This window comes from Hermetia illucens, chromosome 5, assembly GCF_905115235.1.
Source record: "Hermetia illucens chromosome 5, iHerIll2.2.curated.20191125, whole genome shotgun sequence".
Classification (NCBI taxonomy): Eukaryota; Metazoa; Arthropoda; class Insecta; order Diptera; family Stratiomyidae; genus Hermetia; species Hermetia illucens.
The window spans coordinates 5,400,601-5,541,550 of NC_051853.1; the positions used below are offsets into that span (position 1 = coordinate 5,400,601).

General features: G+C 45.5%; 5 protein-coding genes across 10 annotated transcripts; all 5 read left to right on the top strand.

Moving 5' to 3' along the window:
* The first annotated feature begins 268 nt into the window (after nt 1-268).
* LOC119657891 lies at nt 269-35,553 on the top strand. Of its 2 annotated transcripts, XM_038065034.1 has the most exons (3): nt 269-420; nt 34,652-34,666; nt 35,116-35,553. In XM_038065034.1, the coding sequence occupies exons 1-3, from the start codon at nt 360-362 to the stop codon at nt 35,259-35,261; spliced, it is 222 nt and encodes a 73-aa protein (XP_037920962.1). In that variant the 5' UTR covers nt 269-359; the 3' UTR covers nt 35,262-35,553. The 2 variants fall into 2 exon arrangements, with proteins under 2 accessions (XP_037920962.1, XP_037920963.1); XM_038065035.1 differs by lacking the exon at nt 34,652-34,666.
* Nucleotides 35,554-57,860: 22,307 nt separating this feature from the next.
* Nucleotides 57,861-72,096, top strand: LOC119657903 (probable 4-coumarate--CoA ligase 3). Of its 5 annotated transcripts, none has more exons than XM_038065063.1 (5): nt 57,861-58,051; nt 58,133-58,343; nt 58,414-58,618; nt 58,707-58,829; nt 58,896-59,890. In XM_038065063.1, exons 1-5 carry the CDS (start codon nt 57,911-57,913, stop codon nt 59,866-59,868), a joined length of 1,653 nt encoding a protein of 550 aa, XP_037920991.1. In that variant the 5' UTR covers nt 57,861-57,910; the 3' UTR covers nt 59,869-59,890. The 5 variants fall into 5 exon arrangements, with proteins under 5 accessions (XP_037920991.1, XP_037920989.1, XP_037920988.1 ...); XM_038065061.1 differs by lacking the exon at nt 58,896-59,890 and adding an exon at nt 71,095-72,096 and having other exon boundaries at nt 57,873-58,051; XM_038065060.1 differs by lacking the exons at nt 58,414-58,618; nt 58,707-58,829; nt 58,896-59,890 and adding exons at nt 70,613-70,817; nt 70,906-71,028; nt 71,095-72,096 and having other exon boundaries at nt 57,874-58,051.
* A 16,165-nt stretch (nt 72,097-88,261) lies between these two features.
* LOC119657500 (probable 4-coumarate--CoA ligase 3) lies at nt 88,262-90,357 on the top strand. The gene is made up of 5 exons (XM_038064434.1): nt 88,262-88,504; nt 88,581-88,791; nt 88,868-89,072; nt 89,179-89,301; nt 89,360-90,357. The coding sequence occupies exons 1-5, from the start codon at nt 88,364-88,366 to the stop codon at nt 90,333-90,335; spliced, it is 1,656 nt and encodes a 551-aa protein (XP_037920362.1). The 5' UTR covers nt 88,262-88,363; the 3' UTR covers nt 90,336-90,357.
* Nucleotides 90,358-99,772: 9,415 nt separating this feature from the next.
* Nucleotides 99,773-101,853, top strand: LOC119657255 (probable 4-coumarate--CoA ligase 3). Its single transcript, XM_038064083.1, has 5 exons — nt 99,773-100,073; nt 100,151-100,361; nt 100,422-100,626; nt 100,697-100,819; nt 100,883-101,853. The coding sequence occupies exons 1-5, from the start codon at nt 99,933-99,935 to the stop codon at nt 101,850-101,852; spliced, it is 1,650 nt and encodes a 549-aa protein (XP_037920011.1). The 5' UTR covers nt 99,773-99,932; the 3' UTR covers nt 101,853.
* Nucleotides 101,854-115,613: 13,760 nt separating this feature from the next.
* LOC119656917 (luciferin 4-monooxygenase-like) lies at nt 115,614-117,622 on the top strand. Its single transcript, XM_038063609.1, has 5 exons — nt 115,614-115,754; nt 115,834-116,044; nt 116,124-116,328; nt 116,438-116,560; nt 116,616-117,622. Exons 1-5 carry the CDS (start codon nt 115,614-115,616, stop codon nt 117,598-117,600), a joined length of 1,665 nt encoding a protein of 554 aa, XP_037919537.1. The 3' UTR covers nt 117,601-117,622.
* The last annotated feature ends 23,328 nt before the right edge of the window (nt 117,623-140,950 follow it).

The window sequence follows — 140,950 nt, forward strand, 5'->3', positions numbered from 1 at the left end:
AGGCTTGAAAGGACCGCCATCATGTAGTATAATATTTATGCACCAACGTAGCCAATAACGCTTAGAAATTCGACTCTCAAGAGGAGATTAGTGTAAGGAAGGAAGGGGTGGAAACTAAAAGAGATCATTTAAATTGTGGCATCACTCAACGAAGTGAGACTGTTCACGACTCTTTCATTACTAAATCTAATTTTCTTGAATCTTTTAGATGTTAATAAATCAATCTTCCATCTACATTGCTCAAAACAATTACACCTTTTCAGGTTTTCAACGCTACCCCGAAAGCGAACCTCTCCCTAAGTTGGCAGGCTGAAGCCAAAGTACCATTATCCATACATCGAAATCATCTGCAGAACAATATGCCGGTGGGAGGACGAGTAGCTGGTAAAATTGGATACTCCAACAACAATTACTACAGTGGTATGTATCTGCCTCCTTTTTCCTTTTCATCCCTTGCTAAACATTTTAAGTGCCTCTAAAATGCGAATGGTTGATAGCTTCTCATGGGCTCCACATTTTGCGTTTCTGTCTCTTCCACCCGGAGTAATTAAACCACTTGAAGGGAAGACTTGTACGTTACCATTGCAGAACGTGGAGCCAGTTTCTACTTGCTCTTTAAGCTGTGGCAACAGGACTCGACAGGGGGTGCGAACAAGCGGGAAATGAGTTCGCAAACTAGGAATAGATGCCCGCACAATGAAACTAATGTATTGGTCTACTTTACCATTTCAAGTGGAATTCGAACCCTATGAGCGAAACAACAAGAGTTCGTTCCCTTCTTCCCACAGATTTCATCCCCCGCAATTAGAGGAGGTTCAGTCAGCGCTCGAGGCATGAATTCCACTTTGAAAGGCTGATCAGGTTGTCGTAGCTTCGTTTTAATTAAGAAGAATATTCTGGGTGATTGGTAATTATCTATTTTGGTTATACTTTTTCTCAAATCATTAGGGATAACCCTTCCCCAGGGATATCATCTAAAACTTTACAAAAAGATATAAATACACACAGTGGGCGATTTGATTAAGAAAGTTCATCAGAAAAACGAGTCTCGCCTCATAAATGATTTCCCCATTGGTCGCATTTTCGGCAAGGATACGAAAAAGGACAAAATTTCAAAGGAATCTTTTTATAGACCTGCTTCTGAATGGCGAACCGGAGTGTATCCCAAGATGGCAGAGTCAAAGGAAGTTCTTTGATGGGTTTTAAAATCGGTTTACTGTATGTCCTTTTTTTTCCGGCGCTAGAAGGTGGAAAGGTTCCTACTACTTTCTCTGCCATGTAGTTATGTGAGACTTCTACTGACCAAAACCGCCTCCTTCTCATTCCAGTCTCCCCACGGAACTCCTATAAAGCATTGCGTGGCGGGGGTAGATAAGCTTTTAAATGCGGATAATGAACGGAATGGTCACGAATTGGAGGGTGTCGGATGAACCCACAATGTCTGATCACAGGATAACCAGATTCGACATTGAGGGTAACTCCGAAATAAAAAGAATAATAAGGAATCCCAAGAGAACGGATTGAGAATCCTACACAACGCACCTGAGCAACAACATTGCCCACCTTCAAGGGGGCGGTGACATCAGGAGCGATCTGGAATTAGAAACGGTGGTGGAAAACCTCAACACAATCGCCATTGACGCATATGAGGCCAGCTGTCGGCCAAGATAGTCAAGTCATCAACGGATGTACCATGATCGAACAAGAACCTAGCCAGAAAGAGAACAGAGGCACGAAAACTGTCTAACCGGGCAAAACAAACCGGGGACTGGCAAAGGTATAAAAAGGAACTGACTGCGTATAGCAATGCGATCAGGGAAGCGAAACGGAACAGCTTAAGGGAATTCAGTGAAGGCATCGAACAAATCACAGAAGCAACCAAGCTGAACAAGGCTGTAGCCAAAGACGGGGGAATACCCTCTGTCTGCTTGAAAAAGGAAGATGGGACATTTACCGAGACTAGGAGGACAGGGTACACCTACTTCTCAGAACTCATTTCCCGGGGTCCTACCCCTCGGTGGCAGGCGACAACAATCTGTCCGACACCCCAACAACGAATTAAAGGAGAAGGAAGGAGAGCTGGAAACTAGCAAAGGAGGTATGCACAGAAGCTAGGCTAAGATGGGCAGTGGGAACTTTCAAACCACTGAAATCTCCCGGAGTAGATGGCATTTTTCCAGCACTTATCTAGAGAGGCCTAGGAATTATCTTAGAGTCTCTTCTGTGGGTGGTAAGGGGGAGCATAGCACTGGGTTACATACCAAGGGCATGGAGACGGGCAAAAGTGGTCTTTATTCCGAAAGCGGGTAAAAAGGATCCTTTTCACCCTAAATCTTTCAGACCAATTTGCCTAACATCATTCGTACTCAAAACGGTGGAGAAGGTCATAGACAACTATATTAGAACTAACGTTCTAAAGCGTAATCCCCTACATCACTGTCAACATGTTTACCGGGCAGGACGGTCAACTGAAACTGCTCTGTATCAGCTGACAGAGATACTACGGGACGCCATAGAAACAAAAGAAATTGCACTGGGAGCGTTTTTGGATATCGAAGGAGCATTCGACAACACATCGCACACAGAGATACAGGATGCCCTGAGCCGCAAAGGAGTGGGAGACACCCTGGCACTCTGGATGGGCAAAATGCTAGAAAGCAGACAAATAGAGGTACAAACAGGTACAAATTTTATTATCATGAACACCACTCAAGGCTGTCCACAGGGTGGAGTACTATCACCGCTGATGTGGAGTATGGTAGTGGATGAACTCCTGGACGTGTTAACAAATACTGGAATGCAAGTCCAGGGTTACGCGGACGACATTGTTCTAATCGGTAGGGGCAAATATGAAGATACCCTATGTGATAGAATCCAAACTGTATTAAGGGTTACCAGTGCCTGGTGCAGGAAGGTGGGACTGCGGATCAACCCAACCAAAACCACCATAGTACCATTCACTAGGAGGCGTAAGCTGGATCACCTGAAAGCCATAACATTACATGATATGGAGATGAAAAGAGAGACAGAGGTCAAATATTTGGGAATTACGCTAGACCAAAAATTACTCTGGAAGACACATGTCGGAAACACTTGTCGGAAAGCCACGAGGGCTCTGATCAGTTGTAGATCCATAGCAGGAAAAAAATGGGGTTGCAGTCCGAAGATAATACTTTGGATATATACCGCAACACTGGTGCAGTGCCAAAAATGCAGCGATCGACGTCGTCATCTGCATGTTCCCGACGGCTCAGGAATCCGTTAGACGAGACTGTGACTTTCGAAAAGGCGCTTTCTACTGTGCATAACAATGTAGCCTCAACATCATCTCAGGAGTCTATGCACCAGGCCTCTCATTCTGTATTGAATTCGCCTGCAATGCCCTCCTACATCAGGGTTGCTTCCACTGGCTCTCCACCCCTAATCCAGCCGCCCCCATGCGACGAGTTACGGTCCACCGAGTCTCCGATCCTGCCTCGCTCCATCGCGCCTACGACGGGACAATATCCGCAGCCTCCTCAGCAAGTTTTGAATCGGAACACAGCCGCCCCACTTTCTGACATCGTTCCTGTCGCCAACAAAACTCCGCTTCCCGCTACCGCCATATATCCTGGCACTGCATCCATCCATACCAGTGGCCCCAAGTTAAAGGTGGCTTCCCCACCTAAACAGCTCTTCATCTCCAGGCTAGCGTTCACAACGTCTACGGACGATGTTCTGGAGTATATAAGGAGCAAAGTTGGTTTACTCTCTCCTCTGTCCTGCATTAAACTCACAAAAGACGACAACACCGACCGGGTCATTGCATCTTTCAAGGTTACTTATCGGCACGAAGTTGATGTCCTCGGCAACCCTTCTTTCTGGCCTGAAGGTGTATTCATAAAGCCGTATAAACGCCTCAATTCGCGGGTAAATTTCAGGACAACCCGCCTGCCTCGCCGAGCTATATAACTGGATCCATGTTCACTGTCCGTCTGTTTTATCAGAACGTCAGGGGTTTAAGAACCAAGCTGGGGGCCTTCAATTTATCCGCGATGGCTCAGCAACACCATGCCATCTGTATCTCCGAAACCTGGCTAGACGATGCCATATTATACTCCGAGGTCCCCGAAGGGTACTCCACTTTCCGTTGTGACAGGGACCGGGATGCTTCTCGTAAGTCCACTGGCGGTGGAGTCCTAATTGCTATAAAAGATTCACTCCCCGCTGAACTCGTCTTCTCCTCGTCTGGCTTTCCTTTTGATTGTGTTGCTCTTCGTGTCTCCCCGCCCAACTTCCTCCCGTTCATTGTTTCTTGTGTATATGTCCCCTGTGCTAGCCCTTCTCACCTGTATGAAGAATTGTTTGACAGTTTCTCTGAACTCCTTACCGTCAGATTCCCTTCCCTCCCTTTCTTCCTTTGTGGAGATTTCAACCTCCCCGTGCTCAACTGGCCTAATCATCCTAGTCTTCCAATTCCTTCCAACAACCTCTCCCATTCTTCCCTCCAACTTTCTTCCTTTATGTATACTTGCTCTGCCCTGAATTTCAATACCACCAAAAACTCCTTGGGCCGCACTTTCGATCTCTTCCTTTCCAACCTCCCCGAGCGCCACCTCTCTTTATTTCCTGACACATCCCCGTATGTAAAAACCGACGCTCACCATTCCGCGGTTGAATTTGAAGCGGAGCTCCCTCGTGCAAAACCCAAAACCAAGCGTAAACCCACTAAGTTCAACTTCCGCAAAGCCAATTTTGACGGTCTGAACTCAGCTTTAGCGTCTTTCAACTGGGTTCATATATTAAGTAATTCATCGTGTGATCAAGCTCTTAACACCTTCTACAACATCCTCTCTGATCCCCTCTCCTGTTACGTCCCTTCTTCCCCTCCCTGCCTACGTTCTTACCCAACTTGGTTCACAACCGAACTTCATATTAACATTCGCTTGAAACATACACTGCGGAAGAAGTTTCGGGCTTCTAAAAATGACGCCGACCTTGCTCACTTTAAAGCTATACGATCTACTGTGAAGTCAATGGTCAGAAAAGCGCGTAAAAGGTACCTATTTAGCGTCGAAGCCGCCCTTGCCCGCGGTAACTTAAAACCCTTTTGGTCTCACGCTCGAAACTCTCGTAATCCAACTCAATCTGTCCCTTCTTCTATCAGCATCGCTGACTCCACCGCCAACTCCCCACAACAACCCTGCGACCTTCTCTGCACCTACTTCTCTTCAGTGTTTTCTCCCTCGAGCCCTTCACCCTCTACACCTTTCATAACCACAGACTCCTCCGAATCACTAGCCATTCCTCTCCTTACGCCTTCCTTCGTTGAGTTCCTCATTGGTAACTTTGATCCCAATGTCGGACCTGGCCCCGATGGGCTTCCTAATCTCTTTCTCCTTAACTGTAGAAAACACATTTCCCTCCCCCTGTGTATAATCTACAACAAAAGTCTAGACGAATGCTACTTTCCCCGTCTCTGGAAAGAGGCCCTTATCATTCCTATCCTCAAGAGTGGAGACCCTTCCCTTGCCGTGAACTACCGCCCCATTTCCCTTCTCTCCTCTTGCTCCAAAATCCTAGAAAGATACGTCAACCACTGGTTGACCGCGCACTTCGGTCACCTCATTGTCAAAGAGCAGCATGGTTTCGTGAAACATAGATCAACGGCTTCAAATCTTCTGGTCTTTACCAACTTTGTTGCTAAACGCTTGTATTCACGACAGGAGGTACATGCTGTTTATACTGATTTCTCCAAAGCCTTTGGCACCGTTGACCATAACATTCTCCTCTCTAAACTTTCATTACTAGACTTCCCTCCCTCAGTCATCTCCTGGCTTTCCTCCTATCTCTCATACCGTTCCTGCAAAGTTCCTTTTCATGGTCACTCATCTGGTTCCTTCTCTTCTTCCTCTGGTGTTCCCCAAGGCTCTACACTTGGTCCCCTACTCTTCCTGTTTTTTATCAATGACCTCGCCTCCATCCTCACCTGTCCATATTTGCTTTACGCAGACGACCTTAAATTGTTTGCCTCTGTTTCGTGGTGTTCGGTCAACAAGCTAACACTGAATGTCAACAAATGCCACTGGATGCGCTATTCCCTGAAACCCTCCCCATAATCTTTTTCCTATTCTCTCAGTGGTCAACCCCTTTCATTACTGACCTCCTTCAAAGACCTGGGTGTAATATTCGACGATAAACTTCGTTTCAATTCCTACTTCGTTGACATCATCAATAGAGCTTCCAAAATGTCTGGTTTTATCCTACGTTCCTCGTCCGACTTTACCTCAATCCAGCCCTCCTTAACACTCTTCAAATCCCTTACCAAAAACAACTTTGAATATTGCTATGTAGTCTGGTCCCCCTACCGCATCCGTGACGGCTCTTGAAGCTGTACAACACAAATTCACCCGGACCCTCTTTTACAAAAAGAACCTTCCACGAGTTGATTATCCGTCACGACTCCGCACCCTGAATCTCCCCTCCCTACAGCAACGCCGTATCTTCCTTGATATGTGTACTCTTTTCAAACTCTGCAATGGTCTGATGCACTGCTCCGCCAACTCGGATATTACTCTCCGTATCGCCTCGTCTCATAACACATGTAATGCGGACATTTTTGATGTACCCTTCGCCGAGCTCGAGATTTGCTTTCACTCTCCGATCCCGAGGTTTTGCCGGTCCTACAATGCCCTACAGCTTGGTTCCTTTGACTCTATGTCCCTCTCTAGCTTTAAGCGCAAAATATGCCATTTACTTGCTCCTTCCTCTGAGGACAATATGTAATAAGAAATTTGCTTTCTATGTATTGTTCTCATTAAATAAATAAATAAATAAATAGTAGGGCCAATGATTACCTATGGAGCGGTAATCTGGGCAGAAAGAACCCAACTCAGCACACAAGCCAGGCAATTACATAACCTCCAAAGGCTGGCTTGCGTGTGTATCAGTGGGGCAATGAGGACATGCCCAACGGCATCCCTGGAGGTCCTTCTGGGATTAACCCCTCTCCATCAGCACATAGAGATGCAGGCAAGGAGATCAATATTCAGGATGGCCGGTAGTATGAGTGAGGCGTGGAGCTGCCTAAATCGAAGGAAGATTGATATCCTTTCTAGGCGGTATCCCGAATTACTGATACCGAGGGACAAAATGACAACAAGGTTTCACTTCGATAAGAAGTTTGAAACACGTTGGAGTAACAAGGCAAACTGGGAGAGCGTAATTGCGACATACGGCTTAATTCTGCAACTGATTACTTGGTTCACTGACGGATCCCTCACAGCAGAGAGAGCGGTTGCCGGTGTCATTGGTAGAAGGAAAATGTACTTTGAGTCACTGGGCAGGAACACTAGCATATTCCAGGCGGAAATATACGCCATAGACAAATGTGCCTTCTTTAATCTGCAAAGGAACTACAGGGGCAGAACATAGCTATTCTCACCGATAGCCAGCAGCGATCAAGGCACTTAGGTCCAACCAGGTGAACTCTAAACAGGTATGGGAATACCTTGAGAGACTGAATACACTCGGCTCGTCCAACAAGGTCTGGATACTTTGGGTTCCAGGCCATGCTGGGTTGGAAGGCAATGAGGCAGCAGATTAACTAGCCAAGAAGAGAGCAGGGTGCCTTTACACGGGCCAGAACCCTTCTGTGAAATCGGAAACGGTTTCATGGCTATGAATCTAAGAAATGAAGAGGAACGGCTGAGGGAACTATATTGGGCGGGCCTGCCAGGGATAGAGTAATCCAGGGTGCTTATTGGGGGATACGAACCCAGGCGCACAAAGGATTGCTTAAACCTCACCAAAAAGAACCTCCGAATCATAGTGGGAATTCTCACTGGTCATTGTCGGCTGAACTATCACTTAGGGAAGCTAGGGATATGTGCGGATACTGCCTGCAGGTTTTGTGAGGAGGATGACGAAACCTCTATACACGTCCTGGGGCAGTGTCCGGCACTTGTGCAAAGTAGGTCTAGACATCTGGGAGAACACTTAATACCAGATGAAAAGATGAAAGATCTGGAAGTAGGGAACATACTAAAGTTCCTAACGGTTACAGGCCTGCTTGAGATACTATGATCAATAGGTACACTATAACCAGTAAAAGGGGCACAATAGTTCTTCAAGGACGCGGTGCGACTTTCCCTTAACAGAATAATATTGCTATCCCCCATAATAGCAACATTGAACGGAAATACGTGGAGAAAAAGGTGAACTATGAGCCATTGGCTCGTGAAATCAAAGAAATTTGGCGTCTCGAGCGGGTGGTTGTAGTTCCCATAATATTGTCAGCTACAGGTATTGTACCTAAATCCCTCACGGCTTCCCTTGATGTCCTGGGACTTTCGCACAGTCTGGTTCAAACCAAGCAGGAGTACACCATTCTGCATACGTGCTCGATGTTGCGGGGAATACTCGACGGATTCTCCCAGTGACCTACCACCGGCCACCACCACCAGCGCCCCTTTAGTTTTTAAGTAGGTAGGATCGTCCGAGCCTAAATGCTTGGCACTTAGTGCTAGTATTAGGTAAAATCCGGCATCTGCCAAGATTGTGATAACTCGTTCCGCATTCTCAGCCTCGTTACCGCATCTTGGGCAGGATGATGACTCGTTGTGACCAAATCGATGTAAATAAGCACGATAACCTCCATGTCCACTTAGCTTAATTCCCCTTGTCTTCATTCAAACCATCTCCGAATATCTGGAGTGATGCGGTATGTCCAACGACCAGTTTGTGACTCGTCCCATCTCTTCTGTCACTCTTCGATAGATTCCCACCAACTGCCGTCGAAATACGCTAGATTTTCCAGCTGCATACGTTTTATCGTAGAGCGGCCTTCATTCACCAATATGTCTATGGAGAGCATCCCCCGGGGTGCACTTAGCCGGTACGCGATTCCTAATTTTCTACAGAATAGTTGCTCAAACTGGGGCTGTGTAGAATTGCACAGAGCTGAATACCTAGAAGCGGTCGACTTTGTCTTGGGCCACCAATCTTCGGTAGTATCCTCGAGATCGTTGCAGCAAGTGAAAGGCCGGAATTTCTCAACCAAGAATTGATCTTCCATATCGCTTCATTTGCGTAGATCTCTTGATGCCTTACAACTACTGTTATTCCGATATCATCAGCGAAGCCATTAGCTGTCACGTTATCAGGAAGGCGTAGTGTCAACACTTTATCATACATAACTAGCCACAGTAAGGGACCTAGGACAGAACCCTGTGGCAGCCCACAAGTTGTCGGGAATATTTTTAGCCCATTGTCTGAGTCGCAATAAAGTCTTCCCCCAAGAAGAAACCCAACAACAATGCGTACAATGTATTTGGGGCCTGTAGAATATCGAGTCGAATGTCAGAGACCACACCACTTGGGGGTCTTGGGTTCTCTCCGCATACCAACTCCGCGGGGCTGGCAGCAAAACTCCCCTCGGCGGGTTGTTCACAGGCCAAGTAGAACGAGAGCCAAGACTTTAGTCTAGGACTGATCATCGCGAGCCATAATGGCGGCTTTCAGCGTCCGGTGCCAACGTTCAAGCATCCCATTGGCTTGCGGGTGGTAAGCCGTACTTCGCTGGCGTTTGAATCCCAGGAGTTTGCCTAACTCCAAGAAAAGGGTGGACTCAAATTGGATTCCCTCGCCAAAGGGAGGTATACACTTTCGATAGAGGGCTTCGGCACAAGATTGCGCCGTAATGTTCTTCAGAGGTACTGCCTCAGGTCACCGCGTAAACCTGTCGATGATTATAAGGCAATACCTGTAACCGTGCGAGTCTCGCAAAGGTCCTGCGATGTCGAGGTGTATGGTGTGGAATCGTTTCACTTCTTTTCTTACATGACTGGTGACCTTACACTTTTGGCATGCGATGCACTCTCTGGCCCAGGAGTTGACGTCCTTATTGATGGATGCGCTAAGCCGTGAACCGCGAGGAACACTTCCTTGCGAAAGGTGGCCGGAATGTATGGCCGAGGTCCCTTTTCCGAATATTCGCAGCAGAGAGAGATTCGAGCCGAAGATGGGTAATTCCCGAAATTTATATTTGGGGTTGGATTTGAGGCTCTGAAGTGCTGCGTCATCTTCCTGCTCCTTGGCAATAGCCGCGAAGTCGTGAGTGAGGCGGGGATGTTAGCCTCGGAGACACGTGGCAAAGCGTCAGCATCTATGTTGTCCTTGCCGGACACGTGCTGTATGTCGGACGTGAACTGGCTTATGAGGCTCAGTTGTCGAAGCTGACGAGGGGACGCTTTGTCGGGTTTTTGTTTAAAAGCATATATGAGAGGCTTATGGTCCGTAAACACTGTGAACGGCCTGCCTTCAAGAGAGAAGCGGAAGTACTTAATGCTCAAGCAATTCTCGATCGTAAGTACTGTAGTTCCGTTGAGCGGGGTTTAACTGTTTGGAGAAGAAGCTCAACAGCTGCCAGACTTGATTCACCTTTTGGTGAAGAGCAGCACCTACTGCGATGTCAACGGCTAGGGGTGCATCTTGTCGAGGAAACGCCAAGAATGTAGGATCAGCCAGTTGTTGTCGGGATTTATCGAACGCGCGGACAGCCTCTTCAGAACACACAATCTCTCGTGTATCCTTAGTTTTGGGGTCAGACAAGTACGCATTCAAAACGGGCTGGTGTTGGGCGACCTTGGGCAGGAAACGACGGTAGAAGTTTAGCATGCTCAAGAACCTCCGCAAATCCTTTACAGTTTTTGGACGCGGGAAGCTTGTAATCGCTTGCACCTTGTCTGAGTCGGACTATATTCCTTCAGGGGAAATGGAGTGGTTGAGGAATCTCACCTGTGTTTGAAGGAACTTACATTTCTCAACGTTTAGGACTAAACCCGCCTCACGGAGACGTTGAAAAATACACTCGAGATGGGCTAAGTGCTCAGACTCTGAGGAAGAAGCGACCAAAACATCATCTAAATATACGAAACAAAAGTCGAGGTTTCGCAGGACCGAATGGATGAACCTTTGAAATATTTACGCCGCATCGCACAACCCGAAAGTCATCCCTGTGAACTCAACGAGTCGAAAGGGTGTCCATATTGACGTCTTTGGAATGCCTTCTGGAGCTACAGGGATTTGATAATAGGCTTTGGTTAAATCCAAGGTCAAAAAGATGTGGCAGTTTGCGGAATGATGCGCAAAGTCGTGGATGAGTGGAATAGGATATCGGTCTGGAACAGTCTGCGCATTTAGCCTTCTGTAATCCCCACAGGGCCGCCATTCGCCATTTGGCTTAGGGACAATATGAAGTGGGGAAGATCAACAGCTGTCCGAAGGTCTGCAGATACCCTGTTGCATAAGATGTTCAAACTTCTTCCATGCAATAGCCAGCTTCTGGGGTGGCAGGGGACGCACCTTTGAGAAGATCGGGGAACCAGTGGTGTTAATGTGGTGCTACACATTGTGCTTCACGGGTTTAGAGAGACTACACTCGGTAGTAATCTCGCTGAACTTTTGGAGAAGTGCGCGAACACGAGAGTCGGTAATGTCCTCCAAAAGCACGGGAAGATTGTTACTAGGGTGAGATGTCATTTGGCCCGACGAATTAAGGTTGGTCGTGGAATCTGTAAGAGATTTGTTTTGCAAGTACATCAGCAACCCATAGTGACACAAAAAGTCTGCGCCTAGTATGGGAAGCTGACATCGGCCAGGATGAATCGCCACGAAAACGGCCTATGTAAGCTAAAACTCACGTCCACTTGCCTATACCCGTATGTGTTGATTCGGGAGGAATTTGATGCCGCCACTTTTAACGATTGAGGAAATAGTCGATGGTCTCCTGACGACCTGCTACCAGATCGGCCTTTTCGAGCAGAAGACCGCGAGCGAGCTCGCGACCTGGTGCCCGAACGCTAAGCGTCCGACGTTACCTTCATTTCAGCCATACTGGCCACTAACGCGACTATTTCACGCTTCAGCTCGCCAACTTCGTCAGAAGGCTGCTGAACGGCCTCTATTGTTGAACGCGCATGCACCTCATCGGCCGCAGCTGCCAGCACCCCCAAAAAACTGGGAGTCGTCGCAGCCAGAGTGATTTTAACAAGTTGTCGTCGGTCTTGCTCCCACCCAATTGCCTCATTTCGCGAGGCAATTGGCTGGGAGTTCGATCACCCAATGACAAACCTGAGAAAAAGTGTTCCAGCTTAGCTGACTCACTTACCAACACGCGCTTGATTAACTCGGTCTTCAACAGTGTCTAGGTGGCCGATTTCACAATGTCGGCTACCAGGACGATGGACTCCTCATCCAGACCTACAATCGCATGGTTAAATTTGGTTACGTCCGCCGTTATTCCGAACATGTGGAACTGCGCCTCCAAATGAACGAACCACAGCTCCGGATTCCGTCGCCAAAATGGAGGGACGCGGACAGCGAGGGCAGTCACCTGAGGATCTGATGGGCCATTTCGAATGTTGTTAACTCCGCTGCGCCACAAGACCTTTTTCGTTTTCCACAACAGCCACCAGTCTGTTGTATATTATTCGCTTAAACAGTTTGCAAATGGTATTAACTAGACATGTTGGTCTATATGAGGAGGGGTCATCCAATGATTTACCTACCTTCGGAATGAGTATGAGCTTTTGTAGCTTTCACTGCTTGGGGAATTCTCCTTCCCTTAGGCATGCCGTGAAAACTTGGGTAAACATACCTGGCGTTGTCCTGGCGGCTACTTTCAGGGCAATATTTGGGATTCCATCCGCCGCTGGAGTCTTTTTTCAGTCAATCTTTTCGATGGATCTAGAACCTTCTCATTTATCACTACCGGACCTTCGTCGAGATTGAAATGTACTCCAGGAAGACTTGTACAGTTCACATCTACTGGGAGCAGAGTGTTCGCTATATTCTGTAACCACTCTGGACAAATAATCGATGGACAGCGTTTGCCTTTTAGTGATGACACCACCGACCTGTATGTTGACACTATCACTGAAGAAGGTGAGGTCTACCACTGATTCAAATTCTCCCCTCCGAAATGTATTGGCTATCCCAGAATTGGCAAGTACCACGTTAAAGTGCGAGAATGTCTCCAGCAATATTCGTCCTCTTACGTTGATTCTCTGCTACCCCATTCTTCTGTCCATGCGTTGAAATCGCCGGCTACTACTTTGGGAATTTAGGGACTTTAAGGATAGGTTCTCCAGCAATGACGTGAATTCCTCTAATGTGAGGCTGAGTGTTGCGTAGCAGCTATAGATATATATCACTCCTATCTTGGCAATTGTGAACCCGTTCTCTGGATGTTTTTGCACATCTTCTATAGCTTGACTTCCGCAGCTCCATATCCCGCCTTACTGTTTTTGTCTGGTATCCATATTCCGCTATGCAGACTCTCGTATTGTTCAGATACAATAGCAATGTCGCCATTGTTTTCGAATACGCTTTGGGAAAATAGGTCTTAGGCCGCTCGACGCTGATCCAGATTGAGTTGCATAAACTTCATTTGACCTTATTTATGAACGACTTTCTGAACACTTGGCTTCTACTGCTTCCTGCAATGTGGGCGTTGTCATTATTTTTTGCTTTCGAGTAGAATACGCACTTGGACATTCCGTTGGAGTCCTTGGCAAAAACCTATAAACGTAGTGCAAGCTTTCGCTATGTGACCAACTTGCCAGCACTTGTAGCATTTATGCACTGGACTCTGTTCCCGTTACCGACAGACTACCCATTCAATACGTACTGTATCCACTGTAGTCGCCTTCTTCGCTGCTTCGATAGGAAGGCTTATCGACGTTATCTGCGTAACTAGGTACGCTTCCCTAAGTCGTAGAAAATTAGCCTCACTCACCAATTGTAATCCTAATTGGGTCTGCAAGACTTCGTAGATCTCAGGCTTTGTGGTGGATTCATCCAAGTCCTTGCATTCGGTCACCACCGAATCCTTACGCAATTTGGCCGTCGCAGTTTCACCTAGTGATGCGTCAATTTTTGACCATAGGCCTTCACCTCCATCGTCATCAGCCTTAAGTTCGAACAGCAGGTCGCCTTTTGTGTTCGTCTTATCCGCGTGACGGTTGCACTCAGATCAGTCAAGGAGGCATCTGCTTTAGCTTTGGGTAAGATTTCCGCGTACATCAACTCGCTGGTTTTTGTTATTATCAGCGCGTCCTAGGTCCTACCTTCGTCCAGGTGTCTTCAGTACTGTTAGTGTCCAGACCAGATAAGCCAGTTTCGCTTTTTCCTTTTCGCTGTTCGTTGGGTAGATGGCATTTCATTTGGGTTCATAGTCGAGGTATCCTTTTCACTTTGGAGGAGTTCTTTGCCAAAGAGCTTTTTGGGAAGAGATGTCTTCTGCGTGGTTTGGGTTGCTACGGCAACCATCGCTTTCTCTTGGCTTATCGACACCATTCCTTCTGCACGTGCTTTCGCCCCCTATTTGGCTTTGAAGTATGTTGCCCTAATAGAAGTCACCTGATCTTTAATCGCGTGGTGTACGTTAATAAGTTGATTAACGTACTTCATTAGATTATTGAGCCTCGTGAATGTGTCACCCTCGGCTTCAGCAGTAACTACACTGCTGCTACTCTTTTGGCCCAACATCCGTTTTTCCGCTGAATTCACTGGCGGTGATCGCACTAATTTAGCGCTCCGCTTGAAAGGGTCACTTGCAGCGAAAAAAAACAATGACGACTCCCCATTGGCCATTTGGCGTATTTGCGGGCCTTCGCAATGCACTTCCGTTCCAATCAACGATTGATGGCTGCCTGTCTGTCTGTCACACGCTTTTTTTAAGGAAATGGCTATAGCGACTGACACTAAATTTGGTGGAAAGGTGGGAACTGTGAATGCTCGCGCATACAGTGAGTTACATCCCTTCACAGCGAATTTTGGGGGAGGGGCGAGTCGCCATACCTGCAAAAGGGAGGTGTAAATTTTTTTCACCAATTATAGTCATGTCGGATATCAAATGAAAGGGCTCGATTAGTACTTTCCGAAACCGGTCTGAATTTTGACATTTGTTGGAAAGGTGGGGAGTACGGGGGTCGAAAATGATCATTTCTTTAACCCGGTTATTGATGCAAAAAATTACCTAGATATGATATCAAAGGACACTATCGAAAAACAACTTAAGCAAGAACGACTCTTCGTGAAGCTTTAAAAATAGTTCTAATTAGTCTTCCCATTACATCCCTTTCAGAAAGGATTATTTATATGTCCATCTTCACACGTTCAATTCAGTGATGCGGATAATTACGGAAGATATTGATGACCCTATGATCCGCTGTCGAAAAGGATTTCACATGTCTGAATATTAATGAGAACTTCTATAAATTCAAATATTAAAATGGCACGGGTGTTCTAATAGAGACTCGGTTGAAAACGGGCGACCACCTAGCTGACGTAATATGCTTTCCCCATAATGCACTAACAAGATTAACGTGAAAATGCCTGCGAAATAATGGCCAGATAAGGACATTTCAAGGAAAATAAAGCTCTGATTATTATCTTGAAGGTTACTGCTCTAGAATTCAGGCGTTCTTTGTGCTCTCTATGTTGTAATGGTTTTGGTTTTAATAAAATGAAAAGGTGACCATAAGGACATACCAACAGCTCGAGGGTAGAATCCACTTAAAAAAATTTGATTTATTCATGGGGACCGCGATGGATACCAAATATTCGATTATTGAAATACTCAAAAATTTCAGCTAAAAACGGATTTAGGGGATAAGGTCGACAAGGATCTTTTGCTTTCAAATTTAATCTAAATTCCATGGCCCTGCGAATAATGGATTATTGGTAGATTCCAAGAGGAAAATTTTTTCCCATATTCCAAGCATAATAATAGACATATCTTGTCCCTTGACTGAATGTACCACGAAAATGTATTTTGTAATAATTTGAAACAATCCAGTGGAAAGTGTGTCCTTAATACACCAAATGAGTGTACTCCTATTATTGTCGAGAGACAAGTAACGTAAAATAGGTTAGGTTTCCAGCACTTGTCCTGCATTCAGCGGCAAATACTATTGTGGCGCGGCAGGATCTGCAGCATTCGAAATTTATTTCGGATGTTGAGGATGCGGACGGGTAGATGGCGCTGAATGTGGAAACTCTCCACTCACGCGTTTTCAGAACGCACCGGGGAAGTGGAGAGCCAGCGGTAAAAAAGTGCCGTTGGTTGGGACAGTAAGGGCCGCATGGAAATAAGTCGGTCTCTTCTGTTCCCAACCGCGAGACAGATCACTTCAGCGCGAGTAATAAAAAAGTATTGTAAGAATTAAATAAAGTAAATCAAGTCAAGTCTTTACAAGTCCAATCTTTTGATTTCTTTCAATCCGATCTCGACTTTTCTATTACGAAAATTCCCCGGGCATCTCACAAGAGCGAGCTTATCGTGAGAACAGTAAAGTTTCGATTCCGCCTCGTGAAGATTAGTTAAAGTGGTGACCCCGACGTGATCCCCGGTGCCAACGTTCTAGCATCCCATTGGACTGCGGGTGGTATGCAGTGGTCCGCTGGCGTTTAAAACCCAGGAGTTTGCCTAACTCGGAGAAAAGGGTGTTTCAAATCGCAAGTTCTCTGTTTTCCCGGTGTTTTTGGTCTGCGCTGGAGAGCGTCCGCTTCGGTCGTCGTTTTCTTTTTCTCGTTTCGTGCGTGCATTTGTGGGTGCGGCCTGCCGTGTCGGTGTAAATTTCACCGCGTTTCAGTATAAACTCACCGCGTCTGCATCACAATATCGTACTTCTCGTTAGGAAAAATGTCGTTTGAAAATAAAGACGCGGCAGGCCCATCGAACCCACAAGTGACCGCCCTCGCCGTACGCGTTCCTCCGTTTTGGCGTCGGAACCCCGAGCTGTGGTTCGTGCATTTGGAAGCACAGTTCCAAATGTCCGGTATCACATCGGACGCGACCCGTTTCAACTACGCGGTGGTCGGCCTGGACGAAGAGTCCATACTTCTGGTGTCCGACGTAGTGAAGTCGGCATCGTATGCTCAGCTCAAGAGCGAGTTGATCAGGCGCCTGTCGGCAAGCGAGTCGGCAAAATTAGACCACTTGCTGGCGGGTTTAACGTTGGGTGATCGAACTCCCAGCCAATTGCTTCGTGAAATGAGGCAATTGGGTGGGAGCAAGATCGGCGACGACCTGATCAAGTCGCTCTGGCTGCGTCGGCTCCCGGAGGGCACCCAGGCGATCCTAGCATGCGTCTCCGGTTCCTTGGAGGAACTAGCAGCAACGGCCGATCAAGTACAGGAGGTGTACGTTCGCCCAACCATAGCGGCCGTTCAACCACCGTCGGATGAGGTCGGCGACTTACGGCGCGAGATCGCGGCCTTAACTGCCAGTGTGGCCGAGATGCGGGCGACGTTGGACGCTCAGCGTTCGAGTGCCAGGCCGCGAGCTCGCTCACGGTCTGCCACACGAAAGGGGCGTTCGGGTAGCAGGTCGTCAAGACAGCCTGCGGACCAGGGTATTTGCTGGTATCATCGTAACTTCGGAGATAAAGCGACAAGATGTACGCTACCTTGCAAATTCGCGCCTACCACAAAAAACTAGGTCCGCGGGGGGTCTTGGCGACGGCCACCCAGAGCGCAGCGCCACGTCGCCTAACTATTTTCGACCCCCTCAGCAGGCGCAACTACCTCGTCGACACGGGTGCGGAGGTTTCGGTTCTTCCCGTACCCCAGCATCATCGACTATATCCACAACCCCTCAAACTGGCGGCAGCAAATTCATCCCGCATCAATACATACGGGTACAGGCAAGTGGACGTGAGTCTTGGCTTGCGTAGGACGTTTCCGTGGCGTTTCATCCTGGCGGATGTCAGCTTCCCCATATTAGGCGCAGACTTCTTGTGTCACTATGGGTTGCTGGTGGACTTGCAACATAAGTCCCTTATAGACCCCACAACCAAACTAAATTCGTCGGGCCAAATGGTATCTCACGCTGACAATAACCTTTCCGTTCTTTTGGAAGACATCTCCGACTCTCGTGTTCGGACACTCCTCCAAAAGTTCAGCCAGATAACTACCGAATGTAGTCTCTCGAAACCAGTAAAGCACAATGTGCAGCACCACATAAATACTACTGGTTCCCCGATTTTCTCAAAGGTGCGTCCTCTACCACCCCAGAAACTGGCTATCGCGCGGAAAGAATTTGAACAACTTGTTCAACAGGGTATCTGCAGGCCCTCAAACAGCTGTTGGTCTTCCCCTTTACATATGGTCCCTAAGCCAAATGGCGAATGGCGTCCCTGTGGGGATTACAGAAGGCTAAACGCACAGACTGTTCCTGACCGATATCCAATTCCACTCATCCACGACTTTGCGCATCACCTCGCGAATTGCCGCATCTTTTCGACCTTGGACTTAGCCAAGGCATACCACCAAATCCCAGTAGCTCCTGAAGACATTCCAAAGACGGCAATATGCACACCCTTTGGACTCTTCGAGTTCACCCGAATGACTTTCGGATTGTGCAATGCGGCGCAAACCTTTCAAAGGTTCATTCACTCAGTCCTGCGAAACCTCGATTTCTGTTTCGTCTATTTGGATGATGTTTTGGTCGCTTCTTCTACTGAGTCTGAGCACTTAGCCCATCTCGAGTGCATTTTTCAACGTCTCCTTGAGGCCGGTTTAGTCTTAAACGTTGAGAAGTGCAAATTCCTTCAAAAACAGGTGAGATTCCTCGGCCACTCCATTTCCTCTGAAGGAATACAGCCCGACCCAGACAAGGTGCAAGCAATAACAAGCTTCCCGCGTCCAAAAACAGTGAGGGAGTTGAGGAGGTTCTTGGGCATGCTAAACTTTTACCGTCGTTTCCTGCCCAAGGCCGCCCATCACCAGTCCGTTTTGAACGCGTACTTGTCTGGCCCCAAAACAAAAGACACACGAGAGATTGTGTGGTCTGAAGAGGCTGTCTGCGCGTTCAATAAATCCAGACAGCAACTGGCTGATGCTACAGTTTTGGCATTTCCTCATCAAGATGCACCCCTAGCCGTTTTTGTTGATGCCTCTGACATCGCAGTAGGTGCTGCCCTTCACCAAAAGGTGGACCAAGTTTGGCAGCCGTTGAGCGGGATTCACTATAATGGCTTCTTTATAGGCTCCCTCAACGATCACCTACCTTATCGCGAAGATAAGCAAAGAAATCGTGAGCCAAAGGTAAAACCTGAAGCTAAGCAGCAATAAAAACCCCAAGCCAAGGTGGGACTACCGTTGCTACGAACAGTGAGATCTGGGTACCAGATGATCCCCGGGTTCAACAATCCTTTTTTCGACGAAAAAAGCTTTACGAAGTTGACTGACTTTTCCTGGTAAAACAAAGGTGATGGCAATCAATTATGATAAAAGTGAAAAAATAAAACAAAAGCAAAATTAAATTTAGGTTTTGACAATCCAACCCTGAGTGAAGAGCAATCCTGAGCTAATCTAAGAAAAATCTGTGTCTGGACGCAGATTCTCCACTCATTCAAATTGGAACCAATCCGGTTGAAACCCAGCCCTTATCGAAAGAGCCAAAGTAGACTATAAGCACTCCTGACCCGGAGATTTAGTCGGCCCCACTTGCCTTGTCTAAAATCTCACCCCTGGGTAAGCATCTGCCGCCTTCTAGTGAAACATTGCTTTTAGGTAAACTACCTTCAGACAAACGACAACCAGTACGTTGTGTCGAAGTTGAGTAGAAAGAAACCGTCGGGTCATTCGCGACTAAGAGCAACCCAAACCGGCAGCAGTTCTCTTACTACTCTCAGGCCAAAAGGCACCAAAGTTCGCCCGGCAACCACTGTCTTCATTTTCAGCCAAAGCTATCGCAGTCGATGAAGGCGTCTTGTATAATGATCCATCCAGTTACGATAGTGAACAGTACGAACAGGTTAGGAGAAACTCCTCCTAGCTGTAAGAACTGCATCATCGCAAGCAATTAAGGTATAAAACCACTGTACAACTTTACAAAAGTCGTTTTTTTTTATGAGCTTAAAAATTCCTTTGATGTCTGAACAATATTAGGTATTAAGAGAAATTTTGGAAAACACAAAAAAATTACAGAAATATACTTAAATATATCCGTAATAATCACCTCCACTTAGATTATGAAAGCTTGGGAACAAACATGCTGCCGGTTCTACTACAGGGTTTGGACCACCATGACCTGCTTCGAAATACGAAAGTTATGTTCTACAGTAGTGGGCCCAGCACAGAACCCTGTGGGACACCCGCGAAGGCAGCGTATTCCTTGGATCCATCATCGGTATTGTACCAAGGCATCTGCTCTTGCAAGTAGCTATCGACAAAAGCAGCGAGGTAGGCGGGAACACCAATCGTACTCTCAGACATGCACGCCTCGAACAACTTCGCAAACATATCCTCCCTCTACATTTGACAGCAACCTTAAGGACCTTATTCGGTATACCGTCAAGACCCGGGGCTTTACTATCGCCTATTCGACTGCAGATCTCCAGCAGCTTGTCCCTGGTGATTGGTGGAATCGGCGTCACATTTAGCGGCCGCAGTAAGGTTTCAGTACCCCCTCTTCCTGAGGAAATAACCCCTGGATTATTTTTAACAAGAGGATAGGGCACGTGATTTGCGGAGATCCAACGGATTTATGTCCGCTTTCAAACAAAGCTCCTTAAAACATTCCCTCTTACTCCGCTGAATGGTGAGCGTGAAGTTCTTCCGAGCTTCCTAATAGGCATGCTCCTTTTGCCCTTGATCGATCTTACATATTGCCCTCTGAGCCATTCGTCTGGCTCGGTGGCAAATCGGTGGCAACTTGCCAGGGCGTATCACGCGCCAGCGCAGGGCTGATAAAATTCTGACCTACAATTGAACCAGATCCACCTTTCCGATAGTATCTACATTACCTTCGTTGGCCAGAACTATATCCAACTGGGCGAATGCTTCTAATAGACACCGCCCCGTTACGTGAGTCTTGTTGCTGCCTCACTCCATCAGCGTTGGATCTCCGCCCGCGCCGCGAACAAGATTATCTAACAGGTCTTCAAATTCAGGCAGTGTGAGGGGGGGGGGGTCAGCTGTGTACGAATATACCGGTTATTTTTCTCGACACAAAGCCACTGGCCGCCTGATCCATGCTTTATGGTAAGGCTTGACGACCGCATACCCATATCGCTCCACAATTCGAACCCATGCAACACCGTCAAGTTTTTTGTCCTGATCTGTACACTAATGGTAGCAATCTCGATCACGGATTAGTAAGTGGTCTGCGCAAGCAAATCCTGGGCAGTTAGCCCCTTACTAAATTCCGGTCATTTATCACTTCCGGCAATATGCTGGTTATCCCGTCTCTCCTTTCCTTCGGATAAAATATGTTTGGCGTCCCTATTGGACTTCTAGGCAATGTGTCCTTTTTCCCCACAACTTCTATATTGATGGATGCCGCTAGTACATGCGTTCGTGAAGTGTCCAAACATCAGGCACTTGAAGCACCTCTTACGAGAGATCTTTTCCTTTTGTCGGCAAACAAACATCCGAGCCTTCCCCACGACCAAAAACTTCTGCGCTGCCTTCACTGTCTGTCTGCTTCTCCGCTTGTCTATTTGTCTTTATGTCTGTCACACCCACTTTTCTCAAAAACGACTGTATCGATCAACACGAAAATTTAGTGGAAAGGTAGGAATTGTACAACTTAACCGAATATAACCATTTGGGGTATAAAATAAAAGGTATCAATTAGTACTTTTCGAATCAGATATTCGTTTTGACATTATTATCAAAGAGGAGGAGGGCTCCAAAATGAAGCAATTACTTCAAGAACACATTCTCTGAAATTACACAACCGAAAAATCTGGAAAAATTATGGGAGTCCAAGCGTATGGCATCCAGGTCTCAAAACACTCTCCGTTATGATATCTGCTTAAATAAAGTCTAATATTGGTATATTTTTATATTTTGAAAATTTACTGCGAATCCGCCTTTCATTTCCCCTGCTCGGAGAACTGTGACAGTTGGGAGGAGGTCCTTGATATCACCCTAATAACCGACAACGGGATTCTTAGGGTGGAGGACTGGAGAGTGTCTGACCAGAGATCCTTCTCTGACCACAGTTGGATACTCTTCGGTCTAGATCTCGCCGCAGAGGTCTCCAAGCCCTTTAGAGACCCCAGGAGAATCGACTGGAGAAAGTTTGGTCAGGTAATTAAAAACAAACTCTCCGGTGCGCAAATTGGTAGGATTGGCACGACAGACGAACTGCAGTCAAAGGTCGGGGCTCTGGAGAAGGCATTTGATGCCGCCTTCAAAATCTCGTGCCCTACTAAGTACAGCAAAAAGACCCTGCCACCGTGGTGGAACGAAGATCTCTCTAGTCTCAGGAAGCTGACCGGAGAAATCTTCAACATCTGCTACAGGCAAAAATACTGGCAGCCATACAAGGACTGCCTAAAGAAGTACAAGTCGGCCGTCAGGACTTGGCTAGACTATTTTGTCAGAACATTGAAAGCACTAGTGAATTCGCGAGGCTCAGTAAAATTATGTCCAAGGAAAATAAGAGCCCATCCTTCCTTAAAAAGTCGGAAGGCTCCTGGACGGAATTTTCTAGCGAAACCTTGGAGCTGCTAGTTCAAACGCACTTTCCCTCCAGCGAGGAGGGCGGTGAGTCAGAACCTTGCTTGGACGGTTTGCGGCAACCCCAGCTGTGCGAGACTATCAAATCGGTAATCACCGGGGATAGGATCGGCTGGGCTATAAACAGCTTCTACGCATACAAATCTCCAGGCCCAGATGGCATAATGCCAGTCATGCTACAAAAGCAGCAGGAAAGGGTTGTGCCGTGGCTTGTTGAGATTTACCGGAGCTGCATCACTTTAGGATACATACCGCAGTCCTGGAGGCGCACACTGGTGGTTTTCATACCGAAAGCGGGCAGGCGCGGTCATGAGTCCACGAAGGACTTTTGACCAACCAACCTGACCTCTGTCGTGCTGAAGACCCTAGAACGCGTCCTGGACATTCACTTAAGGACGATTATGGAGAGAACGCCTTTCTCTAAGTCCCAGCATGCATACATCAAAGGAAAATCCACAGAAACCGCCCTGCACGAGGTAATTGGCACGGTTGAGCGATCGCTGCAGTACAAGCAGTATACCCTTGCTGCCTTCTTGGATATAGAAGGAGCTTTCAACAACGTCAGTACCAACGCCATCAAGGAAGCCTTGACCGGTATTGGATTGGAGGGGTACCTCACGCATTGGATTATATCCATGCTGAGTACCAGAATAATCCAATCCGATCTGGGAGGCAACCAGTTGACCAGAGCTGTGAACAGAGGCACGCTCCAGGGTGGTGCCATCTCACGGGTACTCTGGTTAATAGCAATGGAAAAAATTCTACGTACATTGGACAGCAGCGGGGTGAAGGTGGTGGCGTATGCCGACGACTTGGTGATATTAGTATCAGGGATGCTATTGTCCATTATGAGCGACATCATGGAAGGAGCGTTGCGAAAGGTGTGCCTGTGGGCCGCAAGATGCGGACTCAGCATAAACCCAACCAAAACGCAACTGATGCTGTTCACCACCAAGACGACGATACCTGAATTCCATCTACCACGACTGAATGAACAAAGATTGGTTCTTTCCTCTAATGTAAAGTATCTGGGTGTAATCCTGGATCCTAAGCTAAATTGGAGGTTGAACATAGAACTGAGGGTTAAGAAGGCCTGTATAGCCTGTAAGAGAACCTTCGCAAAGAAATGGGGTCACCGGCCGAGGATGGTTCTCTGGATGTACACCGCTGTAGTGCGTCCGATCCTAACGTACGGCTCTATTGTATGGTGGCAGGCTTTGAAGAAGAAATACAACAGAACGAAGCTTAACACGATTCAAAGAACCGCGTGTGCAGGTGCTACGGGGGCTCTGCAGTCCTGCCCGGCAGATGCTCTCAATGTACTCCTGCATCTCCTCCCCCTAGACCTCCACATCAAATATGTTACAGCGTGCAGTGCCGTCAGACTACGTGAGTCCGGATGCTGGGCAGCGAAGTCCTACGGCCACAGCAACATTCTAGATGAAATACCTCGAGAAATCTGGGCATCCTCCACTGACTATGTCACACGCAAGCTGAACTTCACGAGTATCTTTGCTGCGGACCTTCCAACCAGGGCAAAGTGGAAGACCGGCGGCGTGTTACAAGCCTATGACACAGTATTCTTTATGGACGGATCAAAGATGACCTATGGAGTCAGCGCGTTGGTTTTCTCGAATACACTCGGTGTGTCCAAGTCGTATGGTCTCCCAGGTTTCACCAGTGTATTCCAGACGGAAGTATTGGCGATATTGAAAGTCTGTCGATAGCTGGAGCGTGATTCGAGCCCCAAGCGTAACATAGCCATTCTGACCGACAGCCAAGCGGCCATCAAGGCCTTGTACTCAACGACGACATCCTCCCGGCTGGTGGGGCAGTGCAGAGACGCGCTCAACCATCTGAGCAGCACGCTCAAGATCACTCTCCTCTGGGTTCCCGGGCATAGGAACATAGAGGGGAATGAGCGGGCTGACGGATTGGCCAGGCAAGGCTCTGCTCTTGACAGTCCCTCGGCGAATACAGTCGGTGTTCCGCTGGCGGCTGTCGGAGGCCGAGTCTACTCGCACTACCTAGCAGCCGCGGGCCTAAGATAGCAAAGGCTTACAAGCTGTGCCAAATCAAGGAAAATTTGGCCCACTTATAACATAGCCCGATCACGAGAGCTCCTGTGCCAGACGCGTACAAATGTATTCAAGATTACGGCGGTCTGGACGGGGCACTGGCCCATAGGGGACCATGTCGCTAGGCTCGGCTTACCCTACAACTCGCATTGCCGAAGCTGCGGAGAACGAAGCGAAACCCTCATGCACTTTCTCCGCGATTGCCCAGCTCTGACTCGAGTCAGGCTGCAGACACTGGGTAAACCATTCTTTGGGGACTTCAGTGAGATTTCTAGTTGCTGGGTCGGTGAGCTGCTTTCCTTCGTGAATACTACGGGCTGGCTCTAAGGATCCGAGCCGGCTGGGCTCTTCTTCCCTGTTCATATAACAACAGTCACGGTCTTTGGAGTTTGTGGCATCAAAACGGCGCACCAAAGCGCTAATTGGGCTCCTCGGAGCGGCCACTGATACCTACCTACCTACCCCCTTTAGTTAATTGATAGGTTTTTGATAGGAATCATCATGCTGGCAAGTTTGGTGGAAATCATGCTACTACTAACAAAGTTGATTTATAAAATTTATCTCTGAACCTTTAATCTTCCTCCTCCACTCTGTCATGCCCTCGTGACTGTTGAGCCAATCTTCAAATAAATTTAGTGCTTCACTTACTTGGATGCTCGGATGCTTATTATGTATTCCTCTTATCTGTCTCAGTTTCTTGATGACCTCTTGGCCTAATAATCTCGTTCCAGAGTTACTTTGCAATCTTTTGCGTAGCTGAGTTCGTTGGTGCTACGATTTCGTAGGCATTTCATCTGAACACACTTTCCGAAGGTTGGACATTCTTAGGTTCGAGTTTTTCCAAATAATCGCTTTAAATTCTTGTTTAAGAGTTGAGGAGTCCTAAGCTCGCAACCACTTGATGTCGGATCAGACCAAGAGACGACGTCTTCAGTTCTATCCATATTATCCAGCAGGTAGGATGTCCATTATCTATCGTATCAGACACAAAAAAATCCTCCATACACTTACTATGAAAGTATTCATACTTACCAGCAAGAAGCGTTACGTATTTGCACGTGTCCATCACAGCACAGACGAAAGTATTCATACTGTCATAAGAGTATTCATACTTTTCAGCTGAAGGCGTTTCGTATCCGCACAGAGACTGCACAGCACACGTCCGAATTTTTTTGAGCAATTGTTACGTCGTAGGCCAATTTACTTTAACATGTACTTATAAAGAACGCATTTCCTTTATCGAATTGCAAATAATCAGCGGATCTTTTGTTGAGTTCGTCATGCTCCTGTAATTATTATGAATTTGGGGTGAGCCTTTCCTTTTTGTGAATTTATCAGGCGCAAGCTACCCTCCCTGATGCTTTCTTTTCTTCCAGCTTTACATGATCCTCGTCTACAATGACTTCCTTTGACGTTGACGTTTCTTCGGGATTCCGGGATTATTACTCCGATTTGGGTCAAATACTCACAGCTGAGTCAACTAGTATCCGACATGCAGTCACGTTACAAAATCTATCTGTCACCAGTGACAATTGTACAACCAGTCAGATCAAAGGATTGGGGTACCAAAACGTAAATATTGAATCATGATACTTTCCGAGCAAACTCTTTTACCGTACTGGTTCTACTTAACGAGTTGACTATTCAAATTCCAAAGGAATAGGCCGAGGTCCATTGGTGAAGACATTACTGTCTAGTCAGTCTAGTCTGATCTGGAGCTTCTTCCCAGTTCTTTGGTAACTTGTTGCTTATGGAGATGCATTGCATGTACCTCGTCCTTTTTCTTCTCATTGATTTTGACAGGGGAGGGGGGGGGGGGCAACCGTCGAAGTTTCGCACAAAAGATATTAAACAGCATTCGGTGTCGCCTTATAACTTATGCCATGCCATAGACCAATTTATAACGTCATAAAACAGTAAAATTCGTCCTGAACCCCATGAACCCATCACCTAACCCTAGGTTATGGTACGATATTCATCAGCAAGACCGTACTAATCTGATCACTCAAACGCCAAGATGTTATTCATGCGATAGTAAACTGATCACGGCGCTGATATAGCTAATGAGGTTCATGAAGTGATGAAGTGATAAGATACCACTAATGGTTGTAAAATGCGGAATAATAAAAATTCACTTTCATGGGTCATGCTAAATAAGTCGAGAACTGTCATCATCACTCTACTCTGAAATCGCCGAAAAATACTTCCACAATGTGTCATGAAAATTTATTGCGCAAATATCTATTTAAATAAAAGGAAAATAATGAAAAAAAGCTGACATTAATTTACGGTTATACCACTTTTATAGAAAGTTAAATGTAACAACAAACAAACAAACACTCTAACCAAGCAGCACTGATTAGTTCGTCAATATTTGCTTCCAAAGTATTTGATAAGTTGCTCGTGAGCTGCACATGAAAAAAATGTGACGGGAGCCGAGGACCTTATTTCATCCAGTAAAGAGAATATAAGGGTCCTAGTTGAACTTATTTGAGGGTGTTGCTTCTTGGAGTGCTACTCGAGAAAGGGGGTGGCTACGGTCAAAGAATGGTATACCTAGAGTTAGTTATCTGGTCGATTGCAAAGAAAATACATGAGGGCCTTTATCCCCTCTACTTACCCCGCTTTATATTTTTACGTCCGGGAACCCAAAACAGAAAGATTTTGCTCTAACTGCCTATACTCTACTGTACTGTCCTTTTCAATTTTGTGCCAATTAACTAACTTGGAGAATGTCACCGCTGACTTTAAAGCTAGCTAGCGTTGGTAGCCAAAATAGTTACTCTTCGATAATCCTCCCGAATCGCCAGTATCTCTGTCTAAAATACAATTGAGTATCCTGGAAGAATCCGTATGATTCTGTCACTTTGCAACACAACCCCGATCTTTCGCTTCATCCTGGTTGGGAATGTCCCAGCAAATTTTCTCTTGAAGCTAAGGTGTTGTAAAGAGTAGTTCTCTGGTAATGTTCAAAGTTCCCTTGGTAGTAGAACCAGGATGTTTCCACGGCCACATGACTTCGTTGCCCGTTGATTGCGTAGTCAGTCCTAATAGCACTGCTGGAAGACGTTGAAGCCGTTTGCTGGTGAAGTTCATGTAGCTTAAGATGCTTCCTTTCAACAAAAATCTTATATAAAATAATCAGTAACTCTGATGAGTCTAATAGCTTTTACCAAATTGTGCCACTGATAACATTTTTAAAGAACCTCCACTTAATACCATAAACCAAAAAATACGTCAACAAAATCTACCATTTTTCTAGAGGTAAGTTCAAAATTAGAACCAAAAATGTTACGCATGGTGCACTTTTATTGTAATGTCAACAACCTATAACAGCAGGCGACCATGACCCATTTATGTCTCAAAGACGTGAAAAATAAAATTCGGGAGCTGAAGGTTTGGTACAGAATCCATTGTTAATAATCCTTCCTCCCTCTTCCTCCAACGTTTCATATCATTGTGATAACTACCGCAACGTGAAACTAACTGATGCGATGCGCCTACTCAATCAGCACTCGGATATGTTAGCCTCCATCTGACACGAACTGAAACCACCTACGAACAAAACTCTGCGGAAACCTCGTTGGGTATCAACATTTGCAGAACCAGGAACTACTTCTACATTTGCTAAAGATATCCACGACCAGACGACTCTGGTTCGAGCGCCTCACGGTCTTCTTGAAACTACCTCCGTGGCTGCTCAATCTGCTGCTGCTCACTCCCGCTTTTCTTCGTTATCACCATCATCAACGGCACAACAACCGGTAACCGGTCTAGACCTGCCTTAATAAGGATAGCCTACGCCATCGTTCTATCTCAGGCAGTGTCTGCTTCGTCTACTTTTTCTACCATAGATATCGACCTTATAGACATTTCAGGTTGGATCATCCTCATCCATATGGATTAAGTGACCCGCCTACCGCGGCTTATTGAGCCGGATTTTGTATACAACCTGACGGTCATGGTATCGCTCATAGATTTCGTCGTTATGTAGACTACGGAATCGTCCATCCTCACTTGGGGGCCAATTTTTGGTGGAGGATTCTTCTCTCGAACACGGCCAAGATTTCTCAATTTTCCTTGCTAAGAACCCAAATCTCGGAGGAATAGGTGAAGACTGACAAGATCATAGTCTTGTACAGTAAGAGCTTTGATTCTATGGAAGCTGAAATGGGCTCTGCTGACTGCCAAAAATCGTGCGCGAATTTCATCGTCGTAGTTATATTCGGTTATTTCCACTCGATATTGGGGATAACAACATCAATAATATGTGCGAAGTGAATCGTCTTGTCAACTAACAGTACGTCAGGCTTGTTGTATGGAATATGGCGATCAGTTAGAACTAGCCAGTTTCAATATATGCCGGTCTGAAGTAATGCTTTCGGCTCATATCGGTAAACCGCACATGTTCCCGTGATCAGCCCATACTTGTATGCAAGGCCTTGATGAATCACCTTAATACAGCATTATTTCTGTTCATGTATTGCACCGGTCCCATAACAGTACAACCATAAATAAGATGGTCCAACGTCTCTAACGCCGAACCAAACATTCTGCACTGGTCGTTCTCCACCCACTCTTTCATGATGAGCTTTTATAAGTTCGGGTGGCGAATACGCCATCCTCAATGGCACACATAGATCCCTCTGTCTCAGGAAAGAGCTCTCCATCACACAACCCTCTGTTCGACAAATGGCTGCCAAAGATAATTCAATGCGAGTCGACTTGGCGATGACTTTGTGCCGCCATGTCAACCACGCCCCTACCTCCGATGTCACGAGGCAGGTTCATTCGCTCCACGGCAAAGTTTGGTTGATGCACTCGGAATTTGGATATAGTTGTCCGTATCCGCCGTTGGACGTTTTCCAGATCGGTTTTCGTCCAAGGCAATAATCCGAATACATAAGCAAGTGAAGGGATAGCGAATACATTCAACGCGCTTATTTTATTCCTCCCCGAGAGATGCGATTTCAGCACCAGCTTTACACGTCGCAGGAATTCGGACAGCAGAGCTTCCTTCAGATCACCAACTCGAGCATGGGTTCCTCGCAGAATCCCTACGTATTTGTGGAAGCCTGTCTCGGTCATAGCTTGGATGCGGAGGTCTCCAGTGCTATGTCCGGCATGCGGCTGAACATGTTTACCATTCGCAACAGACTTCTAAGATGGTCATCAGTACTAGCATACTACTCGATGTAATCTAAGTACATTAAGTGTGTCAGTTCGCAGTTAGCATGTAGGCCATATTTTATTGCGAAAGCATGTGCTTCTAGCATCATTCAGTAACCATGAAAGGGAGTTCAGTGCCACGAAAAACCAAAAAGCCAAAGGGGATTCAAAGAATCCTCCAAAAAGATGACCCTCCGTATTTGGATGGGCTCTGAGGTGTTAGCACTCTCTGAGGTACGCACTGATAAGGTGGTGTGCCACCCTTCCATGACTGTCACCAAAAACTTTATTAGTTTCGGATCAATGCGGTACAGATATAGTGCGTCGACTAGCCAGGTGTGCGAGATGCTATCGAAAGCATTGGCATAATCGAAATAGCAACTAAAGAGGTTTCTTTGGCCTGTAGTTGCTTATCCTACAACTACCGAGTCGATAATGAGTTGCTCTTTGCAATCCCTTGAACAGACTCGGCAGCCCTTCTGCTCCGTGGACAGAATATTGTTGGTCTCGAGGTGCACATTGACCCTTCCACTAATGATGGACGTTTTGAATTTGTAGAGGGTTGGTAAGCAACTGATTAGTCTTGTGTCCGCTGGTCCTGCACCGTGTCCTTGTTAGGGATAAGGTAGGTAATCCGCGCTGTGAGAAAGGGTAGAAATTCCTCCGGCCGACTCATGACCTGGTTTATGATGTGTGCCAATCGACTTTGTACGCTGGTAAACTTCTTATACCAGAAATTCTGCACCCGATGCAGACCTGGGCCCCTCCAGTTCTACGAGCTATTTATGGCTCGTCGAGCTTCCTCTTCGGTAGCATCCGCAAAATTCATGCCAGGCATATTGGCATGGTGGTGCCTTCGGCGGTGATCCACTTAGCATGCTCAGCACGCTGGGCGGGTGACCCCCAAAGTCCACCCCAATATTCTTTCGCTTCCGTCACCGGTCACAGAAAACTGCACTGTCTGGACGCTCTGTAGGGATTCGTTGAGAGATCTGAAAAAGCTCCGCTGATTCCTCGCGTATGTTGCGTTCTGGACACGTCTGGAATGACTTTCGCCATACCGTCGTAACCGACTGCATATGACAGAAAGTTTCTGCTTTAGTGTGTCCAGAATTTCAACTACGGGTATCTCACTGGGGATGGTATAGTTCCCGTAAACCCTCTGCACTTTATTTCTCACCCATCTGCTGGCACTGCCAGTGCTGATCTGAATCAGTCTAGCAATGTCCTGCCTTAGTGAGTCCCACCGACGTGCCAGACGAATTTTTCATGGTGGATCTCTTTGGTCACTCAAACCAATAACACGAAAGCGAATCTTCTCACCGTGCAATCTGATAGCCGCAACTCCACCACAATACACAAGTGATTGTAGTTGCAGCAGAGACATATCAGCACACAGCCGAGATGCAATCTTATCATTGATTTGACATAGAATTCCCGGAGTTGCAGGAGATGCATAGAGCCTAGGAATACCTGGTCTATGTAAAGGATCCATATCCGAGAATTCTATACACACTCTTTGGAATTCGTCCCGAACCTCAGCGGAAACTTCAGCTGGACGGTGGATAAGAGTGCTTCAGAGAGTACTGAAACTGTTACCTGCAGTGGGGCGTGGTGTTGGTGATGCCATCGTCTCTGCCCCCTCGACTCTCGGTCACCAGTTTCCCCGATGACCTTAAGTTGAACACGCTCCCTGATGGTGGCCGCGGTTGTGTTGCTGCGAGTAATAAAGCGGTACTAGTCTGCGACTCGCTGCACAGTTACGTGCGCGAATTGCGAGAAACGCTCGACGAATCTCTGGTGCAACAAGGGGCGGTGAGATGTTGTACCCGCCCCCGGCTGTTATTTCGTAGTAGGAGCGGATGATGAAGAGGTTCATCTCTTCAGTCCATTTCATTCGCTGCCTACGCGAACCTGCTGAAGTAGCCGCCACAGATTGTGGCGAAGCAGCTTCAGCAGGCTGAGCTGTGCTCCTGGTCGTCGTGGCGCCAAGACGTCGAACCGCCCCACGAGGCCGTGCTGTCCATTACGGGAGCCCGACCCAGTGACCAAGTCAGACGACTCCCGCCGGTTATCCGTGCCGGACGTTAAATTTCTTCTCCTTCTCATAAATGGATTTGCATTTTATTACCTAACTGCCAGGTGTGGGGATAACTTCCTCAGTGAGTAATCTGCAAGATTGCAAAGTTTCTGCACTTTCCTCACCTACCCCCTGAGACGTTGCGGTGGCGTCCAGCCATTCAGACTGAAGCTATCCATCCTTCCTCCTTTCGCAACCGGGCTTGGGACCGGCTTTATTGTTTGTTGATTGTTTTTATACGTTAAGGACATCCTCCAAATAATGGCCTAGTGATGACGTGGAAGGGAGGGAATCGCAGTAACCGCGCCTCATTGAAAATCTGAGGCACAGGAAATAATGATTCAGGCTACAATCCTTCGTGGATTCCGCCACGCACCCCCTCCCGGCATTTGGGTCTGGAGACCCAAGGCTCCACGCCTACCGTTGATCCGTTGTTTTTTATTCTCCAGGTTTTGCTCGCGTCCTAGTTGTTGTTCGTTTGGTTCTTTTTAGATCCGGGCCGGACCCACGCATTGGTATAGATACGTTGATTTTGTAAAAATGACATGTGAGCGATCGAAGCGCTCAAAGGACCACCCACATTCCCGAGCCTGACTAGCACAAAAGCGTGGAAAAACGTATCAACTAAGCGCTTTGATGGAGTTTCAATATTTGCGGGCAGACTTTCACGGTCACTTAGCCAGTTTCTTTTAGGTTTTCGAAAAGCTCTTCATTCTAGGTCGTTTTCGGCCACTCAAGATGGTTGTTTGTCCATCCTAATCAAGGATACTTCATTACAAAATATGTGCTCGAATGCAACCACAGGTGGTTGATTGATCTGAGGAAACAATGACGAGGTCACGTATTTTCCTGACCTTGTTCAACTTCTGAACAACGTTGAATCTTGCTTGATATGTGTACCCTTTTCGAACTCTGGAATTTCCCGAGGGACTGCTCTTTCTCCTTGGACACTTTATTTTGCATTACCTCCTGTAGCACATGTAGTGCGACATTTTTTAAGTCCGCTTCACTTTCATTCTCTGATCCCGATATTATGTCTATGTCCTACAATGCCTTAAAGCTTGAGTCCTTTGACTATGTCTCTTTCCTCAGTTTTAAGGGTAAATTAAGTTTAGTATTTTCTCTTCCTCCTGAGGTCAATACTTACTTAGTAATTTATTTTTTTTCCATCCACTACCATGTGTACTCCTAATTAATTTCCGGTTTTTTTGTGAATAAAACACATAATTCCAAAGGAACTATAATAGTTATTTTATTCGAAATATTTTCCATCGCTTTCTACACATTTTTGCCACCTTTCTGGTAATTTGTGAATACCACGCCAGTAGAATTGATTGTCTTTGGAAGTGAACCACTCAGTGAGCCATTTCCGTAAATTTTCGAAGCGCTTCTCAGAAAGTGCGTGGTCCAATGAGGCAAAGAGATGGTAATCCGAGGGGGTCAGGTCTAGTGAGTAAGCCGCATGGTTAAGCACCTCCCACTTGAGTTTTTCCAGCGTGTCCCGAACGACTTTCGACTTATGCGATGGTGCATTGTCGTGGAGCAAAATCACCTTCTTCTTTCTCGATATTCTGGTCGGTTCTCCGCAATCGCTCGGTTTAAATCTTTCATTTGTTGTTTGTAGCGAACGGCGTTCATAGTTTCACTAGGTTTCAGCAGTTCAAAGTAGATCACACCCGTCTGGTCCCACCAAACACACAGCATGCCCTTCGGGCCGTAACGATTTGGTCAAGCCGTCGATATCGATGCTTCACCTGGACTCACCCACGATTTGTTGCATTTAGGGTTCTCCAAGACAACCACTTTTCGTCGCCCGTAACAATACGATGGAGAAAAGACTTTCTTTTGTACTGTTGAAGCAGCATTTCATACGTCACTTTTCAGTTCTCCATTTGTTCATGCGGCACCCACTTTCCACACTACTGAATTTTTCCCATTGCCCGCAGACGTTTCGAAATTGCTTGCTCCTGAACTCCCAAAGTATCTGCAAGCTGTCGTTGCGTTTGCGTGTTGTCTTTATCTAGTAATGCTTGCAATTCGGCGTCATCAAACGGAGCATGTGGCGTCGTTGAGGTTGAAATCTCCATTTTTGAATTGTCCAAACCACGGTTCACATGTTGGAAGTATTAATGCACAATCGCCATAAACTTCCACAAGTGCACAGTGACTCTCGGACACTTTTTTTCCTTGATTGAACATGAAAAGCAATGCATAGCGCATATCCTCGAAATTCGGTATGTGCGCCGACATATTTGACGCGCAATAAAAATTTGCTGGAGGAACATTTTGGGGAAACGTCAACGCAGTTTAGACACTCGACAACAACTAAACAAAATGACAGGTATGTGTGACCAACAGCGACACAAAACATAGAACGCCATCTACCGAAAAAATCCGGAAATTAATTAGGAGTACAACTGGCATTTCTTAAATTAAATAATAAGTTACAGAAACTCAAAAAAGTTATCTTTGAAAATGGTCATGAGTCAGAAGAATGCTAGAAAGTGAATGGTGCTTTGACTGAGGCGTTAATTTTGCAATTTTGCGGTCATGCTCCGGTTTCGAATCCTGGCCTTGGTAATAGATGTTTTTGATTATCCAAAGCTGGCTCGAAATCCCGCATATTCCAAAAAAAAAAGCTATACCTACAGGTTTCCATTCCCGGGTCTTTTAATATTAATATTCTTACCTCATTCTTGGCCGCCGAAGTCTTTCGCTTTCTGACTATCCATCAAAAAGCACTAACTGAAGCCGGCACATTTCCTATTATTACCAACTTTTTACGATATCCTTATATTTTTTGCAGGCTCACAATCGTATGGTAAGTAAGAATATATTCTTCACTCTGAAGCACGCCCAGGAAAATTTTTTTCTTCATTTCTTCATGAACACTCGTCTTGAAAAGAGTTTGTTGTTAAAATCACGGTGAAAACTTCCTACGTGAAGCTTCGCTAGCTTTATTGTATCTTTTATTAATTAAACTTTACATCCTTTTTCCACTAACTAGTTCGTCCGGTATCTTTATCATAATGTGTGTGTTATAAGTTTTCCTTGATTCGCAAGGATATATTGGAGCTACATAGCGAGTGTACCAGCAAACGAAATTTTTCAAACTTGATAACAAAAGTTGTTTCGCCTGACAAAAAAAAACTGGAAACGTTTTCCTCACTTTTCTCTCTTTTATTTTTTTTATTTTACAAACTCAATTTAGGACACTTCTATTTCTAAAAGTGAATTTTCGTATTTTCTCGCTCTTTTGTCTCTCTCCAGGTCGTTCGTATAGTGGCATCAACGAGGCCATAATATGGGTCAGTATTGGCATGGGAATCACAATAGCCGTCCTGATAACTCTGGCTCTCTGCTACATACTCTACGAAAAATGCCAGAAAAAAAGGGAGTACTACATAACAGCATAGGATAAGGAGAAGTTCCGTGTATCCAGAATAAGTTACATAGTAGTAAACATAAAATGTTAAGGATAACATACACTAGAGTGTCTAGCACTTTCGACGACACTACCAGATACTTTTTCTTTAATGGGACCATATAGAATGCTCGGAGATTACCGGAACCATCGAAAAGATAATCAGATTATTTCAAAGAATACAACGGGAACATAATGTGTACATTTAACATTTAACGATTGTTTTGTAGGTTTTACACATAGACTAAGGAGTAAATATTCTATTTATGTGAAAAGAGTCACTGATTATATTGTATATACTCATGAATAATTCCAACCCCTTCATTTGTTCACATGATCTCTGGAGCACCTATGCACAGACAGATTTCCATGCCTACAATAAAATATTCAGCGTTATAACATTAACATAAATGCCTACAGTAACATCACTTAACTTATGTGTCTCCGGTCCACTCCTTTTGTGGAGTACAGGACATCAACGCAGTCTCTTTTTCGTCTTCTTATTATTTCCTATCTGAATGGGACTGTGCTTCATTTCATTGAGCATCGACGATTAAGTTTGTGCAGGTGATAATCCGACAGCAGTGTGCCAACACAAAACCAAACACAAACAACTATGACGAACCGGAATTCACCCCTAGGGTAACTAAAGCAAGAGGCGGACACATAACCAGCTCGGCTATCGCGCTCTTGTCGGCATTGAATTATTTCGGTATAGAGAGGGTGAAATAGTTCAATTATACAATGTACATTTACGAAAATCCTCCTGCTAACATTCGAGTGCGTTGCGAGTTTTGACTTTCCAACGCCCACGCATCGTTGCTCCCAGTTCGCCGAAATACACTTTACTTTTCTCCAGGGCTACCCGAGAAGCTAACGCTCCTTCTCGACTATTCTGCACCATGTTTTGCTAGGGCGACCCACTCGTCTGCCACTCTAGAAACGTGGGTACCAATGCATGGCGTAGCCAACAATGCACTCATTGTCCTTTCTTAAAGTGTGACCCATCCCAGTGTGTTATCAATAACTGGCCTGCCTCAGTTCATTGTACACGATTTTCTCAGGCCAGAGTACATCGATGACAGACCGCCACAAGTGTTAACGAAGGCTTATAGTTGTCCAGGAGAAGGATAAACTCATGGTCCATTGAAGCCCCTACGTCCTCCAGTGAAGGCAGCAAGGAGGGCGTTATCGCTAAAAAGGAGGAATAGTATCGCCAACGGGAAGAGTTCAATTTCTTTCCCAACTGTAGTCCTGCCCATAATTTATCATCCACTTTTCCTGGGTTTAACCCTAAGATCTACAAATCACTGTCATAAATTACAATTTCATTAGCAATAGTTTAGAATGCTGACTTCTGCTTTTGTATCTTATTTCATATGGTTGCCAACCACATCTTAGTGAGACATAGCGCGAACCTTCAGACTTATTGCGAATCATAAAAAAAAAATTACAGCTAGCGTAAATTCAATATTGCTGCTTAAAGCTATACTAATCTAACAGAACTCCAGTTCGGTGCCACCGTCTTTAGCAACCACGCTTCCAGGATATACAAATTGGTTGACGCTTCCAATGTCCCTTCTGCGTAGAATATTCCAATATACTCCCTGTTCACACTATCGAAAGGTCCCTCGAACTCGATGAAAGGCAGGTGAAGCGAAGATTTAAACTCCGCCCACTGTTCCAAAATGGTTCGTAGGGCATTAATGTTGTTAACGCAGGAGGATCGAGAGCTACCCAAACCCAGCAAAGAAGTGGGGACCATCTAATGGGGTTCGCTTTCGAGGCGTATGACAGCCCCTCTCTTTTGACGCACATTCAGGAGAGAACTCCTAAATCTCCTGCTAATTGCAAAGTGATCGCGCTGATTGTGACGGCGTCGGTCAGTGGAAACCCAACTGACTTCATAACAGGCTCCGTGCCACCATCGCGAAATCCACGAAGCACCCACCATTATCGTTACAGTCGCCAAGACCATGCTTCCCCACCACATGTCTGAAGAAAGAGTTGTCAGAGCCCAGCTCCACATTCAGGTCATCTATCACGATCACAATGTCACCTTTAGCAAACCTCCCTTAACTGCATATAGTTGCTCGTAGGAAGCATCTTTCTCCGTTTCGTTGGTGCATATCATCATATAATTATGATGCTCCTTAACCTGGACCGGAATCTTGCAATTAGAAGTCTGTTAGAAATTGGCTCCCACGCCAAGAGAGCGCCCATTGTGGTAGCCATCGAAAGCAATTTGTGTCTGCTACCACTTGGCTTTCCAGAGTAGACAAGCACATTGCCGCAAGAGGGAGATGAATACTCTCCAAAGTCCAAACCTTTTACTTCGCTTTTATCGTTGAAATTCCCACTTAAGTTGGAGGAGGCGAACATTCTGTTGAGGAGCGTGCACACATTCTGGGGACCAATCATAGTCCATTTTGGATAGCCAATTGTTGACGTTGGTAGCAATAAAGTTTTAAAAGTTTGCAGGTTGCTAGCTCACAATCCCTTTTAGTCGCCTCTTACGACAAGGGGGTACTGATTTTCCCCAATGATAATTCAATTTCCCAGTCCCATGTCAGTCCGTCAGCTGTTTCTGCGGCCATTGAATGGAGCGACGGACGCAAATTCATAATGGTGTATAGGTTCGCGCCTCCGATGTGCCGCCAAATGGCTCCGCCCCCAGTTAAAACCGCACGGGTTCGGCGAAGCAAACCGTCCACGTGATCCCGCCTATGGGGGTCACCTGGCGAATCTGATGCTTCATGGGCGATTCTTCAAAGTGGTCGCGGCTTCGTCGAATTCCCCAGCCTCGACAAGGAACCCAGTTGGACCCGCCTCGGACGTCTAGCTCGCCTGGTTCCGTAACTGTAAAGGGTGCCTATGGTGGTTGCTGCGCCCTCCGTGGAATAAGCACCATCTACATGTGCCAAGATCCCTAGGGTGTTGACCTCCGCTACCGCATGTCGGGACAGTGGAGTTGGCCGCATCTTCGAAACCGCATTCCTAAGCAGATACAGCAATCCTGAATCGTTTAACCCTGCTCTAGTGTCCAGTACAGGATCGGCGGAGAGGCACAGATTTTCTCCGAAGACTATCTCTGCGGGGCTAGCCGTGAATTCCTCTCGTTGGGCTGTACGGAGGCCGAGTAGGACGAAAGGCGAGGACCCCGACCACAACAGATCGTCGGTAGCATTAAGGCAGCCTTTAATGTCCGGTGACGATAAGTCTGCCGATGATTGTGAGGCGAGACTCGCACGGGGCCAATGATGTCGAGGTGGATGGTGTGAAAGCGCTTGGTCAACCGAGAAAATACCCCTCCTTCCTTTTTTACGTGCTTGCTCATCTTACCGAAAATGGGAAACTTTTTAAACTTGTATTTGAAGTCTGCCTTCAGGCTCTGAAGTTCTGCGTCGTCTTTTTATGCCTCGGCGATTTCCGTATAATCGATCGCGGCGGGGATTGTCTTTTCCAGACACGTGTTAGATATCAGAAGTAAACTGGCTTATATAACTCAAGTGCCGAAGGCGGCGAGGAGACGCTTTGTCGGCTTTTGTCTAAGCGCGAAAGTAAAGGACTTGTGGTCCGTGAACACGGTGAATGTCCTGCCCTTAAGGGAGAAACGGATATATTTTATAGAGAAGTACGCGGCAAGTAGCTCACGATCGTAAGTACTGTAGTTACCTTGCGCTGGGTTGAAATGCTTTGAAAAGACACTCAACGGTTGCCAGATTTGATTCACCCGTTAGTGAAGAGCGGCGCCTACCGCTATATCTGAGGTATCGACGAACATAGCTAGGGGTGCATCTGACTGATGCAATGCCAGCAGTGTTACATCAACAAGCTGTTTTTTGACCATCTCAAACACCTGGACGGCCTCAGTAGACCACGCAACCTCGCGCAAGTCTTTTGTTTTGGGCCCAGACAAGTAAGCGTTCAGGATCGCTTGATGATGAGCGGCCTTGACCAAGAAACGGCAATAGATGCAGTCTGCGCAGCATTGTACAAGCCGAAAGTCATCCTGGTGGACTCCAAGAATCTGAAAGGTGTGTAGATACTCGTTTTCGGAATGTCTTCGGTAGCGACAGGGATTTGGTGATACGCCTTGGCAAGATCCAAGGTCGTGAACATACGGCAGTTTTTAAGTGGTTGCGCAAAATCATGGATGAGTGGAATGGAGTATCGGTGTGGAACTGTCTGAGCATTCAGACAGTTTTAATCTCCACATGACCCCATCCGCCATTTGGCTGAGGGAGCAAATAAAGTGGAGAGGACCAACAGCTATTAGAAAGTCTGCAGATACGCAAGCTCCTGGGGTGACAGTGGATGCACCTTAGAGAAAATTGGGATACCGGTAGTGTTGATGTGGTGCTTCACATCGAATTTAACTGGCTGGGAGAAATTACTTTCATTAGAAATGTTGTGGTACTTTCTGAGGACAGCACGAATGCAAAACAATGTCGTCTTTGCGGGTGGAAATTTTCCCTGACGTCTGTACAGAGGTAGTGGGGTTTATCAGGGCCTTGTTCTGCAGGTCCACATACAGCCCATTGTGACACAGGAAGTCTACGCCTAAAATTGGGGTGCTAATATGTACCAAAACGAATCGCTACTGAAACATTCGGCGCAATCCGAGACACATGTCCACTTGGCTGTAGCCGTAAGAGGGACTCGGAGAGGATTTCGCAACAGCCAGTCACAAGTTTTGCAGTAACAGCTTGTTTGGACGGGGTACGGGGAGAATCGATACCTCCGCGCTAGTGTCGACCAGAAAACAATGGCTACTCAGGGGGACGAAAATTGTAAGACGACGTTGCACTGCTCCTCGCCGAGGCACCCATCGAGCCTAGTTTTTTATTGCGTTAGACTTGCATCCTGTGGTGTATTTAGTCGCTTTAGTCGTAAGCCTGTCGATAATTTCTACCCAATACTTGCATTCATGCGCCAAAAGGCCAATAATGTCGAGGTGGATGGTGTGGAAGCGCTTGGTCGACCACGGGAACACGCCAACTTCCTTTTTTAATTGCTTGCTGATGTTACATTTTTAGCACGCGATGCACTGTCTGGCCCAAGAGTTTACGTCCTTGTTCATGGATGGCCAGAAGTTTTTCTTCGGGGACTAGCCGGTTCGTCGTCCTGATGTCTAGGTGCGCAAGATCATATACTGCGTGGAATATTTCCTTGCGAAAATCGAACGAAATAAATGGCCTCGGACCTCTGTTCGAAAAAATCGTCGAGGCCAATGAGGGTCCCGGTGTGCGACTACCCGAACGATCTTTTCGGGAAGCAGACCTTGAGCAGAATTACGATCGAGATATACCCCTCGAGCTTAACCTAAGCTTTGTGATCGGGTCGGCCAGTGTCGTCACCATGGCCTGGAGCTCGTCGACCTCCCAAGTCACGTCTCGGGAAACCACGGGGCGTGCGTACACCAAGTCCGCGCATGGCAAGATGGCGCGGGTGCTCTCCAAGAGTCGCTGCAGTTAGGACTTTAGGAAGTCCGTGCCAACCTTATCCCACACAGTTGCCTCATTTCTCGAAATAACTGGGTGGGGGTAAAGCCGTCCAACGTCAGCTCATTCAGCAAGTAATTAAGCTTCGCTTCCTCACTTACAGGAAGTCACCGAATCAGCTGCTGCTTTAAGCGGATGTATGAGCAGTCCTCGAGCATGTCCGAAACAAGTCCGATGGTCTCTTCGTCAACACCGATGAGGGCGTGGTTGAAACCCGTCGCGTCCGTTGTGTTGCCAGCCAGCATAAATTGCGCTTCCAACCATGCTGTCGAATATCGCTGCTAAAAGTGAGGCACCTTAACCGCGATGGCTACCAACCGGTGAATCGCGCCTCCCGCGGTTTTTTCTTCGCGTGACATATTCAACTATCTAAGGAGAGTGGAAAAAGAGGCGGAACACCGGAGCGGATAAACAAACTATGACTCCAGTGAATTTTCCCCCATAACTGCAACAAACTCACTAGACCCCGAAAAACCAAAAACTGCCCCCTTAGGAACTTCCCGCCGACATGTGCAGCGGAATTTCCATTGAATTTAAGTTAAAAAATATAACGAAATAAATAAGATAATTGAATACGAAGTATGAAATGAAAAATGAATAGATAAATAAAGAACGAAATTAAAATTATGAAGTTTCGTGTCTTCTGGCATTGCTCCAGCTGTCTCGAAGAACCTACAAGATTTGTTGTGCCATGTCCGTATGATGAATTGAGGTTATTGTTTGTAGTATCCCGTGGAGACTTTGCCTGCCCTGCTGCAAGCTAATTTGATGGAAGAGGCGCCGACTTCGGTGCAAAAATGGGGCTGGCTAATGTTGGCTGAACCTGTTGTACTTAAGGATGCTAATTTGCCGTACTGCAGAAGCTGATAACACTGGAACACCTTTGTTCACGACCAAGTTCCGGTTTCTTGGCGATCGATTCCGCTAGTTGAACTGCTGTTCTTTATTTTTTCAACTGTCGAAGTCACCACTTTAGGGTTCAGTTTACCCAATAAACCGTTGCCACCTCCTCAATCGAACTTTTGGATTTTAACCCCTTAAATAAAAGAGTATCATCATCATCATCAACGACGCAACAACCGGTATCCGGTCTAGGCCTGACTTAATAAGGAACTCCAGACATCCCGGTTTTGCGCCGAGGTCCACCAATTCGATATCCCTAAAAGCTGTCTGGCGTCCTGACCTACGCCATCGCTCCATCTTAGGCAGGGTCTGCCTCGTCTTCTTTTTCTACCATAGATATTGCCCTTATAGACTTTCCGGGCTGGATCATCCTCATCCATACGGACTAAGTGACCCGCCCACCGTAACCTATGGAGCCGGATTTTATCCACAATCGGACGGTCATGGTATCGCTCATAGATTTCGTCATTGTGTAGGCTACGGAATCGTCCATCCTCATGTAGGGGGCCAAAAATTCTTCGGAGGATTCTTCTCTCGAACGCAGCCAAGAGTTCACAATTCTTCTTGCTAAGAACCCAAGTCTCCGACGAATACATGAGGACTGCCAAGATCATTGTCTTGTACAGTAAGAGCTTTGACCCTATGGTGAGACGTTTCGCGCGAAACAGTTTTTGTAAGCTGAATTAGGCTCTGTTGGCTGACAACAACCGTGCGTGGATTTCATCATCGTAGCTGTTATCGGTTGTGATGTTTCGACCCTAGATAGAAGAAAATGTCAACGGTCTCAAAGTTGTATTTTCCTATCCTTATTCTTCCTGTTTCACCAGTGCGGTTGGATGTTGTTGGTTGGTTCGTCTTCGGTGCTGACGTTGCCACCATATATTTTGTCTTGCCTTCATTGATGTGCAGCCCAAGATGTCGCGCCAATCGCCGCCTGCTGGATCTGGATGAAGGCAGTTTGTACGTCTCGGGTGATTCTTTCCATGATGTCGATATCGTCAGCATAGGCCAGTAGTTGGGTGGACTTAAAGATCGTACCTCTTGCATTTACCTCAGCATCACGGATCACTTTCTCGAGGGCCAGGTTAAAGAGGACGCATGATAGGGCATCCCCTTGTCGTAGACCGTTGTTGATGTCGAATGGTCTTGAGAGTGATCCTGTTGCTTTTATCTGGCCTCGCACATTGGTCAGGGCGACGATATCCTTGTTGGCAGTAATCTCATCGATATCTCTGAATTCGATTGTAATTCTGAGGACTTATAATTCTAATATCTGCATATATGCCCAAGGCTTCGCCGATGTTTTGAACTCAGTTAACTTTTCTCCTTCTTCGCCGAGTTTAACAGGACCCCATTTCGAGTCCAATTTTGGGCTGTATTTTACCGATTTCTCCCAGCTTGGGTTCATTCACGTTGGACAGTATATCCACGTACGACATTTCGCTTTTTGTTTTTATTAAGTAGCGTTGGGCCTAAGTTTTTTCCTTTTCTTCACTATCCGTTTCTTGGTCACTTTTGTCCATACTCCTTCCTTATAGTCCACTCGTTTATATGGACGTTTGTTTGTCTAACTATATTCTTCGATCCCGGCTTTGTTGTCACTTCCTGCTCACTTTTCGGAGTGGAGTCTTTATTCGAGGTGCACTTCCTCTTCACCTCAGAGGTGTTCATACCGGGAATCGTTTGCGAAGGTTTAATTTTTCATATCGCTTCTTTGGTCTTCCCTTTGCGTCACTCAATCTCTGTAAGTTTGTATGGAGCTCTAATTTTCCCAATTCATTCTCATCGATTGATGAGTGCGACGTCTTTTTTCATTCACCTGTATCTCGACCGATACAATAATTTAGTCCCTAAACTCCTTGAAGTTGTTTCTTTTCGTGGCAGAGTTTCTTCCCAAATCCACATTAAGTGGGGTTCCTTCCTTTTCGTTGAAACTCCGTTGTGAACTCGCGCTCGGTGATCTCGGAATTTTTAATCTCCTTTCGGAGGGACTTTATTCGTTCTCCGATTTCAGTTCATTTTAGTGAATAGTTGAACATTTTTTGGGTCCTGGCAGGATTTTAACGGGACGGTAGCGTTCACAGCCTTAGTCTGTAAGCCATTTCAGTAAGACTTCATATTAGGTATTGTATCCTGAGTACGTACCTGATACTACAAACGTCAGGCTAAAATTAACAATTAAAATCAAGTCACAGAACATGCTCCACTGTCATGTGCCGTGTTCGTTTGTTCTCCTAAGTCTTATTTTCGGAGTGACCTTCCCATAGCTTCCAAAACCTGTAGGTAGGTATGTCAAAATCATTTGATTTTCTGGCGGAATGAACCAGAGGGACGCCCCCATTTCCGTCCCACAGGCAAACTGTTTTTCCACTGAAGTCCTTATGTCCAACTATGTTGTGGTCTGGTCTATATGTCGGCAATCCGTAATGATGGCATACCCGACTGTCGTGACCTTAGGCTTATGACGCAGTGATTTTTCTACTTGCACCTGATTTATCTCCACAGTTGTAATGTTTTGGAGGTGAACTCTCTAATGAGTTCATCTTCCCTCATGTTACCAGATCATCCAACTCTGGGTCGGCTTTGCCCGTCCGCGGAATATCCGCGTAGACCATATCCCTTTTTTTATCAGATTTCCTTCTCCCTTCCTTCGTTCCTTTACCTCGATTTTGTGCAGGCTGGTTGTGCTTTTCTCGTTCATTCTTCTCCCGTAACGCCAAAGCTATTCTGATTGTTTTTGCTTTTGTTTTTTTGGGAAAGGACGCTTTAAGAATTTTCAAGAATCCCGCTGAATCATTTAGCACTCTAGCCCTCTTTGACATCTCTTTGTTTTCCAATGGTTTTGACGGCGGCTTTTGTCTGCTGTCGCTTACCCTACTCCAGGCAACCTTACAGCCTCTGCTCTTCGGCAGGTAATCTACCTTCCTTTATCCTTCATCATCTTTTGTCCTGGTATACTAAACAACGCGCTAATGGAATTGCATATCATTGAATTCTCAACTTTCTGAAGGAATGCTGCCATCTTCCCTTATATATCTCTCCCCATCGGTGCAGATGATCATTTGACTCCGTAAATGCCCTTTAATAGAAGAAAACAATCAAGATCCTTCTGTGTTCTAGCTAAATCCTCCACTATCGCAATACTGTAGGCTCTGGATATAAATGTCTTTGGCCCAATTCATTTTCTGTTCATGGAATATAAATATCTTTGGGAGGGGCATGTACTTGATACGTATTCTGGTAAGGCCGCTTACAAGGTAATACTGGTTACAGAATCAACTTACATCAGTAATCAGTATCAATCGGTTGTGAAGAATAAAGCAGCCTGGAATGATTGAAAATAAGTTCCGAAGTTTAGCAAGGCCCTGAAAGAAGTTCACCTAATAATAAAAAAAGGCACCATCGCAGCAAAGATGGTCAACCTGTTGATAGGCTGCGACACCAATGCAAGGCAGAAATCAACGAAAGAGGTGAGTTATTCTTTGATTTTATTATTAATAAAAATATATCGGTGTGCAACAGGGGTAGTACACCAACTTTCTATTTTCCCAGCTCGCAAAACTGTGACGGTTGGGAGGAAGTCCTTAAGGTGAAAAATTAAAGACCGTCTGACTACAGATCCTTCTCAGATCCATTGGATACTTTCCGGTATAGATGTCGCTGTAGAGGTCTTCAACCCTTTCAGACACTCAATGAGAATACACTGGAGGAAGTTTGACAAAGTTATCAAACACAAACTGTCCAGTTAGCAAATTAGTATGATTAGCATGACAGACGAACTGGAGCCAAATGTAGTGGCTCTGAAAAAGCAATCGAAACAGCCTTCAAATCTCCTCCCCTGCTAAATACAGCAAGAGACATGGTCGCCATGGTAGAATGAAGATCTGTCGAGCCCCGGGAAGCTAGCCTGAGAAATCTTCAACATCAGCTACGCGCCAATATATTTGCAGCTTTACAGTGCCTGAAGAAGTATAGAAGGCGGTCCTGGTTGGACCATTGTCGGAACATTGAAAGCACCACCGAATCTGCGAGGCTCATTTAGATTGTATCCAAAGAACATAGCCCTTCCTTTCTTAAAAAATCACAATGTTCCTGGACGGAAGGCGTGAGAGGGTGTGCGAGACTATCAAATTGGTAATTACCGAAGGCAAAATCTACTGGGCTATAAACAGCTTCGTCAAACATAAAACTCCGGACCCAGATGGCATAATGTCTGTCATGCTACAGAAGCAACAAAGACAAATCCACAAAAACCGTTCTGCATTACTCCAACTGTCTTTCCAGATCTAGAGGGAACATTTAATAACGTTAGCACCAACGTCGTCAAGAAAATCTTGACCAGTATTGGATTGGAGGGGTATCTTACGCGCTGGATAATAGCCATGCTAAGAATCAGGACAACCCCGGCGAATCTGAGTAGCAGCCACTAAATCAGAGCTGTGAATCGAGGCATGCCCCAAAGTGGCACCATCTCTCCAGTGCTCTGATTAATAGTATTGGACGAAATTTTGCGAATATTGGGCAGGAACGGGGTAAAGATGATAGCATATGCCGACGGATTAGTGATGTTAATGCCAGGGATGTTTCCCTCCATTATGAGTGACATCACGGAAGAAGCGTTGAGAAAAAAATGCCTGTGGGCCACAAGTTGCGGACTTGACATAAACCAAACCAACATGGGACTTATGTTACTTAACACCAAGAGAAGAGTACCATATTTCTCGTGGCTAACTGAACAAAGATTGGTTTTTTCCAATACAAACTATCTAAGTGTAATCCTGAAGCCGAAGCAAAATTGAAGATTGAACAGGGTTAAGAAGGCCTGTGTAGCCTTCTATGTCTGCAAGAGGACCTTTCCAAGGAAATGAGGTCTCCAGCTGACGATGGTTCTCTGGATATACACAGCCATGGGGAAATGGGGTCTCCGGACGAGGGTGGTTCTTTGGATGTGCACAGCTGTGGTGCGACCCATCCTAACGTACGGTTCTATTGTATAAAACCGCGTGTGCAGGTGCTACTAGGGCTTTGCAGTCCATATGCTCTCAATGTGCTCTTACAACTCCTCCTCAGAAACGTTCATACTAAATACAGTGAACCGTGTAGTGCTGTAAGACTTTATGAGTCCGAATGTTAGACAGCGAAGCCCTACAGCTATAGCAACATCCGAAATAAAGTACTTTGGAAACTCTGGGCATTGCTCTATGTCCCGGTTAAAGGAATATAGTGGAGAATAATTGGACTGACAGGCTGGACAGGCCCCGCTGGCGACTATCAAGAGTAGAATCTACTCGCGCTACTTAGCAAGCGTGGACTTCAGATGGCGACTGCTCAACATCTGTGCCAAATGAAAGAGTATTTGGCTCGGCTATAACAAAATCCGATGGCGAAAGCTCTTGTGCTAGGTGCGTGCACTGCATGGGGCACTTGCTTATATGGGACCATGCGGCCAGACTCGGCATATCCTACAATTCGAATTACCAAATTTTCGGAGAAGGAAGGCAAACCCCTCAGGAACTTCGTGTGCAATTGCCCAGCTCTAGCTAGGACCAGCTTACCGACACTAAGTAAACCATTCTTCCAGGACCTCAGAGAGATCGCTGGCTGAAGGGTTGAAGAGCTGTTTTCCTTCGTGAATGCTACGGACTGGCTCTGAAGATCTGAGCTGGCTGGACTTAATGATTATAGTTTGCCGAAAATAATTCTTCAGTTAACATTTTTTGTAACCTGTGTACTTCCCTATTGTGAAGATTTGTCAACATTTTTCTTATCAAAATAATCGTGCAATATCTTTCGCTAGCAGGTCTTCAGTTGCGTGAATAGTACTTAGCTTATCTACAAATATACAGTTGCTACCATTTATATTTAGCTATCTAAATTTCCACCAGTCACTTTTGGGCATTCAACCCATCTACGATGGTTTAATCTTTTTCAAGCTTGACCCAGTGAGCTGTACCATGAAAAGATCTCCTTTAAAGGTCCAAAGGTGCAACGACCTACACGTGGGTCTTCCTTCTTCATCATGAGGTGCTAATCTCATTTTCATCCCCAATAAATGGCGAAACTGACTCGACTTCTCTTGATATACCCATCTCAGCGGAATTCCTATTCAAGGCTTTAGCCAGCTACTTGATGATTTGTTATTTAAAAAGGATGCAATGGATAAGGTACATACCCTATCTAATCTCCACTTTTTATTCATCTTGTGTTTTCTTTTTGGAGAGGATTAATTTAATGGACTTTTTCACATAAATTTTCTTATGCGAAAAGGAAAAAGGAACCGATATCAGTGATGGGCCTTCAACCTTTATAGTTTAAAATTAAGAATTTATTCTCAGTCCTAAGCCCATATGTTCTCACTTTATATTTTATAATTATGTATTTATAATTATTAAGTAATAAATGTAAAGACAAAGTAATTTTTCTGTAAAATATATAATGATTACCTTAAAATAATTAATTAATTAAGTTATAATAAAAAAAGATTCATGTCAGCCTGAATTATGATTATAAGAAATAGGCTTGAATGTTAGATACAGTTTTAGGCATAATTCTTAAATTTCAGCTCCCTTGCAAGAAAACTGGCAAAATGAGCAGAACTAATTAAAATTCATAAAAATTCACAAATAAACCGTCCAATCTTAAAAAAAAATGTTAGAAAAATTGAACCAAGATTTTAAATCAAAAAAATTAAAATTTTAATAAATAAAAAATTCAACAAATTAAATATATATTTACATAAGTATATACAGATTATATATAGGATGTTAGTTTACAATTATTAAAAATGTCCTTGTAGTGTATGTATGTGTGATATTTGACAGAAGATTGGAAATAAATAGGATATATATGTTTGAATCGAATTTATAATTACAAAAGTTGAAAGGGAGAGTCTTACCGATTCTTGTCAGCTCAATAAAAGTCATGATCAATATCGGTACGTTGAATATTTGGCATTACCCAAAGGACCTACTCTTAGTCTCCTTCCTGCGACCTAGTTCACAGTCGTTCTGCTTTCTGCGCAACTCAGGGAGGTTATTCTACGCATGGCCTCTAACCTCCTCTTTCATGGCCGTCCGCCAAAATTTTAAGGAGACTTAAGAAAGGACAGTCTTAGAACTGATCTGAATGGAATTGTTATTTCTGTTATTTATTCGAAGTCAATCTTCGACATGACCATCAAGATCACCAGTCACCGTCGTCAGTGTCTGTCCTCCTGGTTTCAGCTTCAGCAACGATAATACCGTATTCGTTTTGATAATGATGAAGTCCTAAGTCCACATCAACTTAATGCTGGACCGGACCAAATGGGGAGCAACTTACTCCCTCTTTCCTGGACCACGGACCCCTCGCTTAGGGCTTGCACCCAAATTTCAAAATTTCTTACCAAGTAGGTAAGAAACCGTAAAGCCGTCATCGCTTCCTTTTTTGATAATACCGTAGTTCTACGGCGATCCACTCGACGGTTATCCTGAAATAATAGGTCCCATTGCATGGAGAAATTCGCAATGGATTTCTGGCATTTCTCAATGAGTAACCTATCCACTATGCCACTTCCGCCTTCTGATCATCGCAACCACGTATATCTGGTCCTTGCGACTGCCAAATTCTTCCTTTGTTATTATCTCAGGTGATGACACCACCCAGACATGAATTGATGAAATTTGAGTTGGCGTGGAATAGTCTCAACTTAACATTCGAGTTGAGATAGTTGTGCTTCCGAATTTTGGACAAAACAGTGAAGGTGGAATTAGCGTTGGTAATACCTCGAGCGACATCAAGTTTGGTGTCGCCATTGGCAAAAACAGCACCACCTAGACATACTAACTGTCCAGTGATGGCAGAGTACGATGACCAGTCAGACTGAGAACCTCTACGTGCCTCCTTTTCAAAATCTAGAGTCATTTGCTATTTGCCAGGATCCATGATTCGGAGAAAAAGCAAGCAGATATCATCGGCATAGTAGAAGTGTCTGAAGACAGATTTCATGGTTCATTGGCCCGCTCCGCGATTTGCAGAGCAGGAAGTGAGAGAACCTTAACAACAACGACAAAAAACTATCGATGACAGAATGCAACCCCGATAAGCTCCGTTTTCGATTCAAATACCCCTCCCAGGTGAACTATGTATTGATCACAATTGATTTGTCAGAAAATATGTTCCCGAATGCATGATTGACCTTACAAATTAATGACGAGGTCATATATTTTCCTCATCCTGTTCAACTTCTGAACAATTACTCCACGCTATCATCAAGACTCTGAAACAGCGCATTCGCAACCCTGGAAGCAACCATATTTGCTTGTCGGACCTCCTGCAAAGAAAGTCCGGTATCGTTCATTCATTCACACATTAGACACTAAAAAACGTTACCCGTAAACACTGAATCTAGACAAAGTCGTCCTTAAGGCTTTAGATGCCGTCTCAAAGCCAGATGGTAGCAGTACCTGGTACTATCAAACTGGGTCCTTGTTTCGGTACGGTTCACTGATGAACACTAGATCAACTCTACGCTAGCAACCCGCTAGCGGTTGACCTGTGGTGCATATTGATGTGTAGAATGTGGACCATGTTGACCGTGTCCTTGCTTTTTCTAGTTCTGCTCTGAAGATTGAATGCTCCCCAAGCCCGCAGCGTGTGCAACGTTCTCATTAGACACGCCATGGTCCCTGGATAGAACGCAACTCTCTTTTTCGTCGCAGCTATTTGCTTTATGTCCTGCATGACCGCATCTGTGGTATGTTGCTCTTCTGTTAGATCCCCGGTAGGTTGCAGACGTCTATCCATAATCAAAACATTGGTAACATTTGATTGGGATGGCCCGAATTTATGTCCTACGTATTACCCAACCAATGCTCATTTTCCCGCTGTTTAGAAGCTTCCTCGCGTATTGCTTTGCAGCTTCCACCACAGCGAGATTTTGGCTTCGGGAGTTCGCAGATGTGAGACCAATCTTGGTTACTTCCGGATATTCGCTCTTGATGGCCTTTTCTACCTCGGTCTTTTCTATGAGGCATTCAAGGTTTTAGGTTTAGGTAGGAGAGCACGTGAGTTCCGGCGTAGAAACGAAAGCTTTCTACCCCAGTAACCCCTTGACTGCTTCACAGAACGTACCCTTATTTGTTGTCTTGGGGCCTAATTCGACTAGGCCTCCATCACACTTCGTTTTCAGAATGAAAGATACTTCCGCTCCGCTATCTTTGGGATTGATTCTTTAACCGATTTCGCTGAAGACTTTCACAAAAGTGTTCCCTTCCGTCGGCTTAATAAACAGAGCTGGTCTAGTCCTCCTTCGGCTCCCCACATTTTTGTTTAGTGCTCCATCTTTCGTATCCGCCTTGATTTTAGGCAGAGTTTTTTCTGATGACGTGATGTGTTGTTGCCTATTGTCCCCCTTCGCCTCCCTCTTTTAAGCCATGGAGAGCACCTGAGTGAAATCTTCTACAGATGCCTCTTCCTCCTTTCGTTTTTTCCCCAGTTCACTCTGCAACTGGCTGTTTGCGATCTGTTTGGCGCCCGCGGCATTCTCAACGGAGAGCGTGCTTATTTCTGTTTTTCATGCATCTTCTCTTATTCTCCATCTTCGTAAGCGCTTCACGTCTACAATGCATTTCTTGATATGTCTTGCCTCTTCAGCTTTCGCCGGAGTAATCGACAGGGCTCCGTTTCAGCAATCTCCATTGTGTCTCTTTTCGCAACAACAGCACTGCGTGGTATCTGGATTGGGGTTTCCGTCACAGGTGACGTATCACTTTCCGGGTCTTTTTCTCTGTTTGCGCATTTCGATGTATCGTCGGGTATTTCAGCCCTCGCTGTATCCTTCACTGGGTACTGCGATGAGCGATGCATTTTTATGCTGCGTACAAAAACAGCGATGGAGTAGGCCAGGACGCCAGACAGCTCTTAGGGATATCGAATAGGTGTCCGGATAGATGAGTGGTTAGAGCACAAGGGTGTCGTACGGAAGGTCGCGGCTCATATGTCACTGGTAGCAGTGGGATTTGTATCGTGATTTGACGTCGGATACCAGTCGACTCAGCTGTGAATGAGTACCTGAGTCAAATCAGGGTAATAATCTCGGGCGAGCGCAATGCTGACCACATTCTCTCCTACAATATACTGTAGTCTACCGTTACGGTCTTGAATAAAGTGCTCTAACACACTTCAAGGCCTTCATCCAATATGGATTGTTGTGCCAACGATTATAATAGGTGGACCTCGACGCAAAACCGGGATGTCTGGAGTTCCTTATTAAAGCAGGCCTAGACCGGATACCGGTTGTTGCGTTCCATTTCCACTATCTCCTCATTCATATTACTTTTATTCCCTGTTCAGCAAATCGTATACAAGGGAACGGGCCGCAATAATCAGGAACAGGTATATCCTCGAGGAGAAATTCACTACCCTAGTTTCCTGAAACCTGACCGATGCTTAGCTGATCTCAGAACTCACGGACGGATCAGCGCTCGCTCGGGGCAACGCGGTCTACTAATATACGTTCAATTCACACTACCCGACCAGGGTCCCGAAGGGGCTGGATGTGATAGACACCACAACTACCACCTTGGCATAGCTAGGCTCACATCAACCCATCGATGTCAACAAGAAGTTGTCGATGACTCCGGGGACTCCCAGTATGTCTAGGCGTATATCGATCATTAGCAGTTCGTTTTTCACCAAAAAACTTTCTCGAAGCTACTACCGAGGACGCAGATGTTTTGCCAGCTGGCGGTTAGAACTGCTTGTTCGGACCACTCCTCGTACAGTAAGCGACGCGTTAAGGATCACTCACGACCTCGGAAAGCCAGTGATAGTGGCTGCTTGATTGGGATGGGTCGTGAAAAACTCCGTCTTATTTAGATACAATCTGAGACCGTGTTATATGAGGCGATCATTCCATTCTTGAACAGGTTGCTTAAGATCAGCTTTGCTATAAGACGTTAGAAAAACATTATCTGCATAAAGCAGTGTATTGGATGCAGACGTTAAATTTCCCTTGCGATAATGTCTATAATAAGTACAAAGAGGAGTAGGGAGAGAGCGCTTCCTTGATCCACCAACAGAGACATGAAGCAGTTTTGATGTGCCCGCCACACTTTGAACTTTACTTTTCTAACCGTGATAGAGCAATTTAAGCAGCGTTCCTCTTCTACTTAGTGTTGCCGCTAAAGATACTAGACGAGCTCGTTTGGCACATTATCAAACGCCTTCTGTCGATCCAGATATGCAATGCAAAGAGGCGGATGCTTCTCACGGTGCTTTTCCATGCCCTGCCACACATGCACATTAATTGCAATACAACTCGCTTGTGTCGAATTATTTTTACGGCATCCTTCCTCATCATTATTAACATACGGAGCCTTGGTAGTACCTAGGCACACAATCGCAATCCGATAGTTTAGTTGAACCGAAATAAAACCACGGTCTATTATCAAACCGTATGGACTACGAATGAATGCTTAAAATTCCGGATAAGTTGGGCCCTTTTAAAAACGTAGAATTTCGTCCAATATGGTTCTGACTGTTAACCGACTATAAAAGACAATGAACGGCGTCTCGCGATAATGGAGACGAAGATATTGCGTTGGACTAGTGGTGTGACACGTTCTGATTACATCGGAAATGAGGATATGCGCGATCGATATGGGGTGGCACCGATCGTGGAAAAATTGCGAAAGAGACGTGTTCGATTGTATGGTCACGTCTGAGCATCGATAGCAAGCGACCAAAAGATCAGCCGAAACAACGATCGCCTGATACGCTGGATAGGGATTTGAAAGCCTCGCGATTGCATCTAGATCAGGCATTTGATAGAGCCAAATGGCGAAACCGATTACAACGAGCCGACCCCGGTTGTGAATGGGACAAAGGCTGAAGAAAAAGAAGAAGAACTTTGAGACCGTTGATAACTTCGTCTCTCCATATGTTCAAAGCTCTTACTGTACAAGGCTATGATCTTATCAGTACCTATATATTCCTCGGAGACTTGGGTTTTTAGCAAGAAAAATTGCGAACTCTTGGCCGCATTCAAGAGAAGAATCCTCCGAAAATGTTTGGCCCCCTACTTGAGGATGACCGTTTCCATAGCCTACATAATGACGAAATCTATGAGGGATACCACGACCGTTTGGTTGTAGATAAGATCAGGCCCAATAGGTTGCGGTGGGCGGATCATCTATCACCTTGTATCGATGAGGATGATCCAGCCCGGAAAGCCTACAAGGGCAATATATATGGTAGAAAAAGAAGACGAGGCAGACCCTGCCTAAAATGGAGCGATGGCAGGGATCAGAACGCAAGACGGCTTTTCGTAATATCAAATTGGTGGACCTTGACAACCGTATTCGCGAAATCGTTGAAATAACCGTGAATCAAGCCGAATTTGTCAAGAACTGCGGAACTATTGACGCAATACACGATGCGCGGTTACTCATTGAGAAACACCGTGAGAAGCATCGCCCTCTTTACATTGCATTTCTGGATCTAGAGAAAGCATTTGACCGTGTACCACACGAACTCATCTGGTATGCTTTACGACAACACTTCGTGCCAGAAGAACTCGTGCGCTGGGTTCAATTGCTCTACCACGATCCGAAAAGTAAAGTTCGAAGTATGGGGGATGTATCAAAACCGCTTCGTGTCTCTGTTGGAGTTCATCAAGGAAGTGCCCTCTGACCACTTCTCTTTGTCCTTGTTATGGACACCGTCACACGGGATATCCAACGTCCAGCGCCCTACACACTGCTTTATGCAGATGTTGTTTTCCTAGCATCTGATAGCAAAAATGATCTCGAGCAAGTTGTTCAAAAATGGAATGATCGCCTCATGCAACACGGTCTCTGAATTTTTGACGACCGATCCCCATGAAACAGGCACAATCACTGTCAGCGGCAGCGATCTGTCCAGAACTGAGCGATTTAAATACCTCGGGTCAACGCTATCAGCCAATGGGGAACTGCGTTATGAAATTGCTTCACGCATTAACGCAATCTGGATGAAGTGGCGTTCCACAACTGGTGTCCTTTGTGATCGACGTATCAACGAACGTCTCAAATCTAAAATTTACCGCAATGTCGTCCGTCTAGTCGCTCTCTATGGTTCTGAGTGTTGGCCGCATTTCAAATGTGAAGAAATTCCAAGGTAAGAACTCAAAAGCAGATAAAGAAACGCCTTTCGCCCACAAGATATTTTCCGCAGAAAATTCGACCAATCGACTCCTTTTGTCGATCAAAAGGGTACGTTGGGCATTTTCAAGGAAATCGAACCTACCCTCGATCCAAATGATATCTTTTTCGTCATTGGAAACTCACCATGTCCTGTTCCAATGACATCAAACCTACTGGGAAATTGCGGGGGGAATGATCAATGCCCTGCCTGGTTCGAGGCGGATCACTATCGATTTATGCAAGGAACATTAGTTGAAGATTGTACCGGATTGGGTGGTTGTGGCTCACCGGATTGCTGCCAAATGAAGGACGATATGGACATTTGTAATGAAGTCCTTGAGGAACTTAAACCGAAACCTGTTGCTGGAGCTTGCTGCTTAGATCCTTGTGAACAAATTTTCGGCCCAATATGTGGCTTACGCGACGGACCAACATGCACAGGTAGGGTTTGATCAATGTATTTATTCGTTGCTCCTTCTAAAAATTGAGCCCTTCAAAAAATTTAGAAAAAGGGAACAAATGGTTCCCGAAATATGGTATACGCCATTCAAATCAAAACTTAGCCGACAACGGAAAAATATTTCGTGTTCATTTGAAGGATCAGAGACCGAATAAAGTGGTCATATTAGTTGCCAATACCCAGATTACTTTATCTATCATTTTTCAGATTTGAATCTGCCATGTCACGCTGAGTTTCACACAATTGAATGTACATTGCAACGAAGTAAAAACCAGAAGAGGAAAAAGAGTGGGTTTTCATTTTGTAGGTCATACCAATGATTCCAAACATTTCTTCCTGGCTTCCATATAGAATCATGCAGTTGTATATTCAAAAGCAAACCGAAGGACAGGAAACGAACAAATGATCAGATAATGAAAGACATTATGAAAAATGATCCTTACGAACAACGAAAGACGGAAATTTTGTATCCACACACATGCCCAACTCCGCAACTTTTGGCACCTGCTGAGCCAGTACAACCCAGGTGATTTACATGTCCTTAATCCCTCAGAACTAATCGATTAATCTGAATCCATTTCAGGAGTTGTCCAGTTTGCTGTGAGGATATTTCATGGGTTCCACTATACGGAACTTGCCCAAAGTGTGGATTTGCCCCGAAAATCATAACCCCTTTGGAAGAGCGAGCTTACGATGAAAACAAAACTGCCCGACAGATCCTTGATCAATGGAAGGAAGAGACTGCCAAATTTCGTCGAGAGCAGAAAATTAGTAAATTTGGGGCGTGCTACTGTACACCTCAAAACGAATGCCTTAATTGCCAGCTCCGTAAATTTTCTCGAAAAAGGCATAGGACCCATAGGACAAAAGAACAAAGGAGCTTTGAGGATAAATCAGATGAAGTAAGTTGTGATGAGGAAGGATTCGAGGGAGATGCGGAAGGCGAGAGAGGAGAGGGAGAAGACGAGGCAAATAGAATCATTGACGATTTCCTACCAAAATCGGGAAACAAATTGAGTACAAAGTGGAACTATAAGAGGCCAGACTATAAGATCCCAAGCATCAAGAGGATAATCAAATGGTGCAAGAAGAAATCGTTTTCGAAAACTGATGAAAAGTTTTTCGATAAGGGACTTTCAGGTTCAGAATCATCTTCCATTTCTAAGAGCTCTGAAGATATCACTCAATTTAATTGTGTGAGGAGAAAAACTTTCTTACAATCCGGAAATGAAAGAGGCTCTATGAGTAGCGAAACAAAGCAGAGAAAAGTGTCGCAAGAAATGGGTAGCAAAAAACAAAAGAAGGATGCCCAAAAGTAAGTTTCCACACAAGAAAGTTAAATTATAATTATTTCTCTTAACTTCCTAAGCACTTTACACTGAAATGCTGAATGGATGTGGAAATCTTAAAGCGATGCAAATGCTTCCTGTATCCAGCGTGTCCCATAAAGAACTGCGTCAGGTTCAATTCTTCGTTGTTTCGCTCGATTCACCCCACAACTGGTGTTCTTTGTGATCGACGTATCAACGAACGTCTCAAATCTAAAATTTACCGCAATGTCGTCCGTCCAGTCGCTCTCTATGGTTCTGAGTGTTGGCCGACTATAAAAGACAATGAATGGCGTCTTGCGGTAATGGAGACGAAGATGCTACGTTGCACTAGTGGCGTCACACGTTTAGATCACATCCGAAATGAAGATATCCGCGATCGTTATGGGATTGCACCGATCGTGGAAAAGTTGCGAAAGAGGCGTCTTCGATGGTATGGTCACGCAATTCGTGCAAACGAGAATTCACTTGCCAAGATTGGTCTGAACATGGAAGTCGATGGTAGACGACCAAAAGGCAGACCTAAGCAACGGTGGCTTGATACGCTGGATGGGGATTTGAAAGCCTCGAGATTGCACCCAGATCAGGCATTCGATAGAGCAAAATGGCGAAGCCGATCACGACGAGCCGACCCCGCTTGTGAACGGGACAAAGGCTGAAGAAAAAGAAGAAGAAATTGGTGGACCTCGCGCAAAATCAGATTGTCTGGAGTTCCTTACTGAAGCAGGTGTAGACTAAATTCCGGTTGCGTTGTTCCTGATGATAACCAGGACTACGGAGTAGAATTTCTGCATTTTTATTATTTAGGAAAAGATATTTTCTATGCACGCCCAGGGTGCTGAATTCGTATTGGTCACTCCATGATTAATCACTATTTCTATCCATTCTAGATGGATTTTAGATGGATCTCTTCAAGCTAGTCTCCATATTCCGCTTAATGAGTGAAGATAGCATTCTTAATTCTTACAACTTTTATAATTTACTGTGCGGATCCATGAGATGAGTAACAATAACAAAAAGCAATTCAAACAATCTATTTCATTTGAGTAAATTAACAAACACTTTGGAATGAAGCCAACATGCGCATAACTACAGTCAGGCCTAAACAATCTACAATCTTCTATCTGACCTCACTGGCGATGGATGACCGCTAAATTGTGATGTAATCTTCCCCCTGCAATTTTATTTACTTTAGTGTGTGTCAATTATCAATCTAACAAGTAACTTCGTTGCCAAACCCATCACTTAGGAGAGTGATATGTTTGAGGTAAGAAAGCACGAACATGGATCAGTTGGAAAGCTCCTTTGACGCGGAAAAACAGATCTGGTCAGGTAGAAAAGTGAAACCAATTTACAACCCCGAATTGACCATTGGCGAACTAATTCGGTCAGCTTTGCAACGTAATCCTAAAAGGATTAGTCAGGTAAGTCCGTAGTGGCATCAGCAGAGTTCATAGATTTCCTTTTAACTAAACAATCTTTTCTCCTCTCACGTTGAAACGTAGATTTATGATGATAATGGAGTGCAACTCACTAATGGTGAGCTTCTACTACGCTCCTACAAAATCGGATACCACCTGATGGACAGGTGGAACCTACAGAATACGGATGTGGTCGGACTTATAGCCAGAAACACAGAAAATTTAGCTCCTCTCGTTTTCGGGCTGTTCTTTTGTGGTGTGTCAGTTAATAACCTGGATACGTCTTTCAGTAAAGGTGAGGAATCCCCAGGATCATTTTACGCCAAATATTAGAACATTATTTGCGGCCTCTGGATCTCTTTCAGATGAAATACTAAACATATTCAAGTTCACAAAACCTAAACTGGTCTTCTGCGATGCTGACATGTATCAGGCAGTTAAGGATTGTCTGGAAATATTGGGGAATCCTGCCGCAATCTATATTGTAACTGGAAAATTAGAAAAGGAACTGGTCACTTCAGTAGATCAGATCCTTGATCAAGTAACGATTGAGGAAGCACAGAAGTTCAGGTAAGAGTACCAATTTTGATCTTACATACCTACCTGTCTTGCTCATTTGTGCAGTTACAAAGAAACACATGTACGTTTTGATTATTAGGCCCAGTGAACCCGAAGATGCCACAAATCACCCGGTTATGATAGTTTGCTCATCAGGAACAACTGGACCAGCCAAAGGAGTGTGCTTGTCGCACAAAGCTTTACTCCAGAGCAGTAATTTCTGGTAGTCTTCAAAGAATTAGATAACTTGGAAATCTGGAACTTCAAATTAATCTTTTTCCTCTTTAAGGGTTTTTGAACGAACCGATATCCTGTTATGCTTTAGTTCCTTGTACTGGCTGTCAGGAATATTCTCACTTCTTTTGGGAACCATCCTTGGTATAACGAGAATCATCACTAGTCAACCATTCACTCCCGAGTTGATGCTACATTTGATAGAGAAATATCAAGTTACCACTATCGTAACGCCCCCATCACAACTAGCAATAATGCTCCAATGTCCTGACATCAAAACCAGGGATTTATCCAGTCTTCGTGAATATATTTGTGGAGGAAGTTTTGTTGCGCCTGCACTTTGCGATAAGATGGAGGAGTACCTTCCAAACGGGAGGGTAATAGTTTCATACGGATCAACGGAAATGGGAGGAACTTGTACTATGAATGTAAATCCATCCAAGTATGGATCAGTTGGGAAGCTGCTTGATAACCTTCAAATGAAAATTGTGGACGATGACGGTGTTGCATTGGGACCAAACGAAAACGGAGATATTTGCGTGAAACCCAGTCATAAATTTCTGGGTTACTATGGCCGCATGGAGGATCTAGACTCCGTTCAAGATTGTGAAGGTTGGATCCATACTGGAGACGTTGGCCACATTGATGACGACGGGTTCTTATTCATAGCCGATCGGAAAAAGGAAATTATGAAATATAAAAATTTCCATTTCTCACCAAGTGAACTTGAAGGTTTTCTTCTGGGAATCCCAGGAATTGGTGAAGTTTGTGTTTGCGGAATACCAGATCCAATCTTCACCGATCTTCCAGCGGCTCTCATTGTACGCAGTAAAGACTCAAACATCCAAGAAAAGGATATTGACGATTACATGAAGAGCCAATTATCGGATCACAAACAATTACGCGGTGGAATTTATTTCGTGGATAGTTTGCCCATTACGGCGTCAGGAAAGTATAAACGAAAAGTGGTGAAGGAAATTGCTATCGAGTTATATAGGAAGAGAGTGAACTCACTCAAAGTAAATTAAATAATAAAATAATAAAATCGTTTGAGAAGTTTTTTTTTTGTATACATCCCTGCTTCCTTTATATAGTGAACTCCGATGAAATCTGGGAATCACCCAGTACCTTACAGGATCCTATTGCAAACTTCCTCACACCGCAACCCAAATCCAGAACAAAAGGTTTTGTTTCCATGATCATGTGGTGTATTTAAAAGCTTAATTTTATATTTTTGAGATTTTATATTCTTCATTGTGACCACCTCGGTGCACTGCTCGATTGCTAAGAGACTGACTTGTAATCAAATCTATCGCTAAGGTTGCACCTCCAGATCGGACCCAACGAATTTTTTTCCCCCGAATGCATGCAAATCTCACGCAGCGACAGATTCTATTACACCGATCTCCACAGCGCTCCACCCTCAGTTGAAACCAGAGGGTCCAAGGTATAACTCCCTCATCTTGGCAAGTCAAACCAAATGCGCCGCTCGCGCTTTCTTCTGGGAGTATCATTCCCCGGAAGAAAGGTTTCGAGCGAAATATCTAGAGCTTCTTGACGCACCTCCGACGTCAAGGATAAAGTGGTGCTGATCTCTTTCCAGGACTTTGTGACTACAACGGCCTCCGGGAGGCGTCGGTCTTTATCAGGACTTGCGTGCGCGACTCAAGATCGCTGGCTCATGGCGTCGGTCTTTATCAGGACTTGCGTGCGCGACTCAAGATCGCTGGCTCATGGCGTCCCTGAAACGCCGCAGTCCGGTTGGATTTATACTCGATCGCACGTCACTGCTCACGGCTGACTGCCCGTAGACCAAGTAGGACGAGAAGTAGAACTTACGACCAAGCAGGATTATCTTGCCCCTTTATAGCGGCCTTTAGCGTCCTGTGCCAACTTTCGAGCATCCCGTTGGACTGAGGGTAGTGGGCAGTTGTCCGGTGGCGCTTGAAGCCTAGAAGTTTGACGTACTCCGAGAAAAGAGGTAATTCAAACTGCTTTCCCTGGTCATTGATGATGATCACCGGCACCCCAAAGCATGGAATCCACTCTTGACAGAGGGCCTTGACACATGATAGTGCCGTAAGTTTTTTGAACGAATCACTTCAGGACACCGCGGGAACGTATCCATGATTTTGAGGCATTGTGTGGAAGCGCTTACTGGACCTGGGGAACACACCTATTTCGTTTCTCACATATTTCGAAATTTTAGACTTCTGACATGCGATGCGTCGTTTGGCTCAAGAATTGAGAACCTTCTTCATGGAGAGCCAGAAATATTTTGCGGTGTCAGTGTCCAAATACCTGAGTGTGCCAAATCGTGACCTGCGTCAAATACTCGCTTGCGAAAGGCACCCGGAATGTATGACCTTGGTCCCTTTTCTGAGGTCTCGCAGTATAATATAGAGGTCGAGCCGAAACTGGGGAACTACCTGAAAGTATATTTTCAGTTACTCGTCAGGCTCCGAAGATTTGTGTTGCCCTTCTGCGCCCCTGCGATTGCCGGGAAATCGATTGTAGCGGAGATCTTGACCTCTTCAATGAGTGACAAAGTACCAGCAACTACGTTGTGTTTTCCAGACACGTGTTGGATGTAAGAAGTGAACTGGCTTATCAAGTTCAGGTGCCTGAATTGATGGGGAGACGCGTTGTCGGGTTTCAGTTTCAAGGCAAATGTAAGAGGCTTGTGGTCCGTGAACACTGGGAATGGTCTGCCTTCTGGGGAGTAGCGACTGTATTTTATTGCGAGATACTCATAATTCACGATCGTAAGTAGTGTAATTCCGCTTGCCGGGGCTCAACTGTTTTGAGAAGAAGCTCAACGGCTGCCAGGTTTAGTTCACCTTTTGGTGAAAAGCAACACCTACGGCGATGTCTGAGACATGGACGAAAACGGCTAGTGGTGCATCTTGTTGAGAAAATAGCAGAAGTATGGCGTTCACCAGATGTCGCTTGGTTGACTCAAATGCCTGGATAGCCGCTGTAGACCACTCGATCAGGATGTCTTTGGTTTACAGCTCGGACAGATGGTCGTTAAAGGTCGATTGATGGCAAGCGACTCTGGGCAAGAAACGACGGTAGAAGTTAAGCATGCCCAAGAACCTTCTCAGATCCTTAACAATTTTGGGAAGCGGAAAGCTCGCTTGCACCTCATCCGAGTCTGCTTGCATGCCATCAAGGGAAATATTGTGGCAGAGAAGTCTCACTTGCCGTAGGAGGAATTTGCACTTTTCAACGTTGAGAACAAGACCGATCTCATGGGGACGGTGAAAAATTCACTCGAGATGCGAAACGAGCTTAGGTTTCGTAGAACAGATTGGTCTCTGATATGTTTGCGCCGCATAGCACAGTTCAAAAATCATCCTGGTGAACTCGAAAAGTTAGAAAGGTGTGCATATTGCGGTCCGGAATAGTCTGAGCATGGCGTTGTCGTTTCGTTTAGGGACCATGTGGAGTGGTGAAGACCAACAGTTGTCTGGTTCCCCTACCGATGATGTCCCTAAGTATCGAACCAGCTTCATGACAAATTTGCTCTTCCGGATGTTCAATGCCAGGCCAGCGCGTTTCAGACAGAGGACCACTTCGCTTAAGACCAGCAAGTGCTGGTCGAAGGTGTCTGTGATGAGCAGCAAGTTATCAATATGAAAACTTGATGGCGCAAATGAGCACGGACGACTTTGTCCATCGGTCAGTGCATGATTTGAGGGGCATTGTAAAGCCCAAAAAGGGTGGTCACTAACAGCTAGAGTGGTCGCCCTGGAACCGTGAAGGCAATCTTATCCTTAGATCCAGAGGAATCTTCCAGAACCCATGCTTCAGATGTTGACTTGCAATGATTCTAGCCTCCGGGAGACGACTAAAAATACCCTGTTCCTTTTCTTCAGCCTTTGCCCCGTTCACAAGCGAGGACGCCTCGTCGTCATCAGTTTCGCCAATTGGTTCTATCAAATGTCTGATCTGGATGCAATCGTGAGAATTTTAAATCCCCATCCAGCGTATCAAGCCACCATTATTTTGGCCTGCCTTTTGGTCGTTTACCATCGACTTTGATGTTCAGACAAATTTTGGCAAGTGAATTCTCGTTAGCACGAATTATGTGACCATCGAAAGCGTTTCTGTCACAATTTTTCCACGATCGGTAGAACCCCATATCGGTCGCGGATATCTTCATTTCGGATGCGATCCAAACGTGTGACGCCACTAGTCCAACGTAACATCTCCGTCTCTATTACCGCAAGACACCGTTCATTGTCTTTTATAGTCGGCAAACATTCAGAGCTATAGAGAGCGACAGGGCGGACGACATTGCGGTAAATTTTTAATTTTTTATTTGAGGCGTTCGCTGATATGTCGATCACAAAAAATAACAGTTGTGGAACGCCACTTCATCCAGGTTGCGTTAATGCGTGAAGCAATTTCATAACCCAGGTCTCCATTGGCTGATAGAGATGACCCGAGGTATTTCAATCGCTCCGTTCTGGGCAGATCACTGCCGCTGACAGTGATTGTGCCTGTTTCATAGGGATCGGTCGTCAAAAATTCAGTTTTGTTTAAAGTCAATCTGAAACCGTGTTGTATGAGGCGATCATTCCATTTTGGACAAGTTGCTCTAGTTCATTTTTGTAATTGGACGCTGGGAAAACATCATCTGCATAAAGCAGTGTGTAGGGCACTGTACGTAGGATGTCCCGTGTGACGGTGTCCATAACAAGAACAAAAAGGAGTGGTGAGAGGGCGCTTCCTTAATGAACACCAACAGAAACACGAAACGGTTTTGATACACCCGCCACACTTCGAAATTTACTTTTCCGATCGTTATAGAGCAATTATACCCAGCGCACGAGTTCTTCTGGCACTAACTGTTGTCGCAGAGCATACCAGATGAATTCGTGTGGTGCACGGCCAAACGCTTTCTCTAGATCCAGAAATGCAATGTAAAAAGGGCGATGCTCTTCACAATGTAACGCGGAGTAAAAGCGAAGCGTGTACTGCGTCAGTAGTTCTGCAGTTCTTGACAAAGCCTGTCATTTCCACGATTTCCTGAATACGGTTGTCAAGGAGGGTGGTAACCATCGCATTTTTGCTTCTTGGTTGGGATTCTTATAAATTTGGCAATTGGCGACGTTTTATCGTCGAGAAATTTTTCGTAGAGACGTTTTTTTTCACGGACCATCATTTCAACATCGTTATTTCAAAGCCAAGCATATCGGTTGATGTACCGCTTACCTAGCTTCGTGACCCCCGAGGGCCTGGGAGAACCAACAGGTCTGTGAACTCAAAAATTAAAGAGAGCAACGACACCAGGCGCGGAAGTTTTACCAAAAAGTCAGCAGGATGAAGCCTTATAAACCTCGATGCTCATCCTGCCGAAACAAAGAGAGAAATCTGATCATATTTGAGCGATGGGTTGAGTATTTTGATGAACTGCTCAGCAACCAAAATATCGACGAGTTGTGTCCATGCAATCCACCGGCTTAAAAACTATAAGTCGTCAGGAGCCGATGGAATTACATCCGAATTGTTTAAATATGGACGCAGCCAGCTACACCAAGTGGTTCATCTATTAATGCTCAAGATGTGGGACAGCGAATCAATGCCTGACGAATGGCAACGGGGTATTATCTGTTGCAAACATAAAAAGGGAGATATCACGCAGTGCAGCGATTATAGAGGTATCACGCTGCTGAGCCCTATCTATAAGATATTCTCTGCTCTCTCAGCAACAGATCAGATTTTCTCTCTGCGGCAAGCAATGCAAAAACTGTTGGAATGTGGACATCAGTTGCACCATCTGTTCATCGACTTTAAAGCCGCCTATGATAGCATAGCCAGGGCGAAACTGTACACGGCAATGAGACAATTCGGTATCCCGACGAAATTGATAAGACTGACTAGGCTGACCCTGACCAATGTGCGAGGCCAGATAAAAACAGCAGGATCACTCTCGAGACCATTCAACATCAACAACGGTCTAAGACAAGGGGATGTCCTATCATGCGTCCTCTTCAACCTGGCCCAGGAGAAAGTGATCCGTGATGCAGAGGTAAATGCAAGAGGTACGATCCTCTTCAAGTCCACCCAACTACTGGCCTATGCTGACGATATCGACATCATGGGAAGAACCACCCGAGACGTACAAACTGCCTTCATCCAGATCGAGCAGGCGGCAATCGAGGCGAGATCTTGGGCTGGGCATCAATGAAGGCAAGACAAAATACATGGTGGCAACGTCAGCACCGAAGACGAATCAATCAACATCAAACCGCACTGGTCAAACACAAACACGAAGAAGAATAAGGATAGGAGAATACAACGTTGAGACCGTTGACAATTTCTCCTATCTAGGGTCGAAAATCACAACTGATAACAACTACGATGATGAAATCCGCGCACGGTTGTTGTCAACCAACAGAGTCTATTTCAGCTTACAAAGACTGTTCCGCTCGAAATGTCTCACCATAGGGTCAAAGCTCTTACTGTACAAGACTATGATCTTGCCAGTCCTCATGTATTCCTCGGAGACCTAGGTTTTTAGCAAGAAGAATTGCGAACTCTTTGCCGCGTTCGAGAGAAGAATCCTCCGAAGAATTTTTGGCCCCCTACATGAGAATGGACGATTCCGTAGCCTACACAATGACGAAATCTATGAACGATACCATGACCGTCCGGTTGTGGATAAAATCCGACTCAATAGGTTACGGTGGACGGGTCACTTAATCCGTATGGATGAGGATGATCCAGCCCGGAAAGTCTATAAGGGCAATATCTATGGTAGAAAAAGAAGGTGAGGCAGACCCGGCCTAAGATGGAGCGATGGCGTAGGCCAGGACGCCAGACAGTTTTTTGGGGATATCGAATTGGTAGACCTCGGCGCAAAATCGGGATGTCTGGAGTTCCTTATTAAGGCAGGCCTAGACCGGATACCGGTTGTTGCGCTGTTGATGATGATGATCGTCAACTGGCAAATCGGATACATATATCAGTTATAATAATGGGCCTAGTACATCTCCCTGGGGGACATCTGCTTTGATAGGATGATCTTCAGATGTGAAGCTTTTATATCTTAATCGGAACGATCGACCTTTTATATAGGACTTCAAAATATCATACACATTTGCCGGTCAAATTTTTCTGATCATATGTACAAAAGCCCTTTGTGCCACACTCTGTAGAGTGACAATATCAAGGAAGACGGCAGAACAATATTTTTTTTGGCTGAAAGGTTGTCTTATTGCCGAAATAGTACGGTGAACCTGTTCTATTGTGCCATGCTTTTCTCGGAAGCCGAATTGAGGGTCGGGGATTATATTTCGACTTGCTAGGAACTTCGAATCTTCGACGCCAGCAGTTTTTCAAATAATTTTGATAAGATAGGATAGGATCGGGCCTAATGATGCTGATTGCGTCGGATCTTTTCCCAGTTTTTATAAGTTCTCCACATGTTCAATGAACTTCTTGGCGACAAAGTTAAGCTCCCTAGGCGACCAGGACTAGGACTTCTCTGGCGATAGAAGATCAATTGGAAGCTCCGAATCGCACACTTTGAGAGTGTTTTGAAGAGGCTAGTCTTATTTCCCGATATCAACGTGGTAAAACCGAGAACCGAGAACTGCAGAGACTCAGAAAATTAACCAGCCGACTTCTACATCGTGCTTGCAAAAGCAATAAAGATGAAGACTTCCGGAACTCACAGCGTGAATATAAGAGTCTCGTAAAACGTTCGATACGAGACTCTTTTAGAAAATACTGTGACGAACTGGAAGGTAAAAGGGAGACTTCCAGGCTGTACAGAATCCTTAACAATGATGAGTCGACCAGGTAGTTGCAGGTAGGACTCTCTTAGAAAGCGGGATAGTACTGTCATGAACTCCAGAGTTGAGTCTATGCAGACTCTCTTGGAAGTACACCACTCGGAAGAGCAGGTCTCCGAAGTAGGAAGAAGAGAATTGACGGTTTCTGCAAAATCCTTCAACACGAAAGTGTTACAAAGGGAATTTGGGACACTGCGAGAGCGATTGCTACCAATGAAAAGGGGAGAGCTGCTATACTATTATTTAAACACTTCAAAGCACCTGGCATGGATGGCGTCTACCTAGCGATACTAAAGGAGGGTATAGAGCACTTAAAGCAACTTCAAAGAAATATTTTTCGAGGATGTCTTGCTCTGGGCTACGAGCCTTCTTCTTGGCAGAAGGTAAAGGTAGTCTTCATACCAAAGGCTGGGAAAGATGACTCAGCTTGTCGGTGTCATTTCTCCCTGTACCCGGTCCGAACACCCTTATTCCCCAAAACCTGCGTTTAGCGGCCACCAACTCCTCTCCCATCAGCACTTATGGCTATAGGCAGGTGGACGCGAGTCTCTTCCACCGAACGTTTTCGTGGCACTTAATTTTAGCGGACATCAGCATCATCATATTAGGCGCAGAGTTCCTGTGTCACTATGGGCTGCTGGCTGACTTGCAGAACAGAACATTGATAGACCCCGCAACCTCGTGACAGACGTCAGGGAGGATTTCTACCTACCGAAATAACACTCTCTTGATAATTTTCGAGGACGTTGCCGACCATCGCAATTCGCGCACAACTCTGAAAGTTTCGTAGCACCACTACGGAAAGTAGTTTCTCCAAAACGATGAAACACGATGTGCAGCATCATATCAATACCACCGGCTCTCCAATCTTCTCAAAGGTGCGTCCTCTTTCACCCAAGAAGCTTGCTGTTGCTATCTGCAGACTATCAAACAGTTGTTTGTCCTCTCCGCTTCATATGGTCCTTAAGCCAAACATCGAATGTAGGTCACGCTGGGATTATAGGTGTCTGACTGCTCAGACAGTTCCAAACCGATATCCTATACATGATTTCGCGCACTCATTAACGAATTACCGTGTTTTTACGACCTTGAATCTATCGAAGGCGTACTACCAAATCCCTGTAGCCCCGAAGACGGCTTTTTACACAATTTTCTGATTCTTCGAGTTCACTAGGATGACTTTCGCCTTGTGCAATGCTGTGCACACTTTTCAGAGGTTCATCCACTCTATTTTACGAAACTTAAGCTTTTGTTTCGTATACATGGATGATGTTGTGGTCGCTTCCTCTTCTGAATCTGAACACTTAGGGCATCTCAAGTGCATTTTTCAACGTCTCCTCGAGGACGGACTTGTCTTAACCGGTGAAAAATGCAGATTTCTACAGAAGCAGGCGAAATTGCTCGGCCACTTAATTACCCCTGACAGTGTTTAACCTGACCCAGACAAGGTTGTGGCGATTAAGAGCTTCCCACTACCAACCACGGTGAAGGATCTGCGAAGGTTCCTGGGCATGCTAAATTTCTATCGTCGTTTCTTGCCCAGGGCCCAGCCATTTATTCCGGCAATTCCACGCAATTCACGATCTTGCCCACCCAGGTGTCAAGACGACGAATCGGTTAGTCACTGAAAAACATTTCTGGCCGTCTATGAAAAAGGACGTAAATTCTTGGGCCAGACAATGCATCGCGTGTCAGAAGTGCAAGATCAACAAGTACGTTCGAATAGAAGTAGGTGTGTTCTCTCGGCCAACCAAGCGCTTTCACACCATCCATCTCGACATTATCAGCCCTTTGCGAGATTCGCACAAATTCAAGTATTGCCTCACAATCATCGACAGGTTTCCACGGTGGCCTGAAGCAATACCTCTGCCTGACATTACGACGCAATCATGTACCGAAACTCTCTGTCGAAAATGGATTCCCCACTTTGGTGTTCCAGTCGTCATCATCACTCGACCAGGGAATGCAATTCGAATCTACTCTTTCCGCGGAATTAGTAAGGCTCTTTGGCTTTAAACGGCATAGGACTACTGCATACCATCTACAGTCCAATGATACGCTGGAACGTTGTCACCGAACCCTGAAGGCCGCTCCGCGACGATCCGTCGTGGTCGGGGTCCTTGCCTTTCACGGCCTCCATACAGCCCAGCGAGAGGAGTTCACAGTCAGCCCAGCGGAGATGTTTTACGAGGAGAATTCGAAAATCAAACCGATAACAGCTATGACGATGAAATCCGCGGACGATTATTGGTAGCCAACACAACCTTTTTCAAAGCTCTTACTGTACAAGACTATGATCTTGGCAATCCTCAGGTACTCCTCGGAGACTTGGGTTCTTAGCAAGAAGAATTGCGAATTCTTGGCCGCGTTCGAGAGAAGAATCCTCCGAAGAATTTCTGGCCCCCGACTTGTGGATGGACAATTCCGTAACCTACATAACGACGAAATCTATGAGCGATACCATGACCGTCCGATTGTGGATAAAATCCGGCTCAGTAGGTTACGGTGGGCGGGTCGCTTAATCCGTATGGATGAGGATGATCCAGCCCGGAAAGTATATAAGGGCAATATCTATGGTAGAAAAAGAAAACGAGGCAGACCCTGCCTAAGATGGAACGATGGCGTAGGTCAGGACGCCAGACAACTTTTAGGAACATCGATTTGGTGGACCTCGCACAAAACCGGGTTGTCTGGAGTTCCTTATTAAGGCAGGTCTAGACTTGATACCAGTTGTTGCGCCATTGATGATGATTGCCACGAACGACGGAATAGAATTTATGAATTTCAGGCAAAGACTTTTCTATGCACTCCCAAGGTGCCAAATTTGCGTTTCGTATTGGTCACTCCATGATCAGCCACTGTTTCTATTAAATGCTGGATCTCTTCAAGCTAGTCTCGATATTCCGCTTAATGACTGAAGATAACATTCACTATTCTAACACCTTTTATGATTTACTGTGCGTAAACGTTAGAAATTCATCACGTGAGATGAGCAACAACAATAAAAAGCAATTCAAACTATCTACTTCATTTGAGTACACAGAATCATGCAGCCACCCACCATTCCACAAGCAACGAAGCGTACCTGGCTGGGAACTATACACCGTGGGCATCCAACTATCTGAACATTAAATCGCATGTATCTGAACATGCAAACAACTCTTCTGATAAAATTAACAAATACTTTAGAATGGAGTAGTCATGCACATAACTGCAGTCAGGCCTAAACAATCTACAATCATCTTCAAATCACATTGCAATTGTACAGATAACTCACTGGCGAAGGATGACTGTGCTAAATTGTGCTGTAATCTTCCCCCTGCAATTTTATTTACTTAAGTGTACCCAGAGGTCTCGTATAAAAGGCCGCAAAGACTTCTAGTTATCAATCTAACAAGTAACTTTCGCCGCCAGCCTCATCACTTAGGAGGGTGATACGTTTAAGATAAGATAGCACGATCATGGATCAGTTAGAAAGCTCCTTTAACGCAGAAAAAAAGATCTGGTCCGGCAGAAAAGTGAAGCCAATTTACAACCCCAAATTGACCATTGGTGAACTAATTCGGTCAACATTGCAACGTAATCCTAAAAGGATTGGTCAGGTAAGTCCGTAGTGGCCTCAGCAGAGTTCATAGATTTCCTTTTAACTAAACAATCTTTTTTCCTCTCATGTTGAAACGTAGATTTATGATGATAATGGAGTGCAACTCACTAATGGCGAGCTTCTACTACGCTCCTACAAAATCGGATACCACCTGATGGAAAGGTGGAACCTACAGAATACGGATGTGGTCGGACTTATAGCCAGAAACACAGAAAACCTAGCTCCTCTTGTCTTCGGGCTGTTCTTTTGTGGTGTGTCAGTTAATACCTTGGATACGTCTTTCAGTAAAGGTGGGGAATCCCCAGGATCATTTTACGCCAAATAGTAGAACATTATTTGCGGCTTCTGGATCTCTTTCAGATGAAATTGTCAACATATTCAAGTTCACAAAACCTAAACTGGTCTTCTGCGATGCTGACATGTATCAAGCAGTTAAGGATTGTTTGGAAATATTGGGGAATCCTGCCGCAATCTATACTGTAACTGGAAAATTAGAAGAACAACTGGCCACATCAGTAGATCAGATCCTTGATCAAGTAACGATTGAGGACGCACAGAAGTTCAGGTAAGGATACCAATTTTGATCTTACATACCTACCTGTCTTGCTCATCTGTGCAGTTATAAAGAAATACATATACGTCTTGAATATTAGGCCCAGTGAACCCGAAGATGCCACAAATCACCCCGTTATGATAGTTTGCTCATCAGGGACAACTGGACCAGCCAAAGGAGTGTGCGTATCACATAATTCCTTGCTCCAAAGCAGTAATTTCAGGTAGCCTTCAAAGAATTAGATAACTTGAAAATCTGGAACTTCAAATTAATCTTTTTCCTCCCTAAGGGTTTTTGAACGGACCGATATCCTGTTATGCTTCAGTTCCTTGTACTGGCTGTCAGGAGTATTCTCACTTCTTTTGGGAACCATCCTCGGTTTAACGAGGATAATCACTAGTCAACCATTCACTCCCGAGTTAATGCTACGCTTGATAGAAAAATATCGAGTTACATCCATCTTAACGCCACCATCGCAACTAGCAATGATGCTTCAATGTCCTGACATCAAAACCAGGGATTTATCTAGTCTTCGTGAATACCTTTGTGGAGGTAGTTTTGTTGCCCCTACACTTTGCGATAAGATGGAAGAGCACCTTCCAAACGGGAAGATGATAGTTGCATACGGATCAACGGAAATGGGAGGACTTTGTACTATGAATGTGAATCCATCCAAGTATGGATCAGTTGGAAAGCTGGTTGATAACCTTCAAATGAAAATTGTCGACGATGACGGTGTTCCATTGGGACCAAACGAAAACGGAGAAATTTGTGTGAAGCCCAGTCATAAATTTCTGGGTTACTATGGCCGCATGGAGGATCTAGACTCTGTTCTAGATTGTGAAGGTTGGATTCATACCGGAGACGTTGGCCATATTGATGACGACGGGTTCTTATTCATAGTAGATCGGAAGAAGGAAATTATGAAATATAAAAATTTCCATTTCTCACCAAGTGAACTTGAAAGTTTTCTTTTGGGCATCCCAGGAATTAGTGAAGTTTGTGTTTGCGGAATCCCAGATCCAATCTTCACCGATCTTCCAGCGGCTCTCATTGTACGCAGCAAAGACTCAAACATCCAAGAAAAGGATATTGACGATTATATGAAGAGCCAATTATCGGATCACAAACAATTACGCGGTGGAATTTATTTCGTAGACAGTTTGCCCATGACGGCATCAGGAAAGTATAAACGAAAAGTGGTGAAAGAAATTGCTATTGAGTTATACAAGGAGAGGGTGAACAGCAAGAATAACTTACTCAAAGTAAATTAAATAATTAAATAACAAAAGTCCTTTCTGAAGTTTCAATTTGTATACACCCCTGCTGCCTTTGTATAGTGAACTCCCTCTGCTGATGGGAATCACTCATTACGTTACAGGATCCTATTGCAAACTTCCTCACACAACAACCCGAATCCAGAACAAAAGGTCTTGCTTCCATGGTCACACCAAAGGGATCGCACTGTCAGCCAAGGCTTTTGTTCAGATACCCGAAGGAAGGATCTCGTCAATGAAAACTGGCAACGGCGTTAAAGTGAGTGCTTCAGTAAGTTAGTGATTCTCAACACCTATGATGACTGTGACCTACAGCTCCCATTCTAGCTAGAGCTCAGAGGTCCTCAAAAAATGGTTTACCTAGTGTCCGCAGCCTGTCTCTAACTAGAGCTGGACAATCGGAAAAGAAGTGCCTAAGGTTTTGGCCTTTTCTCAGCAGCTTCAGCAAAGCTAATTGTAGGGTATGCCAAAGCTGGCGGTATGGTTCCCTATACGCCAGTGTCCCGTGCAGACCGCTGAAATTTTGTATGCATTTACACGCGTCTGGTAAAAGAGCTCTCGTGATCCGGTTTTCATCTACTCGTATGCGGGCCAAATCCTTCTTAACTTGTCGCAGGGGATGAGCGTGGATCGCAAACCGTGCCCACCAAACAGTTGTATGTCTGTGTGTGTATATGGTGGGGGAGAAGCTACAGCTTCTGAGCACTCAGGCCGTGTTGGCCCATTGTACTCGCTTCCCCCGTCTAACGGAATATTCTGGATTCGTTAACGTATCGCAGGATTTCCGTTAGTGGATGTGATGCTACCCGTCGGAATTGGAGAACATCGGCACCAAAGATCTGATGCCTGATGCGTCCATAGGCGGGGCATTCACATAGGAAATGCTCCGTGGATTCCGTTTCCTCATTACAGGAGGGACACGTATCATCTTCGGTAATTCCTATTCTGAACATATGCCCAGCTAGTGAATTATGGCCTGCAGAATGCCCACAATACACCTGCAGGTCCTCCTGCTTTTCGACAGGATGAACTTTGCGGTACGTATGTTGGGTTCTGGCGGGAAAAGTTTGGTGTGTCGAGCAGCATTTAAGCTCTGCCACCTATCGTTATGGGAAACTTGTTCCCAGTTTTTGAAAACAGATTTAGCCAATGCTACTGATACTCCAATTGCTGGCTCCGGTCACGACATAGGGGAGATTGACCTCTTTCGCTAAAGCGTCCGAGATTTCATTTCCCTCTATGCCACAGTGACCAGGTACCCAGAGAAGTTCCACCGTAACGAATCTAGACATAGAGTTCAAACGGTTTCTGCATTCCTGAACGATTTTCGAGGTGATCAAAAGACTACTCAATGCCCTCAGTGCAGCTTGACTGTCACTGCAGATTGCGATGCGCCTGCCCTTCAACCGCTCGTCAATCACCCAGTTTGCCACCCTTAGGATCGCATAAACTTCGGCTTGAAAAACCGTTGCATATTGTCCCAGAGGAAAAGCCCACTTCTCGTTTTTATTCGAGAGGTAGACTCCGGCTCCAGAACCCTCTTCTGTTTTTGAGCCATCGGTGTAGAAGACTTCCGTATATCCCGCCGCGCATTCCTCTGGGTCTTCCCAGTCCTCTCTACACTTCAGGGTAACTTCATATCTTCTACCAAACAGATGTATGGGGACACGAGAATCGGAAGGCATTGTAAGAACTGGATTCAGTCCTCCCAGTAACTCTTCCAATGCTCTGTGTCCCCCACATCCGTTGTTTTCCCATAGATCTTATCGAATTAGCCTATCAGCTGCTTTCATTGCAGTGCTTTGAATAAATATATCCAGGGGCTGCAAATTGAGTAGTGCATTCAGAGCTGCGCCGGATGTCGTGCTCATGGCACCAGTGATACCCAGACAAACAGTTCTTTGCAGTGCGGCTAGTTTACGGTGAAAACCTTTTTGTCTCACCTTAACCCACCACACTACGGATGCCTATACGAACATCGGCCTAATTATGGCAACGTATATCTACATTACCACATAAGACCTGGGCCTCCATGTCGAGGCAAAGGTCCGTCTGCACAGCCCATAAGCTGTGAGAGCTCGTTTCATCTTTACCTCTACATGTTTGTTCCAAAGAAGTTTTTTATCTAGAGTGACCCGCAGATATTTCACTTCTTCGGAGAGTTGAAGGGTAGTACCCCTCATCTCAGGGAGACAAAGTCCATCCATCCAGTTTTCTCCTTTTTGTGAATAAAACCATTGTGGTTTTATTTGGATTAACTGACAAACCATATCTAAGGCACCAGCTGTCTATCAAATCAACGGCACGCTGTATATTCCTACACACCGTTCCAAGATCCCGATCAACAGCAAGTACAGCCACGTCATCAGCATAAGCTTGAGCGTGTATTGGCAAATTTTGCAGTTCGCATAGCAGTGAGTCGATCAGCATACTCCACAGAAGCGGCGAAAGCACACCTCCTTGGGGGCAGCCCTTCGTTGCTCCCATAGTCAGGTAGCGATCGACCCCTACCTCAGCGCACAACAATCTTTACGTTAGCATAGCATGGATCCACTTAATTAAAGCATCATCAACACCATGCGCTCTGGCGGCATCACAAAGTTTTTGAAAAGGCGCACAGTCAAAAGCCCCTTCAATGTCCACGAACACCCCCATCGCGTACTCACCATTCAAAGTTGCATCCTCTATCTTTGTGACCAAAGAATGAACAGCAGACTCACACGACTTTCCACGTTGGTAAGCATGTTGGTTTTCACTAAGTGGATGTGACCTAAGTGCGTTTCCACGAATGTGACGCTTCACCAGTCTCTCCAAACCTTTCAGCAAGAATGAAGTCAAGCTGATCTGTCTGAAGTTCTTTGGATTAGAATAGTCATCTTTACCAGGTTTCGGTATGAAAACTACCTTAACCTGTTGCCAAGAAGAAGGCACGTAGCCCAGAGCAAGACATCCTCGAAAAATATTTCTTAGAGGTCGCTCTAAATGCTCCATACCCTCCTTTAGCATTGACGGATAGATGCCATCCATGCCAGGTGCTTTGAAATGTTCAAAGGACAGTATGGCAGCTCTCACCTTTTCATGGGTAACAACCTATTTCGCAGTGTTCCAGTTCCCCTTGCAACGCTTGCATGTTGAAGGGGTTGCAAGAACCGTCAACTCTCTCCCTACCACTTCTCTCACCCGTTCTCCCGGGTGGTGTACTTCCAGGAGGGTCTGTACTGAGTCCAGTCTGGAGCTCGTGAAACTACCGTCGGGTTTTCTAAGAGAATCCAACTTGGCCGACTCATCCTTTTTGAGGACTCTGCACAGCCTTGAAGTCTCCTTTTCGACTTCCAGTTCCTCACAGTACGCTCTAAAGGAGTCTCGTCACCAAACGGTTTGTAATTATATATATGATTTATCGATGATCTAACGACCATGCTTAGTGTCCGGAGACGACCAAAAGAGGGAAAAGTTAAACTAAACATCTAAAAGGATGACGAGTACCTTCCCAGAAGTGATACAAATCGTTCCAGTACCGATGGTTTTTCCCAAGTATCGAACCCCTTTATAACAAATTTGCTCTTCCGGATGTTCAATATCAAGCCAGTGCGTCTGATAAAGGACAGAGTTGACTTTGTCCATCAGTCGCTGCATGGTTTGAAATGCATTGCAGAGCCCAAACGGCATGATCACGAACTGATAGATTGGTCACTCTAGAACTGTAAAAGCAGTCTTATCCTTAGACGCCTATCCAATGGAATCTGCCAGAACGCATCCTTAAGATCTAGAACGGTAACAAATCTTGCCTTCGGGAAACGACTAAAAATCCCTTCGACGAGAGGTAGACGATAAGCATCCTTCACGATGACACTGTTCACCTTACGCACATCAAGGGAAAGCCGCACTTTACCGCAAGTGTTATTGGGGGAGACCAGGCGCTTTACGATTCCTCGATGACTTCCAAAGCTAGCACCCGATCAATCTCTTCATAGAGGAGCTTTACGATGACGGAAGAAACTGAAAAGTGTCTCTACTTGATCGGTTTATTATTCCCGACAACGATGACGTGCGTCTTTAGACTTTTACGTTCTAAGTCCTACGACTTGAAAGACGGAAAACTGCCAACGACAGCATCGAGCCTTGCTCACTGGGGTATCGTCAACTGCCGTTGGATAAGATTCTCGACATTTTCTATCCTTAGCGTCGTTCGCCATGTCGACCTCTGTGATTTCGAACGTTGGTCGACTATCAAAAGCAATGAACGGCGCCTTGCAATGTTGGAGTCAATAATTTGCGTTAGACCGCGTCCGGATTGAGTGCATCTGAGTATAGGTTTCACAAACCATGGCAAAAAATAATCAAGCAAGTGTCTTCGATGGTACACACTGACAGTCCATGCTGACAAAAACTTATAAGCTACGATTGGCCTTGGCATCAACCCCACTCAACTTGGTACCCAGGTGGAAACCTCTCAACTCCCCCAGACCGAGCTTATGTTCGAGAAAAGTCACCAGCCCGATTTAGAGGAGCCATCGTCGGTACCTATCGGAACAAAAATTTAAAGAAGAAAAGGAAAGAGATATGTCGATTATCGAAAAATAAGGACATTCATTGGAAGATCATAGCGGCTGCTAAGTTGAGAGACTGAAGGACGTGGAGATCGGGATCCAATTATAGTTTCGTGGTATAGAGCCTCGAACGCAATTCTACTGTCTTTATCTGGCCTCACATATTAGTTAATCGGCCATGCTAGCCGACCTAGGTAGGTAGGGGAGAATATCCTACAACTGGCATCAGTAAATTAGTACGTCCATAAGTGCCACTTTTCTTTCTTGTGTATGGGGCGTAATACATGCCCCACGTTGCCAATCACCAGGGATTTATCCGCAGTTTCAACCCATGGACATACGTTGATGAATTGCTTGATGTCATTGTTTATAATCCACTTTCTGTCATGTTTTTTTAATGATGACAGCAATTGATAGTCGTCTTAGTAGGACACCCAACTAGCCTATATTCGACTTGTTAAGCAGTTTGTTGAAGTTCCCACCAATCGTTTGGCTATGCTTGCTCAGTACTCTTTCGATCCACAGCACCATCAGCACCAGACATATTAAATGATGACAGGATGGATCTGAGGGTCCTTTGTCTCCTTTCTATGACAAAATCAAACGTTCTGTTACTTCTATGTGTTAGGGAACATGACTTCGTCAAGGCATTTCTGTATGGTGTACAGCAGGCACGCTTTCTTTGTTTTCTTCGGAGTGTCATTAAATCCCAGCTCTTTCTTGTCGCTAATTTTCTTACACACTTTGAGCAATTCAACTTCAGTGTTACAAGGAAGTATCTCTGAATTGGCTGCTCCTTCTTTTTCTCGTCATGATCGGTTTCGCCATTTTATTTTGTCAAATTCCTAACCTGGATGAAATCGCGAGGCTTTCAAATCCCCATCCAGCGCATCAAGCCACCGTTTTTTCGACCCGATTTTTGGTCGCTTACCATCGACTTCGTTGTTCAGACCAATTTTGGCAAGTGAATTCTCGTTAGCGTGAATTACGTCGCCATACCATCGAAGACGCCTCTCACGTAGTTTTTTCACGATCGGTATAACCCCATACCGATCGATGATCAAAACGTGTCACGCCATTAATCCAAGGTAACATCTATATCTGCATTACCGCGAGACGCCGTTCATTATCTTTCATAGTAGGCCAACACTCAGAACCGTAGAAAGCGACAGGACGGACGACATTGCGGTAAATTTTAAATTTGAAACGTTCGTTGATACGTCGATCACAAAGAACACTAGTTATTGAACGCTACTTTATCCAGATTGCATTAATGCGTGAAGCAATTTCATAACGCAGTTCGCCATTGGCTGATATTTAAATCGCTCAGTTGTTGGCAGGTCACTGCCACTGACAGTGATTGTGCCTGTTTTATCGCATCGATCGTCAAAAATCCCATTTGATTCCGATTTAATTTGAGACCGTGTTGAATGAGGCAATCATTCCATTTTTGGCAAGCTGCTCGAGATCATTTCTGCTATTTGATGCTAGGAATACATCATCTGCATAGAGCACTGTGTAGGGCCTGGACGTTGGATGTCCCGTGTGAAGGTGTCCATAACAAGAACAAAGAGGAGTGGTGAGAGGGCGCTTCCTTGATGAACACCAACAGAGACACGAAACGGTTTTGATACATCCGTCACACTTCCAACTTTACTTTTCGGATCGTGGTAGAGCAATTAAACCAAACGCACGAGGTCTTCTGGTATTTAGTGTTGTCGTAGAGTATACCAGATGAGTTCGTGTGACACACGATCACATCCCTTAACAGACACACGATCAAATGCTTTCTGCAGATCCAGAAATGCAGTGTCCAGATGGCGATGCTTTTCACGTTCCTCCATGAGTAACTGCGTCAGTAGTCAGTTGACAGATCCGGCTTGATTCACGGTTATTTCGACGATTCCGCGAATACGGTTGTCAAACAGGAGTGAGAGCGATCGCTTTCGTTTCTTCCCGTCGTGAAAGTTGTGGTAGAGGCATTTCTTTTCACGGACATCGTCATTCCAAAGCCAAGTATCTCGGTTGATGTACCGCTTACCTGGTTTCGTGGCCCCGAGGGTTGCAGAGGCCGCTTTGTGGATCGTGTTTTTCATTTGATTCCACGATTCTTCCACATTTGTAATGGCTACTCCGATTGGTTCAATCACGGTGATCGATCTTTGCATCTTTGATTTCAGCATCATCAAACAGATTACCCGCGGTGTCTTTTTCTCCTCTTAATTTAGACATCATCATTTTGCTAGCTGCGCCCAGGGGCTCGCATGAGCTTCCTTTTAGAGGTTTTTAAGGCTCTCTGCTTTTACTTTCTTTGGTCGCTTTCTATAGATCATGCCTCAATTGTCTAAACGTCTAGTCTTTCAATTTTTCGAGCATGCTGGCATTTTACCCTGAGTTCCTTTATTTCTTCGTCCCACCAGTAGCTCGGCAAGCCCCTTCTATTGAATGCTCTTCTCAGCATTGCTGCATATCTGGCGTTTTCAACAGCCTGATTTGCTTGTTTGGACAACTTTTCCGCTGATCTTTCATAATTGGCTCTCCAAGTTGATTCTGTCTACGACAGAGTCTAATACAACTAATTGTAGGAAAAAAGCTCCTAGAAATCGGAAAACCAAAACGATTATTCGCCAACCTCATACTGACGAAACATCGAACGTTATTTAACCCTTCCAAGGTTTTAACGAGACACAGGTGTCCACACCACAAGGAGACTGCAAATTTTATGGTAGAGAAAAATCATTGCCCAACTTCGACCGCGACGGTAATTTCGGGACCAAAATTTCATGCATAAGGTCCAGGTAGTTGCGAGCACATGGCTGCGGGCATGTGGCATTGCAGAGCTGCTTATGGTTCGTCACATGGGGAAACCATCTAAGCGCCATCAACACATCAATACATTAACCACATGGGTCACGTCATCCCTATCCCTTTGCCGCTGGATTTGCTTTTTCTTAGACTCCGGTGAGAATAAGTTTCTCCCATTCCCATGCGGCGCACGATGATGAGGCATATAATGCCTTTCAACCGCAAATAGAAAGTGCTAATCATTAATTCACTCAGCTAGCCCCATATGTCGCATAACAATAAAAGTGCAACTGAAAACTCAAAATGATGCCGGATTGATCGTTAACCACAGCATATTCTTGATAGATTCCACACATTTTGCATCAAACACTTATCAATTTCACAATTTTTGCCTTAGGTAGTTCATGTTCTCTAAAAAACAGATAACAATTGCGACCTGCACATTCCCTGCAAACATCGAAACCTGACAACTAGTTTCAGTAGAATTAAACTGATTGCCTCGGCACTCTAACTAAAATGTATTTGAAAATCAAATAATGTTATAATTAGATTGAATTCTAAAAGAAATCGCCCTCCGAATGTGGCATCACCCCTTACTGCGGTCTCCCATTTTACTGAATGCTGACACCAGCCAGCACGAAAGCCTAACTAGAGTGTCAATCACAAGATCCACATTGGCGAATAACTGGTTTCTATACTTGACACTGTACAGTCTTAAGCAGTAGAAAGAACTTAAGCTTCAGTTACTGGAAATCAGTTACTAATTTGAAAGTTAGAATACAATGAACCGATCTTCCTTTGACAACCTCAACAGATCCATTGGTAAACTAAATCAAAATGATAGCTTCTAATAGATGACTCCCATTTATAACTCAGACAAAAGATCGATACTTATCTGTGCGTATAAAAATAACTAACTCCTGGACATGTGCACCCATCGCAGTTCACAACTGCTTAACCTCTATGAAATAAGGTTCTCGCAATTCAATAACTCCACTATCTATCAAACCTCTTTTTCGATACTCATCATGACTCCTAAGCTGTAAAATTCCATATTTACATTTCCTACCATAAATAAAAATCTACTATTCACTCAGCGGTTACCAATCTTCCAGTCAATGTTTGAGGACAGTACTCCCGCATTATATACACACATAATTTCTACTATTTACCCTGCACACACGTTATAAATTCATCTCCCATATAAGCTTGCCTATCACATGAGATGGGCATGATTATAAAATTAAGGGGCAAAGTACCGGAGAATCGGAAAGCATTTTTTCTGAAAAATTGACTTTTGAATGGTAAGACTAATGCGAATTTAAAGTAACAAAGAGGTAAAATGCAATTACAGGGTTGAAACTACCCCTTTTTCCCCTTGACGTGCCAGTAAATGCATTTGTGCCTAACGGATCGGCGTAGACAATGAGTTACTATTGCGAAACGGCTAGATGCATACCATACTGCACTATTTTTCCTCATCGTACGAGGAGAGGGAGATAGTTCTTTGAATTAAGAAACGTCTTTTTCGAACATGTAAAAAAAATGGAGAAGTTTTAGCGATGTCGACCAATCGCAATGTTTCCACATTGAGTAGTTTTCGCAAAATTCTGAAGAGTCTTTGAAAGAAAATTAGAGGCGCAGTGAAAATTATCCGGGCCCTCCAATTATCCCTTCTTTTCATTGAAAGTTCTACTCTAGGCACCCGAGAAAACTCCGAACCCGGGGGAGTCCACCCCCTCCATCCTCCCCTCATCAGCCCTGGGCGGATCTCCAATTTTAAAAAAGTGCCTAATAACGTCAAACCCTGCCTCATATCTGCCCTGGAGCACAGTAATCGAAAGCGGCTTCAGGTCTTGTTGGCTTCGAATATATGAGTTCAAAAAAAGGATATGGGTATGCATTTAACCAACCGAACTGTCAATTTGAAACCTTGGCTGGTCTGAATTGTGACCGCACCTCCATTTCTATTTGGTCCCGAGTTTGCCATCTAGGGGATGTATATGATGTTGAATCGCACTACTTTTAAGGAGCTACTCACTCCTTCTGTCTAGTTCACAAAACTCCTTTTTGGGTGTGTCGAAAAGGACCCTCACAACTGCAAGCCTAGCGAGCACAAAGCTGTACAAGCGTGTGTTGATGTGTTACTTAAATAGGACTGCACTAAGATTATGTCCGACTGCATAGTCAAATTTACCATTTTCTTCAGGTTTTGGGATAGGTCAGCCCAGATTGATCTTGGATGTTCTTTCTGGCTTCCACGAATTTCAAAAGTCATCACAATAGACACTATCCCCCAGTGACCTGCCTAGATCTGAGCAAGTTAATTTTCACAGACCAAGCTGAACTGGACCTACAAAAACATCGGGACCCACAAAAATGACAAATTCTATCTAGACAAATCGAACCTAATCGAACAGGAATAAGATCAAAGAATAGAAGGAAAACTTCCTTGTCCTATTCATGCTTATCTCTAGTTCCCCGTCTTCCCGACGATGTTTTTGAGCTCGAAGTGTGACATTCTCCCCAACCATGTTCTTCACTTGAAAGCGGAAGCCGTCGCTCCCGCTTGGGCTAGGATTTTTTTAGCTCAAACATGAGATCGCCTTTCTGGGACCTTCGGATCTTGCTGATATTTCAACCCAGATCTTTTAGGTTGGGGTCAGATTTCACCTTTTTTAGAATCTCCGCGTAAGACATGGGCGAATTCACACTTTTGCTTTGTTCTTCGCCTTTTTATTAACGACCTTCGTCCATCCACTATTTTTGTTCCCCTTAAACTTCCCTTCGATTGCTTGTACTTGGGGCACATACTTTTTACCTTCCGCGCTTTTAGTCCTTTCTCCGGAACTGCTTAGGTACTTTTTTCCCTCTTAGGCGTCTGCAGATTACCTTTGCTGGCAGGTCGCTAACACTAAGGTTCAGTGTCACTTGGGTCGCCTGCGACACTGTTGGAATAGCAGGTTTCGGCTGGTTCATTAGGACCTACTTCCTCTTCCTGGGACCTATTATAAGAGACCCTTATGACTCTCACTGTGTTTTTAATAGAATGGTGCACGTTGTGTCCAAGCTGCTTGGACGGTAGTTTCTCCAGGTGAGGGCTTTGTTCCTTATGAGTCTTGGTCGGATTACTCCTTCTAAGGCGGCCTGGTCTGATTATGCTTCAGGTTAAAGTTGCATAATTAGGCAAGTCCTCACACGACCTCCGCGTGGTGGCCGCTGGAAATCGTCTTCAGGCGCGCCAAGAGTGTGTAGGGCCGGGCTGGGAGTAGGCTCATCCAACTGACGAGGATCTGCTTGTCCGCTGGTCATGTGTTAGGGGCAAGTAGATCTGGCGGGGGGATGGACTCAAGCAACAGCCCAGGGATCGTCCTCCCTGCACCGGAGAAGGTGCTAATTGGACCCCAAGCCAAGGTGGAACAGCATACGCCGAGGGCTGCGTGGCCAGTGGGGAGCTTAGTCTTTAGTATGCGAACTCTGAATACCTTGGGCACCTTCAGTTTCAAATAAGACCCTTACCCTGGTGGCCGGGCCAGCCAGGGTGGACATTCTTCTTGGACTATTCGTGGGACCAAGACATGGACTCAATTAATAAAAAAACTAAAACGACGATAGAAGAGGAGGCGATGATGCCTGGCGCATCATCGGAGGACGAGCTGCTGGCCTCCAGCCGGGAGACAGTGGCCGTCGAGAGCAGTACACTCGGTGCCAGCCGTAGCACCGTTATGCTGAAACCAACCGCAGGGACCTTCCGGAGCGAGGCGTCAGACGGACTAGTGGCTTCCAGCCTGGAACCCACTGCCGTCAGGCTGGGTGTAGCGAGTACCAGACATAGTACTCCTGATCCGAAGCCCTCAGCGTCGGGGGATCCCTCGAAAGCGAAAACCGACAAGGATGTTGGTCGCCGGAAGCCGGCTAAGAAGCGAAGGTCCACGGGTGTCCTGCTCAAGAGTCAGTACCAGAAGGCCATGCATATTCTCAGCAAGATTGCCAAGAATAAGGAGGCCGATACTGTCGACGAGCGGGATGAAAAAGACCTCGCTAAATACCAGGCGATTGTTGATGAATACAACAGCAAACGCCGGGCTGACGAGCAGAAAGCGAAGCCCATCGCTCTAAAACGCAACCGATCTCAAGACGAGGTCGAACCAAATAAGAAACGGAGCAGAGTGGGCAAGAGCGCAGACGCCAAACAACATACGGAGGAAATTGTACAGCAACCGTCAGCCGGCGGGCCACGTACTGCGAAGCCCTTCAGCGATGTGGTCAGGAGTCACTTACGGGTGGCGCTGGCGGATGGCAATTCTGCTAGCGGCAAACTAACGCTGGAGGTGTGGACCAGTGTTGAGGCTAGGCTGTCGGGCATGGTCTATGAACATCTCGTGGAAACCGGAGGCAAACACCCGGGACTCACTCCCCACTTTGATTCATCTCAGGTGGCCCGCGGGTTCCACGTAATAGCTTGCATGGACCAGTTCTCTAAGGACTTTCTCGGCTCGTGCGTCGCTAAGATCAGCGACGCCTGCGAGGACGTTAAGCTCAAGATCATCCCTTACGACAAGATTCCCAGGAGACCGGTCGCTCGCATCTGGTTGCCGAAGATCCGCATGGATAAGGACAAGCTCGTCCAATTCCTGCGCCTTCACAACCCCGGGATTCCCATGGACGACTGGGTTGTTATCATGGAGGAGGAACCTCAGACAAACAGCCAGTCTGTACTACTCCACATAAACGAGGAGTGCCTGGAGGCACTGAAAAAGGCCGACTGTAAAGTGTGGTTCGGAGTCAGGAATGCAAAGGAAAAAGTGTTCCGCTCTGCAAAACCGGACAACGACCTAGACCCAATCGACGCCGCCAACGAGCTATTAGAGGAGATGACGATCGACGGTCCGACGGGGACTGACGAACCCCCCACGCAAGCGGATTATGCTGAGGGTAACGCAGATAAATCTGCAGCACTCGAAGTGCGCCTCGGCTAATCTGCTTGTCTTCCTCTTAGAGGAAGACATCGATATCGCATTAATACAGGAGCCCTGGGTCGGAAGCGACTTAGTTGTGGTCAAGCTGGAGCAGGCGGGGGTAGAGAACGTGTATATTTCCTCGGCTTACATGGCTCACGACCGATCAGCTCCGCCAGCAGAACTACAACATCTGACGAACATCATAGCAACAAAGAAAGCCAACCTGCTGATAGGCTGCGACGCTAATGCAAGGCATACGCTTTGGGGCAGCTCCGAAATCAACGGAAGAGGTGAGTCATTCTTTGATTTTATTATTATCAATCGGTGTGTAACAGGCGCAGTACACCAACCTTCCATTTCTCCTGCTCGGAGAACTGTGACTGTTGGGAGGAGGTCCTTGATATCACCCTAATAACCGACAACGGGATTCTTAGGGTGGAGGACTGGAGACCAGAGATCCTTCTCTGACCACAGTTGGATACTCTTCAGTCTAGATCTCGCCGCAGAGGTCTCCAAGCCGTTTAGAGACCCCAGGGGGATAGACTGGAGAAAGTTTGGTCAGGTAATTAAGAACAAACTCTCCGGTGCGCAAATTGGTAGGATTGGCACGACAGACGAACTACAGTCAAAGGTCGGGGCTCTGGAGAAGGCATTTGATACCGCCTTTAAAGTCTCGTGCCCTACTAAGCACAGCAAAAAGACCCTGCCACCGTGGTGGAATGAAGATCTCTCCAACCTCAGGAAGCTGACCAAAGAAATCTTCAACATCTGCTACAGGCAAAAATACTGGCAGCCATACAAGGACTGCCTACAGAAGTACAAGTCGGCCATCAGGACCGCGAACAGGCGGTGTTGGCTGGACTAATGTCAGAACATCGAAAGCACTAGTGAATCCGCGAGGCTCAGTAAGATTCTGTCCAAGGAGCATAAGAGCCCATCGATCCTTAAAAAGTCGGAAAGCTCCTGGACGGAATCTTCTAGCGAAACCTTGGAGCTGCTGGTTCAAACGCACTTTCCCTCAAACGAGGAGGACTGTGAGTCAGAACCTTGCTTGGAGGGTTTGCGGCAACCCCAGCTGTGCGAGACTATCAAATCGGTAATCACCGAGGATAGGATCGGGTTGTGCCGTGGCTTGTTGAGATTTACCGGAGCTGCATCTCTTTAGGATACATACCGCAGTCCTGGAGGCGCGTACGAGTGGTTTTCATACCGAAAGCGGGCAGGCGAGGTCATGAATCCGCGAAGGACTTCCGACCAATCAGCCTAACCTCTTTCGTGCTGAAGACCCTAGAACGCGTCCTGGATATTCACTTAAGGACGATTATGGAGAGGACGCCTTTCTCTAAGTCCCAGCATGCCTACCTCAAAGGAAAATCCACAGAAACCGCCCTCCACGAGGTAATTGGCACGGTTGAGCGGTCGCGGCAGTACAAGCAGGCGCAGATAGCATAATGCCTGTCATGCTGTAGAAGCAGTAAGAAAGGGTTGTGCAATGGTTTATCTCGATTTATCGGAGCTCTATCTCTTTGGCATATGTACCACATTCTTGAAGACGCGCACGAGTGGTTTTCATACCGAAAACGGGCAGGGACTAATCAGCCGCACCTCTATCATGTTGAAGACCCTACAGCGCGTTTCATACCTCCATTTAAGGACGATTATGGAGAGAACACACTAACTGGGACGGTTGAGTGGTTATTACCGCACAAGCAGGTACTCTAGCTGCCTTCTTGGATATAGAGGGAGCTTTTAGCAACGCCTTGACCGGTATTGGATTGGAGGGGTATCTCACGCATTGGATTATATCCATGCTGAGTACCAGGATAATCCAGTCGGATCTGGGAGGCAACCACTTGACCAGAGCTGTGAACAGTGTCACGCCCCAGGGTGGTGCCATCTCATTGGTGCTCTGGTTAATAGTGATGGACAAAATTTTACGTACATTGGTCAGAAGCGGGGTGAAGGTGGTGGCGTATGCCGACGACTTGGTGATATTAGTATCAGGGATGTTTCTGCCCACTATGAGCGACATCATGGAAGGATCCTAAGCTAAATTGGAGGTTGAACATTGAACTGAGGGTTAAGAAGCCTTCTATGCCTGCAAGAGAACCTTTGCCAAGAAATGGGGTCTCCGGCCGAGGATGGTTTTCTGGATGTACACCACTGTAGTGCGTCCGATCCTAACGTATGGCTCTATTGTATGGTGGCAGGCTTTGAAGAAATAATACAATAGAACCAACCTTAATAGGATTCAAAGAACCGCGTGTACGGGTGCTACTGGGACTCTGCAGTCCTGCCCAGCAGATGCTCTCAATGTAGTCCTGCATCTCCTCCCCCTAGATCTCCACATTAAATATGTTGCAGCGTGCAGTGCCGTCAGACTATGTGAGTCCCGATGCTGGACAGCGAAGTCCTACGGCCGCAGCAACATCCTAGATGAAATACCTCGAGAAATCTGAGCATCCCCCACGGACTATGTCACACGCAAGCTGAACTTCACGCGAAACTTTGCTGTGGACCTTCCAACCAGGGCAAAGTGGAAGACCGGCGACGTGTTGCAAGACTATGACACGGTATTCTTTACGGACGGATCAAAGATGGCCTATGGAGTCGGCGCGGGAGTTTTCTCGAATACACACGGTGTATCCAAGTCGTATGGTCTCCCAGGTTTCGCCAGTGTATTCCAGGCGGAAGTATTGGCGATATTCGAAGTCTGTCGATGGCTGGAGCGTGATTCGAGCCCCAAGCGTAACATAGCCATTCTGACCGACAGCCAAGCGGCCATCAAGGCCTTGTACTCAACGACGACATCTTCCCGGCTGGTGGGGCAGTGCAGAGATGCGCTCAACCATCTGGGCGACACGCTCAAGGTCACTCTCCTCTGGGTTCCCGGGCATAGGAACATAGAGGGGAATGAGCGGGCTGACGGACTGGCCAGGCAAGGCTCTGCTCTTGACAGTCCCTCGGCGAATACAGTCGGTATTCTGCTGGCGGCTACCGGGAGCCGAGTCTACTCGCACTACCTAGCAGCCGCAGGCCTGAGATGGCGAAGGCTTACAAGCTGTGCCAAGTCAAGGAAAATTTGGCCCGCTTATAACACAGCCCGATCACGAGAGCTCCTGTGCCAGACGCGTGCAAATGCATTCAAAATTACGGCGGTCTGCACTGGGCACTGACCCATAGGGGACCATGCCGCTAGGCTCGGCATACCCTACAACTCGCATTGCCGAAGCTGCGGAGAAGGAAGGGAAACCCTCATGCACTTTCTCTGCGATTGCCCAGCTCTGGCTAGAATCAGGCTGCGGACACTGGGTAAACCATTCTTTGAGGACCTCAGAGAGATTTCTAGCTGCAGGGTCGGAGAGCTGCTTTCCTTCGTGAATGCTACAGGCTGGCTCTGAAGATCCGAGCCAGCTGGACTCTGCCTCCCTGCTCCCATAACAACAGTCACGGTCTTAGGAGTTTTTGGCATCAAAACGGAGCACCAAAGCGCTAATTGGGCTCCTCGGAGCGGCCACTGATACCTGTCCTACCCTAGAAGAGCTTTAGTTTACATAATTTTTATCGTTCTAGGGTATACTTACCCCTTAAAAATGGGATGAATTTCTTCAGATTGAATATCATTCAATCCAATAAATGCACAATGCTTCCAACTGCACGTACCATTGGTACAATCAATTATGTAATAATTAACTGACTTTTCGATGGGATTTATGTAAAAAAACCGCACACAACTACAGTAATTTCCGAGCCGTCAGAAGCGACCTCAGATAGCAGATAACCATCTCAGCAGCAAAGGATGACTATGCCTTTTCATATTGTTATCTCCCCTATGATTTTATTTACTTCTGTGCACTCAGAGGTCTGGTATAAAAGGCCTGACAAATTTTTACTTATCAATTCAACAAATAATTTTCAGCTCCATCCCCATTTCTTAAGAGCCAGATACATCTAAGAAAGCGATCATGATTCAGTTCGAAAGTTCCTTTAACGCCGAAAAAAAGATTTGGTCCGGTAGAAAAGTGAAACAAATTTATAATTCAAAATTATCCGTTGGTGAACTGATTCGATCAATTTTGCAACGTAATCCTAAAAAGATTGGTCAAGTAAGTCCCCGCTGTCGTCAGTAGAGTCCAACCAACTATCGGTTTTCACAAAAAAAATTTCGTCCCTTTCACGTAGATTTGTGATGATAATGGAGTGCGACTTACGAATGGCGAGATCTTGCTACGAGCCTATAAATTCGGATACTATCTCATGGATAGATGGAATCTACAAAACACGGATGTGGTGGGAATTATAGCCAGAAACACGGAAAACCTAGCTCCACTTGTTTTCGGACTGTTCTTCTGTGGTGTGCCAGTTAATGCCGTGGATACCTCTTTCAGTAAAGGTGAGGTAGCGGGGTGACAATTTTAAGTCAAACGGTAACATATTGATAAAAAATTTATATGTTGAATTCCTATCAGATGAAATTATCAACATATTCAAATTTACAAAACCTAAACTGGTTTTCTGTGATGCTGACGTATATCTGACAGTCAAAAATTGTATGGAAATATTGGGGAATACCGCCACCATCTATATTGTAACTGGAAAACATGAAAAAGGGACGACTACCTCAGTAGATGAAATCTTAGACCAAGTTACAGATGAAGAAGCCCAAAAATTTAGGTAAAAAAAGAAGAACACGGATTTAGGTCCTTTAAACTTAGATGTCTGCCAAAACTATGTAGAATACCACCAAATGCAAGTCAGGAATATACATTCCAAATTGCAGACCCAATGAACCCGAAGATGCCACAAATCACCCTGCCATGATTGTTTGCTCATCAGGGACAACTGGACCCGCCAAAGGGGTGTGCCTATCACATAATGCTCTACTTCAAGATGGAAATTTAAAGTAATTTTCAAAAAAGTGAATTCTTCGAACTTCTCGTGACAGTTCTTTCCTCTTTTAGGTTTCTCCGAGAGACCGACATCCTGCTATGTTTCAGTTCCCTGTACTGGTTGTCAGGGGTATTATCTCTTATTGTAGGAACCATCCGCGGTCTAACAAGAATCATCACTAGTCAACCTTTCACTCCCGAGTTAATGCTAGGCTTAATAGAACGATACCGAGTTACATCTATCATAACTCCGCCATCGCAACTAGCATTGATGCTCCAATGTCCTAACATCAAAACCAGGGACCTATCCAGCCTTCGCGACTATCATTGCGGAGGTAGTCTGGTTTCACCTGCACTCTGCGGAGAAATGGAAGAGTATCTTCCAAATGGGAGAATATCAGTTGTATACGGATCAACAGAAATAGGAGGAGCTGTAAGCACTAATATGAATCCTTTCAAGTCTGGTTCAGTTGGAAAACTAGTTGACAACGTTCAAGTGAAAATTGTGGACGATAAAGGTACTGCATTGGGACCTAATGAAAATGGAGAGATTTGTGTGAAAACCGTATACAAATTTCTTGGTTACTATGGCCGGGAAAAGGATCTTGGTACTGCCTTAGATAGCGAAGGCTGGATCCACACTGGAGATATTGGTCACATGGACAATGACGGGTTCTTATTCATAGTCGATAGGAAGAAGGAAATAATGAAATATAAAAATTTCCATTTCTCACCAAGTGAACTAGAAAGTTTTCTTTTGGGCCTCCCGGGTATTAGTGAAGTCTGCGTTTGTGGAATCCCGGACCCAATCTTTACTGATCTTCCAGCCGCCGTCATTGTACGCAGTAAGGACTCAACTATCCCAGAAAAGGATATTCATAATTACATGAGGAGTCACCTATCAGACCACAAGCAGCTGCGCGGTGGGATTTATTTCGTGGACAGCCTACCTATGACCGCCTCGGGGAAGTACAAGAGAGGAATGGTAAAAGACATTGCTATGGAGTTGTACAGAAAGAGGGTGAATGGTAAGAACCACCTAATCTAAGTGAATTAAATAATAAAACCATACAGACCAGATAAGAACTCTTTTAATTCAGCAAAGTACATGTGACTTGCCGGAGTCGACGGTGGTCTATTCGGTCCCCATTGAGTAAGTCAAAAAGTATTCGAACATTTCATTTTTAAGACCAATGAAAATAGTAATGGGAAGAAGAGGGGAAGACGAAGTCATAATGTAAGAAGCCGAGTCGAACAAACATAGAAGTGGTAACTTTGAAAATGGTCAAAAAAAAAGAACAAGAAAAACTGCAGCTAATACTTGATAAGCATTGCTTGTGTATCATGGACGACGTGGTATGGAGATAACCTACTGACGAGCTGTCTCAGACGAAATTGCAATCTATTTCTTTTGTAATAACACTTGGTAATCTATAATGTCGAATTCCTGCTGTTTTGGTCGAAGATATACCAAAATTTCTCAATTGGATCCAGGTCAGGACTGTCTTTGTGAGTCAGCAATTTTAGAGGTACATTTTATAGAAACCACTCGTTGGTAGTAAATGGAATGTGCTTAAGGTCGTTGTCTTGCTGAAAGGCAAATGATCCTTAGAAGTATACCTTCCGCCCGCTAAGCCCCAAATTATGACGTAATATGTTTGTAGAGTTTTTCAGTAGGAAGGATGTCAGACAAATTAGTCTAAAAGATTTAAGATGCAAAGGTTCTTCCTTATCCGCTCGGAGATTAAAGGCAGCCTCTCCCTGCCGCTGTTTGTTTGGTAAGGCTTATCAATGGGTTTACACACTGGGTATTAGCCGTAAAACTAAAAGCTAAACACCTCCCCGTCAGCCTGGAGACATTTGGACATGTCATTTCTAGCTAACACTCTTGATGTTTCGCCTTAGGGAGCCTTCAAATCAAGTGGTTTCTTTCACGAACAGGAGTGAAGTGGAAGAAGGTTGTTTATTGAGTAAAAACAACCCTGCCATATGGTCCCCATACCCAACGAGCTCAATCTTCTTCGTAACAAGAAGTTCTCAATTTGTCATGGCTCCTCAACATCTCTCTGACAATATTGTATGAAAACAGCTCCCTTGTGTTTGCAAAGATTTGTAGACAAATTTCACCCACCTTTCACAAAAAAAAGGATTCTGATCGACGTAGTCCCTTTTGAATGGTTTTTCCAACAGAGTTGTCTCTCATTCAGGTTATGTTAACATTTTTCACGAGCAATCAGCCCTCGTTTGTACTCCCACTCGCGTTTATAGACAGTGTTTCGGGTCTTACCAAAGAGACTAACGAGAATCATTCCCGGCGATCACGATCAGAGTTCTGACTAACGCAAAGCTATCAATCTGTGTCCTTATAAAGGGTTTCAGTACAAACCTCCACGCGATGCACTCACGAAAACCGTCTCCCGATAGGGTCGGCTAAGTTTGCCATTAGGCGACCTAATCTACAGTGCAAACAGACGCGACTCTTCTAACATGTAGAGCCTTAATAGACTATCTTAAGAATCCTTTCGGAGATCTGGCTCCTGGATAGATTCCTGTGCTACGCCCGACGTAGTATCCATTCTCCGCCTCTTGGATGGTTTTCGAGTGCTGATCTTGAGCTGCCATGAAATAGTTAGTGTGTGTAGTACGATTCAGCTCGCTCCCATATGCCGGACACCACATTCCCTTTACACAACATACTTTGCGAACCTGCCGTCCAATCTTTGATAAGACCGCCCTGCCCGCACTGCCTGCCCCTTTTCGACCAATCGTGGTTTCTAGTACATGCTGCTGCAAAGTGGACGAAGTCGAGGCATTTGAAGCATCTTTTGAGAGATATTTCCTCCATTACTTGTTCCACGACAGAACCTATTCTTACCTTGCCCGTGATAATTAGTTTAAATTCTCATTCCACCCCCACGCTAATAATTGTTGTCTATACCCCCATACGTTTCTGCATACCCTTTATTGTGCTCTCTTCTATTGCTTTAAGGTTAAATTGTTCCCTTATCCCTCAATATCCGAAAGAGATAGCTTGGCACGTGGAATGAGTTTTCTAATGCGCCTAGCATATCTATCCATCTTGCAGAATTGAAGGAATTTCTGATATCAAACGTTGCGAGGAGCACTATCCGCCGAGATCGGCGGCTCTGTGCCTCAGCTCGATGAACCGCATTTACGACCTACATAATAGCATCCACTGTGGATCTCCCTATTCTGAACCCGAACTGTCTTGGGGATAAGGCCCCGACAAGACGGATCGCTTCAGCGCGTCTACTCCCGATGAACTTCTCGAGCACTCTCCTGGCCGTGTCAAGCACACACAACGCTCCTCCTTCCTTTGTTGATCAGGGAGACACGCTACTTTCCAGCGACAAGGAAAAATGCCTTCCTTCAAGCAGCAGCAGCAAGTCTCGCCGTTGGCAGAACACCAGTTTGTAAATTTTCGCCGGGATACCATCAAGATCTGGCGCATTCTTTTTTTTTCATGGTAAAGACCGCTTCTTCGAGCTCCCTCATTGTGAAAAGGGGGCACTTTTCGATGCTTTCCGGTCTGTTGACATCAATCAGTAGGGGAAGAAGGTCCACACGCTATCATTGTCAGGTTCATTACTCAGTTTAAGACAGTGTCAGCTGCAACGCTATACTCCCCCCCCCCCCCTCCCCCGAAGCGCCCTCCAGCTTGACTCTGCCTGTTCCAAGAGCTTCGGCGAACTTTCACGATTTCACACGAAAGGGGAGAACTGGGTTGAGGCACGCCGGAAAGTAGCGTCAACCACTTCAAACGCGTTGTACTGGTGATCACTTGTAGAGAAATCTTCCAGGACTCACCACCCGTGCACCAATGGTGTCAGAGGTTCCGAAGCAAAAATTTATGTTAGGGGTGCTTTCTTACAGCCTGGGCGCAGAAACGTTGTCGTGGATCGGTTGCTCTCTGGTATCTGGCTGAGGTATGCCCCATTCAAGAGCCCCTCCGTGCCCAAAACCATGTCTTCCAGAGCATCAACCCAGGACTGAAAGCATCGTCTCAATCGGCGTCAGGTAAACGCTGAAAAATCTTATGCCTAAACACTAAATCCAGGCAAACCCATTTCTTCGGTTTTAGGCAAGAACACAAAGTCGAACGTCGTCCGAACCTAGATGGCAGCGGTACCCAGAAGTCGAGATTCCATGCAGGCTGTTTCTGCTTTCCAAGCGTCTTCCGCTGCTCTCCACGTTCCCCTGTAGAAGGAGATGCGGTCCAGTAGTTCCTCCAGTTCCATCAGCCTGTTTTTGACGGCTTTGCTGACGATCCTCTAGAGGAACGTTGCAAACCGCACACGCTTCACCAGTGCCCCGCATTTCCTGATGAGCCTTTCCTCTTCACCTCTAGCTAAAACAGTCGGCTGCACTTCTACTCGGTTCCTGTCCGAATCTCACTGCTCAAGACTAGCAACTCTGACTTGTTTTTTTCCGGAACAGGGGTACTACTGCATATTGGAGTCGCCGTCTCCACTTAGTAAGGCTCTTTACTTAGGCGTCCCGGTATCACATCGGGTATTACAGTCCTCACTGCCTCTGCCGCTGGTGGCTGCGCTCTTCCTCCCTCCCTGCCATTTAGATTTTTTTTGTAATTAGCTTTATTCTGCATGGAAATTTCACCAACGCATCCTATGCAAGGGAGCGGGCCGTAATAGTCAGGAATGGGTGTGCGCTGGACGAAACATCTCCTACCCCAGTTCCCTGAAGCCTGACATACGGTTAGCTCATCATGGAATTCACGGAGACATCAGCGCTTGCTCAGGGCAACGCGGCCTACTAACACCGAGTTAGTGGACACTAGGCGAAGCGACTGTCTCTTGATACACGTCACACCTACCATCTTGGTAGATCTAGGCTCACATCAGCCCATCGACGTCATTCGGGGTTCGCTCTTCACCGAGAGGCTTTCTCAAGGCTGCTGCCTAGGATGCAGGTATGCTGCCAGCGAGAGGATCAGAACTACGTACTCAGACGCTTCCGGGACGTCTCTCCCGAGCCGTTAAAGGTCACTGTCGAACCCTGAGGATACGCTGAAGGTGTGCAGTGAATATGGAAGAACATGGGGGGGGAGGGGGCGCAGTATATGTCATAGTGAGAATGATTCCCTTGATTCTTTGGGCGAATATCTACCAGAGAATTCGGACTGTAGTCTTCTCAAAGCCCATAGAAAGGAACGGTGCAGAAAATGACAGCGACAGTGGAATAATTCGGGAAAGCTCCTGAATCTATACACTGATGCCATGTATTGGGAGACGAACCAATGCTTCCTTACAGGGCGCAGTGGATACAGGAAGTATTTGCATCGCTTCGCACCCTCGACTGTCCCAAATGCGCCGCTACAACCGACGACCCGGAGAAAGCCTAAAGTCCTTTCAAGTGGCTCAGAATAGGGACGTGAACAAATTACTTTTGCAAATTTCCCCATTTGTTCGGAGCATTTCTACTTCAAGCGCATTTTAATTCGATCTTACTACCTAAATTTAGCGTACCGATGAGGCAAGCCTTATACTTGTTCGAAGAATTGATCACGACACACGAAAACTCATCCGAATGGAAGAATAAGGCTAAATTGTATAAGAAACTGGCCTTCACGTGCATAAGTGAATCCTATTTCACATTCAGGAATAAATTTTACAAAACAATCTCCGTGGAAGAAATGGGCTGCTATGCGAGGTGTTCATGAAGAACCTGGAGAATGAGCTCGAGGAGGATGGCGCGCTCATGAGATTCTGGATCAGATACGTAGACGATATATTAGCAATCATCAGAATGGAAGAAGCAAGAACAATCCTCGAGAAACTCAACCGGGCACACAGGAACATCGAGTTCACCATGGAGATCGAAAAGGGAGGAGATTTCGTTCCTAGACTTAAAAATAATCCGAGGAAGAGGAGATTTTGAATTCGACATCTGCAGAAAACCGACCCACACATGCGGAACCATCACATGCACCTCCAACCACGATTTCCGACATAAGATGACACAACTTTATGATTCACAGGATGGTCACAACACCGCTCAATAAGGAGAAAAGAAATTAAGAAATGAACTACATCCTGGAAACAGCCAAGAAAATCGGATGCAAAAGGAACCTCATCTAAGATCGGATCAAAAAGAAACTACGCCAGGCCTTAAGACAGCAACTTCCAACATTTCTCCAGGAGGTGAACACAGAGCCTACACAACGGATAACATTAACCTACTCGGGTTGGACGCAAAAGGCGGCTATACAAACGCGGATTCCGGGTCACGTCGACCAGCAGACGATACCTACTTAGGACCCGGTTACAATCAATCAAGGACAAAAAAGAGTGTACTGAAAAAAGTGGCATTTATAAGATTTTCTGCTCAGATTGCGACATGATTTACGTAGGGTAAGCAAAACGGCTAGTCCACTCCAGGGTTTTAGAACACAAAAATTAGGACGAATCTGCTAAAAATAAGAATAACCCACATATAAATTCTGCGGTTCTTCTTTTTCTCTAGTCTTTGTCCCGTTCACAAGCGGGGTCGGCTCGTCGTGATCGGCTTCGCCATTTGGCTCTATCGAATGCCTGATCTGGGTGCAATCTCGAGGCTTTCAAATCCCCATCCAGCGTATCAAGCCACCGTTGTTTAGGTCTGCCTTTTGGTCGTTTACCATCAACTTCGATGTTCAGACCAATCTTGGCAAGTGAATTCTCGTTTGCACGAATTGCGTGACCATCGAAGACGCCTCTCTCGCAACTTTTCCACGATCGGTGCAACCCCATAGCGATCGCGGATATCCTCATTTCGAATGTGATCTAAACGTGTGACACCACTAGTCCAACGTAGCATCTTCGTCTCCATTACCGCAAGACGCCGTTCATTGTCTTTTATGGTCGGCCAACACTCAGAACCATAGAGAGCGACTGGACGGACGACATTGCGGTAAATTTTAGATTTGAGATGTTCGTTGATATGGCGATCACAAACAACACCAGTTGTGGAACGCCACTTCATCCAGGTTGCGTTAATGCGTGAAGCAATTTCATAACGCAGTTCTCCATTGGCTGATAGCGTTGACCCGAGGTATTTAAATCGCTCAGTTCTGGGCAGATCACAGTGATTGTGCCTGTTTCATGGGGATCGGTCGTTAAAAATTCAGTTTTGTTTAAATTCAATCTGAGATCGTGTTGCATGAAGCCATCATTCCATTTTTGAACAAGTTGCTCGAGATCATTTTTGCTATCAGATGCTAGGAAAACATCATCTGCATAAAGCAGTGTGTAGGGCGCTGGACGTTGGATATCCCGTGTGACGGTGTCCATAACAAGGACAAAGAGGAGTGGTGAGAGGGCGCTTCCTTGATGAATTCCAACAGAGACACGAAGCGGTTTTGATACACCCGCCATACTTCGAACTTTACTTTTCGGATGTGGTAGAGCAATTGAACCCAGCGCACGAATTCTTCTGGCACGAAGTGTTGTCGTAAAGCACACCAGATGAGTTCGTGTGGTACACGGTCAAACGCTTTCTCTAGATCCAGAAAGGCAATGTAAAGAGGGCGATGCTTCTTACGGTGTTTCTCCATGAGTAATCGCGCAGCGTGTATTGCGTCAGTAGTTCCGCAGTTCTTGACAAATCCGGCTTGATTCACGGTTATTTCAACGATTTCGCGAATACGGTTGTCAAAAATGCGTTCAAAAATCTTCATGGTATGGGAAAGTAATCGGATCGGACGGTAATTTGAACATTCTGCTGGGCTACCTTTCTTTTTCCATATTGGAACAGTGGTACTTTCTTGCCAGTCAGATGGTGTTCTTCCTTCCTGAATAACCCGGTTAAAGAATTCACTGAGCCACAGTGTTCCCAGCTCCCAGCTCTTCGCTTTCCAGAGCTCAGATGCGATGTCGTCAGGTCCTGTTGCTTTCCCCGATTTCATTTGTTTTATTGCCTCCTCGACTTCAGTTGCGTTGACTGGTGGAACTGCTCCAAATGTCGGCAATGATTGTGGAAGTGGAGGATGAGCAAATTCTTCAGTTGAAATCTCTTCGAAGTATTCTCGCCATCTAACCGTTGCGGCTCAACGGTTGCTAAGCAAAGTACCGTTCTTGCCATTAACACAACAGAAGTGTTCGATATCCTGTGTGCGTTCATCACGGCTTTTAGCAAGGCGATAAAAATCTCTCTCGCCATCCCGAGTGTCCAGTTTATCGTAAAGATTTTTGAAATGGTTCGCTCGGGTGACAGCGACCGCTTCCTTTGCTTCCCGGTTGGCATTCTTATAAATTTACCAATTAGCAGGCGTTTTATCGTCGAGAAATTTGTGGTAGAGGCGTTTCTTTTCACGGACCTTCATTTCAACATCATCATTCCAAAGCCAAGTATCTCGGTTGATGTACCGCTTACCTGGCTTGGTGACCCCGAGGGTTGCAGAGGCCGCTTTGTGGATCATGTCTTTCATTTGGTTCCATGATTCTTCCACATTCGTAATGGTTGGCAATCGGATGAGTGAGACCGTTTCTTCTTTCTTCTCACCAAATCGCCACCATTTAATATGCGGCGGGCCAGTGCGTTCCTCACGCTGTTTTATCGGTGGCTTAATTCGCAGGACGGCAATCAACGGCCGATGTTGAGGTGCGATGGTCTCATAGGGAACGACTTTGCAATCAGTGACAGTGGTAAAATGTTGGCGTCTTATGAGAATATAGTCGATTTGCGTTTTACTGTTCCCACTATAAAATGTGGGAAGATGAGACAATCGTTTGATGAACCATGTATTCATAAGTACAAGGTCATGGGTGTCCGCAAAATCGATTATACGCTCGCCACCCTCATTGCGCGCTCCGAACCCCTTTCCCCCATGGCACCTGTTACCGTCTGCCTTTTCACCCACGTGACCATTAAGGTCGCCGGCAATGATTATGTAATCGTCAGCAGGCACGTGACAAGTCTTTTCATCGAGGAGTTGCCAGAAGGCATCTTTCTCGGCATCAGGTCGACCTGTCTGTGGTGCATACGGGGTGAAGAAGTGAATAGTGCGATCAGCTGATATAATGGTGAGCTTCATCAGCCGATCATCAAATCGTTCGACTTCTTTAATGGCATCACGGAAACCCTCTGAGATGGCAATGCTAATACCATATTGAGTGTGTGGGTTACCAAAATAGAGAAGTTTGTAGCCATTTTTACCGCGTTCGCGTTCAATGTCGTAGCTTTTGGAACCAGACCATCGGGTTTCTTGCAGAGCGCAGATGTCAATGCACCTTTTCCGAAGGGTTCTTGCGAGTTCCTCGGTCTTTCCAGTTAGGGTACCAACATTTAGCGTGCAGACACGTATTTGTTTTGTTCGTTGTGTGCGGACTAACTTGCTTACGTCCTGACGCCGCCCATGCGTCAAGAACCCTTGCCCATTTCTCGACAGGACCGGGGCCCGTCCTGCCGCGTCGACTGAGGTGGACGGCCTAGCATTTCTCCGAGGCTTGTGACTCAATCCGATCATCATGTTTGTAACAACATTCTATGCATTTTCTTGGTCGACCCGTCGCGGGGCCTGTCACCAAGAGAGATCAGGTAGGATTTAGCATAGTAGAATAACTCCAACTATACTCTATTTATCTCTTTCCCTGATCTCAGCATTTTATTTTTGTTTTACTGAGGATAGTACAGAGTACGTTGCCTCAAACCCTCCTCCTTTACCTGGGCTTGGGACCAGTATACTATGTTAATAGCATGGCGGAGTTCACATAAATTCTGCAGTTGCCAGCCATGTAATAGAGCATAAATACCATTTGTCGTCGGACGACGCCAATATCTTGAAAGAAGTGAACGACCTTACAAAACTTTTAAGAAGAACTAGGAGAGAAACTACGACTGATAGTCAAACCAGTTCAATGACGCAAAACACAGGCCCATGCACACTAGGTCTAATACAAAAATCTGAGATTTTCCCCCACGTACAATCTCGAATAGTACCCATCGACTCCCCCCTTTTACTACATTTGAATGAATTCGTGACAGCCCTATCTTTGAGGGGGAGAAAAGGGAGCGAAGTCTTTTGGGGATTCAGAAAAAGACACTGTCTATTATCAGCCCCCCGCTTGCATTGAAGTAATGTCCCCATACTAATCTCAAGATACTAAACAATGCTTGAGAACAGCATCTTCTATTTTTACTTACTCTTCTTGGAAATTCAGCACGTGAGATGAGCATGATTACAAGATTAGAAACGGAGTCGTACTATATCATTTGAGCACACACAGTCAATCTAGTCTTCCACTGGCCCAAAATCAATGGAACGTAGTATCTGTATGGGAATTATACAATCTAAGCTGACCAAACAATAGATGACATGACACTTAGTCCCGGATTTCTTTGCAGATGCACCAACTGCATTCAAAAGCCTGCACACTATTGCAATCCACCCCCGGGGGTTCTACGAGCATCTCACTTAAGATCACCACTTTTCAGATAACCGTCTCATCTCCCAAGCGAACTATGACTAAGCTAAATCGTATTATCATTCCTCTGTGATTTTTTTTTCTTTTCTATACCCAGAGGCCTCGTATAAAAGGCCGCAAAAGATTTACACTTATCAATCCAACAAGTATCTTTTCATGCCTACGCCATCATATAGGAGCGAGCTACGTGCACGGAAGCAGTCATGAATCGGCTGGAAAGTTCCTTTGATATTGAAAAAAAGATTTGGTCCGGCAGAAAAGTGAAGCAACTTTTTAATCCAAAATTAACAATTGGTGAAGCAATTCGGTCAATTTTACTACGTAATCCTAAAAAGATTGGTCAAGTAAGTCAACGGTCGCGCTGGTAGTGCTGATGGTCTTTTTTTAACAACTTCTTCGTCCTTTTCACATCGGAGTGCAGGTTTGTGTTGACAGTGGAGTACGGCTTTCAAATGGTGAAATCCTATTGCGAGCATGCAAAATCGGATATTACCTGATGGAAAGGTGGAACCTACAAAACAAGGATGTGGTCGGGCTCATAGCCAGAAATACGGAAAACCTAGCTCCCCTCGTTTTCGGCCTCCTCTTCTGTGGTGTGTCAGTTAATACCCTTGATACCTCTTTCAGTGAAGGTGAGTGCAATCGATGACAATTCCATTTTAATAAAGTACCAAGTACTCAACCCCTCCCAGATGAAATTATCAATATTTTCAAATATACAAAACCAAAGCTGATTTTCTGCGATGCTGATGTGTATATGAAAGTCAAAAATTCTCTTGAAACGTTGGGGAACACTGCTGAAATCTATATTGTAGCTGGAAAATTAGATAAAGAACTGACTTCTTCAGTGGAACAGATCCTCGACCAAGTAAATGATGAGGCAGTACAAGGATTCAGGTAAGAACTTTGATCTTATATCTCTTGTCCATGTTGGGGCCTAATTGGTAATACATCTTTTCAATTTCAGGCCCAACGAACCCGAAGATCCCGCAAACCACCCCGTTATGATAGTTTGCTCATCAGGAACAACTGGACCAGCCAAAGGAGTGTGCCTCTCACATAATTCTATGTTACAACAGAACATTTTCATGTAGGGTCCAAGGAAGTGAACAGTTTTCCCAAAAACCCAACTTGAATTTTCCTCTACTTTCAGATCTCTTGAACAAACTGACATCTTGTTATGCTTTAGTTCCTTGTACTGGTTGTCCGGTGTATTCTCACTTCTCATGGGAACCATCCTCGGTTTAACGAGGCTCGTCACTAGTCAACCATTCACCCCCGAGTTGATGCTATGCTTGATAGAAAAATATCGAGTTACTTCCATCTTAACTCCACCATCACAACTAGCATTGATGCTCCAATGTCCTGACATCAAAACCAGGGATTTATCTAGTCTTCGCGAATATCTCTGTGGAGGTAGTTTTGTTGCGCCTGCACTTTGCGATAAGATGGAAGAGTACCTTCCAAACGGGAGAATGACAGTTGCATACGGATCAACCGAAATAGGAGGAATTTGCAACATCAATATGAACCCATTCAAATATGGATCCGTTGGAAAATTGGTCCACAACTTTCAAATGAAAATCGTAGACGATAATGGTATACCATTAGGACCACACGAAAACGGAGAAATTTGTGTGAAACCTATTCAGAAATTTCTGGGTTACTATGGCCGCATGGAGGATCTCAATACAGTCCTTGATTCCGAAGGTTGGATTCACACCGGCGATGTTGGTCACATGGACGACGACGGGTTCCTCTTCATAGTCGATCGGAAAAAGGAAATTATGAAATATAAAAATTTCCATTTCTCACCAAGTGAACTTGAAAATTTTCTTTTGGGTATTCCAGGAATTAGTCAAGCTTGTGTTTGTGGCATTCCTGACCCGATCGCTACTGACCTTCCAACTGCTCTCATTGTACGAAGTAAGGACTCAAATATCCAAGAAAAGGATATCCACAACTACATGAGAAGTCTATCAGATCATAAGCAACTACGCGGTGGGATTTATTTCGTAAAAAGCCTGCCTATGACAGCGTCGGGAAAGTACAGGAGAAAAGCAGTGCAGGAAATCGCTATGAAATTATACTGGGAGAGGATGAACGACACGTACTCAAAATAAATTTAACAATAAAATCAGAAAAAATAGATGAAGGCGGTTTTAATTTAAATCAGGCGCTACTGTTCTAAAGTAAATCCTAACGAACCTTACAAATAACTCCTTCAACCCATACGACTTTTAGTAATCCTAACCTTCGAAAGACACGCCTTAAAATTTGACAGCTATCGGACCAATAATTTTTGAGATGGAGCATTTTGAGTGCAGCAACTTTTGTTGCCGCTACCAAAGTGATTACCATTAATCGTTCTGAAATCTCTGCAGTTACCCCTCGCCTGAGCACCGACAACGTTTCTTGTCAGAGAATTGTCCGTCCACTTTTGGAACTTCTTCCGGCGGAAGCACCAAATTGACTTCCCAAAATTTTATGGACCAGACTCCTACTAATAAAGCGGAAATCCCGCTCTTAAGTGATCTCGTAACCCAGAGGACAAACTATCCGGCCTTAGTGGAAAGAATTCAGATTGCGGAAACGGCTCCTCTTAGCTTAAACCCACTGCAGTTACATCATGAGATCAAACTGCTTAATATTCAGAACGTGGTCCACTCTGTTCAGGCCAGTTGGAAGACTGTGAAAGTCCTCCTCAAGGATCCTGTTGGTACTAATAGACTGGTCCGGGATGACCTCCCTGGGCTTCAGAGCTTTTACACCTTTTAGATGTATCTGCAGATATCCGAGCTGACCCTGCTTATGAACGGGACAAAGGCTGAAGAAGAAGAAGAAGATGTATTGTTATATGCGTTCTGGGTTCGTTTGGATTAAAAACACCACTTTCCGTTCCATTTACACACACACACTTTATTTTACTAATTCAATTCAATCGCGGTTACACTAATTTCGCACTCTCGAATATTCGCCGGATTTTCTCGCAGTCTGTGGAACCTGTTAGTGTGAAACCTGTCAAACTTGTCAGTGCCAACTCGATTTGTCAGTCAGTGTTTGCTCTGTGTTCAGCGTGTTTACGACAGTATCTACAGATATTGGGTGATCAGAAACATCCCCCTCTATTATGACATGCAGACGATTGGAAACGCTGAATCTTCGGTAAAAATTGTTAATGCTGAGAGACCAACTCGTAGAAGTCGTGAGTTCGGTGGCAATAGAGTGGCTTCTACCACTGTGAGGTTAACCTTCCTGGGGAATGATTTACCTGATCATATCCTTTTTGGCCTACGCAAGAGTCGAGGTCTTCTATTTCAAACTAAGGGCGTCACAATGTCTTAAGTGTGGTAGACCGGGCCACATCAACAACTTTGCAAGGCCCAAACCTCCAGATGTCTTTATTATGCTGCAGAAATTTGTTCAGCGACCTGTTAGGTCAAAAAATGCCTATTGTGTTAACAGTCTCTCACAACGCTAGGAATAGGAGATGCCTTAAATGGGTAGAATATATCAAAAAGTAGAAAAGGTTTGGATTAGAAACATGACTGCTACAGAAGCGGCTCGGGAGTCAAGCAATTATGATAGCCCATTACAAGGTCCGGATAGCTATGATTGGTTTTTCCTCTCTCCACAGTAAAGGGAGCTCCAGTACCAAAATCACCACTCTAGAGGGTTGCCAGAGGCTCAGCTAAGTATAGTAATGTTGTTAAGAAGAGACTTGGCCCAGCGGAAAGCCCCAGCAACAATACTTCCCAATGTTTTCAAACCAACGCCCCTCGTCTGTAAAAATCCTTTATACGTTGTAGCTGCAAAATACCAGAGAGAAATTAGCACAATATTGCTAATGCTCAATGAATCTGTTATAAGATCAAACGATCAGGAACTTAAGAGTAAGGTCCCTGACATTGATCACCTAATTTCCCTTGGGAAAAGTGGTGAAAATTCTACAGTATAATATCCAAAGCCTAAGGGCAAATAAATCAAACATAGAATATTATGCTAAAAGCAACAGCTTCCATATTCTTGCCCTGCAAGAAACTTATACTATTAACCATTCTCCCACTTCAAAGTTTATTTCGGGTTTTAATCTAATAGCAAAGTTGAGGGGAGACAGCCAAGGGGGGAGGGGGGGCGGGGTTCGCCAAGTCAACTATGTTTCAGATTATGGTTTTGTAATAGCTGAAACACTCAACTTTCCTTCTAACTAACTCCCTCGCAGTATTTTTAACAGGACCTTTGACAGGCTCCTCAATTTTTGTGAGAAGTATACCAGTGCACTCATCACTGGGCATCATAATGCTAGATCCAAAAATTTAGGTGACTTCCTCAGTAATGGCAAAGGGATGAGATTTGAGGCTGCTGTCCCCAGCTCCTCATTTAATTTTCTTAATAATGGGGTGCCCACTTTTTCCAACCTGCTTCTTTTAAATCTAAGATTGATCTCAAATAGGTTAAAGGCGCAGTGAAGTCCTCGGTGTTTAACATAGGTACCTGTCTTGAGACTTAATCCTACGGCCCTCTTCAGGCACGGATTGATTTTGTGACCACAATCAGAGCCCCGCTGAGACAAGCGCAACGGTACCAGTCTATACCAAGTGCATGGCTTAGCATTCATACTGGTGGATGCAAGAATTACCTAATTCTCTACCGAACTATGGAGTACAGCACCCGTGTTGATACGCAACACCACGTCGAGGACCGAAGGTCTCTTCTCGCTTGAGCACAACCACAGCCACCATGAAACTCCCACAAGGGGGCCAACCACAACCAACCGAGCTGTACTCAGATACGACAGGAATTCTCCTGAAGTATAAGAGTCCAGGGGCTACCTCGGTTCCCATGGTACCAGTGTACCCCTGGTAAGGTTTCGTGACCGAAGCCGCTTCAGATGAGTCGCCGTGCAGACTCGGGTCTGATCACCCCGTGCTAGGCCTTGGAGCATTCCCCTACTGCATCACGGCCGGCAAGCCAATGCGATACAGCGATTCCCGGTGCCACCACGTGGAGGTTCTCCTGGGCCACTTGGTTTTGGTTTAGTCGACAGGGTTGCCGCCCCGTCTTCCTCCCCGCCACCTCAGAGCACCAGGTTAAAGGCGCAGATCAGAAACTTAGAACCTCTACTCTTACTAACACTTTGAAAAAGGTAATTGCTAATGGGACTAGACCTTGCACTAACCACATGGGCCAGCCGGCGGTGTGGGCTCCGGACTGGAGAAGGAAACAAATCGCGTATCGGCGATTCAGGGCTAGATCCAGGACTGCAAGCTTTCTCCTATTTGAGGTAGCCAAACGTCTGTGAAAGATGGTTATTGTTGTTGCAAAGTGGAAGCGTTGGCATGAAATTTGGTCTGACTTATCTTTGACAAAAGATGTCAAGCCCTTCTGGAAATCCATGAACGGTTTTCGTGGCATTTATTTTATGATTTTATGAAAATAAGTATGCGCGTAAAATCGCGGCATTGCACATAATCTTCAAGTTTCTACAATTAGCGTATGAATTTTCCTATATTTTATGTTATGAAATTTATACAGGGTGCGGCAGCATAACTTCCTTTTTTTCAAAATTCAATAAAGTCTACGTAAAGCAGTAACGTAACTGGTGACGATTCTATGTAAAGCAGGAACGTAACAATATGTCTTTCAAAGTTCCTGACCGGGTTATTCAGGCCTCACTGGAAGCCGGGAGAAGCACTCGAGAAGCAGCCGTGTCATCCAGGTACTTACCAGGAGACGACATCCGGGTTCCACCGGAGCTAGTCGTTAAACTGGTAAAGTACTATGAGAAGAGGGCGTTACAACTTCTCCTCGGCTGCGATGCCAACGCCTATCACGAAGTCTGGGGGAGCAGCGACACCAATCGAAGAGGTGGGTAGCGCGTCATCCAGATCTACGCGACACTGATCGCTGAAATGCATTCTAGCTCCCCCCAGGACTTCTAAAAATCCCCACAATTGCTCTTTATTGCTTTGCGCCAAGTGCTATTGGGACGATCCACTCGTCGGGCATCTTAGGAGAGTGAGTTCCACTTCATACCGTAGCTAGCAATGCAATTGTCGCCCCCTCATTGTGTAACCATCCCATTTCCACTTCCGCCTTCCGATCACATTACGTCCAAGAACAACTCTGGAAAGGAGGGTATCGCTGAGCAGCTGGACACAAAGATCGGAATGGGCAGAAAAGACTCCATGGACCCATAGATTGGTTAACAGATCAAAATTTGAATAACAATTTGAACAGAGACACTATGATCTCATACAGCTTCTCAGAGAACATAGCAGATACCATAAACACATATATAGGTTTAAACTGGACAATTCACCTAATTGTTCCAGCTCCGACAGTATTCCGAAGGACGCCCCCCATTGCCTTAGATTTAAACAGAAAGGGAAGACTCTATAGGAGATGTTGGGGAAAACAGTGGTACTGGAAAGTCAAATTGGAGAGATGCTTGTGTATTAGGAGAACAGGAATGCAGTTAACCGCATAGTACGGCGGATTCAGTTCGGGTAAAGTAAGGCAGAGGAGGTTAGAAACGCGCGTTGCAAGTGCAACCGAAGCACAAACGGAGAGACTATTACTTTGCGGTGGTTCCGGAAAAATCACAAGGCTGGTACATAGGGAAGGGAGGGGGCGCTTAGGGAGTAAGTAAAAATTTCAACATCTGCTTCCCCCCGGTATGGTACCAAATTCCGGAAAATGCTGCTCAGTATGTACCGCGACACCGTAAATTCTTATTGCGCTGGTCATGGAGGCTGAGACTACCACAAAAAATAATGATTTCTGCACACTATACCCCATTTTAGGTGATCCCTAGTCTTTCGATAGTCCTATCAAGGCATACCCTACAATTCGCATTGCCGAAGCTGCAGAGAAGGAAGGGAAACCCTCGTGCACTTTCTTTGTGATTGCCCAGCTCTAGTTCGAGTCGGGCTACGGACACTGGATAAACCATTCTTTTGCGACCTCAGGGAGATTTCTAGCTGCAGGGTGGGAGACCTGCTTTCCTTCGTGAATGCTAGGGGCTGGCTCTGAAGATCCGAGGCGGATAGACTCTGCCTCCCTACTCTCATAACAGCAGTCACGGTCTTAGGAGTTTGTGGTCTTAGGAGTTTGTGGTATCAAAATGGCTCCTCGGAGCGGCCACTGATACCTACCTACCTACCCTACCCCTCAGAGGCATTTAAGGTGGACTCTTCCTCTAGGATGATAGACAATTTAAAGGTGAAGGAAGCATTTCACTACGGTTCCCAAAGGTGAAATTCCACCTTTTTTGGATTGTATATAACTTGTCAGCACCAATAGGCTAATAAACAATTCTAAATAGTTTGGATGGTATAGCTTATCGGTGCTAATAACTACCGAGAGAGCGACTTCTAATTTACATAAGATTAGCGTAGACTATTCTCGGACATATGAGCTAAGGTTTCAAAAAATAAGTCACTTGCTTAGTAAGATGTTGTGAAAAAGTTCTAACACAGTTGTTTTCTGTTTGCTCCCCAAAACCTCAGTTGCGAAGGACTATATTCAAAATATCTCAAAAATTCCATTATCTATCAAAACAAATTTCGTAACTCGTCATAGTTTCCAGGTTGTAAAATTCCGTGTTTATATTTGCTTTAATAAATATGCAAATGTAAGATCTATTGTTGATTCCACGGTCAGTCGTTGTCTCTCCGTTGCCATGACATTTCAATCATAATCGCAATATCCCACCCAATTTCTTAAGACATCACGCACTGTTTTCCTATTTTTTTCGTGGGAATACGCAGTACATTCATCTCTCATACAAGTTGGTTTATCATATGTTTAAGATAAGCATGATTATGAGATTAGCAAGTTGGAAATTGTAAACTATGTGCTCCCGGTATGAAAGGTTTTGTAGTTTTCTTCTGTAATGAACTTTTGATGGCCAACTTTACAGAAAGGATTCTTTTTTAACCGGAAATATACTGCAGAAATTTTAGACCGAAATTCAAAATATTTATGAAGGTGTAGCATGATGTTCAGCACCACATCAACACTACTGGCTCCCCATTTTTCTCTCCCTCTCCGCAGAAGCTCGCAATTGCGCGAAAATAATTCGAAGAACTTCTTAAGAAGGGTATTTGCGGACCTTCAGACAGTTGTTGGTCTTCGCCAGTTCACATAGTCCCTAAACCCAATAGCGAATGGAGACCTTGAAGCGCATACAGACGTCTGAATGCTCAAACCATTCCAGGCCGCTATCCCATCCCGCTCATCCGCAACTTTGCGCACTCTATCACAAACAGCCGTATTTTCTCGACGTCGGAGTTAGTGAAGACATACTATCAAATCCATGTAGCTCCCGTAGGCATTCGGACTCTTCAAGTTCACTAGGATGACTTTTAGACTGTGCAGCGCGGCGCAAACCTTTCAAAGATTCATCCACTCTGCACTTGGAAACCTCAACTTCTATTTAGAATATTTGGATGATGTTCTGGTCGCGTCTTCTTCTGAGTACGACCGTTTAGAGCTGGAATGCATTTTTCAACATCTCTTTGAGGCCCGTCTAGTTATTAAAGTTCAGAAATGCAAATTTATACAATCGCAGGTCAGATTCCTCAGCCGTCTAATTACCACTGAAGTCATCTAACTGGACCCAGTGAAGGTCAAAGCGATTCCCAGCCTGCTGCTTCCAAAAACCGTTAAGGATCTGAGAAAAAAATCCCGAAAGGTGGCGCAGGACGCTATAATGGCCCAAGACGACCCTTCTTAGTTGGAGGTCTTGCCAATCGTTCTACTTGGCCTCCGAACAGCCAGTCGCGAAGATTCAAGTCAGAACTCAACCTACCGATCTATTGCGTCTGGTTAAGGACCATAAAAAAACCTGACGTGCCCAAGGCTCTCGAATTCTGTACGCACTCCCTAATTAAGACGGACGCTCCTCGGAACCCGCTGCAAACACTTTATGAAGGCACCTTCGAAGTCCTCGATCGAGGCGGATATTGTTATAGCATCAAAGTCGGGGCATGACCAAACGGGTCTCTCCTCATGCGTGCGTGCGGCACGAAAGTTGCTCATTCCGCCAGACCCAAAAGCTAAGGAAGAGAAAAACTTCAAGCTCCCCAATAAATTTGCTACTATGGACTAATTCAATCCTGCCGATTTTAGCCAACCCACAACGAATCACGAACGTTTAGGAACAGCTCCTTTGATGGAACGATTGGATAGTATATGACAACCTCACATCATACTGGAAGAACATGAAAAACTTACAAACGTCAATTGAAAAACTCCACAGTATTTGCACCGCTTCTGCTCATCTACCATACAACATTAAAAGTGGCGTATCCACATGACTTCGACGGCATCGCCCAACCCTCCTTCAGCCGCAAGGATTATTCATTAAGCCTTACCAGCGGAATAAATTGCAATGAAATTTCCGTGTCGCGCGTTTTCCCCGTCGACCAGCATAAACAACTTGTTAAGTAGCTTAGCTGTATTGCTCGGAGGCTTAGGTTCTTAGCAAGAAGAATTGCGAACTCTTGGCTGCGTTCGAGAGAAGAATCCTCCGAAGAATTTTTGGCCCACTACGTGAGGATGGACGATTCCGTAGCCTACATAACGACGAAATCTATGAGTGATACCATGACCGTCCGGTTGTGGATAAAATCCGGCTCAATAGGTTACGGTGGGCGGGTCACTTAATCCGTATGGATGAGGATGATCCAGCCCGGAAAGTCTATAAGGGCAATATCTATGGTAGAAAAAGAAGACGAGGCAGACCCTGCCTAAGATGGAGCGATGGCGTAGATCAGGACGCCAGATATCTTTTAGGGATATCGAATTGGCGCAAAACCGAGATGTCTGGAGTTCCTTATTAAGGTTGGCCTAGACCGGATACCGGTTGTTGCGCTGTTGATGATGATAAGTAGCTTAAGTCTTTATTGTCAAAATATGAGAGATCTACGTACCAAACTGTCGAGTTTCAATCTTTCTGCCCTAGCTTTCCAACACCATCTAATCTGTATCGCTGAAAGGTGGTTGGATGATAGGAGAGGTTCCCTGCCTTTCGCTGCGACAGAGATCGCGTAACTTTAGGTAAGTCAGCTAGTGGAGGTCCCTTTATCGCGATTAAGCACCCCTACGAGCCGAATCCATCTTTTCTTCATCTTCTACCCCTTATGATTGTATCATATTACATGTTTTACCTCCTAACGCCGGTTCTTTCATTATATGGTGAGTATACTTCTCTTGCCCTTTCTGTACGATGAGTTCTTCAACAGTCTTTCAGAGGTCCTTACGGTAACTTTCCCCTCTTTTCCCTTCATTGTCTGTGGTGACTTTAACCTCTCTTTGCTCTAATGGCCTAACATTCCCAGCCCGCCACAAATTCCAAATTGTTCCTTTCATCCGCTTCTCCCTTTATTCAATTTCATGGACACCTGTGCTGCTCTTCAGTTCAAACGCACCACAAATCATCTAAATCGCAGTATCGAGCTAGTCCTCTCCAATATGCCAGAACGGCCCCTTTATCAATCTTCTCTTGCTTTTCCCTATGTTGCTCCTGATGCCCATCATCCTGCTCTTGAGTTCGAGGTATAATTGGCACGTCTCAACTCCCATACAATGCGCAAACCCTCTAAGCTCAATTTTTATATGGGCAACTTTTAGGGTTTGAACTGGAGTCAATTAACTGCGAACTTCAGTTAAGTCGCTGATAGTTAAGTCATGACGGATTATCTGGACAGTGTTGACGTCGAATTGACGTATGGTAACTTGAAGCCTATCTAGTCTCACATCCGTAACGCCTGCAATGCCTCCCAGTCCCCTCCCACTTTCATCAAATTCTCTGGCTCCACTGCTACCTCTCCTCAGCTATCCAGTGATTTACTTTGCAGTTACTACTACTCGGAACATAACTCCTCTCCCTCTTTTCCCTCGCTCCCCCTTCTGAGTCTAGCTTCCCCTGAATCTGCTGAGATTCCCCTCCTTACTCCCTCTATAGTGGAGTGGTGATGCCCTGGCATCACCTTGATCTCTGTCTCGATGGTCTTCATAACCTCTTCCTGATTAAAACTTCTAAGTTTATTTCCCTTCCTCTCTGCATTATTTTCAATAAGAGCCTCGAAGAGTGTCATTTTCCCAGCCTGTGGAAAGAAGCTCTTATTTTTCCCATACACAAAGGTAATGACCATACTCTTGCTGAGAATTATGGCCTTATTTCGCTCCTTTCATCCTGTTCGAAAATCTTCCAGAGGTACGTCAATGACCGGTTGACCATCCACTTCGGCCACCTTATAGCTAAGAAATAGCACGGCTTCATAAAACGTCGGTCCACTGCTACCAATCTTCTATACTTTACCAATTAGGAGGCCCACGTCATTTACACGGACTTTTCTAAGACCTCTGATTTTGTTAACCACGAAATACTATTGTTCAAACTCAACTCTCGTAATGTTCCTCCACCACTTATTACATGGTTTGTCTCCTACCTCTCCTTCCGATCTCGTGGCGTTTCCTTTGATGGTTCCACTTCTTTTTCACCCTCCTCTGGTGTGCCGCAAGGATCCATTCAAGGATCTCTTCTAATTTTATTCCTTATTAACGACCTCTCCTCATCACTTGTTCTTGCTTGTTATATGCCAATAACCTCAACCTGTTTTTCTCTATTTCATCCCCAATGGATTACGCTTCCCTGCAGGCAAATCTGGATACTTTAGTCCGTTGATGCATAGTTAATAAGTTGAATCTTAACGCCAGCAAATGCCACTCAATGTGTTACTCGCTTAATACCCCCCCCCCCCTCTCTCTCTTCTACTCTTGGTGGTTGCTCTCTATCTGACCAAAACTCTATCCTCGACCTGGGTGTAACTTTCTACGATAAACTCCGTTTTGACAGGCAATACTTCGATATCACTAGCCGTGCTTCCAAAATGTCAGGTCTCATTATGCGTTCCTGTACTGATTTCACCTCGGTCCAGCCCTCCATACTGTTTTTTAACCCCCGCGTGAGAAGTATCCTTCAGTATTGTTCCGTGATTTAGTCCCCCTTCCGTAATTGTGATTGTCTTGCCCTAGAGAAGATACAGTGCAAATTCACCCGCTAGCTCTTCTTTAAGATGAACCTTCTCCGTGTTGACTGTCCCGCCCGCCACCGTACCTTTCGTCTCCCTTACCTACAGGAACGTAGAATCTTCCTCGATCTTTGCACCTGCTTCGTGACATCTGCCGTGGGCAGACCCATTTCGTGTTTGTATCGGCAGTGCGTTTTAGTTTAAAGTTAAATCTCTTTTTGCCTAAACCGTGTTTCTTTTTGTTTTGATATTTTGGCTGTGAATCTGTTCCTGCTTAAGGAAAAAGGTGAGTGCTTTAGTTTTATTTCTGCTCCATCACCCAATCAAATCTTGTAAGTAGACATCTGCCCCCGTATCCTTTGGTGGGTTTTCCCCTGTAAACAGGCATTCTGGCCTCAGTCAAGATAGGCCATAGAGGTTAGGAAATGTGAACCTCCGGACAAGGGGAAAATAAATTTCGACCGGTCCGTTTCCCAAATGCCAACATCTCCTCAGGCACCTGTAGGGCCACAGTTCAAAAGCCCAACAGAAATCGGTGGCTATGTCCTAACCAGGAAAGAGCGAAGGGCTTCGAGGAGCCTGTCAAGATCCCGAATCCAGTCTCCCACGATTAAACAACAAAAGGTTTCTGCAATTCTACCAGCCACGACTCAACTCAAAGCTTTCCCTGAGGTTACCCAGTCTCAGGACCTAAGCAAGACCCTTTCACCAATGGAAAAACAAAAAATAGTTCCGATGGAGCAAACAGCCCCAGTGTACAGGTACAGCGAGAACGCTCAATGTAAAGCGTACACAGTATGTGCGGAAAGAAGCAACCCCATGACATACATAGATAAAGTTAACGGACAGGAAAGAATTGAGGCTTTCAAACCCCTCAATTTCCATAAACTTACGAAGCGTCTCAACCTCAAAGACCAGGTAATTACGGTCAAGGAAGATGGGCCCACGAGGATAAAAGTTCATTGCAAATCAGCGTCCTGCGCGAACAACTTGGAATCCGATAATCGGTTGGTCACACTAGGGCTAAAAGCATATATTTCCTTGAGAGATACCCATAGAATTGGGATTATTAAAGGCATCCCCACGGATTTCACAGAAGATGAAATACTACAGGACATTAACTTTCCGATAAAAGTGGCGAAAGTGCAAAGGCTGAATTTCTGCGCGGTTACTGATGGATGCATGCACATTAATGGCAATACAACTCGCTTATGTTGAATTATTTTTACGACATCCTTCCTCATCACTATTAACATACGGAGCCCTGGTAGTATATAGGCACATAAAACAACGGTCTATTATCAAACCGTATGGACTATGAATGAATGCTTAAAATTCCGGATAAGTTGGGCCCTTTTAAAAACCTTGAATTTCGCCCACTATGGTTCTGACTGTTAACCGACTATAAAAGACAATGAACGGCGTCTTGCTATAATGGAGACGAAGATATTGCGTTGGACTAGTGGTGTGACACGTTCAGATTCGAAATGAGGATATCCGCGATTGATATGGGGTGGCACCGATCGTGGAAAAATTGCGAGAGGTCGATGGTAAGCGACCAAAAGATCAGCCGAAACAATAATGGCCTGATACGCTGGATGGGGATCAGCCGACCCCTGTTGTGAACGTGACAAAGGCTGAAGAAAAAGAAAAGGAACTTTGAGACCGTTGATAACTTCGTCTCTGACCCTGCCTAAAATGGAGCGATGTCAGGGATCAGAACGCTAGACAGCTTTTCGTAATATCAAATTGGTGAACCTTCGCGAAATCGATGAAATAACCGTGAATCAAGCCGAATTTGTCAAGAACTGCGGAACTACTGACGCAATACACGCTGCGCGGTTACTCATGGAGAAACACCGTGAGAAGCATCGCCCTCTTTACATTGCATTTCTGGATCTAGAGAAAGCGTTTGACCATGTACCACACGAACTCATCTGGTATGCTTTACGACAGCACTTCGTGCCAGAAGAACTCGTGCGCTGGGTTCAATTGCTCTACCACGATCCGAAAAGTAAAGTTCGAAGTATGGCGGGTGTATCAAAACCGCTTCGTGTCTCTGTTGGAGTTCATCAAGGAAGTGCCCTCTCACCACTCCTCTTTGTCCTTGTTATGGACACCGTCACACGGAATATCCAACGTCCAGCGCCCTACACACTGCTTTATGCAGATGATGTTTTCCTAGCATCTGATAGCAAAAATGATCTCGAGCAACTTGTTCAAAAATGGAATGATCGCCTCATGCAATACGGTCTCAGATTGAATTTAAACTAAACTGAATTTTTGACGACCGATCCCCATGAAACAGGCACAATCACTGTCAGCGGCAGTGATCTGCCCAGAACTGAGCGATTTAAATATCTCGGGTCAACGCTATCAGCCAATGGAGAACTGCGTTATGAAATTCCTTCACGCATTAGCGCAACCTGGATGAAGGGGCGTTCCACAACTGGTGTTCTTTGTGATCGACGTAGCAACGAACGTCTCAAATCTAAAATTTACCGCAATGTCGTCCGACCAGTCGCTCTCTATGGTTCTGAGTGTTGGCTGACTATAAAAGACAATGAACGGCGTCTTGCGGTAATGGAGACGAAGATGCTGCTGAACATCAAAGTCGATGGTAAACGACCAAAAGGCAGACCTAAGCAACGGGGGCTTGATACGCTGGATGGGGATTTGAAAGCCTCGAGATTGCACGCAGATCAGGCATTCGATAGAGCCAAATGGCGAATTCGATCATGACTAGCCGACTCCGCTTGTGAACGGGACAAAGGCTGAAGAAAAAGAAGATACTCCATTTTTCTTTTCACTTTTCAGCATCCCTTAACTCCCCCAATATACTCCTTGCAATTTGCTGATCCCCAACTCGACATTCACTTATATAAAAGAAATAATTAATTTTTTTTTTAAATTTTCTTTACAAAACGTTCACATCTTTAAAATTCTCTTCAACACTCTAAAATTACTTTAAACATGTTCAATGTTAGCAGCATTTCAAAAATGGTCAATAACTTTGATCATGATGGATATTAATAAAAGCATTACTAACGCTTGTTTCTGGCCAAAGTGAAATGTTGCATGCAATTACTAGGACCTAGCGGATAGGTGCGTTCACTTTACATGAAAACAAATTACAATTTCGGAAAGTACTAATCAAGGCCTTTCATTTGATACCCCACGGGGCTATATCCGGAGAAAAAAAATGTAGACCTGCCCCCCCCCCCTTTTACATGTATGGGGAGCACTTAAATGTATGTCACTCAGCATATGCATAGCATTTCATAGTTCCCATATGTCCCAGCAAGTTTCGTTCGGATCGGTTTAGCAGACAAACAAATAATTCATCATTTTTAATAAGGCTTTTTGCACAGAACCTTAAAACCACAGTCATTGCTCCGAAACCAACAAAAGGGGGGTGGGTGTAAATTACACAATATATTAACCCAATTAACTGAGCAGTACATCACATATATGTACATACGTATATATGAGTAATTCTTGTGATAAAATTGAACTCGGAGTGAATCTTTCATGGGAGTTTTAGTTCTTTCTACATTCACTGGGTTCAGGAAGCTTGACCTTTGCATTATATACAAAACATACATAAGTGCTCCACAGCCGTCCCAAATTAAGATTACCATCTTATCTCAGCAGTGAAGAATGACTACACTAAATGGTATTGTTATCTTCCCTTTATGGTCATGTGTACATACATATAGTTACTTCTGTAATACATAGAGGTCTCATATAAAAGGCAGAAAAGATTTACAATTATCAACTCAACAAGTAACCCTCGGTAGCAGGCCCATCTCTCAGGAGCGGTATAGATTTAAAAAAGTGACCATGATTCAGTTAGAAAGTATCTTTGACGCGGAAAAGAAGATTTGGTCCGGAAGAAAAGTGAAACCACTTTATAACCCACAACTGACCCTCGGGGAAGCAATTCGATCAATTTTGCAGAGGAACCCTAAGAAGATTGGGCAAGTAAGTCAACCATGGCTTTAGTACTGCTCATGGTTTTTCTTATCAGAGACCTCATCGTGTTTTCCACATCGGATTGCAGATTAGTGATGACAATGGAGTACGTCTTTCAAATGGCGAGATCCTGTTACGAGCATACAAAATCGGATATTACCTGATGGACAAGTGGAACTTACAAAACACGGATGTGATCGGACTTATAGCCAGAAACACGGAAAACCTGGCTCCTCTTGTTTTCGGGCTGTTCTTTTGTGGAGTGTCAGTTAACGCACTAGATACTTCCTTCAGTGAAGGTAAGAACGACTAGTTCTCGTAAGATAATAAAACATTATCAAAATACTCAAAGATACGCGTCCTTCGAACTTTTCTCAGATGAAATTGTCAACTTATTCACATGTACAAAACCCAAATTGGTTTTCTGCGATGCTGATGCATATTCGACAGTGAAAAATTCCCTGGAAATAATAGGCAGTACTGCTGCTATCTATATTGTAGCAGGACAACTAGAAAAGGGGATGCCTACTACAGTGGATCACATTATCGACCAAACAACAGATGAAGAGGCACAAAAATTCAGGTAGAAGTCACGTAACATTACTCTGAGTTGATGTCTTTTGCTGTAATTACACTAACAAAAAACACGAAATGTTAATGATCGAATTTAAAATCGGAAATTACAATTGCAGGCCCTGTGAACCCGAAGATCCCAGCAATCATCCTGCCATGATTATTTGCTCTTCAGGGACAACTGGATCCGCCAAGGGAGTCTGCATCTCACATAATTCTATGCTACAACAGAATGTTTTCACGTAATTTCCACAGAATTTCTGGAAAATACAACTTCAACTTTTTTTCCTCTTTCAGATCTCTCCACCAGACTGACATCTTGTTAAGCTTTAGTTCCTTGTACTGGTTATCAGGGGTATATACACTTATTATGGGAACTATCCTCGGTGTAACCAGAATTATCACTAGCCAGCCATTTACTCCCGAGTTGATGCTACGCTTAGTAGAACAATACCGAATCACATCTTTCATATCACCCCCATCACAACTAGCAATGTTGGTCGAATGTCCTGACATCAAAACCAGGGACCTCTCCAGCCTCTGTGAATTTCTTTGTGGAGGAAGCTTCGTTTCGCCGGTGCTTTGTGATAAAATGCAGCGATACCTGCCAAACGGAAGGGTTACAGTCGGATACGGAACAACCGAAATAGGAGGAGCTCCGAATATGAATGCGGATCCTTTCAAGTATGGATCAGTTGGAAAATTGACGGAAAACTTTCAAATAAAAATCATAGACGATAAAGGGGTTGCATTGGGACCACATGAAAACGGCGAAATGTGCTACAAACCCACACAGAAATTTCTCGGTTACTACGGGCGCATGGAGGAAGTCGATTCAGTGTTAGATAGTGAAGGTTGGGTTCACACCGGAGACATTGGTCACATGGACGATGACGGATTCTTATTCATAGTTGATCGGAAGAAGGAGATTATGAAATATAAAAATTTTCACTTCTCACCAAGTGAGTTGGAAGGTTTTCTCTTAGGTATCCCCGGTGTTAGTGAAGTTTGTGTTTGTGGAATCCCAGACCCAATCTTCACTGACCTGCCAACCGCCGTCATTGTACGTAGTAAAGGCTCAAACATCCAAGAAAAGGATATCCACGATTACATGAAGAACCACCTATCGGACCATAAACAATTGCGTGGTGGGATTTATTTTGTAGATAGTTTGCCCATGACAGCATCAGGAAAGTACAAAAGGAGGACAGTGAAGGAAATTGCTATGAAATTATATGGACAAACGGTGAACGGTAAAAACAACCTAATCAAAGTATGTTAAGAAATAAAGTCTCATAAAGTTAGAAGTGATGTTTCAATTTAGCCTTCGTAAAGAGAGCTCTGGCAGACTCTATGAACCCCTCAAAACGTTACAACATAGAGGTTCTCACAAACCTTGCTTAGGTACTGGGAGCCATAGAACGCCATCATACATCACATTCCATAACGGAGGACCGAAAAAAGATCCCTGCGGAACACCGCCTGTTCGGCCGATCATTGAAATGCTCGTTTCCTCCAACTGGAGCGAAAATTCCAAAGATATTAGCTGGACATTCCGGGCCCAAGCGAAGTAAGATGGTGGGTAGCTAGGTAAGCATCTGTGACTACTCCGAGGAGCCAAACTAGCGCTGTGGTACTCCCTTTTGATACCACAAACTTCTAAGACAGTGATTGCATTTATGAGAGCAGGGAGACAAGGTCCAGCCAGCTCAGATCCTCAGAGCCAGCCCGTAGCATTCGTAAAGAAAAGCAGCTCTCCCACCCCGCAGCTAGAGATCTCTCTGAGGTCCCCAAAGAACGGTTTACCTAGTGTCCGTAGCCTGGCTCTAACAAGAACTGGACAATCGCAAAGGAAATACCTGAGCGTTTCCCCCTCTTCTCCGCAGCTTCGGCAATGCGAACTGTACCGCCTGGCGGCATAGTCTCCTATAGGCCAAAGCCCCGTTTTTTTTCTTAGAAAGACGCTGCTACACCAGGTTGCAGCAGTGTGTGGGATTCGCACCCATTAAAACCACCCCCACTCTCCCACCCCTCCCCGCGGGACAACCGTGAAATATTACTTCGTGGGGGAGGCTCAGGTTCGCTATACTAGCTCATCCATGTCACATCTCCGTCGCCCCGCCTTCCGAGCTCGATCCAACTCCAGGAGTTTTGTCTGCACCACGGCTCCTGCCTCATTTATCGCCATCCAGTTTTCCTCCGACTTCAGCATCTCTTCCACCAGGTTGGAGGGCTCGATGTCCGCCCCTAAGATGTTGTTCAACCTCCTTTTCTGCTGCAGAAATCTGGGACAATGGAACATAACGTGCACCGGGTCCTCGGGTGTAGAACCGCATTCAGGACAGTTGGGAGACTCGTCCAACTCGAAGCGATGCAAGTACTTCCTATAGCCACCGTGTCCCGTAAGGAACTGTGTCAGGTGGTAATTCAATTGTCCGTGCTTTCGGTTGACCCATTTCTCGATACACGGGATCAATGTATGGGTCCACCGGCCCTTGTCGGAGTTATCCTATCGTTGTTACCACTTGCCACACAACTCTCCCCTGATGGCTTTTCGGAAATCCGCATTCACCTCGGCTGGATTTGCCTTCCGTTTTTCGTAGAGCCAGTGTGCCTCGCCCGCTAGAAGATCTATAGGGATCATTCATGCGATGACACACACTGCCTCCGTCGACGCCGTCCTAAATGCGCTGCACACCCTTAGCGCAATTGGCCGGTATGCCGAATTTATCTTCCTCCGATTGACAGCGTGGTTCAATGCTCCCGCCCAGACAGGGGCCTCGTATAGCAGGATCGACCTCACCACTCCCGCGATGAGCAGCCTGCGACTATACTTCGGCCCTCCCACGTTAGGCATCATCCTTGCAAGGGATGAGCTGGCATTTGCTGCCTTCTCTCGCGCATAATCCAAGTGTCCCTTGAAACTCAGCTTGGCATCGATCATCACCCCCAGGTATTTGACAACCGATTTTGAGACGACCTCACGATTGCCAACCTGGATGGTAACCGTGTTGTTCTTCCTACGGTTGGTAGTAAGGACCGCCTCCGTCTTTTCGTCCGCCAGGTCCAGCTTGGCCATTCGTAACCATGACTTGATGGTATGAATGGCGTCATTTGCATAAAGCTCCACGTCATCGGGATGCTTTGCAATTGCAATTACCGCCAGGTCGTCCGAAAAACCAATCAGCGTTGTCTCCTCCGGCACGCGAAGGCCAAGCACTCCGTCGTAAATTGTGTTCCACAGCAGCGGTCCCAATACAGAACCTTGAGGCAGACCTGCTGTCACAATGTACTCTTTCGGCCAGTCGTCCGTCTCGTATCAGAGAAGTCTGTCCGAAAAGTAACTCCCGATGAGCCGAGCCAAGTAGCTAGGAACACCCAGTTTGGTCAAAGCGCCCTTAATCCAGCCCCAGTTGGCTGAGTTAAAAGCATTTTTGACGTCAAGCGTCACCAGAGCACAGCATTTGCCCATGGCCATTGCATTTCGAGCCAATTCCACGACCTTTGCTACTGCATCGACAGTAGAACGGGCTCGCCGAAACCCATATTGCCGCTCTGAAAGACCACCCGCAAGCTCGATGAACGAGAGCAGCCTGTTGTATATCACCCTCTCCAACATCTTCCCCATGGTGTCTAAGAGACAAATAGGGCGATATGAAGAGGGCACGCCGGGTGGTTTTCGGGACTTCGGTAGCAAGACCAGAGGCAGAAGCCTCTTCCACTGGGCGGGAAACACTCCTTCCGCCATGCACAATTCGAATGTGCTTGCGAACTACCTTGGCCAAGGCAAGAGGCAGAAGCCTCTTCCACTGGAAGGGAAACACTCCTTCCGCCATGCACGATTCGAATGTGCTTGCGAACCACCTTGGTCTGGCCTTGACCGCCACCTTCAGAGCCCTGTTCGGAATTCCGTCCAATCCCGAAGCCTTGCTGTCCCCAGTACGTCTGCAGATTTCCCAAAGTTCCTCTCCGGTAGCATCAGGGATCGAGAAGACGTCCTGCTGAGGTGCCAGTTCGGGTTCTCTTTCGTCCTGCTCCTGCTGCGGGAAAAGAGTTGTAATTATTTACAACAAGAGCCGTGGGCATGTCACTTGAGGTAATTTTCGCGCGCGGATCTTCTTCATTACAACTTGGTAGGCTGTACCCCACGGATTCGTATTAGCCTCCATGCAGAGCTTCTGGTAGCATTCCCGCTTGCTTCTTCGAATGGCCTTCTTAAGGTTGCTTCGCCGATCCCTGTATTCCTCCTCACGCTCCTGGTGATCCGGCCTTCCCCTTGTCCTGTGGGAAAGTCTCCTCGCTCGGAGAAGAGGATCTCAAGGCAGCGATCTCCGTGTTTCACCAGTAGTTTGGCCTCTTGCCATGGTGCAAACGTCGTCGTGGCATCGTAGCGTCGCATGCTTCGGTTACACGCTGAGACAACTGTGTGACCCTTTCCACCGCTGTTCCATCTGGATCATGGGCTCCCTCCAATGCGGCCAGGAATGTCTTCTCGTCGAAAGCTCCGATAGACCAGCCAACCGCCTTAGCCTTTCCACCTCCAGAGCGTCGTTGACTGGTTCCCCGGTTCCCAATGCGGAGGAAGATGGCCTGGTGGTCACTGTGGGTGTAGTGCTCACTCACTTGCCAAGCCATCTCCCTCACCAGTGAAGTGCTAACAAATGTCAGGTCAACGATCGAACCCGACCCTCTTCCTCGAAAGGTGGGCACGCATCCAACGTAGGCCAGCACGATGTCCAGCTCCGCAAATGACTCTAACAGAATTTGACCTCTGGAGGCCAAAGCTCCGTGCAGACCGCCATAATCTTGTATGCATTTGCACGCGTTTAGCACAGGAACTCTCGCGATCGGGTTTCGTTATAACCGGGTCAAATCCTTCTTAGTCCCAATTCAGACCCATCCTCCAGCTGGATGGTTATGAGGATAATTGAAAACAGTCGCCTCCCCTTTCAATCTAGCCATCGCCCGTGAGAATCCGACGATTTTGCATTTTTCGTGATTTTGCGGACCCGGAGCTCACGGAACCTAGAATTTTCTTGGATGTCAGCCAGCCTCTTCGGCGACGGATTTTCTGCCATTTCTCACGTCCTCGGCATGTTGGCGTGAAAATTCTCGGGCCGCCTCCTCTTCCAATCAATCCAATGCCCACGGGAATCCGATGATCTTGCCTTTTTGATCATTCTGCGAACCACTTACCGGGAACCCGGGACTCGTGTACTCCGAACTTTCTTGGATGTCAGCCAGCCTCTTCGGGAACGGGTTTTCCGCCATTTCTCATATTTCCGACATCGTAGCGTGAAAGTTCTTGCATTTTCGGAATCTGGGCCGCCTCCTCTTTCGATCAAACCATCGCCCACGGGAATCCAACGATTTTGCATTTTTTGCCATTTTGTCGACCCGGGGTTCGTCATAATTTTCAATTTTCTTGGATTTTAGCCCGCCTCTTCAGCGGCGGGTTTTCCGCCATTTCTCATGTTTCCGTCATCATAGCGTGGAAATTTGTGCATTTTCGGAATCTGGGCCGCCTCCTCTTTTATTTAAGCCATCGCCCGCGGGAATCCGACGATTTTGCATTTTTGGCCATTTTGTCGACCCTGGGGTTCGTCAAAATTTTCAATTTTCTTGGATTTCAGCCCGCCTCTTCAGCGGCGGGTTTTCCGCCATTTCTCATTTTTCCGACATCGTTGAGTGGAAATTTTTCCATTTTCGGAATCTGGGCCGCCGCCTCCTTCAATGAAGCCATCGCCTACGGGAATCCGACGATTTTGTATTTTTGGCCATTTCGTCGACCCGGGGTTCGTCAAAATTTACAATTTGCTTGGATTTCAGTCAGCCTCTTCGGCGACGGGTTTTCCGGCATTTTTCCTGTTTCCGACATCGTAGTGTGGAAATTTTTGCATTTTCGGAAGCTGGGCCGCCTTCTCTTCCAATCAAGCCATCGCCCACGCGAATCCGACGATTTTATTATACCCGGGGTTCGTCAAAATTTTCAATTTTCTTGGATTTAAGCCAGCCTCTTCGGGGACCGGTTTTCCGCCATTTCTCATGTTTCCGACATCGTAGGGTGAAAGTTCTTGCATTTTCGGAATCTGGGCCGCCTCCTCTTTCGATCAAACCATCGCCCACGGGAATCCGACGATTTTGTATTTTTGGCCGTCGACCCGCGGTTCGTCAAAATTTTCAATTTTCTTGGATTTCAGCCAGCCTCTTCGGCGACGGGTTTTTCGCCATTTCTCATGTTTCCAACTTCGTAGCGTGAAAGTTCTTGCATTTTCGGAATCTGGGCCGCCTCCTCTTTCGATCAAGCCATCTCCCACGGGTATCCTACGATTTTGCATTTTTTGCCATTTTGTCGACCCGGGATTCGCCAAAATTTTCAATTTTCTTGGATTTAGGCCAGCCTCTTCGGCGACGGGTTTTCTGGCATTTCTCCTGTTTCCGACATCGTAGCGTGGAAATTTTTGCATTTTCGGAATCTGGGTCGCCTCCTCTTTCATTCAAGCCATCGCCCACTCGAATGCGACGATTTTGCATTTTTGGCCAATTTTTCGACCGGGGCTCGTCAAAATTTTCAATTTTCTTGGATTTTAGCCAGCCTCTTCGGGGACGGGTTTTCCGCCATTTCTCATGTTTCCGACATAATAGTGTGGACATTTTTGCATTTTCGGAATCTGGGCGCCTCCCCCCCTTCAGTTAAGGCTTCGACAACGGGTACCCGACTATTTTCCATTTTTTAGGGTCGTCAAAATTTTCAATTTTCTTGGATTGCAGCCAGCCTCTTCGGCGGCAGATTTTCTGCGATATCTCACGTTCCCGGCATGGTAGCATGAAAATTCTTGCATTTCCGGGATTTGGGCCGCCTCCCTTTAAATTTCCGGAATCTGGGCTGCCTCGCCTGAAGAGACTGGGCGCGGGAATCCGACAATTTTGCAATTTTTGACAGTGTTTTCGACCAGGGGTCGTGACAATTTTCAGATTTCTTAGAATTCGGCCAGTCTCCTCTTGGCAGATTGTCAGTAGTTGGCAATGCGAAGGGTGTGCCAGAAAAAGTAAGATGCGGTCAAGGACCAGGTGGGACGCATTCGGTGGATACTGAAGGGAGTGGATACTGCTAAAACAATCAGCCGCTTATCTCGGAGTAGAGCTAAGTGTGGCAGACGATGTTGCGGTCTTTTTAGTGGGTAAAAACCCCTCATGCTCTCAGCACAACGGAGGCAGTGAGTTCTTAGGATCGGCCTTCTGAGGACCAAGACAAACGAATATTCAGACAGAGAATCAATTTTAATAAGGTTTTGCTAGTGCTGAGCGACGAACACTGTGCGCGCACAATCGGACATTTTCGTCTAGAATGCCACGAAAATTTAGGGAAAAGAATCTTAATCATTGTAGACATCGCATTTCAATTTGATTTACGAACAATTGAAAATTACCTTTAAGTTATAAAACGTATTTATAAAAATTGACCGTTTTGGTTTTAGATACTTTTAGGCCAAATATTTTCCAAGTTAAATTTTTCTTTGTAATTATTTTCGTAACAAATTTTTAAGTAGTTAAGAAAAAGATATTTTTAAGCTGCCTTAAAGCTTTAGTTTTACAAGTGGACGTCTTTAAGGTTTGAGGAAGTTTTCTGAAAATTTTGGCTTTATCAGCATTCCAAAGTTGTTCCAGTGGAATTGGAAGTATCTTTCATCTGTGAGGGATTACGCCTTTGGCTCCAGGGGCACAGGAATACCAGCAATAATGCAGCAATGGACGAGAATCTTTCTGAGGAGTTATCCTCACTTGTTGCGTCAAGATTTCCTACCAACAGCGCCGCAGGCCCTAATGATGCCCTCATTCAGACGCTTAGGCGTGTCCGCTTCGAATTGCGTCAACAGTGGAGCAGTGCCAATGAATAGCTCGGCCACCGGAGACTACTCGTCAAAAAAGAATTTGGAACACTTACAGGGTTCTTTAAGTTCTACTTCGGCGAGTGGCAATGCCGATGAATGGATGCCATCAGCTCAGAATTTGATTCAAAATCCATCGAATTCCGTGATGCGACGATTGGACGTAGATGATCAAGCTGCCAAACGCGTGGTGGATGAAGGATTAGATACTTCGGAACTAAAGCTGTTCAATCCCACTGGCAATTGCTTGCTGGTTGGCATGAGTAGCAATTCCGACAGTAGGTTCGCATCTTGGAAGGAAGAAAAGGTCTGGAACCCTCAGTTTCATTCAAAGCGGACTACTAAAAACTCGTTTCGAAGTTACTCTAGCTCCGCAAGGAACCTCCTTTGCGGAGACCCCACAAGCGGGGATGTGATTAATGGAGAAGCCCTGATGATGCTGGGTGTTATTCGTGGTGGTACTAGGCCTGGAACCTATGATGTGATTACACTTGATGATAATGATTTGATGAACTTAGATTTAACAGATTTGATTAGTGGTGGTAGTTCAACCCTATTATTGCGCGGGGCAGTAGGCGAAGCAGTGAGAATAGTGCGCGAAGCAAAAGGACAGGACAGTGTTAAGTACGTTGCTTACCATAGAGATTTGGGACATTTGATTATCGGACAAGAAGAAAAGGTTATTGCTGTTGTTCGTAACCATGGAGGCTCATCAAAGAAGGGGGCAACCCGTTAATATAAATGTCAATACTTGGAGGCATTGTAAAATCGATGTCTACGACTTCTACGGAGAATGTTAGATTGACAGCAAGCAAACTATCCAACATTCCTCAATGCAGAAGTTACGGCGCTCTTTAATCGATGCATCCGTTATAAGTGGAGACTGGTGCATACTTTTAAAAACCACAATCAAGACTATTCGCTGGACCATGCTTCAATGGAATGTATGATCGCCAGTATAAAAACTTTTTCAACAAACGTTCGAATGTATTTAACTATTTATTTGAATAAATTCCATGAATGACAATAATGAAGTTTGTCTATCGCGCTTAAAATTGAAATCATCACCGCTACTTCCACTATGAAGAGCGGTGATGTTTTGTAATGTGATACCAAATGAAAAACATTACCTAACACCGGGGTAATATCACTATTACTTCGGTAATGAAGTGATGCTGGTGATGGCGTGATGTTAGGTAATGTTCCGATGTTAAGAAAGACGGTGATGTTAGGTAATGTAGTGATGTTAGGTAATGTCAAGTTTGGTAATGTCTGGATTGTGGTCGGTGATGACAATGTGATACTACACTGAAAGATGGCATAAAGATGGGGAAAGGGATGGTAGAAGCTTTTGATACGAAACATTTTTTTACCATTATATTGTAAAGCTTGTCGGTCTTTGTTTCTGAAGGTGTTGGAACAGTGACGGGAGATTCTCCCTTCTTGAAGCCGCAGTTGTTCCATTAAGGAAGAGGAAGTGTCGGACCTGAAAATTAAGTCAAAGCAGTTTAACTTTCTGAAGTACGTGGGGTACATGGGACAGGCGGAAATTCAAAGTCACCCTAAGATAGGTTACTTCTTTGAAGGTTGGAAAGGTAGTGCCATGTATTTTGAGGGACAGAGTATGATCCTTCAAATTTGCGGCGTAAAGTGAATATTTCTATGTAGAAGGATGGTTTAGCATTCCTAGAGATTTAAGGCTAGTTTCCATTTGGGGAAGCAGTGGTAAAGCTTATCTAAATAGGAATTCTGTTCAGCTTCGTCAACCATGATGTTTCTGGTAGAAGTATAGAAAATCAGGTCATCTGTATATTGAATTACTCCAAAAGGGATTTTCGTGGGGTGGTGGCTTAAGAAGGTCGGCGGTGAATAAGGAGAAGAATGTAGTAAAAAGGACTGATCCTTGTGAGATGCCAACAAGACATGAGTAAGTTCCCGAGAGGTGAATGCTTGTGAACTTGCCGTATAGTGGAGGCAGACGAGGCAGCAAGTTTGTTGGTTGAATCCAATAGCCAAAGGAGAACCTACTAGTGGTAGGAAACGCTGTATTCACATTGATTTGCTGCTCGTGGTGAAGTTGGTAGCGATAAAACCAGACTCAGGTCTGATCGTGATTTATCTGAAATGTGTCTTGCAACGGAGCCTCACTAGGGGCTATCTAATACCATGGGTACCGCGATATCCCTTGGAGGGTATATCATCCAGGAAAATTCCTGAGATATGCGTTCTCTTACTGAACAAGACAATGATCTTGCTAGTCCTCATGTATTCCTCGGAGACTTGGGATCTTAGCAAGAAGAATTGCGAACTCTTGGCTGCGTTCAGAGAAGAATCCTCCGAAGAATTTTGGCCGCCTACATGAGGATGGAGGATTCCACAGCCTACATAATGACGAAATCTAGGAGCGATACCATGACCGCCAAGTAGTGGACGTGGCGTGTGTCACTTAATCCTTATGGATGAAGATGATCCAGCCCGGAAAGTCTATAAGGCCAATATCTATGGTAGAAATAGAAGGCGAAGCAGACCCTGCCTGAGATGGAGTGATGGCGTAGGTCAGGACGCCAGACAGCTTTTAGGGATATCGAATTGGTGGATCTCGGCGCAAAACCGAGATGTCTGGAGTTCCTTATTAAGGCAGGCCTAGACCGGGTACCGGTTGTTGTACCGTTGGTTATGATGATGCGTTCTCGGCCCGTTTTTTGTGATTGGCCTCTTTGTGAGAGTTCCAAAGTGACTAGGGTTGTGCCCACATCACGGGCAAAGCTCATTTTGGACTTAAACGTGGAGGTACGATGTATAACTCTGGCACAGTACTTCTTAGTTCCGAAAGAGAATTTAACTAGGCCCCGCATCCAACGGTGTGAGTTCCGAGTATACATAAACAGGTACCGCTATGCCAGTCACATTAGGGCTCTGCTTGCGGTATGAAAATCAAGTTGTGTTCAAAAAAGATCGTGGCATTAGGCGACCCGACGGGTACCCCCGCTTAGCAGAAGTAAATTAGCTTGTAGAGGTGCCGATAGAAGCTTAGAACATCGGAAAGCTTATTGACGAGTTCATAATGCCCAAAGGAGTCAAAAGCCTCCCTGAGATTGAGGAGATAGACGATGGTCGGGGGTTTTCGGTTTAAATCCTCAAGAATGTTCGACCTTAAAATGAGGAGGGCGTACTCAACCGAGTGTTTAGGTCGTTTAACAAATTAGAAGTCGGAAATTGAGTTGTCAGTATCACAGTTCGCGTCTATGTGGAATTTTATGGTCCGCTCGAAGATTTTTACGGAGGAAGATAGTATCGAGATAGATCTGTAGTTATCGGGTCTTTATAAGCGAGTAGTCTCGAGGGTAGCGAGACATTTCGAGCAATCTCCTTTTATTTTATTTTTGGATACCCCTGTTCAAGCTGCAAAGAGGGCCGGGATGTATTGATTGAGTTCCGGGTCAGAGAGCAGTTGGGAAAAGGGCTCTCGCTGACTTACCGACAAGAAAAGAGGGCGCGAGGGGAAGCTGGAAATGGGCTTGTTGGCCTCATTTTCAAAATGTTTATCGCAGAAATGCAGAAAATGCGTCGGTGCACTTGGAGGGAGTGGTCTGCAAAGATGGTCACCTTTTCAGGTGGGGAGATGTTTTCTCAAGGCGGGGACGGGTTTTCCTCAACTCCCTGTATGTAGCCGGGTTCAGCTCAGTGCTTGGGAGGTAGTTGCTGAAATTGTTGATGAAGAGGGTCAAAACCCTCTCACAGAATGTCTAGGGACCAAATTTCATCTAGGAAATGTGACGATTGCGAAGAATATCTATTTCTTAATAGTTTTCACCGGGGGTTTCCTTATATTTGATGTCCTCAAATAAATTATTGGAAAGGGAAATTAGATTGCGGTACTTGAGGAAACGGAGACTAGTTGTTGAAGAGGAGTAAGAGAGGTTGAAATTTTTACTTGAAGTTGGCATTTGTGCATTCCTGTTGCCTTTCTGGAAGGCAAGGACTGATGGTGGGATGGGACTTATGGCTCTGTCGGGGAATTGGATGTCGAGGATTATGGTATTATGGACGCTGATGCCTGGGACGGTTTCAAGGAAAATGTATAGACATTTGGGATGAAAATAACATGACTTATTGATGAGAAGGTAGGAGGGGCGGGTTGTAGTGGTATAGTTAGCTAGGTAGCTAGCGTTCAGGTATCCGCCAGTTGTGAGGAACCAGGATTCGTCGAGTGTGCGGGATTGGGAAGCGTAGAAAGAATCGATTTGTTAGGCATCAAGGGATTGATCAGGGCAGTAAACGGACAATATGAAGACTATGAAAGCTGAGGTTTGAAGGAAGATGGAAGAGCGATTTCAATGAATTTAAAGTGTCAGAAAGTAGAATAAATTATGAGGATAGGAATTCCTTGGATATGAGAATGGCCGTGTTACTGGAGGTGTTGCTGCCTTGGGGTTTGGGCTGGGGTCGACCCGTACGGAAAAAGTTGAAATTGGGAAACTGGGGTTGTGTCTATAATTCACACTGGCTTCATACAGGAGAACTATGTTGGGTTCATGTTCGCCCTGGAATAGTTGATAATGGAGTTGATGTTTTGCTCGTCAGAAAACCGACCACCACGTGAAACATCTCGAGGAATTCTTGACATTTCCTGGCTAACTCGACGAAGTCAGGTTTGAAGATTATGGAAGAGGTTACTCGACGGGTGCGAGGTGTGGACGTGGGACTGGGGTGGTGGTGGTTGCAGTCGGTTGGGTGTCTGCTTTCTGCCTGAGCTGCATTTCCTCAATTGCTAGTGTGGGTGCTCCGATCGAGTCCTGTATCTCGGATCTAACTATTGAACGCTTGGTAGACACTTGAAGACGTTTGTTGTTGACGCGAGTGGTCACTCTGAAATATTACGACTGACTCAGACCCACTTCAATCCGAAAGATTCCACAATATTTAAGTCCAACTTTGAGGGAGGAGAAAAAAGGGGCCATTATGGTCTGAACAGTCGTATATCACTCAGCCGCTTCATGGAATAGGTGGGAGTAAATTTCGCTGGGAGTATTTAATATTAGGCTGAAAAGTCGAGGCTTCGCTGTGCTAGTGAGTCTCCTATAAGCTGGAGGCTAAGAAATCCCATCAAAGCATTAGCTGTTTGGGAGGCCAAGGGAAATGAAGAGAATCGGTAAATCGTGAACCTTTTGCTCGGAGGTGGACTGATTTTTCGACAGCTACCTTTCGCTTTTGTCATCGGTTTATGATTGCATTCTGGAATCTGCAAGCACTCCTCGCCGATGGTAACTAAGGCCCGCAGAATGTTCCCCTGTTCCAATTTCAGCGGGAATTTTAGCGGTACAGTCTTGACATTCTGGGATGGGAGGTTGAGGGAACACTAGTCTTCTGTTGCAGCACTGCCCTATTGTGCTCTGGCAAGCCTGTTTACAGCATCTAATAGGTACCCCTTCATGTCCCGAAAACCATTGTCAGACGGTAATATACATTGCGAGATTGCGGCCCATGACCAGGAGCATCTCAATAGTATACTGTAACGCACCAAGGGTCACTTTCGACATAGAGGAAAAGGAGGTTTTCTGTAGCAATTCAATGTGATCAACGAGAGACTTCCTAAAGGTAACACATTGACCGCGATGGGTGATCTGAATACCAAAGTGGACTGTGGTAGCACTTTTCTCAGGAATATAATGGAGAAACACAATTCTAAGGCCGAGAGGTTTGAGGTTTTCTGAAGCTCCTACCGCCTCATTATTGGCGGCTTACTATTCGAGCAAAGGATGAGTTGGGTTTCAACTGGTCGGCAATTCACATTTAATTAGATCGACTACATCGCCCGGAGCAGTAGATTTAGGAATTTGCTTTTGGATGTGCCCAATAAGAGAGGAGCTGACATGCCTACCTTCGTTTAAAAATCGCGTCATCATTTACTCGAAAGGGAGCAGATCTTCGACTCCTAAAACTGAACGCAGTGCGGTTTAGTGATCTAGCTGTCGTTCGGCAGCGGGAGAACTATCGTGCTCTTGTCTTAACTACTCATCAGTGAATATTGATGAGCGTTAAAACTGCTCTCCCTGTAGCGCTACTCAAGAAGTCGACGCAGTTTTAAGCCCTGAGTGACAAAGGGGAAACATGGTCTCGGCAGTTTTTCCACAGCTGTCACTTTTTCTTATCTAAAACTCCCGCGAATCCGAATTCTTTTTCAGTAAGTGGAAGAAGGGGATGATCGTCAAGATGCGTGCTATGGTGGTGTTGTTATGGTTGAACTGTTGAAGGCCTGCCTTATAACGATCAGGAAATCTAACCCATCTGCCAGACTTCGTTGAGTTTGCTACTTCAGGTTGTTGAACGGGAGTTTGAACTACTTTTCGAATGTCTCTCTCGGGAGTAGGCATTGTCACCAAAACTTCCGGTTTTTGGGGTCGGGTTTACCAGCAGAACATAAGCATAAGAGTCAATCGATGGATTCTGTGATGATACATCCGATAACTTTGACTTTAAAGAGCTTATCCGTCCTGCTAAGGACCCGATATAGGCCCTGGTATGAATGCTAGAGTATTTTCTTTCTATTGTGACATCGTATTGCTGCTTTGAGTTGCCGGAAGGTTACTGAGTTCTTGAAATTGTCTTCCTTGATCTGTGGTGATCTCAAGTGGTATTCCGAATCTGGAGATCCATCTTACTTCCGGGCAATGTGAGAAGCCGTCTACCATGTTCAGACGGTAGTGTTGTCCCTCACAAAGAAGCATAACCATAAGATCCATATGACCATACCTCAATATAGATGATGGTAGGGGCAAACATCCCGACTGGTGCAGTCACATGACGAATCACTACTGCTGTTGGATGTAGTTCAGGCTAACACTTATCCAAAAGAGGGATCTGGTCCAATTCTAGAATTGACTTTTGTCAGACCTGCGCTGGAACATGTTACGTCCCGGCAAGTTAACGAGGACTTCACATACAGCGACCACCAGGCAATCACCTTTGAACTAAGTGCAGGAGATAGGCACCCCGGAAACCGAAATCCTAAAGAACAAAATGATGGTCTGCATAATCGATGGGCGAACAAACATTCATGGAGCTGTGGTCAGACTTCCCTAGCAAAGAAGGCACCTCCATATAAAGTATCTCTAAAGCATGTGACGCATCGATGCCTAGGAGATGCTTATTCTCCACGAGAAGACCCAGCTTTAGGGAATAAGCATAAGCAAATAGTGAACTTACCGAATGAGACGAACAACCAATGGCAAAAGGAATATGTCTATAGGGAAGCCCGCAAGAACCTCAAGCTTGCTATCTAGCGGAGTATCTTTAAAATCGTGACAGGACAAGTCATTATCCCAGAGTGTTTGACAAGTGGGTCGCCCTAGAATAGCAGAGAATGAATTTAGGCTTCTCGAGAAAACTTGGAGGGGATCGAAGCTCACTGAAACTGACATCGATGGTGCATGGGCGTGGTTGATGCACTGTGATGTCTCTTCCTCTTTCACTGACGTCTTACGGTGGGTGTCAATATATTCTGGTCTAAATACCATTTTGAGGGTACAATTGCCGAGTTTGTTCAGTGTCAGCTCCTCGAGCTCGTTTCTCCACGGTCAAACCCCGATTCGTCATGGATGTTTGAGGTCGAAAAGGTGACTAAAGGTTTCGTCCAACGCAGAGACAACTCATCAGACGCTGCCTGAACTGTGAAAGTGGCAACCGAGGGAAGTCACTCTGCCAATAATTTAATCTTAAGCAAGGCCAAAGCAAACATTTTTTTGTGGTCGTCTTTGTGCTGGTCCGCCGCTCTAGGTGCAACACTTGCACAGACAGTCTCATTGAACATCAAATAGGAAAAAAATGAGCGTATGAAAGAGAGGGTTTATGGATGAGATTTCCAGCATTGATATCGAAACTTTTCGCGAAGAACTCCATGAGTTTTTGAATTTTGTAAGACAGGGTTTCGACTGTTTTTTCACTTTCAAATTTGACTCATAAATTATCTAGATGTGCGTTAAAATTTTAAAATATATTTATAAATAATTATCCTTTCGGCTCCACAATTTGTTCTTAATGAAAATTTTTAGACAATTAAGTGAAAAGCCTGTTCCAGGTGGTCTTCATGCTGTAGTTTTATACGTGACAATCTGTTGAAGGTTTGATGAACAGTTTTAAGGGAGTTTCTTCTCTTCACGATCACAACTCGGAATCGTGTGGTTCAAACACAAGGGAGACTGTTATCCAAACATTATTGAGGACATTTTAACGGTTTGCCAAAAGAGCATAAGTTGTCGTCCCAAAACGATGTTAGGTTCGACAAAATTATTTCTCAGGATAAGACCACCTTTTTCAACAGACCAGATGTCTCAGGCTCTATTGTTGTCCTTTTTCGGACGCTCATATGCGCCGATAAAGAACAATAAAGGGCAATTTGACGGCGGCTTGAGTGGTGTCATTGTCAGCCCTGCAACTGAAGCTTCCGGGGAAAAATGGTCTGCCTCTTGCTGCTTGCCGAAGAAGTGTTTGGAGACCTTTCGGAGGTCATCGAGGATTTCTTCGGTGGAAGGTCTTGGTGATGAAGGGATGGCGGGAGAGCAGGAGAGAGTTGGAGCTTCACCTACTATTCGAAAACAGTCAGATTTCGACTTTTCCAAATTGGATATCGAGGACCGAATCGTTTTGGAAGGATTCGACATGACAGGCACGAATTTGGTAAACCTGCCTGTCAACTGCTTGTTGGTGGGCGCGAATGGTGGTAATAAATTGGGATTTTCATCCAGCAAAGAGGAAGAACGTTTGAAGAGCTTGCTTGGGTATGAATCGACGAAAGCTGTACGTAGTTACTTTCGCTTTGCAAAGAATCTTGGTGAAGGATTCCAGAGGCAGAAAAGAAGGCTGGTTGGTAAGTTTAATAAAAAGGAGGTGAAAAGCGCTGAAAATACACTCGATACAAGTGATACGGAAAACCCTTATGCAGGAAGTAGTTCTTTAACAGATTACTCTCCTGCAATTGCCTTGGAGTGGGAAGAACCCAAGACTCCTCCCATGGATAACATACAAAATCAAACTAAGTTAGAAGATACACCTCCAGCACCAATCGCATTGATGATGCCCCCTAAATCCGCACCTACTCCACCAGTGTCTGAAGATAAAAATTGGATACTGATGCAAATTTTTCAAGGCGGGAAGTTAATTGCAGTTCGGCCCATGGATGATAAAATGCTTACCAGTTTAGATTTGTCAGACCTTTTTGGTCCTGAGGAATACTTTTCCGCGAAAATAATGAAGGCACCGTTGAAGACTTCACTGCGAGAAATTTTGGACCTGCATGGCCCTAATAGTGTAAAGTATATTGGCAAACACCAGGAGCTCGGTCAACTTATTATCGGACAAAATGATGAAATTCTTGGTATTATTCCAAAGGAACCTACAGTCAAGCCTAATTAAATGTCAGATCATATATACACGTGGCAGCGGCTTATAAGTGTTGAAAAATCAGATCCTTGCAGCATTTTTAAGTCAAAATTTGTCAATTTTTCTAGTGAATTTAGCTCACTGCCTTGATGATGGAGGTGGTGATTAAGAACTGTAGGCGGCAACGGACAATTACCATACTTGCCTCTCCTTGATGAAGATCTTCTTCGGTATACGCCCTAATTAAATCAGAATTTATGTATTAATTCAATATTGCAATTAAATTTAAATATAATAAAATGGGAAAATAAATGAACTGGTTTTTATTTACTTGGCCTTACAGTACAGCCTACAGTACCTGTATTCTTAATTTGGCCGTAAGTCTCTTCTTGTGAGGTTCAAACAATTCTACAAGTACTTTGGATGATATGCTCCCATAAGGTCAAGTAGAGCACTGCAGAATAGACAGATGCGAAATACAGTACCCTGGGACCAGAGGGGGAAGAGAGAATTAGGGACTTAAGCGGTACATCCAAGGTCAACGCTAAATGATACACGCCTTATCTGAAGGAAGACCTGAAACCAGAAGAGGCCCTTAAGGAGCTCAGGACAGACCTAAGCCATCTTTATCGGAGCCAAGAAAGGGGGAGCAGCGGAGATTATCCCAGAACCAGAAGAGGCCCTTAAGAAGGCTCAGGACAGATCTAACCTATCTTTGTCAGCGGAATGCTCCCAAAAAATTCAAACCTGAACCGAAGAGAGGAGAAAACCCGGACAGATCAGGGGTGAAGGCGACTGGTCATACTCTCAAAAATGTTTGCCGAGCAAATACTCACTCGTGAGGAACAGCAAACTATCGAAGACCTTGTCGTCAGGCAGATGTGCAAATGATGAACTGCGAAACTTGTGTTCATCGAGGTAAGCTTTCGACCAGGTCATATACTGGGATGATATACCAGGAGCCGAAAGCCGCATCAATAGACACGAAAGATTTCATGGACCTTCTAATCGCTCAAAATGAGGATCTCCATACGCGATTGTGGACAATCTTCAGAAGCAAGGTGGAGGGCAAAAGTAGACTCCCGACGATCGGGGTAGATAACCGACCCTTGAAGGCAATCAAACGTCGGACTTGTCATATCAACTATCGATTTGACAGGAAGAGGGTGATACTCCGATAGTTCCGACGAGCTCCAAACAATAACGGAGCCAATGGCCAGCACTAAGACAGCCCAGATAAACCTCAACCATCCGAAAGCTGCATCTGCGGTTATTGCACGAGCAAGTTCCAGGGAGAAAATTGGAATAGTACTGGCTAATGAGCCCTGGCTATACCGGGGGCAGATACGTGGTCTATAAGGAAGAAGCATCCACGTAATTTGGGACTCCTCTTGTAAAAAATCAAGAGCTTGCATAATTCTTAAACGTAATTTAAAATATGTATGTCTTCCATAGTTCCTGATCGAGGACATTGTGGCTATCCAAATCTCACTAGAAACCGAAAGGATCACTCGAGAAGCAGTCGTGGCATCGGACTACTTCCCAGGAGACGACAATCGAGATCCACCGAAGCTAGTCGCTAAACTGGTGAAGTAATGTGAAAAGAGGGTGTACCCACTTCTTCTAGGCTGCGATGCCAACACCCATCATGATGTCTAGGGAAGCAGCGACACCAATCGAAGAAGTGAGTACCTTCTTGAATTTACTCTTAGCAATAAGTTAGAAGCATATAACATAGGGAACAGGGTAACATTTGTGACCAGCGCTAGACAAGAGGCACTAGACATAACTCTAGGAAATACTCTAATGAACGGGATGGTAAGGAATTGGAGGTTATCGGATGAGCCCTCTACGTCTGATCACAGAGTAACTAGATTCAACATTGAGGGCAACTCCGAAATAAAAAGAATAATAAGGAATCCAAAGAGAATTGAGAGCATTGAGATTCCTATGCAACATACCTGAGTAGCAACATGGCTTACCCTCAAAGAGGCGGTGACATCAGGAACGACCTGGAACTAGAAACAGTGGTGGAAAACCTGAACATAGTCGTCATTGACGCATATGTGGCCAGCTGTCCGGCTAAGATAGTTAAATCATCAAGGGATGTACCATGGTGGAAAAGGAACCTTGAAGAAGATACTCACCTCTCCTCTCGGTGTCGCCACTTCCCCAAACTTAATAGCGCTTTCGTCTCACAGAACTCCAGCAGTCTAGTGGCTTACTCCGGTGGGATCCAGATATCATCTCCTGGAAAGTAGCCCGATGCCACGACTGCTTCACGAGTTCTCTTGATTTTTTGCAAGAGGAGTCCCCCCTCCCCCGACAAGGCACTTTCCTACGTTTCACTGCCCGACTTGAGCCCTAGAAGGTCTAGGTCTAGGTCGATCCTTCCCTGCTAGGCCCTGCTTTTTCGGCCTCTATGGCCATTGCTATTCCTTAAGTGCCCTCGGTATTCTTTTCATCTGGTGTGTCCTCGGAACTATCCTTCCTTTGTTTCTCTTTATGCATGGACAGGCATGTTAACAAATCTATAATAGATGAGGAAGTTATGACGTTTAATTGCCTCCAAGGATCGGTTACCTATGCCGATCGTGAGGAGTTTGCCTTCACGCTCCTCCTTGCTTCTAAAAACTCTCCCTCCTCCATAGTCGTGTATGGATAACCATGTTTTGAGTGACTAGGTGGTGCAGAGATTTGCGCGTCTCAATCGGTGGGTCTTTCAGAAGGTAGACTGTTACCATGTGTGCCCATGGTATTATACATCATCCCCAGAACAGGCCGACAGTTCCATTCCCTCTCAACCTGACCTAGCGCTGAGAACTTTTGGTAATCAAAAATGCACATTGTTTGGTTTTTAAAATGTGCGTAGTATGCCCCTCAACAACGGTGGCGAGAGTCCTCAGAGTGCTCACTTCTTCCAAACAAGGAATTCCAGCGATATAACCTGGACAGTGTAGGCATAAGCGAAGTAAGATGGTGGAACTCTGGGAAGTACTCCCCACCGTATAGTGGCAACGTGCTTTTGTACTCTGGAAAGCCGAGTAGTAGCGGACGCGAATCCGGTGTAGGGTTGTTTCGAGTGGATACCGCAAGGCGCGCTCCCTTGACCCGATGGCCGGGTTCTGGCTGCCCTCTAACTACAAGTTTCCGATCCAGGTTCAAAAGCATTATAATTGCTGTAAACCAACGGAGATTTGCCATATAGTGGAGAAGGATGATTGCATGCAGTTCGGGAGAAGCTTCCAAAAGGTGACATTTTGATCATGATGGTTGGTATCAATGCCAAGGTAGACGCTGACAACATCTTGCTCGGACGTGTGATGGGGAAACACGGTCCTAGCAATCGTAACGCTAATGGTGGGAAGTTTGTGGATTTCTGCAACTTCCACCGCCTAGCCATTGGTGAGACATTGTTCAGGCACGAGGGCTGCCATAAGGTCTTGGGTTTTAACTGACCGATACCATGCGACCAATCAGATCAATCTCTTTGTCATCAGCAGTCGATTTAAGAACTGTCTCTTGGAGGTGCATAACAAGAGAGGTGCTGACGTCGGCCTTGAAAGGGATCACCATCTGATGGTCGCTTACGTTTATTTGCCTGTAACGTCCGCCACTTCTCGCAGGGTTGAGGAGCTTCAACCCCCTAATTTCAATATCGACCGTTTGTATGACCCAGCTGTCGCTCGACAGTCTTGTTGATCGGACAGCAGATCTCCTGAGTAACTAGCCTGAAAATATCGATGATCATTGGGCTGCCATCCAAAGTGGGGGAGCTACACTGGCTGACTGCGAAATCGTGGAAACGGATCGATTGGGAGCTTTTTTGACCGCTACGAGTAACGGTACGGTATGACAAGAGAGAATTTGCTATTGCATTGGTCAGGAAAGTGTAGGGATAGCTGAGTAGTTAGAGCACAAGGCTATCGTACGGAAGGTCGCGGTTCAAACCTCACTAGTGAAAGTGATATAGACATCGTGATTTGACGTCGGAAATCAGTCGATTCGGCTGTGAATGAGTACCTGAGTCAAATCAGGGTAATGATCTCGGGAGAGCGCAACCCTGACCACATTGCCTCCTACAAGGTACTGTAATCCTGTGGTGCGCCGTTACGGTCTTGAATGAAGTGCTCTCGCACACTTCAAGGTGCTGATCTAATTGAATTGTTACACCAGCGATTATTATTATTATTACTGGTCAGGGAAGCGGAAGCTTCCGCAGAACGCAGTGATTTCAGAGTATGCAACATATTAGGCAAGAACTTGCAAGTGATCACAAGCCTTTCGATGGTCCTGTGGTGGATGTGGGGGCGTGCGGTCATCCGCATCATGGGGATGCGGATTGTTCCTCCAACCAGAAAAGAAATCATATAAGCAATAATGACGCTGGGCTTGACGGTCTCTGCGCAGAAGTAATTATCGCCGCAACTGCAGTAGCTGCAACTTTGGTACTTCTGTTCATACGGAAATCTTGGGAATCCAAGACTACTTTCAGAAAGTGGAAGGAGGGTGTGACCATTGAAATTCAAAGAAGAGCACCCAATGATATGTGACAATTGGAGTTCATAACATAAAAGAACATTTAGGAAGCTTGATGGATGGAAAGCAGGTTGGTTTCCGCTCCCTACCCTCTTGCATTGACCACTTCAAAAAACCTATGCATCATTTTGGAACAGTACGCATTCGCTATAGTTGCTCTTCATCAGTTTCGAAAAAGCTTTCAATGGAGTGGACGGGAGTGTACCTGGAGTACTCTCACATGCTCTCCTTGTCCTTGTCGTGGTGAGGGAGCTCAGCAAGGAAGATCCTCCAGGAAACGGGACGTGGCACCTGAAACCAAGCGGTAATCAAAACCGCAAGCCAAGGCATGACTATCGTGCCGAGGGCTGAATGGTCACAGGGGTTAAGATGTGGCCGTAAACGGTGAACTCTGGGTACCAGGAGACCACCAGTTTCAACTAGCCTTGTCTTGGCAAAAAGGGGCTCTGCCGAGAACGACTTACTTTCCCAGGAAAAATTGAGGCCATGGCAGCCAACTATGAAAAACCAAAAAACAAAAACATAAGCAAACACAATTAAACTTTGATCGTGACGATCCAACCCCGAGTGAAGGGGCAACCCTGAGCTCATCGATGGAGAACCTGAGTCTAGACTCAGATTCCCCACTTACTCAAGTGGGAACCAATCCAATTGGACCCCAGTCCTTAACGGATGAGCCGAAGCAGACCCCTTCTGTCAGCACTCCTGACCCCAGGCTCCAATCGGCGCCACCTGCTGAGGCTAAAGTTTTGCCCATGGGCAAGCACCTGTCCGCGGGCAGCAAACCGCCTTCGGGCAAACCGCCTTCGGGCAAACAGCCTCCGGGCAAACCGCCTTCGGGCAAACCGCCTTCGGACAAACCGCCTTCGGGCAACGCACAACCCAAGAGCTATGCCAAGATTAAGGGGAAAGGAGCGTTCGGGGCACCTGTGGCTAAGGGGAACCCGAAGCGGGAGCGGTCCTCAGACGATACTAACTCTTCGACACAAAAGGCAGCAAAGAGGGCTCGGCCGACAAGGGCTAGGCCTTCATTTGCAGCCAAGGCTATCGAAGCCGATGGATGGGTCCTGTATGACGACTCTAATCCATCCGGTTACGATACTGAGCAGTGCGAACAGCTTAGGAGGAAACTCCTCCTAGCTGTGGGAAGCGCATCAAATTTATTGCTGGAATTGAGAAGATAACCCAGATGATCACAACTAGCATGAGAGAAGCTTTCGAAGAAAGCTGTTCACTCAAGATGCCAAAGAAGGGTAAAACACCATGGTGGAACTCGGATTTGGCAAAACAGTGGAGAACGACAAGGATCCTCCTCAACCGTGCTCTGAAGGGTGAATCAGGCACTAGCTGGAGTCGCTATAAAGAGGCACAGAAGGCTTTAAAGAAGAGCATAAGATCGGCTAAACTATCATCTTGGAGACGCTTTTGCGAACAGACTAACTCCCTTGAGGCAACCTCAAAGCTGAAGCGGATTCTGGTCAAAGAACGTAGCCAGCAACTGGGTTATTTGCGTTTACAGAATGGGAAGTACACAGAAAGCGATGAAGAAACGACAAACCATTTGCTTGAAGTGCACTTCCCAGGCAGCATCCAATCTAACCAACAGGTGCATACAGCCCTCAACCGAGAGACTGGAATCTAGCAGGCAAAGTAGTATCACTGGAGCGAGTGAAATGGGCATTTAACTCGTTCCATAGATACAAGTCTGCAGGTCCGGATGACATCATCCCTGCGCTAGTAATAGAGGGAATGGATGCCCTGGGTCTACACAATCGGAATATATATCGTGCATGCCCAGCACACGCTTATATTCCAATTAAATGGCGGGATGTGAAGGTGTTGTTCATTCCCAAACCAGGAAAACCCACCTAGCCAGACGCAAAAAGCTTTAGACCGATCAGCCTAACGTCCTTTCTGCTAAAAGGACTAGAAAGACTAGTAGATCGGTTCATAAGGGATACACACATTCCTAAGTGGCCACTTCACCATAGGCAACACGCCTACCAGAAAGGCAAATCCACGGAGACAGCACTCCATGAACTTACGGTAAAAATTGAGAAGGCGATGTCCGAAAAAGAATACTCCTTAGGCGCATTCATGGACATCGAGGGCGCCTTTAATTATGGCTCATTCGCGGCAATTTGTGATGTGGCAAGACAGCATGGAATCAAACCACTGCTAATCAGTTGGATCCTTCACATGCTAGAGTGGAGAAAAATCCACATATCGGTCAGCCAGAAGTCTATTGAAGCAGGATGTCTCAGGGGCTGCCCACAGAGAGGGGTTCTCTCTCCAGTGTTATGACTCTTGGTAATGGAGACCCTGCTGTGGTTCCTGGAGGACAAAAAAGTCTTCACGCAAATATTTGCGGACGACCTAGCCGTAATAATTACCGGTAAGTTTGCGGACACAGTATGTAACCGCTTAAATGCAACTCTGCACGTAATCCACAGCTGGTGCCTCCGCAACGGACTCACGGTGAACCCGAGGAAGACTAGACTAGTTATGTTCACTAGGAACGTCAGGTGGGGCAGCTATACGCTACCCACCTTAGCAGGGGCGGAAATCCAGTTGGCACAAACAGTCAAGCACATTTCGACTCCAAGTTAACGTGGAAGCATCATATCCAGGAACAATATCAGAAATCCTGCAGATTGCTCTGGTCCTGTAGGAATGCGATAGGTAAGACCTGGGGGTTTTCACCCAAACGGATATACTAGAAGTATACATCCATAATAATCCATCCATAATTGATCTGGTGGCCAAGACTGAACTTTGCTAACAGCAGGAAGGAGGCAGGAGCTGCTAACGCAGATTCAGACGTTG

Coding starts and splice junctions, on each gene's coding strand:
- LOC119657891 (XM_038065034.1), top strand. CDS start 360: ATGCCGGTGGGAGGACGAGTAGCTGGTAAAATTGGATACTCCAACAAC.
- LOC119657903 (XM_038065061.1), top strand. CDS start 57,911: ATGGATCAGTTGGAAAGCTCCTTTGACGCGGAAAAACAGATCTGGTCA. Junction 58,344..58,413: donor GGATACGTCTTTCAGTAAAG/GTGAGGAATCCC, acceptor GATCTCTTTCAG/ATGAAATACTAAACATATTC. Junction 58,619..58,706: donor GAGGAAGCACAGAAGTTCAG/GTAAGAGTACCA, acceptor TTTGATTATTAG/GCCCAGTGAACCCGAAGATG.
- LOC119657500 (XM_038064434.1), top strand. CDS start 88,364: ATGATTCAGTTCGAAAGTTCCTTTAACGCCGAAAAAAAGATTTGGTCC. Junction 88,505..88,580: donor ATCCTAAAAAGATTGGTCAA/GTAAGTCCCCGC, acceptor CCTTTCACGTAG/ATTTGTGATGATAATGGAGT. Junction 89,073..89,178: donor GAAGAAGCCCAAAAATTTAG/GTAAAAAAAGAA, acceptor TCCAAATTGCAG/ACCCAATGAACCCGAAGATG.
- LOC119657255 (XM_038064083.1), top strand. CDS start 99,933: ATGAATCGGCTGGAAAGTTCCTTTGATATTGAAAAAAAGATTTGGTCC. Junction 100,074..100,150: donor ATCCTAAAAAGATTGGTCAA/GTAAGTCAACGG, acceptor ATCGGAGTGCAG/GTTTGTGTTGACAGTGGAGT. Junction 100,362..100,421: donor TGATACCTCTTTCAGTGAAG/GTGAGTGCAATC, acceptor AACCCCTCCCAG/ATGAAATTATCAATATTTTC.
- LOC119656917 (XM_038063609.1), top strand. CDS start 115,614: ATGATTCAGTTAGAAAGTATCTTTGACGCGGAAAAGAAGATTTGGTCC. Junction 116,045..116,123: donor AGATACTTCCTTCAGTGAAG/GTAAGAACGACT, acceptor AACTTTTCTCAG/ATGAAATTGTCAACTTATTC. Junction 116,329..116,437: donor GAAGAGGCACAAAAATTCAG/GTAGAAGTCACG, acceptor TTACAATTGCAG/GCCCTGTGAACCCGAAGATC.